The 144179-nt window shown below is 43.5% G+C and overlaps 4 protein-coding genes across 12 annotated transcripts; 2 read left to right on the top strand and 2 right to left on the bottom strand.

The window, feature by feature from the left end:
- Nucleotides 1-55989: 55989 nt before the first annotated feature.
- On the bottom strand, nt 55990-57617 carry foxd1 (forkhead box D1). Its single transcript, XM_053844083.1, has one exon. It carries the CDS (start codon nt 57454-57456, stop codon nt 56455-56457), a length of 1002 nt encoding a protein of 333 aa, XP_053700058.1. The 5' UTR covers nt 57457-57617; the 3' UTR covers nt 55990-56454.
- Nucleotides 57618-62963: 5346 nt separating this feature from the next.
- Nucleotides 62964-66045, top strand: btf3 (basic transcription factor 3). Its single transcript, XM_053868484.1, has 6 exons — nt 62964-63022; nt 63739-63807; nt 64256-64369; nt 64727-64928; nt 65006-65062; nt 65698-66045. The coding sequence occupies exons 2-6, from the start codon at nt 63739-63741 to the stop codon at nt 65742-65744; spliced, it is 489 nt and encodes a 162-aa protein (XP_053724459.1). The 5' UTR covers nt 62964-63022; the 3' UTR covers nt 65745-66045.
- Nucleotides 66029-68734, bottom strand: ankra2 (ankyrin repeat, family A (RFXANK-like), 2). The gene is made up of 8 exons (XM_053868473.1): nt 68150-68734; nt 67928-68086; nt 67796-67861; nt 67490-67587; nt 67303-67428; nt 67165-67231; nt 67020-67100; nt 66029-66857 (listed from the first exon to the last, which is right to left on the bottom strand). The coding sequence occupies exons 1-8, from the start codon at nt 68439-68441 to the stop codon at nt 66802-66804; spliced, it is 945 nt and encodes a 314-aa protein (XP_053724448.1). The 5' UTR covers nt 68442-68734; the 3' UTR covers nt 66029-66801.
- A 1125-nt stretch (nt 68735-69859) lies between these two features.
- Nucleotides 69860-114389, top strand: arhgef28a (Rho guanine nucleotide exchange factor (GEF) 28a). Of its 9 annotated transcripts, none has more exons than XR_008415502.1 (35): nt 69860-70039; nt 72691-72762; nt 81851-81992; nt 82055-82399; nt 84981-85155; nt 85760-85943; nt 87203-87242; nt 87921-87955; nt 88025-88106; nt 90649-90934; nt 91054-91198; nt 91265-91364; nt 92500-92586; nt 93432-93468; nt 94259-94360; nt 94671-94794; nt 95985-96117; nt 96174-96229; nt 96292-96352; nt 97324-97441; nt 97508-97605; nt 98103-98243; nt 98304-98554; nt 98621-98746; nt 98810-98927; nt 98983-99231; nt 99290-99366; nt 99680-99858; nt 99914-100005; nt 100065-100250; nt 100312-100448; nt 101294-101341; nt 101628-102116; nt 102883-106397; nt 106455-107078. XR_008415502.1 is itself a non-coding variant. In XM_053869506.1 (35 exons), exons 3-35 carry the CDS (start codon nt 81869-81871, stop codon nt 107256-107258), a joined length of 4845 nt encoding a protein of 1614 aa, XP_053725481.1. In that variant the 5' UTR covers nt 69860-70039; nt 72691-72758; nt 81851-81868; the 3' UTR covers nt 107259-114389. The 9 variants fall into 9 exon arrangements, 8 of the variants coding, with proteins under 8 accessions (XP_053725481.1, XP_053725480.1, XP_053725479.1 ...); XM_053869506.1 differs by lacking the exon at nt 106455-107078 and adding an exon at nt 107089-114389 and having other exon boundaries at nt 72691-72758; nt 102883-103132; XM_053869505.1 differs by lacking the exon at nt 106455-107078 and adding an exon at nt 107089-114389 and having other exon boundaries at nt 91054-91189; nt 102883-103132.
- The last annotated feature ends 29790 nt before the right edge of the window (nt 114390-144179 follow it).

Below are 144179 nucleotides of genomic sequence, written 5' to 3'. Positions count from 1 at the left end.
TGCCTGGATGCACAGCCACATGACCACACTGCAACTACACACACTGCTACGCAGATGTGCTTACAGTACACAGACACTTGAAATGAATGCACATTTTCTCACAAACCTGCCCTCGTCCACACACACACACCCAAGCACACTATAAAGAACCATCTACTTTTCCATACGAGATTGTGCCTGTCTGTTTCAAACAATGTCACCCTCACTGATCACATGCTTCCATGCGTTGGTATTGATGTTCACCAATATATCCACCAGGGGGAGCAGCCCACAGTAAAAAATTAATAATGACAACAAACTCCAAAGCAAACATGGCAACTGCGGAAGAAGCATTGATCATGTATTGATCATGAGGAAATGAAGGCAGTGTAGTTGGAGGTGGTTGTCAGTGAGGCTGTTAAATATATGGCGACTGGAGGACGGAGAATTTCCCCCATTGTTATGTCTTCTTCGTGTCTCATTAGAGCTGCGTATCGGGTAGTAACAGCAACATGGTTTCTGGTGGTACTGCTCCGTTTGGTCCGTAACCGTAAGCTTTGTGGAAATGTGCAGAAATATGGAGGAAATGAAGACAGAATATGAACAGAAGGCTCCGTCCCGACCCGGATCTGTGTGGAAGGAGCATAAATGAGTCTTTACATGGCATCATGCACTGACACATAGCTTCAAACACAAAACTCACTCACAAGCATCAACACACCTTCACACACTCTCCTGCGACTTGCCTAAAACAAACACAAAACACAAGTCAATTCCATATCATTGGCATATAGAAATGTATTCAAATAAATTCCTATGAGCTATGTTGAATAAAAATTGAAAATTCCATCAATGAAATACGTGAGTGGGCTGTCATCAGGGAGAGAGAGTGGTGCGTGTTCCCAGCAGGTGGGATGAAATGCAGTCCCCACACTGCCTCAGGAACACTCCTGAAGCCTTCACAGACGTTCAAGTCACTCTTCACCTGCCGGCCCATCTGTCTCATCACCCGGGTCCTGACGTGTCACTCGGACCCGCTGGTGCTGTGTGAGTAGCTCCAGTCTGATTCCAAAGCTGGGTCCCAGGGTGCAGCTCTGAGGCCTGACAAAGTTGGCGCCGCCTCGCGTCCTGATTACTCCTCATTAATTGAGCCAGGAGTTTTACATCTGCATGTAATTTTTCTGTCAGTCAGCTGGTGTTTTCATCTCTGGTAATCTTCACTCAGATCTTCAGTTTTAGAATCAAAGGAACGAGATCAAACCGTCAGAGCTGCTGCAACATCCAGTGATGATTACACTGGTACCTAAACAGACTCATTCAGACTGATTCATTCAACAGTCTAAACTGACTCATTCATTCATTGCCTTCCACTGATCTGGGGAGCGGGAGTCTGTCCCAGCTACTTGGGCTGAACGGTGAGGGACACCCTGGACATATTTAGACAGACCACCACTCACACAGATCCACAGCGAGAGAGTCATCTGGACTGTAGGGGAGAACTGATTGATGCAGCCATGACATGGACCCGTGGAGACTTCTGGTTCTGTGAGCCGCACCAGGCACTTGTTTAGAAAGAGAAACCAAAAACAATAACTTCTCACTCCGAAGTGAAGAAGAAACACAAAGTTTTGTGCCATGGACATGCTAAACTAGAAAAAGAGTCTTAGCGAAGGAGGCTAACAACTGAAGACCTGGAGTCTCTTAGCTTAGAACTGATCATTACTTATGATTTGTGAATGAGTCAACACAAAGATCACAGAGCTCTGTGACATGCTTCGGAAGGAAATTGCAGCAGGACAAGCCAGTAGGACAAGCGACTGATGGAGCTAGTAGAAGCGGCTCAACAGACCTGATGTAGTGACTGAAGAATTCCGCAGCATAAACAGAATCAAGCACTGCACCACGGTAGACGTAAACCTCATTCACAGTGACAGTGCTCACTCCTGCTCCTGTTAAAACTATGTGAAACAAATGTAAGGAGAAATGTTTCCCATACAATAATGATAACGTATCGGAAGCAATACATTGCAGGTCAAATTGGAGGAGCTTGAAATGTTTATTGATTCACTAATGCTGGATTAAAAAAATAGAATATCAGATGAAATGTAGACTATTTTAAATATATATATATATATATATCGTAAGAAGTAAAAAACGTTGCGCGATATAACCATGTACGCATGCGCTTACCAGTAAACAGCAGTTGGTAAAACATGCGCATTTCTGTTTCCAGCTGTAATTTCCGGCGGACCAGATCAGGCCGTGACGGTCAGCGAGTCCGTTAAATATATCATGACTAGAGGGCGGACAATTTCCTCCATTATTATGTCTTCTTCATGTTTCATTAGAGTATTAGAACAGCAAGACTGCCCCCCATGGTTTCCGGTGGTACTGCTCTGTATCCATTAGCTTTATGGAAACGTGCAGAAATACAGACAAAATTAAGACAGGGCACAGACAGAAGGATCCGTCCATATCCGGATCCGTGTGGAAAGTTGAGCATAAATAGAATAGAATAGAATAGAATAGGCTTTATTGTCCGTGTACAGTGTACAACGAAATTTGAGCGCTACTCCCTAGTCCTTCAACGGAAGACACTGCACTCTTCTGCTGCTCGACTGCACAAAAAGATAATATTTAGACTTGACGTCTGGAAGGACGAGAATGATTCACGATCAGGCTCTTATCTGAACAGTTTGTATGGAGAGGTTCCTTCCAAAGCGAATCCCTGCGCTCCCTAAAACTGTTGTTCTTAGGCTGCAACAACAAAAACACGGATGGCTGCGAGCGCAGGAGGCTTGTTAGCAGACCGGGAACATCCATCTCCTCCGAGCTGATGCAGAGCGGCCTGCGAATGGTTACTGTTCAATTTGTATTTGGTTCCCCGCTGGTCGCTGCGCTGAGATCAGAGCCGAAAGTGAAAACACATGGCGAGGGTCAGCGGGATCAGAGGGCCGCCACACACATGGCAGAAAGACGGAAAAAGGCAATGGGAACTTGTGTGAAGAAATGGATTGAATAAACAGAGACTGCAATCGCCTGCACCCCATTATCCCATAATTTGCACTGCATGGGAGCTTGGAGAGGCAGAGCGCTAAAGACGGCCGGCGGTTTCCACCGCTCCACGCCTAATGCCAATCAAACGGAGCGGCGTTATAGTCGGAGACAAGTTTAGAATTCTCGCAGGCCCTAATGTGTTTATTTAAAATATCCAGAGGAAATTATTACATCAACGGCAAGAAATGCCGTCAGGACCCGACCTGCCTTTGAAGTGTGTGGCAGCACTTTACCGACGCAATAACAGTGAAGATTGTATTTGGGCAATCAATGGATTAAAGCTGGAAGTGTGAGCGGGACAGAGAAAAAACACTGAGAAAACAAGGAGCTGAAAGGATGAAAGTAAAGATGGAGAATCGTGAATTCTCGTGAAGTCCTGTGGGCTTCCCTCTTAATGACCAGCAGCAGAGGTGAAAACATTCCCCTCATCACTGGAAGATCTTCCGATTATTCCGATCGGATTCGTCGCCCGCAGTGAAAAACTTCCGTCATTGCCACCCAGGAATCTGGTGTGGTCTGAAATGAAATAAGTGTATATCAATACAGTGTGGCCAAAAATGGCTGATTTTGTGGCATATTTTTATTGCGGTGAAGGTTGCGATCATTTATGTTCCTGGAACAAAATGACAGGAAATATGGAGCGTTGCAAAGTTGCTTGCAAAAGTAGTGTCAGTTTTTACTTTAAAAAAAGGCTCCAGGCTGCAATGATTTTAACCAAATTTGGTTTTATGCTTTAAGTATTTAAAGTGCAAAGAACACACACACACACAATAAATAAATGAATGATAGTGATACTGAAGATCAAATAACTCCATCCTGTTTGTGATGATGTTCCGTGAGTAGTTCCCGGGCTGGCAGCGTGCAGTGATGTGTGCGCTTGTTGTTTTGTTACGGAGCTCCTCACAAGGGCGGAGCCTGATGGAGGTTTGGATGGGTGGAGTCTGAGAGGTGAAGGTGGGGAATGTTTGTATGTGTGTGAGCAGCCAATCACAACAGTAGCTGCTGATCTGTTCCACAGGGTCGGGATGTAGAGGGTCAGAAATAACCTGGAGAGAGATGGCTCTGGGGGTCAGCCATGTTTGTTTATGTCCACCCCGTATAGTGTTTGGGTGACGCTGCACTAGTGAGTACCGCTTTTTACTTCCGTCTATTCTACATTTCAATCATGGGAATTTGGACATTCACGTCTGGATCATGGTGGCAATATTTGTGGCCAAATGTGAGCGTTTGGCGTTGCACATGACTTCATCTCAACGAGGAGGGAGGGAAGGGTGGAGGACAGCAGACCCTAGAGATTGGTGGAATTGGTGGGAATTGGTTGAAATCGATTACCTGGATGGACTGAATACACTCAGATAATTTTTTGAGAGATGTAGCGCCACTTACAGGAACGGCATGTGTGCCTCACTAATTTCAATTTAGTCAAAGTTGTTGCCTCCTGGTCACGTTCCAAGATGCACGATCCAAGTGTCAAGATCCAGAACTGTATAAGCGCATCGCTTGTTTTTTAAGGAGGAAGAATAGGAGCTGGAGGATGGGAGGCATTGCACAAAACATTTGATGATTTGATTCTAAACATTTTTTTTGTACTTCAAAATTGTTGTCCCTAACTTAATGCCATATCCTGAGAATCCCAAGTGCTAAGAGTCGGTGGTGCAGTCAAGTAACCTCGAAAAAGAATCAAAAATGAGACTGCTGTTCTAGTGAAGTCTTCTTTCTGAGAAAACTTATACATAAGATACAGTCCAAGCAACATAATTTCAGTCTATCTCAGTCTATATTTTCTATCTATCCTGACCTTCCCTCACTCACCTTCTTCTTGTGCAGCATCTTTGGGCGGGTTTGGGATCAGTTGTGCAGCCAGGCACCTCACTAGTGACTTTATAGTGACCTCATAGGTGTCGAGCAAAGTTTAGGTCGGAGCCGATGAACGTGATTGGTAATCTAAACAATGCTTACATTTCTTTCACAGATAGATGCTGAGTCATCTAAGAGAGACAGAGTAGAACCACAGCTACTGTTCAACTGGGTGGAGGCCCTGGGGCAGACCCAGGACACTTGGCAGTGATGATGTGTCTCAGCTGAGCTGGAAACTCCTCAGTATTCCTCCTGAGAATCTGGATGAGGTTTCTGCAGATGGGACGTCTCGGCTGAAGGCTCCTGGTCTCCTTCAGGCTACAGAGTGGAGTTGCCCGGGAACCTGACGGCATTAGTCCAGACCCAGACTTTGAGGAATCTTTGTTCACAAATCTTCACAACACCAAACTGAAAAGTGGATGTTATGTTGACAAGACTGGAGCCGATTAGCGAAGCCCCTGGTGTGTTTGGACCGACGGTCTCCTCAGTCTTTGAATCTCTCGGCTTATTTGTTCACCAGCTGGGCAAACACCCACAGCCCTTCTGCATTAGAGCCGGTTTAAACATTTAGCAAAGACAGGGCTGCGTGTTTATGCCTCCATCTTCGCTCACATCTGCACTTGATATTATTGTTTCAGGCTCTACCCAGAACAAGGGCTCGATCCTCTGTTATGACAGGGAGATATTTTGAACTTTTCGGGGATTAATACTGTTTGCTTTCCTGCTCACTCCCTTCGGAGCAGCTCCGGGGATCCCTTAGGTGAACACGGAGATCCGCCAGCGACTTCAGGCCAAACCTGGGTGGGATGTTGTGTTTTAATTCACCCGCCTCTTAAATTACTCTGCGAGCGTGAAGTGTCTCTTCAATCCTTCAGAGTTGTTCTCGACTGTGCGTCACATGAATAGAGAGCATGAATCCAAGCACTCGTGTGGTCTGCGCAAGAATCTTCATTCATTTCAATTCGTGCTTCACATTTGTTACCATGTTATCGATAGCGTTTTTTTTCCTGCGTCTGCACAGAGCGCTGTGTGCAGGTGTGTGTGTAGTTTTTGTGTGTGTATATTGAAGCATTTCGTTTCTGTGTTTATTTTTTTGTCTGTGTATTCCAACAGTTGTATCCAGTGTGTTTCTCGTACAGTTTAATTTGTATTTTTATCTATTTTTAGTGTTCCACATAAGTTTATAAATTGCGATTAATCGCATAACTTTCTTCGATTAATTATACCTCATGTTAATGGAGTTACAAATATGACAGTAAAGAGTAATGAATACCAAAAGTAGAGTATTGTAAGTATTCCATTCAAAGAGCTAGCACAGTACACAGTAAAAATGGTGCAGAAACATCTGATCCCCAGTTCTCCAAACACACGTTTGTCAACATCGCTGAAACTTTTTTTGAACTAGGAATCCAATAAACTGCCGTGGTATAGTATTTGTTTAATAATGAAACAAAAAAATAGAACACACAGCTTAATAAAAAAGTATAATAAATAAACACCTGCCCTCACGTTGTTCATCAGAGTAATGCATTGTAACGTCGCGATCATTATGGCCGCCAAGTGACATCCAGTACTCTCCTTTATGTTGTAAAGACGAGGCTATTATAGTCCATGAAACCCGTTGACTTTTCTTGTGATGGCATCTTCATATCTAACAGCTAATACCTATCCACTTTAATGTTGCGATTGCCAGCTTGTCTGACTTGTACACGCATGAAGTGTGGTCTGTACAGGGTGAGTTTCTGGCTGTGATGCCTCGCCTCGCCTTCAAATGGTATTTGAGATTAGAAGTACTACAGTGAGCAGTGTGTGTAGCTTTGTAGTGATTACTAATAACTTTGGTTTTATCCACGTGCTCGCCCGGATTGGACTTAAAACCAAAGTCTATTTTTCTTCAATTTTTACTTCTGTTCCTGCTCGTGATGTCTGTGCCTTAGACCCCATTGGTTAAGACGCATGATGACACAGTCCTCTTCTTTTGGAGGCAAAGTCAGACGATGGATGGGAGGGGGGGTTGAAAGAGGGTATGTGAGTGCTTTTGTTACATGTTGTATTATGTGCCTGACTTAATATTGTGACATTTAGATTTGTGTGTTTCAGTGTTTGTGCCTGTCTTTCTGTGTGACTAGCATTTGTTGCATGTGTGTGTGTGTTCTTTGTAGTGTTTGTTTTTGCTTTGAGTTTTAGTTCATATGAGTTTTGACAGGCTTCAGAATTTGTGTATTTATTTTGGTGTCTGTTATTGAATTGTGCTTTTTGGCGAGTGTGTGTGAGCTGGTAGTGTCTTGATTCAGTTCTGGTCGATCTTATAATTTTCTGGACGTAGATACGTTACGTTTGGTTAGATGCATATCTACGATGGTGTGTGAGTATCTTACCCGAGTTGCACTGTGTATAATGTGGTGGGTGGATTAGTGTGTGTCTATTTCCTCATATTTTCTGTTTTTACGTGAATTTTGACTGATGTTTTGGTGTGGTGCATGTTTTCTTGTGGAGATGTCACAACTCTCTTACTTGCATGTCTTGGTGTGTCACTTTATATTTTTGAGTTTCAGCGTGTGTAGTCTCTGATTTTCTATGTTTTTTTTGTCTTCATATCTTAGTGGAGCCATTGTTAGTGTAGAATTTGAATGTGAAACTGAAACGCGTGTTGTGTGTGGCGACCTGCGCTGGGGAAGAATGACGGAGCACTGGAGGCATCTGAGGGCGAGTTTGCGTCTCAGATGGATTACTGCCGTGTATCTGATTATATTTTAATCCCGCAGAAAGTTTAATGTCGACATTTGACGTTGTAACAAAGCTAATGGCCTGAAAAACAAGAGATTTATTGTCAAACCAGCAGATTTAATGTTTCAGTAGCACACAGGTTATTAAACCACTTTAGAGCGGCTGAGTCCAGGAGGAAGTCCGACTGAAGGTGGGTCTGAGGTGGGACCAACGGCGGCAACAAACTTTGCTACACTGCTGTTATTGGTCCGGGTCGCCTCCTCCTCCCGTGTGACCCTGCTCCTGGCACCGGGGTGATTACAGGAGCCCGGTTTAGTGTTTGCAAACCAGAGGTGACCTTTGACCCCGGTGAAACTCAGCCCCTGATCCCGCTTTTGTTTGGAAGTCCCTATAAATCGCTCGTGATTGAGGGGATGAGGTGCAGCAGTGTGTGTGTGTGAGTGTAGCTATACTTGTGGGGACCAATTCTTGGAAACACACCCGTCTGTGGGGACCTTATGCATGTTTAAGCCTCACTTTGAGGGTGAAGACTTCACAGTTACTGGGTCATTACAATTGGTTTCAGTTTGGCTCAGAGTCCTGGTTAAGGTTAGTCATGTGTTGTGGATGGTTAGGTTTGGGGTGAGAGGCTGGGGAAAGGGTTATGTCAATGATTGGGCTCACAACGACAAAACAGTGTGTGTGGGTATGTTTTGCCATACTTGTGAGTACCAAGCCTTTTTGTGAGGACACTTTGGCCTGTCCTCACAAGGTTTAGAGGGTTAAAACATCAGCAAACGCCGTTTATTAAAAATGGGTTTAAGTTTGGTTCAGAGTCCTGGTTAAGTTTAGCCATGTGTTTTGGATGGTTAGGGTTAGGATGAGAGGCTGGGGAAAGGGTTATGACAATGAGAGGTGCTCACAAAAATAACATAATAAACGTGTGTGGGATTGGTTTATCTATCCTTGCGGGAACAGTTCCTGGAAAAACACCTCCTTGTGAGGACATTTGTTTTGCTGTATGTTCATATGGGCAAATGCATTTCTTGTGGTCTTTTGTGTCTTTTGTGTTTGCAAATGCATGGATGCTTCTTTCTGGTGTGTGTGTATGCCGAACCTGTTACGGTAACAATGTTGTCTTGCTACTTACATTTTATTAGTTGTTTGTTAGTGACATCAGATTCAGTGTTTTGGGTGTTTTTATGTTTGCTACATGAGCTTTGCAGTGTGTCTTTGTGTGGATGCTTGTTAGCAATGTGTGCTTTTCAGTTTTGAAAAAAATCTTTTTCTGCACCTTTTGTGTTTTGATATTTGTTTTGCATATGTCTCTCGATTATAAATGTAGTGGTGTGTGTTCATGTGCGGCTGTTTGCTTGTGACAGATGAATGTTTGTTATTCTGCCTTCGAGCCACATCTGCATCCAGGCGTTTGTGTTGTGAAGTTCTTTCAACTTACACAATGTTGTCTTTTCTTTTTAACGTCCTCACGCCACCAAGTCATAAATAACAGAAAACACTTCTCCTTTCACAACAGCCGCATTTGTTAGTTTCTCCGCTGACATCATCCGAGCGAATGATGTGCAGACCTCTGTCACTTCCGCTCTTCAACCGCCATATTTGCATGTGTGCGGTTTCTTGTGTGTGTTTGTGCAGCGGCGCACACACGCAGTTTACTGTAAACTGCCCACAAGTCCTTTTTGGAGACCAACAACATGTGGTGTTGCAGATGAGAGAGGGCAGACGGGTGATCTGAGGACACTTGTGTTGAGAGTGCGCCATTTCTGAACAGACAAGCAACTGGTATTAAACCGGACCACCACGGCCGAGCTCCTCGCATGAGCTGCAGCTTCTTTCAGGATTCAAGTTGACATCTTCTCTGATGACACACTCCAAAGTCTGTCGCCTCTTCGTTTGTAAACTTGATTCCGATTGGATTTTGAGTCTGCAGCTGCAATCGATCACTTCAGAGCCGTGTTTGGAGACACTGATAGGTTTTTATTGGCGCCACACAAACAGCTGGAAGACATAGACCCATGCTGCATTTCCTCACTACTTTTCTTGTTTCTCCGTAGTCATCGTGCTGTTGTCAAACCTATCCACTTCATTCACAACGTCCATGAACGTCATTGGTCGTCGTCCTTGTCAGAGCAAAACTCAGACCACTCAGTTTGTGGTAGCTTCGTCCAACAAGCATTGCAGGGCTACGGCCCGCTGTCCTCTCCGGATTGTTTGCCGCGAGACATTTTATGAGCCAAAGTACAGTGTAGATGTGCCCCCCCCAAAAAAAACAATACTCAAGAACGCATCATCCGCACAGCTCTGAGATGCGCAGTTCAGCGCTTCAACAGAAAGAGAGAAAGACTTCGAGAAAAGCAACGACAGCAGATTGGAGCTACGACCCACGGACTGTCATGTGGCTCGTGCAAGTAGTTTGATCTATGGTGGCTAAAGAGGACAAAAAGTAAGTCTTGGTAAAGTGGGATATTCCATTTTACAAGTTTAAAAAAAAATACATTTTACTGAAAATGCACGGTGCAAGTAGGTTGCAGGTTTGATTCCTGGGTACACTCATAAAACCATGATAGCATTACACTATAATGTCCAATGGTGGATACTTTGGGTGACAGAGAGCAAGCAGACCCAACAGAGCAGTCACCTGAGATCCAGCGTTGTCATCGTGGAGAACCTCAAAGTAGAACCTCAAAGTAGAACCTGTCTTCCTCCACATGAGGAGTAGCTAGTTGAGGTGTCTCAGGCATCTTGTTGACATGTGTCCTGCAGTCAGACCCAGTAGTGGAGAGATGATCTCCATCTCAGATGACTTGGAACCACTCAGGAGTTTTCTGGAGAGAGGGAAGTCTGGACTGTTTACTCTGACTGCTGCCCCCACGACCTGACTTGTAAGACGATGGGAGTTTCAGCTGAGTCTCAGTTGTCACAAGACCTTTCTGACTGTTTAGATTTGTGTTCAAGTCAGACTCTCGGTCGTCAAGTGTGAAGCGAGGCCAGTGCGAGTCACTAGGGTTTCCTCTGCGTTCCTCTGGAAATATGTGTTGGACAGGTTGTGTTCACCCGTTACACTCACACTACCTCCTTTTTTCAACCGTCAGCAGGTGGAGTTGTTCAGACACACGTTGGCAGTGTGGTTTTAAACATGGGGTCGCTGGGATCGTATCCTCGAACCTTCCCCCCGTGTGTGGCAGCGAGGGTCTTTACATCCGTCCTGGGAACACGACGGCTCCGTTGGTGGCATCTCGCTGCCAAATTTGCTGCCGTGCTAGCTATTAATATCATGCAGGTTTCCAGCTCGCCGTGCACATGCTGCACGTAAGAGGGCGAAACCACAACTGAAGCCCGCGATGGCTGGGGTATAATTTTTCTAAATTGTTCTGAAAGCCACATAATGTTAAATGCTTGTTTAAACCCGACCAGAACCAGACTCTGGGTGGCGTGGGGGGGGGACGCGAGCGCCGCCCTGCAGCCTAATTATTATCTATCAGCCGCCACCACCCGCGTGGACTCACAGCTCCTAATGATGCTGCGTGGCCCACTGCTCCAGGACTAAAGAGGTCCGGTGGTCTCCAGCGTCACCATCAGGTCCGGTGAGCGGGTCGTGTCAGCGGAGACTCAGTCACAGAGGAGGTCAGCGCAGAGATCCCCACTTATCGAGGGTCTGGTGAGTCAGCCCAAAGAGCTGCCCTGATCCAATTAGAGCTGATTTTGTTTGCTTTGTCTTGGTCCATCTGTCTCTGTTGTGGTCAATGGCTGTCGCCCCCCGAAGCAGTCAGCAGTTTGTTCAGTCCACATTCATTCAGTCAGAAGTCCACTTCACAAGTTGGGGTTCATCCTCCGTTGAAGATATTGTTTAGATGGATCTATGTATCTCTCTCTCTATCTATCTATCTGTCTGTCTGTCTGTCTGTCTGTCTGTCCGTCCGTCCGTCTATCTATCTATCTATCTATCTAGCTATGTCTCTGTCTGACCATCTAGCTATCTATCAGCATTTTCACTCACCTATGAGAGTAGTATTTATCATCCAGGAGAGACTCAGCATAGTGCTCAAGTGTTCAGCTAAAGCCAGTTGAGACATCTCTCAGTAGAACCGAGGACCTTATGTCTTTACCACAGAAGAGCTGGGGGTTTGCGGGAAGAGTCTAGGCCTCTTTAGTTCTACTGCTGCCCATGCGAATATGTTATGAATGTTCATTATCATGCGTGGCAACTTATGACAAGTTTTATGGAATATTATTATTTGTGCATTTTTAGTGACAGTTCCAACCTCAACATCTTCCTACCAATGTACTGGCTCTCTCTCCACTGTACATGTCCAAACCATCTCCATCTAGCCTCTCTGACTTTGTCTCCTAAACACCTGACCACATGTGCTGTCCCTCTGATCTACTGCTTCCTGATCCTATCCATCCTGCTCACTCCCAGTGAGAAGCTCAGTATCTTCATCTCTGCTACCTCCAGCTCTGCCTCCTGTCTTTTCCTCAGTGCCACTGTTTCCAAACCATACATGGCCTCACCACCCTTTTGGACACTTTCCCTTTCATCCTTGCCGACACCCTTTTGTTATACATCACACCTGACACTTTTCTCCAATGATTCCATCCTGCCTGCACCTGCTTCTTCATGTCTTTCTCACACTCTGCATGGCCCATGGACAGTTGAGCCTAAGTACTTAAAATCCTCCACCTTCTTTATCTCTGCATCCTGGAACTTCACCTGTCCACTTGGCTCCCTCTCCTTCACACACATGTATTCCATCTTACTGCAGCTGACCTTCATTCCTCTCCTTTCTAAGGCAAACCTCCACCTCTCTAGATTATGTACCACTTGCTCCCTGCTCTCATCACAGATCACAATATCATCTGCAAACATCATGGTCCAAGGGGCTTCTTGTCTAACCTCATCTGTCAACCTGTCCATCACCATGGCAAACATGCTGCAGTCCCACCTCCACCTTCAACTCCTCTGTTACACCTGCAGCACACTTCACCACTGTCTCACACCTGCCATACATGTCCTGCACCTCCAACACACTCTGCCACTGCAGACTTCCTTATACAATACCACAACTCTTCTCTTGGCACTCTGTGGTACACTTTCTCCAGGTCCACAAAGACACAATGGAGCTCCTTCTGACGTTCTCTGTACTTCTCCATGAACATCCTCAAAGCATATATTGCATCTGCGGTGCTCTTTTTTGCCTTGAAACCAAACTTGCTCACATATAATTTCAGCCCACAACATATACTGTACATTATTAAAAAGACCTAATGTTCTATGAACGTAGTCATAAATTGTCATGCAGGATTATGATTATATTTTAACTGACAAAAAAAGCTTCATTGTGTAGCATTATTTTTATTTAATCGTGACACCGTTCTCTTAGGTGCTCATTCTACGATTTTGGCTGCATCATATTAATTTATCTTTACATTCTTCACAATGTTAAGTTGTTGGAGAATGAAAATTTATTTAAAAATAATTTATATAAAGTATATTGCATTCTCATACTCTATTGCAAATGTATACAAAGCATTATACTGAATTATATGTTTATTTATTTCATGCTTCTCATAATTCTGTTCACGGTAACTGACAGAAATTTAAAATACTTTACATTGAAACATTTATACTTTAAGGATAATAATGATTTAATATTGAATTTAATATTGATTTATTAATGACTTGATGTTTTCAATTTTTTTTCTTTTCTGATACAAAAACTCTGATGATCATATTTCCAGCTCCTTACTCGACTAAAATTAAGACATTCTTGTGGTCTTAATCTGCATTCTCAGTTTAACGGAACAACAACAGAGGGCCTGAGTGCCGCCCGAACGCCGAGCTCAGTTTCTCTGTCAACATCAGGTCCGTCACACTGTCAGAGTTGCCTGTGTGTTCCCCCTCATCAGAAAACCACCTCAGCCCCCGACATGTTCTCCTCTGCAGGCCCAGATGTGAACCACATGCAGATTCCTGCTGGTGGCGGGTGACTGACTGCTGAGGGAGCTCCACGTCCACTCCGACCCGCTTCTTCAGGCAAGATTCTTCAGAAGGCTAATTAGGCACCAGCAGCTGGCGCGGGCCCGAGCGCGGCAGCAGGGTGGTCACATACACTCAAACAGTCAATTTCGGGTCGTAATGACGCCAATTTCTGCGGTTTTGGCAGAACCTTGGTGAAGAACAAGCACTTCGTACGGGGGGTCAAGACGTTGGTCGCTCAGTTTGAGGCGACAATCTGTGGCCGGCGTGAGGCCAGTGTTTCTTTATTGGCAGGGTTTGACTTCTCACATGTCCAAGTTTGGCTGGGGGCCATAGAAGATGCCAGCTGAACTAGATGATCTGGTCTGGGTGGTTAAGGTTTGGTTCACTGAAGTGTATGATTCTAGCACAGATTCTGTTCTCTACAGTGTTCCCTGGTTAAATGAGAGTTTTGTGAGACCACCTCACAAAAGAGTAGCCAGCTGCCACCTCAACTGGCTACTCTTGGTGTAGCAGTGTTCCTACCCCGAGTCTCGCCCAGATGACTGAGGTTTTATATTCAAAAGAGACAGACTCTTGTTCTTCCAGTCTGGTGACTACAGGCGAGAGTAGAAATGCACTGGTTGATGGAGCACTATGTCTATTGCAGAGGTGGGCAGTTAAAATTTCCTAAAGGGCCACATTATAAATTGTGACTGTTGTGAGGGGCCATCATGCTAAAAGAAGGGTGGCGATGACTGCAAAATGTGACCCGAAAAGTACTGAGGACAAAATGAATCATCAAAGGTTCAATGGAAGCAAGGATATTAAGAAGTGTAAATCTGGCGTGAACCCTATAAAAATCATTTTAGATGTATTTTATTTGAATAAAAACCATAATAAAACTATGGCCCAAACATTAAAGATGAAAAGGCAATTTATGAAAAAATATATTTTGAATTTTGAGGAAAATACCAAAAAAGCAAACAAAAATTTAGTCAGGAATGTGTTATATGTCCTGTTACTGGCTATAACGGGATAAAAAATGCCCAAGAATGACAAGTTATCAGTTGTGTAGTTTTAGTCTGACCTCATGAGGGGCGCAAAAACACAGGCAAAGGGCCGCATATGGCCCCCGGGCTGCACTTTGCCCATGTCAGGTCTATTGGCTCTGCCCTTTCTCCACCTATCCAGATCTGAAGATCCACTAATCCGTCCATCCATCTTCATCGGTTCCTCACTTGGGAACAAGACATCAAAATAGTGAACAGCACCACCTCTTCATTGACATAGAGCCGGGATGATATCTCTGACCTCACAGTCATCTCCACCCTGCCTGCACTGTCTTCTTCGCCTCCCTCGCACGACGTTATCCAGCTGCATAAAATCTTGGTGACACCATCAGCTGAGCATTTTCAGAACCATCTGCAGTTAAAACTTCCTCTTGGTACAAGATGTCAGACGAACGCTGTCGACACTGTAATGAAACAAAGCTGCCGGAGATGTTGCCGTGGCGATGCATACAACAATTTGAACGCTGCGTGTTCAAAACCAGAACAAAATTCATTCATGTGCCTCTTTTTTTTTAGCTAATCCGTGGCGGGTTTTGGGAACGTCACTCCCACTTTGGGGTGCCATTCATCTCATTCTCCTCGGATGCGGCGGCGAACTGGAGCACTTTATTTTTCCCTCCTCTGTGAGCAGGTACTCCAGCTTCTTATCAGGACAACAAAAGCAGCACAACACAGCCCCTGCACTCATGCCTTGATTCTAATGTGAACCACACTTGAAAACGCACCCTTCCAACCTCACCGCTTCCCTCCACAGCCATTGTCGAATGCTGCAACACAATTAAGACCACATTAGATCTTTTCGAGTGCTTGTAATTTCATAAGAGGCCTTTTTTGGGGGGGAAGTGAAATGGGGGAAACCCGCAGTTCCTAAAGGGCCACTCGGAGAAGATGGGAAACAGATATTAACCCTGTAAAGAGGCCCCCGAACATGAAAAAGAAAGGACCACACACACACGTTGACACCTGTGCTGCCACATACCGTTGTCTACTTCCACTGCAAACCCATTTATTTTCTCACATTAGAAAGAAAAATGATCTTGTTTTGGTTCAAAACACATTCTGGGTGTTTGATTCTGCTCATGAGCTTCAGCTCGCCACATGTTGAGTCACGCCGGGGCCTCAGCGCCAGCCCCTCGCCCCGCTGCACATGTAAATGATGTATTGTCCTAATTAGATGAGAAAATATGAGTAATCCTCCCAGCATGCAACACTTCTGAGGCAGGTTTGTTTTCTCAGCCCAAAGGTGCTACTCCGTTTTGATGGAGGAGCCGCTGGTAATCAGAAGGAGAAAGTCATTACGTTGTGTGGCGGCAGCAGTTGTGATAACAAGACGTTAACCCCGCGCCAGGCCTCAGCCGTCTGGCCCACACGCCCGGCTGACTTTGAGGAACATACATCAGAGGAGCGCTGGCCTCGGTGGGCTCGGTTCTGCCGGACCTCAGGGGGATTCAGAGGCCTTTGAGGACCGGAGTCAAACAGCAATGAGTGATGGATCCTCTCGGCTAATCACAACTTCACAACGGCAGTTTAAGCTCCAGTCGTACGTCTTAATCTGACCAGCTTTCGGGTTCTGCTGGAGTGGACGCTGCTGCTGTTCCCTCCCGTCTCCTGACTGTGTTTGCTCTTATGGGCGCAACCAAGGAGATAAAATGGTTGTCTGTCGCACACAACACTTGCTTATCTTCTGCTAAACAAAAACTTTACGCTGCACCACCCCCTTCATCCACACCGGTTCGGAGATTGGTGGGTTCCCCAGACTCACAGCAGGAATTCTCCTGATGGAGTTTAGCTGTTCTCCTTGTGCTCTTGGCGCCCCACTGTCTTCCCACTGCCCAAAAAAAAAAAAAAACATTCTGCAGACTCGTCTGAAAAATTGTCCGTGTGGCAGGCCTGTCCTGTCATCTATCCAGGGTGTCCACTGCCTCTTACCCTGAGTAGCTGGGCGAACAGTGAGTGAATGTCAGGCACAGAGAGCATAAATAAATGTAATCCCCCCAGTGCAGTTTGAATAAACCTTTCACCTGAGAGTGGTGGATGCAGAGGAAGGTTGGTAAAGAAGAGAGAGTAAAATGACGTGAACTTGTCAGAGGAAGGCACAGGCCAATAAAGAGCAGGGGTAAGGGAGAGTGAAGGAGTGACTGAGGAGCGCTGACTGGAGAAGGAAGGGTGAATCAAATGACAAAGGGGAAGAGAGCTAGTTGGACAGATGGACAGCATCTAGATGATGCAAGGACCAAGCTAGCATGAGCAAGAGTGGAGTGAGAGAGTCAATGGTGAGAGCAAAAATCGAAGAGAAGAGGGACAAAGAGAGTAAGAGAAGACAAGAGTGAAAAGTGACAGAGTGATCCAGGAAATCAGTGGAAAAGGGAGTGAGTGAGAGAAGAGATGGGTCAAACCAGTTTGGCTCTGTTAGCTACAAATGTGTGTCGGTGTTGGCCACAAGCTTCAGAGGACTCATGAAGGGTGCGTCCCTTGACTTGTTCCTGTGCTGATGGTTCGACTCTGCTTCTTCGTTCTATACATATTTGGTATCATCATTGAGTCACTTGCTCCTTATCCGTCGCTAAGCATGTTTGTGTTTCTGCGCTTGCCTCCCTCCCCCCGCAGTGGCCTTGCGTGAGTGGCAGTCATTTCACCTTGACCCGCCTGACTGACCCAGCCATGGCAGGATGGGGGGGAATTAAAATCCCTCATCAGTGTTACCATGGTTTCCCCAGGCTGAGACCCCCGGTCGCCCCCCACCCCATCATCCTCCATGTTACATAGGAGCTAAGGTTGCATCATGTCTGCTGGCCTTCTCACACGATCCCGCCACCGTTGCGTGCAGAAGCGGCGCCGAGAGCAGAGCATTTTCACCCCGAGATCGCTCACGCCTGAGTGACTGAGGCGGGGCAGAGTGCAGGGTGGAGGAGGGGGGGCACCGTGTAACAAAGGTCACGGAAGTAGGTGACTATTAGACAAGCGCGCCGGATGGGAGGTGAGGATGAGTGAAGATGATGAGCGAGGACGATGAGTGAGGAAGACGAGAGGTGATCAGAGCAGGTGATGCATAATTCAGCAGCTACACAGACAGTGAGGGCAGCCCTCGCTGGGGAATTGCACCGACACACACACAGGAGGAAGGCGCAGTCTGAGCACTTTAACCACAGACAAAACATGGAGAGGGAACACACATGCTTCCTCCCCGGCCCACACACACACTCATACACACACACACTAACCTGCAGTTATTTACATCAGCAGCAGATGTACACGCTTATCATGACTTCCTGTGAGGTGGTTTCAATTTGACTTGTTCCCGTTTAGACTCGCGACATCTTATCTAAGACACACACACACCGGATTATTGTTAACTAATCTATTGAGACTGATAAAGGAAATGAGTCCGCAGAGATGGTTCGACCTCACAGGTCGCCCGCTGGCAATGACGTGAGGGAGATTTTATGCAACTCATCTGGGGTTCCCTCTGTTTGTCTGCGAGAGTGGCTGGATCTGTAAAGCCAACCGGACAGAGATGGTTTGATTCAAGCCCAGTTTACTCTGGAAACGTAACAGTTACCAAACCATTCCAATTATTGACAAGTTTTTCTTTTTCTCATAGCACCAGAATAAAAACCCCAGACCCAGAATGGGACAGAAACACAACTGCACAAGCTCCAAGCAACAACACATCCACCACTCACCTGGATCACAATGCAACTGCAGTGCAACAGAGACCAGTTGGAGACTCAACCACAGTGGAACTGATACTCAACCATAACAGCATCCAACCAGTGTTTGGCAGTTTGACAGAAGCAGAATTTGATTTAGTTTTAGTCAAAGTCTGTTGACTGAAATGCAAATTTTGTTTTAGTCACAATTTTATCATCTAAATTTAATCAACAAAATATTATAAGATTATAGTCAACAAAAAAGACAGAGAATTTAGTCGACAATAATGAAGTTTTAATGGAATATCTTCTTGAACAGCGGTCTTTTGAAGCTCTGGTTAAGAATCCAGTTAAGTTTCACAGCCTGTTGTTGGTTTTCATCCCACATGCTTCAAGAGCGTGTGTGCATGACGTCATGTCAGTCGAGAGCTACATTATTTTCCCTCAATAATTCTGACTTTCAGTGCATCAGGATGTGTCTGTTTGAGTGCCTGTCCTCTCTGGGTGGGGACGCAAGTCTCTCACAGACGAGTACATACAGTAAAAGTATGCACATTTCTTACTGTGTCATGAAGCCTCATCTACCCATCACTAACCACACCTGAATTGCAGAGACTAAGCTAGTGTGTGCAGGCTTGGAGACGCAGTCCTGCAACACAACAGCAACCACAACACAACCAATGCAACACACCCGCAAAATGGTGAGCAGGTTGGAGGCACAACGCAACTGCAAGACTGTAGAGTGGTCGAGATTATAGAATAGACAGTTTCAATACTGAATGAGGGATAGTTGGAGAATGAGAGGGATGGAAGTATGGTGAAGGAGTGGAGGCAGAGTGCATGAATGGGTGACTTGTCATAGAGTAGACCACTAAGAGAAGGGAAAGTGATGAGGATTGTGAATGGAAGAGTGAGTGCTGGTGAGAGAGGGGGAGTGAAGTATGAATGAGAGCAAGAAAGAGCAGAGAAGGTACGAGTGAGCAGGAGGATAGAGGGGAGCCAAAGGATCGTGAAGGAGCGATAAGGGAGGTGAGGGATAAAGAGGGAGAGAAGGAGCTCAGGTGGGAAGGAGTGAAAGAGAAAGATGGGGAGAAGAGAAGAGAGAAAGATGGGGACAGAGAGTGCTCGCTGAGCGTGTACAAAAGAGTGAGAGTAGTTGACAGAGTAGGAGGTAAAGTATAAAGAGGGTTCCTTAAGAAACAGATCAATTTTCCAGAGTAGGAGTTGAGTTCTCAATTTGTTTTTAAATTCTGATCAAACGTAACAATCCAAGCTCCAGCTGTTTGAAATTAAACATCTTTGTTTGCAGACGCACACACACACACTTGAAGCCCTTTAATTGTCAGAGTAAATGAAAGTCGTTGCTAAACTGGCGGCGAGCGCGGTGTCTCACATGTTCCACCTCTGTTTTCATCTGAAGCGTTCTCTCCTCCGTCGCTCCCTCGTTCACCTCTCTAGACAAACACCATTATCAGAGGCGGAGAGCGCCACAATTACTGCCGCTCTTTCTCAAGTTCGGAAATGGCCTTGAAAATTGGCGAGGCCTGGAGAGTGTTTGTGCCACTGAGTGTGTGTGTGTGATTTTAAAGCATAACAAAAACCAATTTACAACTTTAATGGAGTTAAATAACGAAAGCAGCCACTGAAGTTACAGGAAGAGGTGGAGAGGTTCAGCAGCGGCGGCTTCTGTCTGACCCAATGAAGCGACGGAGCAACTGAAGAGGTGTCGGGGTTGAGATGTTAAGGGATGTGATAGGACTCTAGGGTCCTACCAGGGATGTGGTCCTGTTGTAAGCCTCGGGTGAATCCTGCAACAGTCCGACCAGGATTCACCCGGTCGGACAAGATCAAATCCTGGCTCTGTGTCTATAGGTGTCTGTTTATGTCTTCTGATGGGAGTCCCGCCTCTCACCCTGGGGAGCTTGGCTTCTGTGTAGAGACACTTTTTCTGGCTCTGATTTCCATCTCAGTCTCTAAATAAGCTCAGAGTTGCTGGACCAGTCAGTCATCTAGTCATAAAACAGAAGACCTCAGCTTCTATGTTTCTCTGGACTCAGAAGCGAAAAGCTGTGACTCATCACTCCTGGTCCGCGCTGACCCCCCTTGTGGTCGATGACTTAATTTCCTGTTTGGTGACGGTTTGCCTTTGTAACCAGAGGAAAGTGATCCAGTGCCAGAGGTCTGAGGTAAACACAGCGAGGTGGGAAAAGACCCCCCGGGCCTGAGCCAAACAAAGTCACAGTCTGTTTGTGAATTGAGGTTGTTCCACAATCTTATTTATTTTTGCTCCATAAAATGTCTACATTATTGCGTATCACACTTGAGCTTAATTTTAAGTTTATTTGGTCATGGTCATTGAGTTAAATTTTATCTCCTTTTTTCTTCAATAATATTGCAAATAGATTGTCACATTCCTCATAACTATAGTCATGGAATCCCTTTTTATTGTCTTTTTCTTGTTTTTCAAACAAACATGTTTTATAAATATTATTGATTTGATATAGATTTTAAATATTGCTATCTTTTATTTAATAGTTTTTATTATTTTTCCCCTCTCCAAAATTTCCTTTTTCAATTTATTACCTGGCAATTACAACTTTTTTCCCCGAGAAATATTCATCTAACTCTTTATTTTATATCTTTTTCTGCACTTGAAGAGCATGATGACTGTATTTTTCTTGGGAATTTCAATCAATGTCAAAACTTTGATTTTATTATTATTATTATTATTATTATTATTATTATTATTATTAATAATAATAATAATAATAATAATAATAATAATAATAATAATAATAATAATAATAATAATAGATTAAGTTATTATTATTATTATTATATTCCAACATGTTTAGTTCTGCACTTGAAAAATAGCCTACTTTAATCACTGAATAGATCGAATAAATAAGTAAAGTCTAGCCATTATATAATGTGAAAGGTTCATTATTTTAATGTGAATATGATTTACTGGATGTTTTTATACTTGCAATTTTGTTGAATTTCCCCAGTGTGGGACGTCATGTCTAATATTTGTTGTCTATTATTAAATACATTTCCCTTTTGAATATGAATTTAACTGAACCGAAACATCCATTCATTTCATTACCTTTAAAACAAAATGTAATTTCCTTTAAATTGCTGCAAAAGTTTTTATCAGCAATATCTGTGGGATTTCCTCGAATTAATTTAGCCAGACAAGACTCTCTCTCTCTCTCTCTCTGTCTCTTCACAAGCAGAGCTCATTCAGTCTTTCAGAGTTGGAGCTGTTCAGGTTTCCCTTTTGATGTTGTCATTGTGCTCCTCCAGTCTTTCAGGTACACTGTTCCTCTCCAACACCCACTTCACCATCAGAAACACCCGCCGGCCCTAATGATGCTCCTCATTCCTCCATCAGCCTCCACTCGTCCATCGTCTCATTATGAACTCAGTTGTTAGACTGCCGGAGAAAGATCTGCTCGCTGGCTCACACATTTCCCTGCTGCAGTCCAGTCACCTGCTGCCCCAGGACTTCCCGGATCGATTGAGAAAGTCCTCAGTCTCCTGTGTGTTCTGGGTCCTGCTCCCAGTTAGACATCCTGACAAGAGGTCCAAAGTCATCCACATCTGTTTCTATCTGTGGCTCATTCACTTCTGAAAACAAACAGTGATAGGTCAGATTAAACCCTGAAGGTTCGTTGTTAAATTGCACTTTATCTTATTGCTAATCCGTGTCCATCTGAGGACGACGTTTCCTTGAATTCACCTAAGCTCGGTGACCCAAACCTAAAGTGACAGAGACACAAGAGACACACCGACACTGCCGTCTCCATCCAAAGTTTGCTGCTAGATTGATGCTAGAAAATCCCAGTTGTGGGCCGCTCCCCCACGCTGAAGATGCAGAGCAGCTCTCCCGAATCGAGGCACTTGTGGTGAGGAGGTCCAGGGCGACTCCTGGAGTGGCAGCCTCATTAACATAGTCGAGGTGTTAATGAGCCGCAGGTGGACGTCGTTGAACCTTACGACACGCTGGGAGTCGCCCAACGTGGAGGTAGCTGAGTTGAATCCTGTTGCCGGGGGTCAATTCGGACATGAAGCGCGACATCATGTCGTCGACCTCTCCCTCTCTGGGTTCAAGAGAAGTGAATGAAGGATGCGTTGCAGCACGTCCAACAAGCACCGCTGCACTTTTCCAGATGTGATTTAATAGCGTGAGGCGGGAATTAAGATTCATTGCTCATCGCCGCACGCCATCGGTGTGAAGTCGTTGCGTAATCCGCCAGTAAAACGGGAAATAAATATTCCTAAAGAAATGACTCATAAAAGAGCAGATTGTTTATCGTGCGGGGCAAAACAAGATTTCCCTCTCAGGCAGACTGGGAACATCGGGATTAGAAACCTGGATTATTGTTGGAGCCTAGATTCGTCTGTCACTAAAGCCATTAAACACACTTGACTGTGATAATCTCAAGGTTCTTTGCTTAATCTGAAGCTGTCGTGGGAAACCGTCTCACCAATCCAACCATTACATTATGACCACCAGATAACAGAACTGCTGCACACTTGGATTTTTACCACCAACTGTCGAACAAAGTATTTTCTGGTATTTTTTTTTCATCAGATGAATCACGACAATGGATATCTCTCCATTTATTCGTTCATATTGTTTAGATTTTTTTTTATTCTATTTGTTGGCAAGTGCTTTTGTCATTTCTCTTCATCAGCTACTCTATTTTTTTTTAAATCTACTTCCTGTCCAAGATTCTTCACAGGGCTCCTCAAGGAACCGTCCTCTCTCCTTTTCATTTTCAACACTGTGGACTTCAGCACGACTGCAGCTTCACAGGTTTTTGTTTTTGTTCAGAAATTTTAACTTCTGCTGGTCAAAATGAAACCATTTGGACCTGTGGACATCCATCCTTTGTCCTTCAATGCCACTGCGGTAGCTTCTTCTTGGAGGCAGCAGCACTGAAGCAGTAAGACGGGAATGAAGTCAAAGTGCGTGTCCATGACTCTTCACGTTTAGAACAACACGACCTATAACAAACATACATTAAGCTGTTTGACCCCGCCCCTCCTCTCCCTCGGGGCCGCCGTGGCCCACATTCTCACCCCTCCCCTCTGGACACTGAGCTATATGACCCATCAATTAGGAGCGAAAACAAAAACCAGCAGCAACCAAACATCAGCATCGCGTGCAGAAGCCGAATTTCCGAGCCATCAAACACACCACGACTCGGAGCCGCCGCCCTGTTCAACATCGGCGCGTCTGCATCACGCTATTTTTACATCTTCACTCGCTCGGTGGAGATATTACCGCAATAAAATCACACGGCAGCCAGAATTCATTCATTATTAAAAGGAAAATCCAAATGTGAACACAAAGACAGGCGCGATTGATTTCCACATATGCGCATTATTCTTATTTATGTGACCGCATTTAAGCTTTTGATTAAGACAGAAGCTAATTCTGGAACAAAACTTATGTTCACTCAAAAGTTGAAAAAGTAGCTAACGTCAAGATCTCTTCCAACAAGGTTCGAATCGATTTAAAAAAGACTAATCCAAATCTCTAAAGGAAATTTATTAAGAGGACACAATTGTGCTAATTTGTATAATTCGGCATTTTTAGATAAAAAAAAAGAAGAATGTGAAATTATCATTCTTCATATTGTGTTGCAATCATAAAATGATGGAGTTACGTCTTCAGAAATAAAGTTGTCAGTATTATTTCTACTTTTTATATCCATTACATTACATTTCGTAAATAATTAATAATGTTTTTATTCATAAAATATACTGACATAGAGGAGTAAAGGTTTGCAAAACGAATGCATAATAAACTAAAAATGAAGGGGAAATGCATTTAAAAAAAAATCCAACGGTTAAATAAAGAAATTTGATCTTAAAAGCTTGTGTACTGCCGTAAAAAACAAGCTTTCAATCCATTACCTCCCACGACGACTCAACCACACTCACGCTGCAGAACGCGAGCATTCTCACAACACAGTCGTGAATTTGGGGCAAAACAAGTGTTCATATTCTCACTGAAACGACTCGCGGAACTTTATCAATCTACGTTTACTGTCATGATGCTGACGGGCAGCAGCGCGGTCTGTGATGAACCAATGAGACACAGATCACCGGGAGACTCGCTCATCGCCCATCATAAACGGAGTTCCATGAACGCCTCAGTGAGCGGCCAAACGAGGAATCCTCAGCTGCAGCGGAAGTCACGACTCCGCTACTGTAACTGAGCGCATAATCTCATTCAGAAATGTAATTATGTGTCATTAAATGCAATTAAAGCGTCTTACAGTCTTTCTGACACGTTGCCTTCACTGTCCCCCGCTGCGGTGCTATGTTTGCAGCTAATTTTGGTCACTTAGCTCCCTTTTATCAGTCCAAACTTTCTATAATCACCGTTTTTATATTTTCAACGAGTGCCGCGAGGAACAGCAGTGACACTGGCATGACAGGAAGTTCAAATGTCGCACAAACTTTTCACGCTGTTGTCACTTTTTATATACGTTTTAAACGTTAGTTTTGCCGCGAATATAACTTTTTAAATTCAAATTATAACATGTTTTTTTTCGTGGGTGAATTCAGACTCATTAGTGTTGTTTATTCTCATTTCTTGTCATTCAATTATTAATGGAATTCGTTTTATTTCACCCAACATTAGTCAATGGAGAATATGAAGTTGAAGTTCCGTCATAATGCCGTTTCATAAACTGCCCAAAATATGGTCAATAATTCACTTATACATCGTTTAGCCCCGAAAAATAAGAACCTAAAAAATAAAGTCAAGCTTAAAAGAGAAAGGAAAGCACAGAAACAGTTTTTTTTCCTTTTGTTTGAAATACTTTATGATGGTCTTCTAATCAATTCAGTGAATTATTTACTTGACAAATATTTGGAATTATGAACCTTACTGTGGCAATGTATTATTAAATACTCCTTTCTGCGTTCACTAACTCACTGCTGTAGTAATTTACTATTTAAAACTACGCTTTATTTCCCCCTACTCTATTATATAAATAATTGAATGAATACAATTAACAATAAAAAACTACTGCTACTACTACTACTACTACTACTACTACTAATAATAATAATAATAATAATAATAATAATAATAATAATAATAATAATTTTGACAAGTTTTATCTTCGGAAGTTATTAGAAAACTAATAAAACGCCAATATAATAATTATATATTTGATATTACACAGTACAGAACAAATAAAACGAAAAAGAAGTCGAGCTGTGTTTATGGGCCCCACACTCTTCTGAATTAATGTAATTTTATTTCACAATATTGCCAGTAGAAGGAGAATAAATATGAGATGATTTAAGTGTACTTTTTATTATTAAAACGTGTAGTGTTATGTTTGTTTTGTAAAGTGAAACCCGTCATTTTTGCTGTGATGGAAAAGCCTGTAATGAACAGCAGAGGTTGGTGCTCCCGAAGCTCCACAAATGAGACTCGATATAAAATATGAGGCAAAAACAGGAAAGTGCAGTAAAAGTCCACATAAAAGTAACACTCAGGATGTCGTTATCTGTAATTAAATCTCCTAAAAGTGTCAATAACCAAGTTCTGCTTTCTGTCAGGATGCGTTCACGGACACGCTGCCGCCAGCTGTTGTGCTCACTTCAATGTCCGTCTCATGTCACAGATGCTGCTAACGTTCTGTTCCTTTTAAATCAAACTGTTCTTAGGTTTACGAGAGAATACGTGTGCTAAAATAGGCTTTTATTTTGAAAGGACGTTTTCCTAAACATGAAAGAAAAACGTATCAGTTATATTTAAAATGTAATCTACCCATTTTAAAATGACATGAAGTTAATTAACCGTAAATGCCTGAAGAAATTATTGTTCAATTGAATTCATTTAGATATTAATGCAAACCCTTTCTATCATCATTCATATCCACTTCATGCATTCAATTCAATAATTATTAAACATTGTTTTTAATATTTTGTAGACATTTCACTTTCTTTCAGGATTCTTGTTACAACTGAATAATTTATAAATTATGAACAAAACTTAGTCGTCGAATAGGAACTTTTATTTTGAAATCAAACTACAGTCGTGCGAAATATCACGACACTGTATATGGATGCCTTAAATAGAAACGCTAGAATAATGGAGTCCCAAACGGTGAATTCGTCTCATTTGTTTTTATTTTGGTTCCCTGAAGGCTTCATCTGAAGGAAAAACATGCTTTGCTGATCAGTTCCAAATGATTTTTATGGAAAATCACTAATTTCATTGTCTGTTTACTCTTTGAAAAACAAAAAACAAAACATTAAATCATTGTATAATTAAACGAAAGACAAGTCAAAAATAAAATTTGTCAGTGAACTTGTTTTGCAGTCAATCATACTGATACATATGACAATATTTCACATTCTTCATATATATATATATAGTTGGGTCTTATATAAATATATACATGTATATAGTAATAAATACAATAAATAAACAAGTAGTTATTAATGATTTTGTGTTTATGCAGATATTTAGTCAGTAGAACATCTTGACCTTATCAGTAACAATAATTAATAGTGCACTCATCTGTTCCACAGGCATGAAGAGTGTTTTATTGTGGCGGTTCTGAGCGCAGTTGGGGAATTTTTTACGACATGCTTGCGTGCAAGTGTAAAAATGGTGATATTGAAGAGAGCCTCGAGAATCAGGAGATTAATTTCTGGATGAAAAACCACCACAAACGTGTGTGTGTTGAGGCACAAAACAATTGCAGAAATACACATTTGATATCCATTTATTTTGTGAATTTAAATGATCAACTTTTTTCTTGCGTTTTCTTAGCTCTTACATGACAATAGTGTGACCTTAATCTGTATCTTTCTATTTTCCCTAGAATCCTACTGTACATGGTGATGGCATCAAAAACCACGCGGCGTGCCACACATCTGATGATCTGACGCTTGACTCTGACTAAAATGAACCTGACAGGACCTTCCAACTCAGGTAGCTGTAGAATCTCATCATGGTTATTAGGGAGGCAACTGGCTTGGCATTGAAATATATGGGCTCATGTTCCATCTTCTTGGTGTGGCTGTGCACCTCAGAGATTAATGGTCACCCACAGTGTCGGTTTTGGGTCACTTGTAACCTGAATTCGGCTCACCTGAGCAGCTTTTATTCCATGCGTTCAGATCACCAGATTCTGCCATCTTCATTTCAGCCTTAGTCTGAAGTCACTGATCAATCGCAACAAATTCACAATGTCTGCAGATGTTTTCTGTGATGCTCTCTAGTTGACAGCAGCCAGGACCAACAGTCCAGCACAAGTTCTCCTCTCCACGTGCCAACGCTCTGATTCAACCTTCACGCTGAGATACGAACAGATCTTTTCAGACGTATTCCGGTAAATTCCAGAGCTTTGCACTAGAGTTGTGTCACGAGTACAAAGCATCAACAGGAATTCCCTCGGGTCAGAACCAAAGCTGTGTTTGGAGGACCTTCTTAGCAGCCTTCGCCTGCCTCACCTTTGACCCCTGGCCCGCCTTTTCCAGCGCAGGAGAATAATCCAGCCAACATGGATTTAAACAAACAGTGTAATCCGCAACACTTGGCCCTTTGAGTGGTTTAGGAGCTAGAAACTTGTGGAACAAAGACTCGCTGGGTTGTTTTGTTGTTTAAATGTCTTGGCAAGTGTCCCAACACGCACTCGTGCACGCTCACACACACACAGATTCAATTGTTTTACCAGCGTTCCGATGACCGTTCCTGCATGGTCCTGTCCTGGTCATTCCCCCTGTCTTGAGAGTCTCCATGGACCATGATGTTTGATGATGATACAGTGATTTGTGGTGAGAGTAAAAAGGACTGAAGCAGAATGAAAGCCAGAGGAAGCAAGACGGACGGAAAAGTGAAGATGAGGGAGGAGTGGTGGTGAAGACAGTTCAGAAATTTGGTGTCAGTCTTCTGGACAAGACTCTCACCTCAGGGTAGAGATGTACGGTCGACAGACTCAGGAGTCGGAGTCAGAAGTGTCACAGATGAAGACGCTGGCGTTGTCATTGGGAGTGACTAGACTAGATTGGGCAGGATCAGAAAGGTGCATATCTATCAGAGGGACATGTAGAGAAGGTTGGAGACAATGTTGCAGATGGATACTGTATTGGACCATGAATGTTGGTGATGAGGAAGAGGAAGACAACCTCTGATGACGAAAATCGACCACCATATGAAAGCACCTCCCCATGGAACCTCTCACAAGCCTACAGGCTCATTTCTGCTGAAGATTACGAACGGATCCGGATCCGGACGCAGTCTTCTGTCCATGCTTTCGTCCATATTTCTGTACGGTTCCACAAAGCTTACAGATACGGACGAAACGGAGCAGTGCCACCAGAAACCGTAGGGGGCAGTGTTGCTATTACTACCTGATACGTAGCTCCAATGTGACAAGAACAAAACATTACAGTGGCCGAAATCCAGTGGCGATATATTTAACGGCCACACCGTTTCTTCTTGCGTCATCCACAGTCACCATGCTGGCTTTGGGGTTCGTCATTTCTTCACTCTGGATTGCTCCCCCTGGTGGATATGCTGGTGAACATCAATACCAACATAAAGAACACATGGAAGCATGTGATCAGTGACGTGAACATGGTTTGAAACAGACAGTAAGGACGGTGGGCCTCCCCACATGGATCTCCTGCCCAAACTGCACAACCAGGTCCTGGATTTTCCGCCTCAGTCCTCACTCAAGATGCTTATATCTTTTTATTTACTCTCAAATAGCAGTTTAACTTTCCAATTATAAGACCCACTGACCGACAAACTCTCTTCAGAAGTCCTTATTGTAAGTCTTTGTTCACCTAACTGAGTCACATTCCTCATCTTTGGACTCCTTCACCTGATATGTTTTGATGCAAGCACACACAGCGTCATGGTTCCTTAAACCTCTGGACTAGTGCGACACTGCTCCAAACTTCAGTCCAGCTGTGTTTGCGGCCCTTCCTCCGCCCTCCGCCCCTCCACCTCCTTCTTAAAAAAGTTCATCAATATTTTGGTTGCCCTTTGACTCGACCCGCACAATCCAACAATGGGATTTTGGGTACACTAAATGGCCTGGCTTTGCTGCGCAGGGCAGACTAATGAGAGGATGTCGTCTTGAGTTTATGGTTCAGTCCAGAGAGCAGCCGAGCGGAAAAACAATCCGACGTTCCGTTAAGCCGCCTCACGCAAACTTTCAAAGTGGGGACACTCGGAGTAAGACTGGGCTTTTCCAGTTTCATTAACCCTCACTCACGCTGCCGGCAACCTCCGACCTCTGATACAAGTTTATCAAAGTTTCATTTCGCTGGCCTTCTCCGCCCCCTCCCCCACTGACAGCATGTTCCAGGGTTTAGAACGTTCGGCATGTGGCCCTCAAGTGTTTGTGCGACGAATGCTGCTGTTGTGTGTTTAGCTGTGTTTTTCATGTACTTTCCCCTCCGTCTGGTCCGGAGCTGCTTTTCCAGTCACCAGCTGGAGAAACAAACTCCGCTGAGACGTGTTTTATTAGGAACTCTGACTGTGGTCTTCTTTAATTGACCGTTCAAGTCAGGTACCTCAGAGCAGCATTTCTTTAAATCCCTTCAAAACGTTCGATTCCGAGCAAACCACGTGGCCGTGTGGCACTATCACCTTATGACAAATGATTCATTTCAGATTTGAAAAGTTTGACGACTGCACCATTGTATGCAACCTGATAGATGTCACTGCATTTCTATTTTATTTAAAAACATCTCAGTGCATTTGCTTTCACAAATGTAGAATATGAAACCTTCATGTGCGGAAGCCAATTTTCCCATCCAGCGACCCTGCTCGGCCTCGGACTCCCCCCTGCTGATTAAATAACCATTTCAGGAATTTAACCGTCGGATTCCTCTTAAGATTAAGATTTTGGATGAAGAGGACTCCGTGATATGAAGAGGGCAGGAGAGTTTTTGTGTTTCCAACTCATACAATACAGAAATACTGATGGTGAAGTTGCTTTTAACATACACGCTTGGCCTTGGAAAACCACACTAGAATATGGGAGAAAATACAGTTTAATAATGAGACGTGAAATATTGTTTAACTTTCGACCACCTACAACAGACCTGGGCAAGTGTGGCCCTTTGTCTCTATGTATGTGGCCAATGTGTCAAAATATAACTTTTCACTTCTGCTTTGTCCAGTTAATTTAAATCCCATTTCATGTATGAATAATTATATTATTTATTTTTGACAGTAATGAAAATTGGTTTATTTTGTAATCCTGTTTCCTGTTTTTCCACATAACTCTTGTTCTGGTATTTGCTACTTAAATAGATAATCTTCATATATTCATTGATTTACAACAGGAACCTGACTTTTTTGAACAATAAAAATATAGCTAAAACAAAGTATTATATTATTATACAGCCTATTTCATGACGTGTGATGACACTTTTTGAAAGCTATATTTGCAGCATTTGATCTTTTTTTTGTTTTTCTTGACATATTTGCTTTCTAGTTCTTATTTTATTTTACTTTATTTTCTCTCCGATGTTTATTAAAATGCTGTCTTTGGCTTTGATGGAACCACACAACACAAGTGTTTCTTTAAAACGTCTTAAACATCCTAGAAAGCAGATGAGAAAAAAAAATCGTACTACTACGATCATTATTATCATTATTCACAGAAATGGGTGTAATGTCAGACAGTAATCACAAGACGGTGCCGGTAGTCAACCTAAATATGGGTAATTGGCCAAAGTTTTCAAAGAATTAGTCCTCTGAAAGGCAGAACTGGGTCTCAAGTGCTCAACAACGAAACCTTATTCGGTTGTGCTCATAAATTCTGTAGAACGATGGAATGCATCACAGAAGAATAAAAAGCTCTCATGTGGCCTGCAGTTGGTTCTTGTAAATATGACCAAGCCTCTAAATCATGGTGTCCATTATTTTATATTTGAAGGACAGTTATTCTAATGGAGATGTCAGAAACATTCCGGAACTTCAAAGACAGCTTGTTCTTTGGGTTATGGACCCATGTCAGTGCGGTAAGTGAGGCAATGGATGGCTTTAACCCTCTTATCTCACCTTCCTTCCTGACCAGCATCATTGCACGTCTTGTTTATTTGCGCCCATCCATTGAACCTCTGTACCTCGCTGTACTTGTGTATGTTCCTGTCGTACAACAATTCATTCTCTGTTGACCAATAGCTGGTGGTAGAAAATGAAAGAAGAAAAATGATTCATATGATAAAAAAATAAATAAAAATAACTCAAATGCTCCTCAAAACATTTTCCACAAAAAATTTTTAAAGAATGTGAATCAATGAGGAATTATTCATATTAACAAAATATTTTCAACCTTATAAAATATATATGATATCACAGCCCTTAGGTTCTAAATAGTAAATATCCTTTTTGCTTGTTTCTATTTATTCACATGAACCAGTCAGCATAGGTCATGTTGCCATTCCAATTATGACTTCAACTTATTAATATTCCTGTCAATAGCCTTTGCATCCAAATGCAATCCACGTGTATTTTAAATAAAGCTCTTAAGACAGTGACATGATGTGAACATACTGGATATTTGTGTTCTAATTTCACTATTAGCTGCAAGTTAATGTTCGAATCATTGTGTATTATGTATTTGTTGTGATGACAAAAACTAATAAAGCTTGTTTAAAGTGTCATTGTTACATGTCAGGACGATGATGTGAAGCAGAAGAAGCTCAAGAGCAACGGCATGTTGCCAATATTAGCTTTGCCATTAAGGTTTCAGCTTTTTTTAACTCAATTTTGTGACTTTTTTTTACAAGTGTCCTTCAAGGAGACTTCTGACTTTATGTATTAAATTACATTGCAGCATGCACAGAAGTGTAAAACTCTCCCTTTAGCGTCACATTGTAATGTAACTTCATATTTTGAAGCTAAAAAAACAGATTTCCACGTCTGAGATTTAGCAGGTTCTGCTGTGGTCATTAAATCATTTATTCGATGGATGTTTGCGTAGGATAATGAACCTCCATCCATCACTGCCTGCTACAGTTACAGCTCCATATTTAAAATGATCATCGCTGAACAAACACACAAACACTGGTGGAGTCTTTCGAGGAACCTCCTCTGCCAGCGACAGACTCAATATCTCTCGCTCTAATAATCTCTCACAAATAGTGCGAGAGGCTTCAGTGTCCCTGAGTGCTGCTCGCACGACATGACTGTGGCCCACTGTAAAGTCACGCTTTAGCAGCCTCATGGTCGCCCTCGCCCCCCAGATATAGACTTTACTTCAGTGGTGAGTGCTGTGGCTGATAGTTTAGTCATGATGCTGCGCTCACTTGCAGCCTAAACCTTGGAAATATCACCTGTGTTGAGTAGAGGGAGAGTAAAAATAGCTGGATATAGGTGAAGAGAGCAGAGGGGGAGGGGAGAGTGGTGAAGGGCGGAGGCATCTTGGGAGGGGAAGCGAATTGTTCCAGTCTCTGAGAGAACCACTAAAATGAAGTTAAAAAAAAAATGATATTGTCTGATTTGATGTGAAATATTTTCACTTTCACACAATTGCTTAATACTTCACAATGTTCTACGATTTTAAATGTTTGTATTATTTATCATATTTCGATATTGTAACCTTATTCAACATGATGCAAATGTTTTCTAAAAAGGCATAAAAGTGTAACATGTTTCTCCACTCACTTTGGAAAGCCAGAAATCTGGACAATATTTATTTCTATTCTCCTGCAGGTCTTCACAAGTTGGCCAGTCATTATGTGCAAAAATGTTGTGTTTAATGGAACTGCAATGTGACAAAACCCCTTTTATTAGCTTTTAAATTCATTTAATAGTGAAATGTGGCACTATTGACTCAAAATAATAATAATAATTATTATTATAACTATTTCTACTACTGCTAGCACCTCCATTTAATTTTCAAAATTTAAATTCTAATTTTTATTTTTATCATCAGTGCTCTGGGCTGACTCAAGGTCAGTTTATTTTGATCTACTTCTATCTTATTTTCGATAACAAATAGAGAAATGTATCTACATTGTGGTGCATTTCATGCAATATTTTGCATAGTTTGTTGAACATATCACAGATTAACCAAACCAAAAAAGTACTTCACTACCAAATTTCTATTTCCATACAGGAAAAAAACTAAACAAACAAACAAAAAAGAAATGCACTGTATTTCCCCACATTTATCACCAGGTCTAGGTGAGTTTTAATGTTATTTGGGATAAGATTAGAAAAAAAAATGCAATTTAATAAATAGAATTTTGTTCATATCACACATTTGTTGTGTCTTTTATATGACGAACAATGAATATTATTGTTAAAAATGTTTTATTTAATAAATTGCCCGGCGGGAGAGTGGGATTAGCCCCAATCTGCTGGGTTGCAGAAATCTCTCTGAAATGAGCGCTGGCGTCCTCTTTTGTCCCGACTGTGACACCAGTTAACAAGAGCGAGGGTTCGCTGGTGGCTCAGCGCCAGACTGGCAATTCATTACGGCTGAATCGCTTACTGCGACTGACACCCAGACTTCAACCCACACACCTCGTTGCCTGTGCCAAGACGTGGCCACGGCCTTGAAGGAGCACTTCACACGCCCCCCACCATCAAACCTTCTATTTAGCGGGTAGCTTTTTAGATAATGCCAGACGGTTTGGCAAGGGAAGGTCAAGATCTGTATTTTTTTTTAATATTATTTTTTGTAGCATGTCTGCATGTGGTCACTTCTTAACCTTCTGTATCAGGGCCCGGGTGGATCCACCCCCACCTACAGGGAGGGAAATTACAGCATGAGGTCATGTGGCGCTGGCACAACCTGAGAGAAACCAGGGGAAAGATCTGAAACCTTTAAAGAGTCTGCTTTGGTATAGAACTAATCATAAAATAAAGTGAATTATATTTACTTTGCTGGAGAAGCCAGAAACCTCAAAGTGGGAGGATGTCGTTTTATGGACGGTTTTTCGGCATTCTTGTGATATTCCCAAGGAACTAAAGATAGCTGGGTTGTAAAGTCCACATAAAGTACAACAAAGACAAACTTCCACAGCTCTAAACCTTCTGCTGTGGAAGCCACCTTGTAATTGTGCTGTTTTGTTACATGGTTTAGACACTGCAAAGCAAAACATCATGGCTGCCACTTTCATTGTTGCAACAAAAGTTTATGGTGGACTTGTTATGATAGCTGCGCATGATGTCACGTAGGTTGTTTGGTTTGTAAAATCCCCAAACTGCAGGTTGTGTTGCTTCGTCTGCGGTCGGTCTTTGTCCATGAGTTTCACTTCTGAGGCTTTTTAAACAAACTTCTGGGAGCATCGTCCACCGCAGCACTTTAGCAACATCGAGACAAGTCTGACAAGGGCTAGGACGGCTAACGTCACATGCTTATAAGAAATAGAATAAAAAGAGTGATAAAACTAGAGGATACTGAAGCCTCTGGTTCTAGACTCTGGCTGGAGGCACTGAAGCTGGTTGGTGCCGGTGGTGACAATGTCAGACAAAATGGTTAACCTGGGCTCTCACCTCTGAAAGAATGTCTCCAGGTTTGGTACCTGAAGTGCGGAGTATCCTCTTTGCTCTGTAAAGTCTGTCAGAACCGAGATGCCAAAAATCATCTGAAACCAATCATGTTTGAGCAAAATATGAAGGAGTTTTCAGCCCTGCCAAATCGGTCCGACCACTTCTGTGTTAGCTGAATGACACATCGTGATTGGCCTACATGTACGGTGCATTGTTTTGATTTTATATCGCACAAAAATCAAAATAGACTCCGCAGCAATTATGTACATCTGAAGGTATTTTTTGTCGTTTAGTCGTAAAAACAATAACCCGTACGTGTCAGCCAATCACAACGTGTCTTTTGGCTAACGCGGAAGTGGTAGAACCGATTTGGCAGGGGTGAAAACTACTTCATTGATACATATTTTCCCTGGTAAATGAAAAATTAAAATATATCTATGCGTGTCTAAGTGACTACTTTGTAGTCTATTGTGATTTTTGTGAGATATAAAATAAACACAATGCACCGTACGTGTCAGCCAATCACGATGCGTCATTTAGCTACAATGGGGTCTGTTGGGATTTTTGGAGTTATGAAATAAAACGATATCCCGTGTGTGTCAGCCGCAGACCGCGGAGAAGAACGGACACAAACATCGTATTTTGTAGAAATAAATGATTGAAATGAAAAATGAAATGATTTGAATTCATTTATTTAAATTTACTCTGGCTCATTAAAACATTTAAAAAAAAAGATATCGTGTATGCCGGATGTGACGTCATCACTCCGCGGCAGGGAGGACACATTTGGTAAGCAGACACATTTGGTACCTACACCGTAACTGTTGTACACTTTGCCGAGCTGCTACGTGCTGCGGTGCCAAGCATTGAATTAAAAAAAAAAAATTGCATCTGCTGGCTGTGGTCGTAAGTACGGGTGGACATAAGTCGAGCAGGTCGTAAGTCAGATGTTACTTGTATATGGCGCTCTTCCTTAGAGAGTCACAGTGACTGAAGAAAACATTTGAGGGGGTTTAAACAGCAATTCATCATTAAGTATAGACCAAAAGGAGCTCCATCCCATGGCTTTCCTACGAACCTCTGGTCTGTTTTTTACATGGCGCGCTGCCCACAGTGGAAGGTGAAACATGTGCTTCAATTCAGTATGGGATGCTAAAGTGCGCTTTCCCAATGTCGGTATATTACACCATGGGAGTGAGGATGTGTTGCTAGGACAAAGGAGAGACAGTGCTGAACCAAGAAGAGGAAGGCAACCAAAGACAGGTAGCCACCCTCTCAACACACTTCCATATGAAAACCCATGAGTTGAAGTCAAACCCAGGCATAGCAATAACACAAATAAGAGGAAGATACATTGGTGTACACAACAAATCCAAGTTCAGGAAGCCTAAAGTTTTCCGACAAGCTTTCAACTCCAATATGTGGTAGCGCTCAGATCAAGGTACAGTTGTGTAGCTGTGACGCATCTTCCTTCATGCCTGTGAACTCACTGCAGTTACAGCCATGACACCATTGTTGGCCACAAATCAAGCATTTATTTCACTAACTTCTCACCTCAGCGGTTCAGACTGTGACTCAGTGACCGTACGAGTCGCTCACTGGGTGGTCAGTCTCACTTCACAGTGCTGAACTGGCTAAAAGTTACTTTAATCAGCAACAACAAATACCCTGGCTGCCAGGAAAGACTTTTTGTCATCGCCATAACAGTGCGTCTGGGTCTCACCTGTGGTTGAATGATCAGCCCTGTCAATTTTGACTCTCACACGTTGCAAGGGAAAGAATGAAAGCAACATGACGAGGATTAATGTAGCAAGTGTGCAGTTGTTCTCTGGTGTGTTTATGTGGGTTTCCTTTGGGCACTCTGCTTTCCTCCCGCAGTCCGAAAACCCAGTTGTTAATATCTCGTGTTGTGAGTGGTTATCTGCCTGTATGCGTCATGTGATCCACCTGCCCTTGGTGTCCAACTCTTGTGACACACTCCAGTTCACAGCAATCCTGTTTGGAGAACAAGTGCAGGATAATTATAATGAAGTGGATGAAGTTCTCCTCATCTTCTGCTGAGCTCACTGTGAGATTTGATGTTGGGATCAAGTGACTTTAGTGAGCTAAGGATGACAAGCTGTGATGGCAGCACTCGTTTTTTTACCCGATTAAGAAGAAACCTGTTGGAATGGTATCCTGAGGGGAACATGGCAGTCAGCAAGGAAATGAGCTGAAGTTCAGGTGTAATAAACAGGTTTGGGGATAGACATACTCTAGACCAGGTGTGCCATGGGAAATGATCCAGTTTCAACATGTCCGGAGACAAAGGTGGGCGATATGATGACATTAAACCATGGCCAACGGCCAACGTGAGCAGATCACACGGATTCGGTCGCATTTTTTCTATGCACTATAGATCTATGCTGATGCGTCAATTTGGGAGTGCAATCACACAACTTCACACAACACAACATAATGCGCCTCTAAGTTATCTACACACACTTTCACAAACAAAATGATGGGCGTGTTACTTGTCGGACCCGCGACACCAAAGACTGTCGGCTAACGTGACATCTCTCTTCAAAACTTTACTGACACTTGTAGACCATCTTGCTGTTGTGTTGCGACACTAAAATTTCCCAAACTAGATTAAAATCATGCAAAAGAGATTATGATAAAATCAAAAGTTATTTAAAATAAATAAATAAATCATGATCTATTTTGCTATATTCCCCAGCCCTTCATGGAGAGATGTTCAAACAAATACATTTTCTGCAATTTGTTCCTCTAAATAACATGTCAAAATAGCTGAGAGTCAGTTACTACAATTTTTCAGAAATTAAAAGGTATTTTTTTCTGCAGAACATACGACAAGTTTTTTCAATGAACCAAGTGTGCCGTGACTTAAAAAAGCTTAAAAAAGTTAATGGGAATTCTGCTCATGGAAATGGGTCTATTATCCAGATGAAAATCACCTTAATACATATCCGAATAAATAAATACAAATCGTTGTTTAGATGCAAACTCCCCTCCATAGACAGAAGAAAAAACATCTACCCAAAAGGGCAAATGAGGGGCAGCAATGAACTGCTAAGACGTTTAATCCAAGTCTGTCTGATTTTAGAGGTTGGAAAAAAGACCGCAGAGTCTTATGAACATCTCATCAACTTTTTACCAGGGCCACTTGGGTCAGCTCAGGCAATAAAAGCTTAGCTTACCTACAGGACAGCTTTTCTTCCACATACTTCATGGTCTCTTCAAAGGAAGACAAATGGCTCACATCCTTTGAATATTCAAAAATATATGTGTGAAAATTAAACATATTTAATATGTAATAATAATGTAAGGCATAGATAAGGCGAAGTAAGAGCCAAAGTGTGGTGAGGTTTCGAGCGGCTGAGAGAGTCTCTGAGGGGATAGTATAGTCAGTCCTATGGCGGACCAGCCTGCGGGCCTATAGTGACCCCAGCCCATACTAGAAGTCATCTTACGCTGAGTTCACACTACAGGCTGAGACTCAGACGTTTGTTTCACCCCCACTGTGCCGCTTCATATCTCAGCCCACGCTGCCGTCTGGGCTGTGGCCCATTTTTTCAGTACTCACTCCGCTCAGCAGGAGGCGGCATCCGCAGAGAGGTTGTTTGCGAGCCACAAAGTTGTTTTTCCATCCCCTACAGTACATATCGACTTGGCAACTTGACTTGAACACCCTTTTGGTGATGATTGTTTTGTTGTGTTGAGTAGCAGTGGTTTCGTTGTTTCATGCCTCTCATGCTGAGGGGTCAGGCACCGCCTACACCTCCTCCCGGCGGTCTACCTCTCCTTGTCTCTCCATGTTGTCAAAGATTAAAATTTCTGATTCAGAACCGCTTCAGTCTTGGCTCTCCCTTGGCATCCGTGACACCATCAGTGGGCGGGCACTCGGAACGGACGGAATTTGTCTTCATGTTTGGAATCAGATTCACATCATCTGTTGTTGGTGAGCCATTTTTTTGTTAGTTTTTTATGTGCAAGTGGAATTACAAGAAACAAGTCGATCCCCATTCTTGGATGTGAGAGTGTTTTGGTTCAACAGCCAGAAGGATTTCAAACTTGAATCTTACTAAATGTTTTTGCTTCTTCTGTCATCCAAACTAAAACCTCGAGAATTCATGAAGTCCCCTGTCAAATGGGAAATCCTGAGATGCAACTGCACTTGTCTCCGTAGGATGCTAAACCTTTCTTTGAAACTCCCAATAATGCAACAAGTGAGTGTGTGACCTCACCGCTCTCTGTTGGACTCCAGCGTGGCAGCACATTCTTGACTCTTCCTTGTTTAATCGTGCTGCCTAAACGAGCTCAGCTGTACAAACAAGGCATCCTCTCCTCCTTCCCCGTATCCACGGTGGGCCCGTGGAGACCGTCTTGCCGGTGGGATTCGGGGGGGATCCAGATGCACTGAGGGACCTGAATAACTTCACGGTTCATTGAGAAAAGCGCTGCAAGTCATACTTCAACACTTCAACATCTGACTTTCTCTTGGTTGTATGTTTGACTAACACAGTGAGAGAGTCACTGTTGTTCTTCGCCACGTATTCATCCAGACTGCAGCTCAAGACCGGTATTTTGAAGTTTGAGATTTAGTGGCTGTTGCCTTCCAAGATCCGGTTTTGACTTCAAAGCTCCTACTTTCACCTCTAAAAAGCACCCAAGCTAATCCAAATAGTTTCCGAGCATCTCTGTCCCTGCAGAATCCTTCCTTTAGCTCTTATGAATAAATAACCAAGCAACATTAAACTCTGCTACTAGTAGAGCAATGCCTGATCAGGAAAGCATTTCTCTGGGTAGAGGATCAGTGTTTCAACTCCGTGCTTGTGGAAGCTTCCCACCCCACCTCTGAGGGTGACGCCATGTTTGGAATGCAGTCATCACAGTGGCTCCAGGAATAAAGACAGGTGACATCTTCATCTGTCTGCTCAGCTAATTATTGACGGTGATGGCATGATAACATTTCTTCACTACTACATCAATCCTCCTATCAATCCCACCCTTCACCCTGCTCTCATTTGTTGACAAGACCCTATGACTCTCTACTCCCACGAAGAGGGGTCGGAGCTTCTCCTCAAAATGGGGAGGACATCCCACTCTTGGACAAGAAGAGCTTTCCTCATTGCTGAGCGACCAAACCCAAAACCATCCTCACCCTTCCACACTTGTGTCTTCTTTCAATGAAGTTTATGACCAGAACCATTGACAATACTGACTGATTCTAATCTTCCTTGCAAACTCACTGCCAACAATTCAGACTATACTTTGTCTCATTTAAGCTCCATGAAACAGCTCTTATGCCACTATTTACGTTCCCAATAGTGCAGTCTGAAACTATGAAATCCTCCTTCGATAAGATGGTTGGACGGATGAGACCAGGGAATGTGAACTTTGGGAGTAAACTTCCAGCGGTTCGAGAGACATTCCACAGCCAATCAGGTGCTTTTGAACATATTGGGGCCAAATCCAAACAAAAGGGGAAAATTGAAATGTTATTGTTTGTGAGTGCGACTGGGGTAGTTAAACGCTTCCATCAGAGCGGCGCACAACCCCTCCGGCCGTCCCTGCGGAGCAGCACCAGCATAAACACAGGCTCATGAATGGTCTGCATTCAGCTGCGGGGCTGGAAAAGGGGATGCAGGGGAATACAGGGGTCACCACAGGTCCCCTTCTCTAAGGAAAGGTCAGGACACTGACCGCCCTCATGCCAGCGCCGTCCAGAGACGGATAAATTCTTCTCTATAAACGCTCTTTGCTTAACTCATGGGCTTCCTCAATCCTTGCCTGGTGGATCGATGGGCCTCATGAAGTGGCTGAGATAAAATGTGAACTTGAGAGGGCTCAGACTGGTGCGATGGGTGGAATTGTGGCATGAAACATGACAATTGTGAGGTAAAACTCCTAATTTTTTGAAGGAAAACTTCAAGATAATGCAATGTGAATCCTGATTGTCAAACAAGAACATTAAATTTGGAGATGAAAGGCAAATTTCGCAGTGAATTTGTGAGTTTCATGAGAAAAAAAAAATGCGAATAGAGAGAGTTTCATTCCCTCCAATTTGATATCTCCTTACTGCAACATTTAATCTGCATATTTCAGCATTATATGCTATGAAATTCTGGAATTACAAGTCTCATGATTGTAATTTTCTTTACCCCCCAAATCTCCTTATTCCAACGTTTGTCATCATTATAATGATGTTTTGTTCTCGTCACTTTTTTCCCAGGACAACAAGGTTTGATTTGATTTGGTTTTAAGTTCATATCTGTGAGTCTTTCCTTTCCTCTGCAGTTTCACCGCTCTTTCCCTCCCTCCTGAGGAAACCACTGGCGCTGCCGGCAGCATCCGGCCCTGGTGACTTGTGGTCAAGAACAAAACTGACTTGACAGTGAGCACAGATGCTTCCTTTGCTTTCCTAACAAGAATTATAATCTCGATTTGTCAAAAGTTTCAGAATTTATTTATCTGCGGTGTTTGATTTGGCGCGGCACGACACATTAATGTCCATGAATCAAAGAAGAATAACGACCACAGAGAGCCGAGCGAGCAGCGGCGCTGAGGAAACAAATACAGGGTCCACGTAGATTCCGATTCTGTTGTCTTAGGCTTCAACCGCGAGGAGTGAAGAGTCGTGTCTGTTCCACATCACCAGCCGAAAATATTGTTGGAAGAAGTTGAGAACATGTGACAATATTTTGTCTCCCAAATATAGTTTCACTTGGTCATCTTGGATTCGATATTGTTTCTCTTTTAACGGCGAAATGAGGCGCAGCTGAAGAGGAGCGATGGAATATGAGGAAACTGGAGCACCTGACCACAGATCTGACCTGGTTCTGCTTGTGAAATTCGTTCATACATCCGCTTCGCTCATTCCTTTCCATGGGGTTGTCAGAGCTGGAGTCTATCCCAGCTACAAGGGCAAAGAGGTGAGGGACACCCTGGACAGGGCACCAGTCCATCAAGCAACTGCAGGACATAAAATCATAGCAAGCTTGAGACTTGACTCGGGCTTGTGATCAAAGACTTGAGACTTGACTTGGACCCGTGACCAAATACTTGAAACTTGACTTTAGATTGAGATCAAAGACTTGAGACTACACTTGGGTTTGTGACCTATAAGACTTGAGACTTGACAAAGACTTATGACCAAAGACTTGAGAATTGACTTGAGCTTGAGTTGAAAGACTTTAAACTCGACTTGGACTTGTGACCAAGGACTTGATATTTGACTTGGACTCGTGACCAAAGACTTCAGATTTGACTTGAGCTTGAGTCCAAAGACTTGAGACTTGACCTGGACTCGCGACCAAGGACTTGATATTTGACTTGGACTTGTGACCAAAGACTTCAGATTTGACTTGAGCTTGAGACCAAAGACTTGAGACTTGACTTGGACTCGTGACCAAATACTTCAGACTTGACTTGAGACCAAAGACTTGAGACTTGACTTGAGCTTGAGATCAAAGACTTGAGAGTTGATTTGGACTTGTGACCAAAGACTTCAGACTTGACTCGGACTTGTGATCAAATACGTGATAATTGACTTGGACTCGTGACCAAGCACTTGAGACTTGACTTTAGATTGAGACCAAAGACTATAGACTTGACTGGGACTCATGACCAAAGACTTGAGACTTGACCTGAGCTTGAGTCCAAAGACTTGAGACTTGACTTGGACTTGTGACCAAAGAATTGAAAATTGGCTTGAGCTTGAGTCCAAAGACTTGAGACTTGTCTTGGACTTGGGATTTGACTTGAGCGTGAGTCCAAAAACTTGAGACTTGACCTGGACTCATGACCAAAGACTTGAGACTTGACTGACGCTTGTGACCAAAGACTTGAGAGTTGACTTGATCTTGAGACCAAAGACTTGAGACTTGACTTGACCTGCAAAAACTGACCCGTTTATACGTCATCGCTGTCTGCAAACTCTGAACCTATATTTTGCAGTTCTTTTTAGATTCTAAGTGTGTCCTGCCATTTTGTGGAGCCCATGAGCGATAGAAACATTCTACCAAGTATTTTTCTTTTCGCCTGTAAGTTAATTCCAGTTTTAAAAAGTCTCAGAGAATGAATGACTGACTGATAAACTGAGCGCGGATGCGAATCAAAGCTATAAACAAAGGTCACTTTGGCTCTGAAACATTTCCGCTGATGACGATCCAAGATCCAACAAGCAGCATTAATTGGTGTAATTTTAAAATCAACATGATGGTGAAGTCTGGAGCTTTTAAATCATCCAACATATTAAGGATTGCGAACATCAGTGATGCCTGTAATGATCACACTGGTTCGTCACTGCTGAATGGCTGTAATTAGTGTCCATGTTGCAGTGTGTGTGTGTGTGTGTGTGGGTGTGTAAAAAGCCACTCTTGCTGCTGTACCACGTACAAGAGGGCAAATGGAAGCGTAAGTGCGACTCTGTGAGCGCGGCAGTTGAACGGAGTGATAGTGGATGCCAGTGTGAAACCGGTAAACACGCGTGAAGAAGATAAAACGGTTGAAGAGCGGCGTTGCGATGTGCCGCTCGTACGGCAAGAGGAGCTGACCTCGAATCACAGCGCTTGTCGCTCAGGTCCCAGGTATTTCAGCACCTCTGCTGCTCTGAATTTGTATCCTGTTACCTGTCAAAGGAGTTAGAACTGCTGCGGCCACCCTGGAGCAGGCGCTGGGGTGGCAGGACGCCCCCTACAGTGAACCCATGCTGTTTCCGGGCCCCCGAAAATGTGGTAAGGAGGAAGTGTAGAGGGAGGAAGTATCGAATGAAATGCCCTTTTCCAGAGGTGAAATCTTTGCTGTTCGGGATTTGTTGGATGCTGTTTTTCATGAAAAAGGTTTTATTTGCCCTGACATTCATATGTATGTTTTTTTCAATAGTGGCTTGTTTTTAAACTTTTCAGTGTACTTTCTAAAAATGTATTTCTATATATATATATATATATATATTTTTTTTTTTTCCCCAGTTGAAGATTAAAAGTTGGCTACGGTTTGAGTAATGGTCAGACTTTTGGGTTGAGTCAGTTTTTTTAATGGTAAATTTTTCTGGACAGTTGATGTTCTTTTTACTGTTACTACAGTCAACTTTTCTTCTTTTCTTACATTATTGTCAAACACTGACTTCAGTTGCTTGCTGGACCCAGGATGTCGGCCACTTCTTGTCCAGTGTAGCTGCAGTACATAGATGACCCTGTTAAACAATAAGGAAACGATAATGAATGAATTTTGTTCTGGTTGGGGTGTGCGAGGCGTGAGATGTACTGTAAGGTCGACACACGGTCCGTTTTTATTTGTTCTCAAATCAAAGTGTCACCTTGACAGCGCACACAGTCCTCCATTTGCCATTGTGATTTTAGCTCTCTCACTTCTCCCAACACCAACAGCTACGTAAGTCAAACCTTTAAGACATTGGTTCACTCTTTCATATGTCTCCCTTTTTTTTGAGTGGGGTCCTCCAGAATTCTGGATCTTATTTTGTTTCAGTGTGTTGCTTTAAAATATTTTGACGCCTCCAGACGGCCTATTTCCAGACGTTTTTTTGGAAGTGATACTGAGGGGAAGTAAGATCTTCAGTGGACACTTTGTGGCTTCAATGAGGCAGAGCGGGACAGTGAGAGGAGGATGGAAGGAGAGAAATATACAAACAGACGGGAATGTTCGGGGGAGGAGGATATTTGGGGAAAGTGAGGAGTGAGGGGCGACATGGGTGGTTTTTCGTGTTGTTTTTTCTCTTTTGAGTGACAAGGTTATTTCCATTGAGTGGTGGATGTGTGACTTTGCCATGGAGGCAGTGAGGACTAGCATACGATGATAGCTAGTTTTTGTTAACTTCTGTATGACTCTTAATAGTTGCTAAACCACTCATCCATTTTCCAGCTCCCACGGAGCCAGAACTAGCTACGTCAAATGAGAGGCAAGGAACGCAGAGCCATTCTTTACGAAGCAAGTACTCACTGTAGTTGAAGATCCACAGGGGTGGATGTAGGAGCCAACGGGCAGGAGAGTCTGACCAGGACACCAGGGATAGTGAGGAAGGCAGTGCTGTAGGACAATGTGGTGCAGCCCATGAAGACATTTCAAGATTGTCCAATAGCCTGAGGGGATGATCTGACGGAGGAGTGTCCAGCAGGAGAATATGGAACCAACAAAATGTGAGCTGTGGCGCATTTCTCATCCTAACACTAGCGCTTAACACTAGCACTAGGTTCTGAGTGCCCTTCACTATGAAGTGCCCTCCGACAACAAAGTGAAGTGATTGACATCCCTAAGAATTGGGACAACACTTCATGACGTCACGCGTAAAGACAACGTGTCATTGGCTGCCATGCTGTGTTTTGTTTCCTGCATATCCAGTGATGGAAATGCCAGCCCCATGGTTTTGCAACCTCTTGCATCGGTGCTGATAATCTCACCTGGTTTGGTGAACCAACAGAGAAGAAATGAGCGGAGCCAAAGCCGGCTTTGCTCTATGTTGCAGTGACAGATATGTGGTGAATGGCGAGTGCCCTCGGTCTTAGGAGTATTGGGACACACTACACTTACACATGAACACGCAAAACCCAATGTTAGGGGCAAAAACGAGTGTTAGGGTGAGAAATGGGACACAGGCTTAACCTCCAGTCAGAATACATTCATTCAGATTGAGTAAGAGTCCATTTAATTGTAGCGAGCATGGGAGTATAAGCAAGAGAGATTAAGATGAAAATGCTGGCTTGGTTTGACAAATGCCCGTAGAGGTGTGAGAGAGTCCAGGTGGTGGAGGAGTTGAGAAGAAAGAAGCAAAGGACAAAGGTGTGGGAGACAGACAGGGACCAGCATGGAGCCCATAGCCAGAGGAGGTGCAGGACAATCAGCCTAATACGGTGCTGGCGCCGAAGACTGGGAGGGTTGACACGGGACTGGGTGCAGAAGTGATGTGTGATGCAGGAGGACAAGCAGTGGGGCTAGGAAAAAAACTATTCTCAAATACAGCACAATTTTTTTTTGACAATATTACATTTATTTCTGCCCAGAATTGATTTTTTTCCACATTATGAAGGCGACAAAGTGCAACATTATATCCGCTCAAGCGCATCTCCTGCTCAACAGAGTGACAAGATTTTTATTTCAAACACCAACTATTGTCAAATGTAGACCAAGGACCAAGGATTCACATAGCTGATGCTAGCATCAGGCAGTCAACCGTCACTCCACAAAGGCATTTTGTGAGCGCACCACAGACTGCATTCATAATATATACAGCTATTGAGTCACTTGGCTAGAAAGGCCAGGCTACAAGGAGGAGGAGGATTGTAGATACTGGAATAACACCAACTACGCCATGGATGGTCATCCTAAGCTGGCAAACTGCGGGGAAAGTAGTTGGATATTGGTTATTTAATCCAGCTCCCTCGGCGTTTCTCCCTTGCTGCATCTACACTGTGGTCTGTGATAACGAAGGCTCTCAATCTCAAAATATTACTGTCAGAACCAGCTCTGGCACATTGCTGTTGCACATCAACTGCTTCAACAGTGGAGGTAGTGATGACTAAAGAAGATGTCTGTGGTGGCTATCAGGCTGACCAAGTCTGCTGCTGCTGCTGCTGCTGCTGCTGTTATCGCCTCCATCACTACTGCTGTTATCCCGGGGCTAAAAGCACTTTAGCTGCCTCCGTCTGGATCTGCAGCCCGGTTGTTTGGAGAGGGAATGTTTGGCCTCTGGCTCGTGTCAGCAGCAGTGAAGGTGCTGGTGTGGGTTACCTGTGGGTGTCGCCATGACGAACGGGCGACCGCTGCCTGACGAAGTGTTTATGATCCGGAGGCGTTGTTGCATGTAACTAATCAGGCCTGAAGCTCCCGAATGGCAATGAAATGATGCTTAATGATGTGGACGACGCGAGCGGTCAGAGGAAGTCGGCGCGGTGACATCACACAGCTGCCGGAGTCATTTCTGTATTTGTTGTTGTAGCTGAAGATGTCGACCTCTGTACTTTGTTTCAAGTGCTGGAATAACAAATAGCATCGTAACAAATGGGTTGTCTCCAAAAAGCCTGTTATTTTATCATCACATCGCGCACAAGCGTGATGGATCAGCTACAGGCCGCGGCTGTTTGTGTGAGCGGATCGCACGCCAAAGCAAACACGTGCAGGTCTGCAGGAGTGAGAAATGCAGCGACATAATTCTGCAGCAGATCCGGGATCTGCGGGTTCACGCCGAGGTGAGGCTGGTGAGATGTAGAACAAATACAAAAACGGTTCTGGCTGAATAAATGATGTGTGAAGCTCGGGCTGCTGCAGAGGTGCTGAGAGTCCTCGCTGGATCTGTGGCGAGAGACGAGCCGGAGACACATTATCTGTGCAGGTCCAACACATGAAAGTCATGAATCGCAAAAATAATGTTTGAGAAACATCACTTCAATGGACAGGAGATGAAAGGCCGGAGTTAATTATTATGAATAATGTTTAGAAAACCATAAATATTGTCATGACCTAACAGAGAATGGACGAATGAATTATACGCGAAAATCAAATAAGTCATGAAAGATGAAATAATTTTAAAAAGTAGAGTGGGGAAAAAAAGGGCAAATAGACATTCATGAATAAAATCAGCAAATTAATAACAAAATAAAATGTGTGCATTTTTTTTCAGAAAAGCACAAATGAGAGCCAATTTAAAGGGTTACATTTAGACTAAATCTTTTTAAATATTTTTTCCCATTATGAAAATTTATTATTATAAATTTATAATTTATTTTTGGTTTTCTAGAAAGTAATCCAAAGAAATGACACAGAGTAATATGTAACTAGAAAAGTAGTAGTTGTCCCATTATAAATATAAAACTATTATTACATTAATAATGAAACATTAATACATCAACAACATTAGAAAAATTTGTTGTTGTTGTTTATTTTTCCCTTAAAGTTACTGAAATCTCCACTTAGTTGTCATCTTATCGCCTCTGCGTTGGTCCCAAAACTAAAAATTATTTCCCACCAACTTCAGAATAGGGCTACTGCAGTCATGTAAAGTGATTCAGGATTTGAACTCTGCCCAGCAAACATTGGTGGTTTCAGATTTTGTTGACTTCAAACACCCCACAGTTCATGTTAAAGTTAGTGTTGAGTTGAACAGAGAGCTGTGGTGCAGCCAATATCAATGAGCATGATATTGATGCTGACTCGAAGTCGATTTCAATTTCAATTTTTGGCAAATGTTCATTTTATTACTGGTTTTATTGCGACTTTACGGAATCACCGACAAGCCTGTGGAACTATGCTTAAATATGCAGTATGAAATGATCATGTGCCATCAATAAAGTTGGTTCTGTTGAATTAGAACGCTCAATAAGTGTGAAACTGAATTCGAATTCATCGCACACTTGCTGAGAACTGGAAACGTGCCTCGATGACATCACAATTGTCGGCATGCATTACTGACAAACAAGTTGTTCAGCTTCAGTATCAGAGGAGACATGGTGAAGTGTTGTATGACAGCTGGATGTTCTAATGGTGCCAGTGAGCATGGACGCCTGTTCCTCTGAACAAGAGATGAAGAAATAAATGTCCTGAAGAAATGGTGAAGAACGAAGGACAAGTTGCAACCATCGATCATTTTGCTGCTGTGCAGGAACATTTTGGCCTGAACGTTCATCTCAAACAGGTTCTGAAACCAACTGCAGTACCCATGGATTTCAACTGGAAACGAACAGCAACACATCAGCAAAGTGACAAGGACAATCAGCGGTGTGGAAGCTCGAAAAAAAAAGGTTTACATTGTTGACTGATGACGCTTCCTAAGAGAGTAACGCATACATGTTTGCAGAGTTGTGCCAAAAGATAGCGCTGGTGTTTGACCCAGTTATTACCATCACCTGTCTGCATCACAACATAACTGACGGTAGTATATCGAAATACAATTTTATTGGGTTTGTTTTCCTGTAGATAGAATGAAAATGTGGTATTTCATCTTTCTAATTGTGAATTAAGTGGTTTAATGCCGGTGGAGTAAATGTGTAAATTGCTGTTAGTTTTGGTTGTTGCCAGTTAAATTTAGAAAGGACAAGTCCTCTGTTTATGCACTTCCCTTTTAAGAATAATCTTAAAACTGTGGAAAAACTTAAATATTTCATGCAATATATTAGCCAATACATGACATTCAAATCCTCATTAAGTTTGTTCAAACCAGCACAAGTTACAGATTATGCTTTTATTGTCATGGTTATTTTTGTGTTTTGCAACTCAGATTTTTTCTCATTGTAGCCAGGAACTTCAGTCAAAGAGAGTCCGCTGGGGTAAGAACATAAAGAGATCAATGCATGAAGAAATGGTGGGATGGCGCAGGCATGAGGAAGAAAGACTGAACCTCTGAGATCACAAAAGAGAAAAAGCCATGCCGACGTCTTCCATGCTGCTTGTGGCCTCTAATTAGAGGCGTTTGCAGGCCGGCATTAGTTCCCCAACTCCTAAATGAGCTTTTCAGCAAGAGGACGAGAGTCTCATTCTGTTGCTGGTAGAGATACAGCAGCTTCCTGGGAGGTATTCATTCCTTTTCACTCCTCCGTTATTCATCATTCCAGTCTGAACTCTTAACTGCTGCTCAGTTTTCTCTGCTGGGGTTCCTCCTGGTAGGTTAGTATGTTTATATTTATGAAATGAATCATCACGAAGCATTCACTATGTTCGACATGATACAATAAAAGTACTATGCAAACAAGTATTCCAATATTTTTTTAAATCAATAGGCTAGTTGGTTCTACAAAACTATAAAATATTCTTGTCGCTTACAACACAACAAACAAAAAATGTTTTGGATGGCTCATTATTTTAAAAATTACATTAAAAACTAGCATTGGTTGGTAATTTTATAGAGAGAGTTTATACAACTGTGAATGTCAAACAGTAATATTTAATGTGCCGTGTGCAGAGAGGTTTTACTGTATTAATGTTTACTGTAAACTGCAGTCTAAGTGTAAAAACAAGAACTACATTTTAAAATATATAAAAAAGATATTGGTTGAATTCCATAAAGTCATTGAAATGGTTAGAAATCAGGCAAAATGCAGCGGCTACCTCCTTGACAACAACTCTTTGTTGGCTTGCTTGGGTTTCCTCGGCCACTCTGGTTTCCTCCCATGGTCCTGCGACCTGCGTGGTACCGTAAAGGGAATAGCAGCTCTGTGCCGCTGCCGCGAGTCAGACTGAAGCGTGGTAAGAAAGTATTTTTATGATCTTCAGATGTGTATTTCACTGAACTGCACTCCAGAGCTCGACTGCAGCGGCATGTTTGCACCTTCACTCTGTAAATGCGTGCATTTGTAACACACCAGAGGATGGAAAAGGGAACTTCAACACCCAGTGAGGCTTGTTAACCAGCCTTTGATGACCAATAAACCCATTTTTACTGGTGAGCACTTGATATTCCGTGACTCTCATTGATAATTCTCCCAGCGGCGGAGCCCGTTAGCACATTAAGCCAAAGCCTGGTGTCTTTAAGGCCAGAGTGTTGTGCTTGATCCCCGCTCCTCATGACCTCTGACCCCGCAGGATAAACTGCTAACTGAGTTTCAGTCATGCTCAAAGAGGCTGATGGCCACATGATCCCTGACATTTCTTGAAAAGGACCTTTTTTCCCGAGAGTGAGGGGCCGCAGTTGTCAACAGGCTGCGGGACAAAGGTCCTAATGAGCGGAAAGTCGCGGCGACCGTGGAGACAAATTTTAAAGCAGTAAGAACTGTCAGCTCTGCGTGATCACCTGATGGATCAGAGCAGATCAAACTCATTTCCATCACTCGTTCCTAAAAAGCTGACTGCTCATAAACCGCTATTGTCTTGGCTCAGATGCAGTCATTAGATCTGATTTCAAAACTTCAGTGAATGAGTGAAATGAAACTAGGAATTTCGGGCTCAATTATATTTTGCCATTTCAAGGCACACGAAATAACTAAATGAAAAGTTACTTTGCTTGTCAAGGAGAAAACATTACAGCTGAGCTGTGTTCTGACATTATTTTAATGTGGGTCATTATTATGAGTAGTGGACAATTAAAATCAACTCTAGACTCTAGAAATCAAATCAAAACTCTAGACTCCAAAGATGATTTGAAATATGTAATAATAATAATAATAATAATAATAATAATAATAATAATAATAAACATGTAACCTATATTTGTTCTACCATTTATTTGTGTTCTACATTAATCATACAGCTGAATTGAAACCCACTATATAGATGTAATAGTATAATAATATAGATGAGGGACGATGACGATAATCATTATTGTTAGCCAGAAACAAATGACTAAATTTCAGTTTTCTCTTGATGTTAATGTGTATTGTAATAACTCCAATATTATTTATGCTCATGAACTTTCATTGATAATTGGCAGGTTGTATTAGCAGTAAATCGTTGTTCTAGTTATGATCTATGCAGAAATAGCAGTACCAATCCAAGCTATTACGGTCTTTGTTGTACGAGTAATTTTAATTTGTTTTATGATTTTTATTTAAAAAGCTGGTGTACTTTTTGTCGCTATAGTAGTTGTAGTAATTACTGTGGTATTGCCGATGAAATTGCTAATAACAAACAAACAATTATCAATACTTAGCATAATGTTGTAGCTGTCATAGTAGTTGTAGTAGTAATTTATTTATGGGCCTATTAATAAGGATAATTTTCCGTTACTTGTAGCATCATCGACACCGATTTTCCCTACTGCCACATATTAGTGCATGCAAAAGTGCATGTTGCTGTTGCATTAATGATATAGTTGTTATTGGGGTAAAAACCAATAACAGCAAAGAGATTTATGATAATGACTGTAGCTAAGCATTTGTTATGCTTAGCTACAGTCACATTATCACATTAGCATTGGTAATAATTGGTAATTATCACTTTATACTAACATTTACAATACTTTTTGTCATGGTGAGGTGGGAGTAATGATCGCACAATAAGAAGAATGGTCTCTGCAACAGTTCAGGTTTACCCCGACTGATATTCATCAAATTAATATTTGTTGTCGTGGTAATAGCTCACTATTGCAGTAGCATATTGTTAATTAGCATGATCCATACTGACAATGGTTATGGCAGTAATAGTAAATATGGCATAACAAGTAGCAATAATAATGATTGTCACAATATTAAAAACTGTTTTGCAGTTATGTCTGCAGCAATATTATTGATAACAGAGATATTTTTTAAAAATAGCATTTTAATTATTACATATGGACATTTATAAAAAGTCAATATTTTTATCTCCATTATTGCAGATGTTCATTGGGGAGGGAGTATCATCTATTTGGGTCTTTTCAGTGTTTAGACTTCCATTTTTGTCAGCACTCCACTGACCTGCTTCCCTCTGTCTCCCCTCACTGTCTCTCCGCAAACAGCGCACACACACTGGTCTTTCTCCCTGGTTGCGTGTTACATCATCACGCAATATCTGTCCTCTGGTGGCCCACTGATCTACACACTGAGGTGCACATACACACGAAGCTGCACACACACACAAGCGCTGGCATACCACACACACACACACGCTATTTTTGCCGCATGCGCACACGGCAGCATCCAGTCACGGAAGCAGCGTGACTGTACAGTATGGTGACTCTCTCTTTTTATACCGGGAACATGAATAATTCACCTCTGCCTCACGCGTCAGCAATTGAACACTCCAAATGATGTTTACTGGCTGGAATGCAATGATTATTATGCTGTTGATGTTGAAGTAGGTGTAATGATGCCAGTTTTTCAGTCATTAATAGACTCCAGACAACATCCATGTGTGTTTCTTTGTGGTTTTATTTTTGTTTTGTTTTTTATCAGAAAAAATTAATTTTAATAACCAACTGTGGAACTTTTTCATCATTTGTGGTCCGATTACATTTTTACTGTCAACCGAACCCGATGAAAGGAACTGATAATGTGTCATAGAGCACAAGGGTGGTTCTCTCATGCTCCTGCGATGTAACAAAGATGGCCGCCACTAGCAGTAATTTTTATTTCTTTAATGAAACATTTTTTCTGACACCGTGAATAACATTGTCACAGAACTTTCCAGTGCGGAGTTTACATGTCCTCCCTTGTGCGTATAGGTTATTCTCTGGTTTCCTCCTACTCTAACTCTCTACAGACAGACTCTAATTGTCTGTAAGTATCTTTCTATATGAAACGCTGGCAAATACCTATCCAGGGAGCCTCTCGCCCGCCGGGTAGCTGGGACAGACCTCAGCCCCTGGAACATTAAAAAGGGAAGAAAAACATTTTCAAATCGAACATAGCAGCAATTGCATTGTCATTTATTGGTTTAACATTAAGATGAATTACGTGAAAAAGTGGAATATTTTTCACCACTAATGATCTTGATATTTCCCAGGGTATGTTACTTTAAGGAATAAACATGGAAAAGGGTTCATATGAACTTCTGACATCCTCACAACGCAAATCAGGATGTGTTATACACTGTAGTCAGAAAACAAATATGGTGTTCCACCTGGCACAATCATTGGTCCACTCCGACTTCAACACAACACATAATTGCAGTATGTTGTCAAATGGAAAGATGAAAAAGATGTTTATCGTTTGGTCCTTGGCAACACAACCAGGATGATGATGATGATGACTATGTTTTTTTTTTAATGTCATACTCCTTGACACACAACACTAATGTCTACTTTTACCACAAATGTCAAGTTTAGGTACTCAGAAGTGTGTCGGCTTAAATACTGAACCGAAAGTGCCAAAAACAATAAACGTCCGACCTTCTGCCTCTTTTACTGTCCTCTCGTGATAAGTGCGAGGATAAGTGTCGAGGGGTCAGATGAGCACGCAAGGCCCCTGGCTGCTGGAGCACAGACCCAGGAGTCAATAAATCCAATAGATACTGACCTAAAGCTGCCAAGATTAAAACCCAGAGCATTTTGAAACCTGTTTCGGATTGATGTCTGAAAAGTACTCATCTGGGAGGTGCCACCAGGCACCATGCTTGAGACAACGTGCGCACAGAGGGGATTTGAAAATGAAGGAAATGTTTATTTAAAACTAGTCTGGTCACCTGCAATCCAGATTATGTGAACGACAAGCATGTCTGAAAAAAAATGTTAAAATTGAACAGCAAAGCAGACCATTAAAATTAAGAAAGAAAGAAAAGAAATATGCAAAATGCTTTAATCCCTTTAACCTTTAACATCATACTTCGTAAAATGGAAAAATACCTCATACTTGTGTGTACATGTATGTCTCAACTATAACATATTGGGGGCCACATGTCCTCCCCAAGAGGGTTTGTTTTCGATCTATGAAGCTATTAAAGTGATAAACGGTAGCTTTCCATCGCAAGATCCCCCAAATCGGTTCATTTTTCTCTTTGCTTTCACAAAAATAATAAAGTGAGCTCCAAAACAAACATACGATCTGTATTTTTCTGAAGAGTTATAGCCATTCCCGGCTATTATTTACCAGATAGCGGCAGTACTTCATGCACATTTAGCTGTCTGTAAGGCTCCCATTTACAGGTTGAAAATGAAAAGCCTCAATACCATTGCCACTCACTCAAAATCAAAGGAGTGTTGTGAAAATTATAGACTGTTTCTATAAGATGAAGAAATACCCAATTTTCATGAGCAGGATTTAAGTGTTTCAAACATCCATTGTCCCTGACCCTTGACCCCTGATAGGTTCCCATATGGCACATCGCTTCAGCCACTTCATTTAACTAGGGGATTTGCATGAATAATCGATTAAAAAAGGAAAATAAAAAATGCAAAAGTAGAAATGACAGGGATGCTGACTGGCGTGATTGTTTCATGAAGGTTCGGAGGTTTAACTAGAAGATAAAATAAAGTGAAAATCTTTATAACCCTAAATTATTTGACTTCAAAAACTTAATTAATTAAACTATTCTAGATCATTTAACATAGTCTTGTCAGATTGTAACCCTGAATAAGTACATTTACTTTTACACTAATAAGTCCAACTTCATGGGGTCCAGTCAAAAATGAGTAGTAATTATAAGAAATGTGACTTTTGAGAGCGACGAAAGTCACAGTCATGTTTTTCTAAAATATCTATCTATGCTTCATTTAGGGTGGGTGAGTTTCGTTTTTTTAATTGTATGGCCAAAGTTCATTCAACGAATTTGTTAAAATGTTAATGGGAATATTCGAAATAGTTTTGTTAGGTAAAGTTATGTGGTTTGTTAGTGATATGAATAGTGTATAGTTTGTGAGCTTCCACAGACAGTGGACAGTACAAGTACCAGGTTAATTCCAAGAAATGTAATGGTTGGAGAACAGGTTCAATTAAATGGTTACCATGTATTTTTATTAAGACGTATAAAAAGCTTCATGGAAAAGAAATTCGCACTCGTGGTGACATTTTCAAATGCATTATAATAACTTTATATAAATAATAAATTCATGAGGTCCTGCAGGGCACCGTTACCGTCTCGCTGCTTTACATGTTTGAGAAAAGTTATACTTTACTTTTTCATCATATACAGGATTTTGATGGTGTTATTTGGAGTCTTTAGGAGGAAAGAACAAGGTGTTTTTGATCAATCTGAAACTGAACGAGATCACACCTGACTCATCATGAGTTTGAAGACGTGTGTTGAAAAATTAACTATCAGCGCATTTAAAATGTAATCATCTGTCACGTGCGTTTCCCCACTCTTCCAGTCCTTTTTGATTCTGAGAGAAATATGAGCGTAGTTTTCATGATTAAAATCCGCTCGACTTGCGCCTCACTTTTACATGGATAAATTAAGAATTAAAAAAAAAAAAAAAAAACTTGAACGTCTTTGTTGTACTTTGTAACTATATTTTATTTGAGGTTGCCACCCGAACCTCATATACTTGGTACCTCTGCCTCTCTATCGGTTAGATGTCTCGCGACAGTGGGTCCCACCTGACTGCACCGTTTGTGATGATCACAGCAGAGAATGTGATTTGATAGTGGCTAGGACATGCGCACTGGCGTCCCAAACTATAATAATAATAAATGGTTGACCCCGCGGACACCTCCATGTCCACTCACAGCAGTTACGAGAATGAGTGTGAGAAGGTCAGCTCGACACGACACGCTATATCCCCATCGTTTATCAGCTGTGTAAGGCGTCGTTTTGGGGAGTCATTTCATGGGAACATTTCACGCGTTGACTGAATTTAAAGGACAAAAAATAGCGTATGTTTTTCTTGAAAAACGATTTATTTTTTGAAAAAGAAAAAAACAAAAACAAACGGTGTAAAAATATCACACTTCAATTACACAATAATCTTCCTCCCCAAAAACTGTACATCGTCGTTTCATGACTGAAATAAACACACACTGCATATCTGATAAACTTCTGTGTTTAAATCTGGTTTCGCCAAACTAAAAAGACAACATGTGTTTGACACAAAATACATTATTATAATAATATTAATTATTATTTTTAAGCCTATTTTTTTTTCGAGGAGGAGATAAAACGTGATTTGTCCTGAGACGCCCTGAAACTGAAATCACAACCTGATGATAGCGTGAATTTAGGCACAGTGTTATTCTTTGTTTCATGTCCGTCATTCAGCTGCGAGCTATCAAATACAAAAATCATCCTACCTTCATACGTGGGGCGTTATTTTTGTTTTTGCTGCTGTATTTTAAGAGAGAAAAAAGTTGCTTAACAGCCACTAGTGCCATTGATTATTCTGTTGGGAAAGTTTTCAAGCTGGTTGGCCCTTGCAGGCCCCAGCGACGAGGCGAGCACCGGCACAGCGACCGGGGGAGTCCTGGAGGGGCTCAGCGACCCTCCGATGATGCTTTCTATGGAGAAGGGGGAGCGGTGCACCGGGGAGTTGGACTTGTGGACAGGGGAGACGGGGGAGGCAGCCGGCGCGCTCATCTGCGGATAGAACCTCCTGGGTAAGTCCGTAGCGCTGGAGGTGGTGTTGGGCATCAGAGACGGAGCGGGGATCATGGTTCCTCTGGAGGAGTGTTGCTGCTGCTGCTGCTGCTGCTGGAAGGCGAAAAGAGCCGAGTGCGTGTGGTAGGACTGCAGCTGGATGCCGTATCCCCCGCAGCCGTACGGCCCGTATCCGTACGCGGCCGCCGGGATGAAGGCGTTGTGTTCCCGCAGCAAGTCCTGCGTCTGCTGCCTCTTGAAGCGCTTCCTCCGCCTCAAAAAGCTGCCGTTGTCGAACATATCTGCTGATTCCGGGTCCAAAGTCCAGTAGTTGCCCTTGCCTGGGTTCCCCGGCTCCCGCGGGATCTTGACGAAGCAGTCGTTGAGGGACAAGTTGTGGCGGATGGAGTTCTGCCAGGCCGGAAACTTCTCCCGGTAGTAGGGGAAGCGGTTGCTGATGAAGTCGCAGATTTCACTGAGGGTGAGCCTCTTTTTGGGGCTCTGCAGGATGGCCATGGTGATCAGGGCGATGTAGGAGTAGGGGGGCTTTACCAGGCTGTTCTTGCCCGTCGCCTTGTAGGAATCCCGGGAAGCGCTGGAGCCATCCAGGCCGGCGGGAGGCGGAGAGGAGCCGGACAGCAGGATGTCCTCCCCCATCTCCGCCACTTCCTCCACGTAGGAGCGCGTCCGGTGGTCCCCATCCTCTCCCTCGCCCACCACGTCGATGTCGGTCTCTTCCGAGAGGATGGAGGCATCGGACATCTCTGAGCTGAGAGTCATGGCTCACGCTCTTCAAAACTCAGGCCGAGGAGGGAGCGACACGCGGGGACCCTGCTTCTGCCAGCACGCGCTCTTTCCATATGGGTTCGGATCCCCGGGTGGCGGACGGTCCAGTCGGTGCCAGACTTTAGAAATGTGCCGGCAGTGCGCGCAGGGGTCCAGATGGGCTTCAGACAGACGAGGGGGCGGAACTTTTGTCCCTGTTTATACCACCGCCCTGGTCACATGACGCCGGCACGTCACCAGAGCCACGCGAGAGAGAAACCGTCCTCGCTGTAATAATCATTCGACCGTCGGAACCAGCATCCATTAAAAACAAATTAAAATGGTCATAATACATTCCATATTTATTCCCTAATTCAATATGAATCTATTGCGCCTGTTACTTTTCCATAAAGTAAAAAAAACAAAACAAAACCACATATTAACAATCACAATGAATTCCGCTGTTATTATTAATTTTAGTGTAATTATGATGTGAACAATTCAAACACTGCTTTGATTGTGCATAACATTTCAAGTTAAAATAAACGGAATCCCAGACTCGTTAACAACATCACTTCCGTTGTCATCTAGTTTACTGGCGTTGTTCTGGTAATGTAAAGTTTGTACCTATTGGTATAGTTTTGTAGTTATGTATGGGGGTAATCACATTAAACTTGTATTTATTTTTCAAATGTGTATTTGTTTTGTCTTGTTCTGGAGGACGAATACAGATTCATACATACATTTGTAGCATCTATCTTTGCCATTATATTATGTGTTTTAAGCATTAATATCGGTTCACGTTGTATTTTTTTCTGTTTTCTGTTGTGTTTTCTAAATTCAACATTAAGCAAATTTAGTGTCTTAGTGACAAATTCAATACCATAGTAGTTAGCAGTGTTACTGAATCATCAGGTGTGCAGAGATGCTTATTGTTTTTTAACCGAAGATGGGCCTTTGCCAGAAGTTGGGCCTTGACAACTATCAACCATGCTTACAGCCACTATACTGTCTGGCCTATAGGGCCATCAGCTCCACTTAGTTTGTAAAGAGGCCAGATGAGCAACTGGTGCTCCAAAAGGAATGAACTGTTTATGGTTTATTTTGAGAGCAAATAGACATGACATCTGCTAACTCTTACTGAATGGTGCCACAGGTAGGATGGCACGAGGCACATATGCAGTAGAGTGGTCAAGTGTGTCAACTTTGTTTTAAGTGTTAGGTGGAAATCATGGTGCTCACCCAAAAGTAACCTGTTGACCAATACATTTTCTGCTCCTGATTCTTCATACTGAAGGCACTAGTAATAATACTTCAAATTTTCCTTTTTAAGAACTATAACTGTGACTAATCAAGTTGTTAATGTGTTTTTACTTTAATTGTTAAACACAGTTACAGTTTGAACCATTGTCTGATATGCTGCTGATGTTCCTAACGACATCTAATATTACAAAGTACATATATCACGCTTATTTGTGGTTAATATCTGTTTTTATTGTGCACACAAACGTAAGAATTTTGGTGAATTTGTGCTTTGTCAGATTGGGTGCGCAAGAAAGACTGTGCGCACGAACATCAAAACCCACAAACTCGGTGGTTTTAGGAGGGAAACACTACAGTGTGGTGGGTTTTATCCATATTTTTTGTGGAAATAATTGAGTTTTTAAAAATATAATAAGTATGATATGTGCCCCTCCGTAGCTGCAGCAGCGGTGGCAGCCAGGCAGCTCGGTTTGCGTGATCCAGTAGTTATCTAGATTATCCGCAAGCCATTTGTAATGGAAAAGAGTCAGCTGTTAACTCGCATCAGTCACGGGTCACGCAGAGCATGCGATCTGCACGGAGGAAGGCCGCTGCCGTGCCGTGTGTGTGGGTGTGTGTGCGTGTGTGTGGACATTTTAGTTGGTGTTTTTTATTTGTGTGACTCAGCTGAAAGAGAGGAAGTGACTCGTTACACGGTGTGTAGTACAGGGCAAACAAAAACAGCTTAAAATGCTCATATTCTTGCGCAACAATTTAACACTGCTGAGTTTACTGCAGGATTCATTGGGGACGTGTCGAGTGTGGCCGCTGCATGGTCGTTTGCATTAGTGTTTCGGTGTTTGTTGGTGTGTTACACAATGAAATGGACAAATAAAAATAAGTGCACTGATGTCTAGACTGGGCTGGTGAATCAATCGACCACTCAATTGATCAGGTTTATGTAACCTGTACTTCTTTCACGGACAAGTCTCACGCTCGCTCGCCTCAGATGTGTGTCGTTCCAACGTAAACTGTAGTAACTTATATATGACCATTTGTGTCGCGTAGCTTTAAATTATATATAAATAAACATTTGTTTGAGATTTCTCTTCAAATGCAAATAAATTTAGTAACATTTCGATTATTTTACAACTTTAGTTTTCACAATTATTAACTTTTCATATTTAACACACGTGTTCCTAACTTTGTTGACACAGGAATCGTGTTTGTGTCGCGCTATTCTTAATAGTGATTTGCACCGCATTGTCACGTGACTGTTATATTTAATTCTTTATTTATTCGCGAGTTTCGCGTCTCGGCCGAGTCCATTCGTCACTCTCCGGCAGGTGTTTCTGCCTCTGCTCGAGCGACCAGACGAGGAATCGTTTTAGTGGTGCGCCATCTTCCGGGAATTTTTAGCACAACAGCGCGTGTCACACCGGAAGATGAAAGCTACAACAAACACTCCAGCGCATTTGGGAGCAATTTTCCTTAAACTAACCAATTTCACAAGAGTTTATTGTTCGCCTACTCTTTAGTATGGACTTATGCAAAGCCAACAACATTCGCTTTAATGCGCTAAATGATACATTTCTGTAACGTCAGTTACTGGTGTTTACGACGCTCGCCGCTTTACAATTGATTCAATATTCTGAATGTTGTTTCTATTAATCACTCACGAACAACAACACTTTGTGACTCGCCAATATCTGGTATTTTACAATAAATAGAAATATCATAGACAACTGTTGGAATATTCTTGCCACGGGGTAAGCCATTTTGATTTTTGAACTATTGTCTACTATTGATAATTTATTTGGATGTATGACATAATGTGCCAGTGCAACTTTCCATTTGTGCCATATGTTTATTTATTTTAAAATGTAACATGCAACTCGGAAACAAAACGTTCTGTAAGCTGTTTTTACATGGTGCTACTGTTTTTAATGTTGTCTTTTGGCAGTTAACGAGTTCGTTTTTCTCAGTAGAAGATAAAGTTGTGTGATTAAATGACTGTTGAGATTTTTTTTCAGATGAATAAGGTTTTGATAATATTGAGTCGTAATAGTGAATCAACACGGAGAAAGCAAAGTCAATGCAATGCCAGTGAGTTTGTGTCCGTTTTATAAATCTGGGGTGCGATCAAAGTTTTATTTAATGAAGAAACATTTCGCTCATAAAAAAAATGACCCTCTATTAATCCAGGTTGGATTATATTAAGAAAGTTATTTTCGTTTCGGTTCAGGGGTTAAAACAAAGGTGTATTTCTCCGATAAAGCTGCTAAGTTTGTTTTAAACCGCCATAATTTGAGTTGGGATTGACTTTAATTCAAAACATATCTGGAGCTCTGAAGTCACAGACATATTTCTCGTTAGGAATGAGAAGTTTGGAGGAGCTTTTACAGGCCCAGAGCTCGCATGTGTGGTAAACCACCTCTGCAGTTTCTAAATTCTCCATCTGAGATCTGACGGTGTTTTCGTGCCGCAGGGACCGAGGAAGCACTTAACTGTTTAAACGCGATTCCTACAAGTTTGCATGAGTCTGTGGCCAAACCTGAAGAGGGTCTGAAGGGGGTCTGCGGGTCATGTGATCGAGGCTCCGACACGCACAGAAACCCCGCTCTCATGATTTATTAAAATCAATCAAAAATCACATCATGAAGACAGAACATTTGAATATAAATGACTGTAATAAATGTCGGTTTAGAATGGGGAAATTTAACAACATAAATGCAAAACGAAATAGTGTCATGCTATGAATAAGTTTTGGGAAAATTACTCATTCTGACGAAAGTGGAATAGATAGTTAAGTAAAATAATATGAATAAACAGAGTCAATTATTAAGTCATATATGGTCTGTATTACTTTAGTATTAGTTTAATCATAAAAGCCTTTAAAACCTTTGCATCATGCTTCTCCACACTCTCCCTTCCTTCAACATGTTTAATCATCTCTAGATGATAAATAGCAGAATCCATGGACAAGTCAAAAAAGACTATGAATAGGATCATCTGTCTCGGCCTATACTGTGTAGTATATGGGGGAAAAAAACTTATCTGGATGCAAGAAATATAATGACGAAGTTTAGATGTACTAGCATGAAAAATCTTGAGACCCTGAAAATTGAACTCAACTCATATGACAGGGAATTACTGTAGTTGTACTCCAAGATGTATGAGGGTGTGTATTGATTTTCTTTTTTCTACTGTACTCAGTTTTTTTCATCAATATGTGTTGGCGTTGGTTGATTAAAGGTAGAGCTTTTATTCAACCCCATCCACCAAGTTTCATTTATTTATTCACTTTGTACCGTTGATACTTATTCACCACTGGACCATTTTTCATTCCTTTTTTGTGAAGGAGAATGTTTGATTTTTTTAAGTATTCAGACTGTCGCAGGACACATGAAGTGACGGAGTTGGCCAGGCTTTGACCTCCAGCTCGACATGTGCCCTTGGGTCTTCTTCTTTTTCACTCTCAGTTTTTATAAAGTTAATATTAACTTTATTGGAAAAAGACAGAAAGCTGTTGAGAGCTTCTGTCTGTCACAGTGAAATCTTGTTATATCTCAAACTCTCCTACAGCTAAGTGGATTCTAAGTTGGGGAGAGATTTAATGACTGAGTACTAATCTTATCTTATCCAGTTTGTCCAACTTCTGTATCCACATAACCAGGTCCTCCTCCGTCCTCATTTTTAAGAATTTTAATTACAATTCCAGACACTTAATTTTAAGATCACTAGTCTATGACTAAGGTTTGTCCAACTTACTTGGGGCCTCACTGTTGTGGGAGCAAGATGAAGACTAGTTCAGGATGGTGGTTGGTGATGCAAAGTTACAAAAAGAACAATTAGGGCAAATCGTGGTCTTTGTGCATCTTTAATTTTGTATGTCAAGACAAGTTGTTAGTTTCCGACTTTAAATGGGCAACAAGAGTCTATTAGTGGTTACCTGCCTGTGCGCTCTGTCCAGTGTGACACTTTTCTTCCAGATGTAGCAAACATCCTGACCTCTGTGACCCTGGAACATTGTGAGTAAACCAGTGAAACAAAAAAAAGTGAATCTTATGATGTGGATAGGGTATTTAGGGTATTTCTTCCCATCATGTAAACCAAGGATTCATACAGCATATATAAATCTAGTTCATTCATAATAAAAATGAGGTGATTGAATGATCAGAGGCAATTCTTTTAACTTTATTTGCGTCGTCACGCCTGCAAGTCACCTCTGAGGGCAGAGAAACCCAACTGACAACTGGCACTTTTCCCGCTACGTCACATCCTCCCTCCTCTCTGGCTTCCATCTTGCGCCCCGCATGTGTCTGCTGTTAGTTTACAGGTTAGTCTGAAACTCTAAATAACCCTTTCTCCGCATTGTTTTTCTCTCATACGAAGGCAACAGGTAACTGAAAGATTTTGTGGCCGAGTGGACTAGATGCGGCTTTTTCGGGAACGCGCGCTCATGACAGCGGCTCGCTGATGCTGCGCCGTCCAACCCGGGCTAGCTGAGAGGCTAGCTGGATTACCCCACTCGTTTAGCTCTCCTCGGTGAAACCGAAGCTTAGTCTCCCTTTAACTCTCTCATTACAAGTACTTGTGCCTTAGCTTAAAGCTAAACGCGCTGTATTGAGTTTGTTAAGGCTCCTGCTATGCATGTTTTCGCCCCTGCGCGCGTATATTGTTAGCATTTTAGCAAGTCACGATAGCATCGATTTCACAGATAACCGACGCATTGGCTATGACAGTGGTGTTTTTCTAACTTCATGGGTGTGCACGAGTTCTGTCACCGGCTAGTAGTATGTAGCTAAATAGTGATGAAGGTTGGACTTTTGTTGGTGAGGAGTTGTTACCTCAGAGTATCTCGTAATGTGTCGAGTTGCTGTTAACTCAACAATGCGTTTCACCCTTTAAGTAATTTGAATCCAACTCTGATTCTAAGGTTGTTTTCATGCATGCTACTGTAGTGTCATTTGGATAAGTAGAAAAGCAATGTCATTTATTGTTGCTAACTGTTGTGTTATGGTCTCACTAAAAGAGTGCTTTTCGGTTTTGCAGATGAAAGAAGTAATTATGAATACAGAAAAACTCGCGAAACTGCAGGCACAAGTCCGCATCGGCGGAAAGGTAAGAAATTTTAAGAACTTAACTCATTTTCATAATTACTTGTGATAAATTATGCAGTGTTTTGGTCATCAGATGTAATTTTAGAGCACTATTACTTTTGTTATTCATTGGACTTTCAACATCTGTCAATGTGTGAGACAAGCACTTCAAAAACCACCCAGAGAAAAAAAACACTACCTATTCAAAACCAAGCTTTTTAAAAGAGTTGCTCTGTCGATGGTGTTGAAGAATAGTACCGGCGGTTTGTATTATTGGTCTGGCAACAGATCAAATCTAAAGGTTTAAAGGTCCATTCCAGTTGTCCAGAGTCCAGTAGATCATGCCATTAGTCTAGACTCAAACTACTGATGCTGAAAATCTGGAAAGGTTTCAGTTTGTTGTCACATCTTTGCACTTCACTGATTCTCAAGTGGATGTTCACCCTGAAATGTTTGTTGATGTGCTTCAGGGCAGCGCTCGCAGAAAGAAGAAGGTGGTGCACAGAACAGCAACAGCAGATGACAAGAAGCTCCAGTTCTCCCTGAAGAAACTTGGCGTCAACAACATCTCTGGAATTGAAGAGGTGTGGATCTGGTGCACCAGCTCTGATCACCTCTCACCTCCCTTTCAATGTGCATGTTTATTCACTGCTTCATTGGAGCAGCCTACAAATTAATTTGCCAAAAATGTTTCTGACTTAATGTCTTTATAATTTGACCACAAAAGTACATGTTATGTGACTCTCTGACTGCCACAGGGTGGATTAATACAATCTTTTTTTTCGCATGTATAAAATGAAACAGCATTTTATATATTCATGAGTAGGTGCTACTGCTGATACAATAACAGTCATCTCAGCAAATCTCAGCTTGATGACGTGCTCGTTCAACATGCTGAGCTCAAACATCTTCAATCGTGTTTGTCTTTTGTGGCGTGGCAGGTCAACATGTTCACGAATCAGGGGACGGTCATCCACTTCAACAATCCCAAAGTGCAGGCATCTCTCGCCGCCAACACCTTCACAATCACCGGACACGCTGAGACCAAGCAGATGACCGAGATGTTGCCCGGCATCCTGAACCAGCTGGGAGCTGACAGCCTAACCAGCCTGAGGAGACTTGCAGAGGCACTACCCAAACAGGGTCAGTGTTGAGCACACAAGTGTCCAATGTGACTGCTCGAAGAGTCTGAGGTCTCACATGTTGTTTCTGTCTTTCAGCTACAGATGGAAAAGCCCCGATTGCCACAGTAGAAGAAGAGGATGATGAAGTCCCAGGTGAGTAACACCTGCAAACCAATGGATTTGACCTTCTGTTGAACTTTGAATCTAAAATCTATATAATATGACAGTTTAATCACAATGTGGTATTGGTAATCTAATACTGGCAATTTGGTCATGCAAATTAGATCGAAGGGAGGGGAGCAGTGCTCGATGTGCCACTGAACTTTGTCATTTAAAGCGCCTCCATGGCTTTTGTGCGCAGGCAAAATGCATTGTAGTTTGTCGATCTGTATTTGATCGTGTGTATGAATCAGTCCAGCCAAAGGTACAAATGCTGGTTAGGTACGACCTGCTGCGTAGTTTCTCCCGAGATTTGCAGCAGCGCACAGCTGCAGTGAGACTGTTGTAGGGTTTACAGCTGTCATCGCCTTCCAGAAGTTCGGTTTCCTTTGTGTTCTCCCTCTTCAGCTACAACTTTTCCCAGACCTCTGCATTGTTACCAGTTTAACCCCACAGCCTTTGAGGCAGAACTCTGTCTCAGATTTCATGAAGTGGCGGAGGCACATCGTTTGATGCTAGCAACAGCTGGCTTTAATCAGTGGGCTTTTGATTTAAAATGGCTCAGATTCAGGATGAATTCTTCTCAAACTCGGTTCAATTTAGCACTAAACCTTTTCTCGTCCTCTCAGATCTGGTGGAGAATTTTGACGAGGCGTCGAAGGACGAGGCCAACTAGAGGAAGTGGGACTCTGACTCATGACGGAACATGGGGCGTGGGAAAGGAGATCTGCACAAGGTTGATAGTGTAAACACTTAAGAACGGTGTGTGACCAGTCACACTCCTGGGGTGAAGTATTTGTGTCGTATTGTCCTTCCAGCGATGTAAAACCAGAGTGAGGGTGTTGATGTTTCACCTCCTGTCCACATGTGCTCGTCCCATCGCTCTGCATGTGCAGTGTAAACCGTGTAATCACCCCTCCACGTTACTGAACCTGATTCTCTGTGGCCTCTGATGAATTAAACTTTGCTACTGTTGAGATTTGTTCTTTTATTAAAGTCAGGAGTACATTTTGCTACATGACTGCATCAACACAGCCACGCCTCATGAACCTGTGGGGGAGGTTCGCAGGTGAATATTAACCCTTCAGGCGCCACTGTCGGGACGAGCCAACCTGTGAATACGTCTGATGTAGTGGCTGCTTTTGGAAACCAGTTGGCAGATACCAGTAACTTCAATCTATGCAACATTAAGTCAGTCGTCCGGAGAGCCAGAAGTGATGCTGCTGCATCTGTGTGTATTGATAGTGAGTCTCAATCGCCTTGACGGTCCACAGACAGCATATACTGAAGCCAGTGTTCGTTTCACTGTGTCTGGAGGACTTAATGATAGAAGCTATGGGAGTAAACACTTCGCAAATGGCAGCAGAGGCAGATGTGGTTCACGGTCCTGCCGTAATATGGACAAATTACAGTGAATTTACTCCCAAACTTCGGTCTTGATCTCTAACCATGTTTAAGCTACAGCCTTTTGAAACTCTAGTGCCTAAAGGGTTAAGCCATGACCATTGATTTTAGTTTAGGATGCAGTTTTAATTAAAAGTCAAATTCCATATTCAAACATCAATAACAGTAACCAACTTAAATAGCCTCTAAAACACAATGCACATCACCACTAGTTCAAAAACATTAAATAAGTCAGCCTGAAACACACATGGCTTGTTGTAAAAACTTCATGCTGAGGTGAAACCACGCTGTCTTCAGTAGCACCACTTGATTGTCTTGTCTCCTGCAGGTCACTCTCTGATTCCCATCAGTAGCTTGAGTAGATGAGCCTCCATCACTTGTTGAACTGAAAACATAGAACCTTGTTAGAAAATCATCAGTTATGTTCCAGAACTACGTTTTGAAAAGCTCTTCAGTTATGCGAATTCTTCTATATTTTTCTTTAAGAGAAACTGAAGCTCCGGTAATAAGTGGAGACGTCGAGTCTGAAAATTCCAACTGTACACACCGTTCCGATGGCCCATCGCAACTGCCATGTCCATCGCATTAAACCCTGAATCAGACTCGATGGTTGGATCAGCACCACTTTCTGGAAGTCAGACAGAATCATTAAGGAATTGTAAAAAATAATATCTTGATGTCGTCCTAATCACCTAACAAGATTTCCACACAGCGGACGTGATTCCCATGAACGGCGTACAGGAGAGGAGCACCTCCGTTCTGAAACATCAAAACATTGGCGTCAATAGAAAAGTTATTAAGTTTGGTCCGGCAGGTTTGCGTTTTCGTACCCAGTCGTACTCGTTGACGTCAACGCCGCAGTCGATGAGCATCCTCACAATGTCTGTGTAGCCTTTACTGCACGCTAATGACAGTGCACTCTCTCGTCCCCTGGCAAGCAGGTGCGGATCAGCCCCCTGCACAGAAAAAGAACGAATAACGGGATCCAGGAGGAGAAATTTGAATCAATGGTCTTACATTCTGGAGCAGGAACTCCACCACAGCGATCTGACCATGTGCTGCCGCCCACATCAGTGGCGTGAACCCTTCCTCATCCTGGAGGTTGATGACTGTCTCTAGCAGAATAAAATTAGGATGAATAATAGTGTACTTGTTCTTGGAGTGGCTCCCAGACAATGGGATTTCGCTCATCTCCAAGTTTGTACATGTGTCAAGGAAAAGGTCAAACTAGTTGGACATGTAAATCACAATCCATCCACTTCTTGCGCACTTCAATTGAAATCATTTATGGACTAGGAACTGTGTAACATCTTGGTGCATTACCTTGTTCTATTCTGCTGGCCAGAAACACCATCTCTCCTTGCGCTGCCAACTGATGAATCGATAAAGCTGAAAGAAGGTAGGCGTGTTTTGGTGTGAATGAGCGAACAAGTGACTGATCTCAGTGAGACTCACAGTGCACCAGCAGTGGCGTGGAAGACACCTCGTTGCCGCGGTGTTTGTTGGTCAGAGTGGTCGACTGCTTGATGGGAGAGAAATGTTTGGTGGTGGACGGCGTATAAACATGTCGCACTTGAATCCCAGGAGATGGAGACGTTTGGATGTTGCACTCGGCTGCCGGAGAACAACATGTTCAACCAAAGACTCGCTATTTCCACAGATAGCGAGCTGCGGTACCTTTGAACAGAACCGACGCGACCTCCAGATCCGAGTTGACCTGGTCCTGGATGTTCTTGCTGTCTTCCTCGTTCAGGGACTTGACGAACCTGGAGCAAACGTTCATGTCGAAGCGGTTCGGCAGGATGAATTTGATCCCCATGGCTACGTTCTGCGTCGCGGGATCGTCCGGACCAGAACCCACCGGCTGCTCGGTCTTGATAGAGCTGATGTCCGGCATCACACAGATCTCCCCCGCCATGTCTTCGGACACTAGGGGACACCCAGCGTCTGAGGTGGACATGCCGTCCATCTTTGGGTCACTCACAGATCACCAAGATAACGATCGAAAAGAGCTTATTATGTACTCTAGTGTTACTGTAGCACTATCAATCCCCCACCGCGATCTGTTAGCATGCTAGGGCTTATCTAGCTTCAGCCCGTCCATACAGACAGGCGGTAAACGCGCTATTGTAGACGTTGTGACAATTCTAACATGAATAAAACTAGTAAATATAATCTGACTAGACCGCTCTCTATGTACTACATTTTCATGTTGTCGTCGAAAAGCTCGCAGTGGGCGCATGCGCTGTCTGCGATCAAAACAAGAATGTGCATCCTTAACAAACGTCCCCAACTTTAGTTCCGACCGAAAACACTGAATTTTAGGTATGACCATGAACATTAGTCAACTAGAAATTTATAATAAAACGCACATTAATGTTGTGCAGTAAAATTGTTATATTGATGCTAGATTTTATTTAAACTATTTTAGTGATAATTATTGAATTACTTATTGTTGTCAATAATTATTTGCGTTTTTAATTTATTTGACTATGACTGTTTAGTCGATTTGTGAGTCTTGAAATAAAGGTCAATCTTCTAATGAAAAACAAAAATGTCAATAATTTCATGCCTCTGCTTGTGCGAGGTCTGTTTACCCTGGCAACAAACCGCTTTCAATTGAACACGTTGATGGATCTACTCCGTTTAAATCTAATTTGCTTCGAAACAATATACGCTAATTATTCAAGTTCGATCTATTTCCAGTGTATGCATTTTTCTTACCAGCAGATAGCGCTGTCCCCCAGCTGTATGGAACCAAACTTGGGAGTTCGCAAACCACTTGACCCTTCCAGAATCATAATAGAATTCATAATTAGGCATTGCAACTTTCGACTGAATGAACTCGCTGAACTAAGGCGATGTTTCCTGCTACTTTATCTGCTGCTCATGTCAGTCAATGATGCGCAGGAAGGGTGGGACGGTCTCCTCATTTCCTGTCAAGTAGATGCTTTGTATGGATGTCTTTCCTCTGAAACCGACCAAAGACCTTAAATATCCAATCCATCATGTTATAATCCTTTCATATTTAAACTAATATTGCGCAAATACTTGCACTGGCATGTCAAAGGTCTTATTAAAGATTCACGATTTTTCCTCTTACTGCTGTCATCTGTTATTTATAAAGAATGGCATTATGTTTTTATTCCGGTCACTTAGAATAATTATTCATTCTACCCACATTACTGATAGGATAATGAAGACATATGTGGAAGTATAGTTGAACGTCCAACTATACAGATCTATGAGCGAAAACGGTTGAATTTATTTACGCTACACCAGTTGATATGCCTTCGCGAGTACGCATGCGTGTGTGCTCAACGCGTGTTGTCAGCGGTGGGAGGGGGCGGGGCTGGACTGGAGGAGGCTGGTCGCTTCAGGAGCATCGACTCCGGCGACACCTGCAAACTAAACTCTTCTGCCGCCGGGGCGCAGCCGTTACTGGACCCTTCAGTGGATTTTATGAAGCACACTTTCTGTTTCTTTCTCTCTATTGAAAGCTGCGTCGTCCGAAACTCTTAGTTTGATGTTCTGACGACACTTAGGGATACAGAGGGACGACAGCAGGTAACATTCAACTCCATTTGTCTTACTAGCTTAAATGTAACGCCAGCTCAGAAAACCGTTCTTAAAAAAATAACGTATGAGACCATTGAAGGATCTTGCTTGCTTTGTGACAGTGAGTCTGGTGTGATGCGTTCAGTGGCCATCGTTTATTGCACTTCTCATTCACTTTTCAGAACTACTTCCATCTTCATTATAGCGTCTCATTCTTTTGTAAACAAATGTTTGGGGTTATTGTATGCTGTCTATTTAAAAGGCTTAATGTTTTCCTGGCCTTCTAGAGTTTAATTTAAAATGCTATTAAGCTGGTTAATGTTCACCTGTGCTTCACGGTTGTAATAATAACCCACTGCAGTTTCAAAACTGTGTGTAAAATAAGTTTTAGTGAACCTTTGTTTTCAATGTTTACATCAGCGCTTCTGTTATGTCGGCGCTAACAAAGTGACTCTGAAGCGACAGTCATGATCCGGCGGCTGGTGTCACATGTGGAGTCGTCAAAATGCGTTCCCCAAATGCTTTCTGACAGCAGTCCCTGGTGCCGTCTAATCTCCTGTTCTCACGCTCTGGAGTCGTGGCCACCGGCCGGTTCAGGTTCTCTCTCTCATCTCAAGGCTCAAGTTCAGAGACACAGGAGGCGCAAAGGAGACTCGGGTGGCTCAAACCTTGAGTTTCTGGCAAAGCCTTGAAAAGCCGCGGCCCTCAGACTTAACCTTGTTTACGTTACTGCTGCTTCTGATCTCCCAAAGCTCCCAATTGATATTGATTTGGACGACCCGTGAAGCAGATTAGGGCGGGGAGACTCCTGTAAACGCGGGCATTCCAGAGCGTTCACATTTGTTGATATACTGGGCCACAACCTGTAAATGTAAGACAATGTTTTCTTTGACTAGTAAAAGCCGAGACATGTGGGCGACTGGCTGCCTGGGCCGAGGCAGGTTTGAACCATTTCGTCCATACGGCTGCTTCCTTTGTTCTTCTGCTTGTCCTATCTTTGACTTCTGGAAGAGCAGTTGTTCTCCTTTGAGTGTCTCACAGATGACTTGTCTGGCTGAGCGCATCCAGTTGAGGACCTTCTCACAATTGAGAGTTATGAGCTCAGTCATCCACTTGCTGAAAAAAAGAGTCAGTGGATGAGACGAGGTCATGACTGCTGATGGTTTTTCCAGTTTTTTGAAGGTCAGATGGCGATTGAGCATCTTTTAGACTACACTGAAGTCCAGTCCGACAGTATCTAATTGGTATCTAATCTTCACGGTCTCTCAAAATCCACTTCTTTCTCTAACAACTTGAACACACGCTCCGAACAGCTGTGTTCAAACCCGCTCTTACTTCTCCTATGTAGTGATTTCCTGGTTATGTAATGGCAAAATGGAACACTTAATGCAGCTCTGCCAAGGGCTGATTGATGCTTCCTGAAACTTTCCACGTCGCTTTGAACGTCTGACTTTTAGATGGTTTCCAGCAACTAGATTGTTCCGGCGGGTGCCAGAAAGAAGCGTTTTTCCACCCTTTTGTCTCGATGTAACCCTGGGCCAGGTTTATGCGTCTAGAATAGCACCAATAAACCAGTTAGTTGCATTATGACGAGTGAGGGGGAACCTCCGAAACATCAGTAGTCATTTAATCGAGTTTGAAGTTTCTTTTTACTGATATGTCTCGTGATTCTTGTGTGAATTGCTGTAATGTGAGAGAAAGTGTTGTTGTTGTGTTCCTGAATTTAGTTCAATCATTTGTTTCCGTGCGCCATGAACTTGTTCGATGTGAATTACAATGTTGAATGGAAACCTTGCCAAGGTGTGACAATTAGCATGTTAGCGTTAGCACATAGAAACAAGTTGAAGGCAGCAATTGAGATTGTGATTTATGATTCATATTTGGTCCCACAGGTCCCAGAAACTGTTGTGGAAACACTGTCCATGTGGTCGGTCATCATTTATGTTTTGACTAAACACTTGATCTGCTGTGGTTGGAACAACAAAAACCCTCAGTTCTAACGTCGTAAATCCAGCTGACAATGACACGATTCAGAAGAGTTGATGATCCAAACAGAAATATACAGAATAAAACCATGCTCCTCCAAGATAAGACAGTTAAGGTGGCTGATGAGTCACAGTGAGCCTCTGCAACATAGTTAAAAGCTACTTTTGCATTGTCAAGATTTGTCGGTCGGTGAAGAAGAGAGAGCGGGCAACGTTAGTTTTAATGTTTTTGACGGAAGTAAACAGTAAGTGGACAAAGAGCTGAGGCTGAAGTGACCACTGGTCTCAACTGACCAGTGGATTTCTCAGCTATGGTCACCAACTTTGTGGTGACCAGAGGTACAGGATACAACCGTTTTCTCTGGCGGACGTCTGAACTCTGGCCCAGTCAACCAGACTTAGAGAAGAACCACCACACCAAGAGTAGTCACTTGAGGTGCCTCCAGCAGCCTGCTTCAGATGCTGCTCCAGAGATTTGACTTTGGAAGAGTGGAAGACGACTGGATTATACAATTACATAATGGGTTACTTTTAAAGTCATATTTTATTTATGATTTTTAATGGCAACATATTTGTTTGTACACTTAAATTACCATAATAGGTCCAATGATATATAAGGTGAACATAGCTGATCCTGATGTAATGATTGGATCTGAAACACGTTCTGTTCTGCAGTGACCACCTGCGTGCTGGACTGCAGTCGATGGGGACAACATGGAGACCGACGGAAGAAAGGTGCCTTTGTATGTAAGTTCATCTCTGACTCTCAGCTGCTTTGGTGGTCTGTTTGAGGGGAGCGTGATCAGTTACATACATCCAGTCTTTCATATATATATATACACACACCCGATCCTCCTTTCAAGCACTTTCTTTCTTCAGAGTCTGGCGCGATATTCAAGAGTCATCACTTTTATTCCAGCCAGTCATGCATTTGGTTTACGAAGTTATGTGTTAGATGGAGTTTGTTTGTCTGTCTGTGTTAAAGATAAGTTATGAAATGCTAAAGAATGTGGATGAACTTTTCAGGAAATATGTCAAGTGGGATGAGGGTGAAATGGTCCTGGATCAATGATTTTTCAATGGGAGACATACATTTTCAGCATTTGCGCTCTCTGAGGGCCTTTCTTGTTCTTCCATGCTGTGCTTTCATGAAAACTCTGAGTGACTGTCTTCTACGTGGAGGTAATTTGCTGTTGAACTCAGCTGCGGTGGTCACGTCCAGCACCTGATGGTTGAAGGGACGAGGCTCAACTCACCACATTCCCCTTCATTGTAATGATTGTCAAGTCACATCAGGGTTTATGGTTCTGAACTTTATGAACTGAAGCATACCACTCAATGGTAGACCTGGGTCTGTAGGTGAAACACACACCAGACCTCCTTCGTCCCTGGGGATGCCAGGACCTGCTCACCAGCTGACTAGTCTGTCTGATAACCATGGTTTCCTTGGAGACCAGTACATGCTTGTTCTCCTCAGGGATCATGTTAGGAGCCTGCAGCTGGGTTTAATTCTCTTCCTCTCTCCACAATTTGTGGGCCCTTTCCCTGTTATATATATATGTGTGTGTGAGTGTGTGTGCATGCGACAGCCTGGGTGGGCTTCTTGCCCAAGCGTAGCCAGATTTCAGCTAAAAGTGGGTCCGCTTGTTTTGCTGTGTCACCAGTTTGAGAGACATGAAGGGGGAGAGTTCTTCCTCTAAACCCCAGCTTGGACTTGCTCACTGAAGCTCATTTAGGAGGGCCAGGAAAGACCAGCTACACACACACAGACGCACACCTCTAAAAAGAGGAAGCGGCGTCTCCACCCTCCCAAGGTCACTGCTCAAGCAGGAGCAACTCTCGCTGCTGAACCCGATCGGGATTTCAATGTCTGGTATTGTGTTGGCACGCTACGATATAAATGCTGCTATTGTGAACTTTTACAGCGGAGCCGACCGCCACGCAAGCGGCCCGGCCAAATCAATGAAAGCATGTTGAATAACAGACGGCGAGCGAGTTTTATCGAGCCCTAGAGTCAATGCAGCCAGTGTTCATCCAGATGTGGAAGTGTGAGGGAGACCTGACGCCCAGCTGGAGTGGAAATGCTGGAATAACAGTCGTGATTTACACGTACTGAAGTGAGAGTGTGAGCAGAGAGACTCACTCAGCTGTAGTAGTGAGTCACTTGACTCTCACTACTTCTGCTGTTTTGAACTATATACGCCATGATATAAAAAAAAAAAGACCAAATCATCCATAGCACCCTTCTTGCATACATACATACATTGTCATTTAACCACCGCTTAGTCCTGTTCAGGGTTGCAGGCGTGCTGGAGCCTAACCCAGTGGTCATTGGGTGAGAGGCAGGAATCCTAATCTGAACCAATTATTCTTCTGGTGACTCTGTTTTATTTAGAGGATGGATCTTAACAAGCACCTTCAGGAGTCTGTGCAAAAAGAGAAAAGATTAAATATCACAGGATAAACATTATTGTGTTCATAATACAATTGTAAAAAGACTGTGGAATGATGATGAATAAAATGATTCAGAAGAAAAGAAATAATCTGCACTGTGAAAAAAAAATGTAAGTGTGTATGATGATGTCAGCTCTTCTAGTTTGCCATGCTGATGGACAGACAGATGAGGCTAGGGAGGAGTCTTCATGGACAGTGATGTTTGCTGACAATACAGTGATTTCTTGTCAGAGTAAGGAGGATAAGATGGAGCTTAGGGGAGTGAAGGACAGAAAATGTGTTTGAAAGAGAGAATAGAGTGCAGGTAGGGTGGCACGCCTGTAACTTCTGAGTAGGCCCAAGAGGAAAAAGAAACGTTTTCTGGGGCAGCAGTGGTGGCTGACATCATTTGTTTACTGCACTGGTGTCAAACTGAATCCCAAAAGGACGGTGTGTTTCAGCTGACACCTTATTGGTTAACCTACACCTGCTTGCAGGGTTGGAACAAAACACACTACCTTCTGGGATTCAGTTTGACAACCCTGGTTTACTGACTCAGGAGTCAAAGATGAAGATACTGAGGTTGTCATTGGAACAAAGGACGAGGTCAGAAATGAGTATATCTAAGGGACATGTGGAGAAATCTAGAGACTAAGTGAGGGAGGTCAGATGGTTTGGACTTGTGGAGCGTTGGGCCAAAAATGCTGGAGATGATGACGAGGAAGAGAACCAATGGGAGAATGGTCAAGGATGAGAATTTGGCTGTTACCACTCCTGATGATCAAAAGTTGCCTGTCAGGAAAATGTGCCTTCAACTGTAAAAATAATAAACCTATATGAAAAAAAATGCAATTTTAAATAAATGTCATGCATGAGATGTCTGGGGGGGGAAAGGAATTTAGGGGTGATAAAGCCCTAATTCTTGGACTGCTAAAGTAAACCCAGGTCATAATAACCCAGTTTTATCAGCTGTGATTGTGTTTGCTGTCCATACACCACACCCTCCCCAATATTCAAACCTGTCAATCACACGCAGGCGAACCAAACCTCTGTTCGCAGCTTTTATTGTGTGTCGCATTTTATTGAAGTTGAAATGAACACAGCAACACTCATGTTTATCACCAACACCTGACACTCCGATGTGTTTTTAACATTTAGGGGAGCGTGTTTCATCAATTTCAGGAAATATGACATGATCCCATGCTGCTCGCCGAGTGCCCTGCACTGTTGCGTAAGAAGGAACGCCTGGGCCAGGCTGTTTTCCTTTGTGATCAAATGTGTGCGGCACAGCGCCAGGTTTCAGCCCGACAGCCGCTCCGACATGTTGGAGGGTTATTAGTGCCTCGTTTGTTCAGAAGATTAAATAGCAGGTATGTGTCAGTGCAGCATGAGAAGAACGAGCTGGTGAAGGATTAGTGTCCAGTGACTCCATAATGATTAAAGGGAGAGTCATCGAAAGTCATACAGAAGTCAAATGTGCATGCTAATTGTTAGTATAGTCTGAAGCGATTGTTAAGAACCAGGGTTTGGTGTTATCCGTACTGTTCACATGTGATCAACCTTTATTTAAGAGGCTCACATTAGTTGAGGTGGTGATGTAGAATACCTGAACGCATCAGGCACAAGTCTCTTCCTGTGTTTTCAGGGATGTCTGACTCATCCGCAGTTACACTGTGTGTCTGTCAGATGACGCCATCGTCTTACGTATTTGTGGTAAGTTGTTGAGAGTAAACAAAACAAATACAAACAAAAAATATAGTAAAAAAGAAAGGTACGAAATAATTGCATGTAAGAAGATGTGGGGAAAAAAGGAGCTTTGGAAAGAAAAAAAATTACCCTCTGGTGTAAAGAAAAAGTGGAACTTCAACAGATAGAATGTTTACTGTCAGAATAAAACAAGGAAAAAAATGTCACAGGTGAATAAATACTTACAAAACCTTTTGGAAAAAGGTGTAACACTTGATCTGAGACAGATGTAAAACAAACTGCATATGGAGGAAAATTCAAATGAAAACTAAGCAGGGGAAAATATTGAAAACTAAAAGCCAAAAAGAATCAAAAGAGAGTTAAAGTGGTTGATTTTAAAAAATGTTGTTTATCTGCAGCCAGCTGTTTTTGTTGTTGCTGTGTTCCCGCCATGTTACGTGGTGGCTCATTTGAGTGCACCGGTCTCCTGGAGACCAGAGGCGTCAGATCCTGAGTTGTTTTCCGCTGAATGAACCTGCAACATGCACTGATCTCATGTTTACCACCAAGCAGCGAAGCTGTAATTACACAGAATCACACGTTATGACAGTAACCACGCGTTAGCATCATGTTCATCAGCTGCTACATATGTGATTACGAGCTGCGGTAAACACTGCACACCTGACCGAGGTGTCCATATGCAAGGCAGGTGAACGCACACAACGTTGAATATTTCATCGTGATTGGATCCGCTTGCTCACAGAGAAGATTGAGTCAAACTCCCCAGCTCTCTGTCGACCTGTCAGAGATGCCAATCGAATTGTGGCTTTGGTGGAGCAATATTGTCCATCATGAAGAATGAAGGTGAAGCTCTGCACATGGGGATATAATAAATGAAAAACCTTTTCAGATGAGGACTGCAAGAAGTTAGGTGCCTGCACTGCACTACATTGACTTAAGTTATATAACGTGAGTTATATATCATGTTATGTTGTATTATTAATGACAAATCTGATTATACAGATCATTTAAAATCTAAAACTGAAAAACCAACCTATCTACAGTATGATTATAATACAGTAAGTCACATTTTGTCATGATAGTGTCACGCTATAAAATGTTTCATGGCTGAAAAAAAAACCTCATGAGAGTTGTGAGAAAAACGTGTGAAGAATTTCTATTTTTGCCTTATTTCACCTAATGAGATAAATACTGCTGTATTGTTTTAAGGAGTAATTATTCTTCCCGAAGCTTCTTTGACTTCTTTGACAGTCAAAGTCATTATTTTAATTCCCGTTAATTAATAGTTGAACTCTTTGTTTTGTTTTGACTTTACGTGTGAACACTTAATGGTGGCCAATAATAGTGTCTCCCATTACGTTTAAACAGAGGTTGGCGCTCTCTTGCTGGCGCTACTGTGCGCAGCTATGTTTTAAACAGGACGGCGCTCAGACTGTGTAGCGGACTCGGGATGCCTTCTAGCTTCCCTCCCCGCAAATGTCCCTAAACACATGTCCTGGGGACGGGGTGCGGTGATGCATTTGCAGTGCATCAGGACAGAGTGAGAGCTGCCGGGAGAGTTGTAGTCATAATCTTAATTGTGATGAAAATTTGATTAATAGACCAGCCATACCTCATTTTCACTTTGCACAATTCCATATTTCAAACGACAAGTGGCCGATCTAGTTAGACTTTAAGTTTGAGATTCTATTGAGGTTCTGGGTTTGAGCATCCTTGAAGGCAACAACATATATACTGGCTTACAGTCTATCAGACATTGCTCCAAAATCTCTTGCAAAGAAATTAAAGTGCTTCCTCGCCCTATTGTTTTATTATTTTATGTCAATTTTTGACATAAAATACCACTAGAAGTGGTATGAGGTGGTTGTGACATAACATCGACTTGTTTTTCCCTCATCCTCCAAAGATAGGATTTTAAGCTTGTCTCTCTTCAACCAAAGATCAGGGCTTTTCACCCGCAGACCTATGGCTATCGCAGGTTCATTTTGGGTGTGGTAGTTCAACATTTAGCTACAGTAAGTTAGCATTACAGTTAACAGTTCAGTTTAGAAGCTGTATTGGTTTGTGAGCCAAATTTGGCGGTCAGGTAGTTAATAAACTGGTCAGACATTTTTAGCTTGTTTTCTATTTCCATCCGTGCTGCTTATAACAATTATATTGGTGTTTTGCTCAAAGGCCGAGTAATCTCTCCTTCCCAACAACGTTGCCAAACCCAGAATCACTTTATTAAAAACAAAAGGAAGTCATGGTGCAGCGAGTGCCATTTGTGGGGCAAGTTTTGAGAGGAAATCCTCTTCATCCTTTAGAGGTCTTGTGTTGTGTTCCTTTGTGAAACCCTTTTTTGTGCTGCTGGAAATACTAGTTAGTTGCTGTGGAGGACTGTTTTGCATTCAACACTCCATTTTCTTTCTCTTATCTGAGGGTGGTGTAAGTGACATCTGAGCACAATAATCAAGCTAACTCAACTGGCTTCTCTCAGAGGAGCAGTGGTTCTTCTCTGAGTCTCTCCTGGATTATTGAATGAGAATCTCCTGCTGAGAGAGTACTGTCAACTCTTGTTCTTTGGGTCACGCCAAAGCTAGTGACCCCATGTGAGAGGGGAAATCCACCTTTCATGGGAAGGCTTTTTCTTTTGGCTCAGCTATTTCTTTATCTCTGATACAGTCCTTATGCCGTTGAAGAAGGCACTTCACTGAGGTAAGGAGGGTTAACACATTGATGAGTGCCATGGAGGCTTTATCTTTCGTTATGTCGAAACAACAGTCCTGACCGAGAGGAGTGTGTGGTAGGCAGCTGTGCACTTAACTCGACTTATCTCTTCCACTAATGCGCCACATCACAAAGTGGACGGCAGTCACTTATACTCTTCCGAGAACTGCTGGACAACAACTCCAGCAGGTTTTCTAAAAAAAATCTTGCAGGATTTTATTTTGATAACAAGCGAGTCCCCTTGGCAGAGCTAAAGAGAAAACTAAGCCGAGTCTGAAGTATTAACAATGAGGATGAAATCGGGGTGAATCACAAGATGAAATCTTCAACTGTCTGGCGTGCTGAGGACTTCATATGAACTAATATTTATTTATGGTTAATAAAAGGAGGACCGGTAAGTACTCACCAGCCGGTAAGTAGGTGGATAAGCAAACATTTTCTCTGAGGTCTTTTTGAGGCGGCACTGTTGTTGATGGTGTGGTGTTGACACTGCAAGTGGTTGTGGTAGAGCAAATCACCTGTCATCTGTGATCTGAACATATTGTTCCGCACAGTTCGGCGTGCACATGGTTCATGTATGGGTTAATGAGAAAAACGGTGGCGGTACGATCACCAAACTACATTGACCATAGCCACCCTTTTGAAGCGGCATCCCCCAGTGTGTCAGCGATAGGAGCCAAGACAGAGGCTGCGCCACAATCGTTCACAGTCAACGCTGCCCTTTACGACAGGAGCCAACCGGGCTAAAGCTAGTACAAAAGCCAAGGCTGCCAACTCTCATGCAGTCCGTCTGAAACTCTCACAAATGAGGCTTGTCTCTCGCACCCACGTATTTTGAATTTGTTTGTTTATAAATAGACTCTAAGGCGCAGGCCCATGAAATGGCGCAGTGACAGTCTGGTCCAACAAAAATTTTCCGGTGCAGCATGGTTGTATTGTGTTTGCACAAGTTGTCAGCTCTCTGTTTACTGCTGCAGACATGATGGCATACTCTGTTGAGCAAAGCAAGGGGTTGCAATGTATGCTTATGCTGTTACAGCGCCATGAGATGAAGACCCATTACACACCCACTTCAGTGAGACCATCTCAGGATCAAGTCTTTATATTTAGCCCCGGTTTCCTCACTAACGTTTGCTAGAGACTTGCAAGGTTCCAAGAGAGCACTGGTACTGACAGAGGGGACGATGAATTCATGTTTAAAAGAGTAAGGTATCATGCCTTATTCCGCAATCATTTTCATATGATTTAAATGAGTTTTTATCTAATGGACTAAAGTGTTTTAGGACTAAGTTCTCTTGTCTACTTTGCAGTTCTCTTGGTGATAAAAAAAAATTTATCAAATCCATGAGTCAAAACAACCGGTGATATGACTGGAGTGTTACCGTGAGTAACAACCGTGAGTTTTTTTGTTCCATCTGACCCTTAATTACTTCCATTGGCTATAGTTTTGAAAGCGACCAGAACAACCGAACTTGCAGTGTAGTGTGGGGGTGTCTGGACTTGAACCCTGGCTCTTATCCTTATCCACAACTCAACCCTTCAGGCACCCTAAGATTATTCTTGGCAACAGAATAATTGTGACGATAAAATGTGGTCCAAGCACCTTGTCTCAACTCCTGACGCTGATATCCAATATACGTCTGGGCAGCCGATATTTTAGACCCCTGATTAGGGTTGACTGTTTTTAAACACTTCGGCAACATGTTCTCCTTTCAACAAATCCTGCCTTTCACAAATATCGTCTTGACTTTTCTTTGACTTGATACTCAGCCCAACTCGATGCTTCTTAGAAAACAGAAACAATGTTCCCATTGTTTCCTGAATCTGGCCTATATTTACATGTGGGTCTGTTTTAATATGTGTGCACAGGTGCTCTGAATCATTTGTGAGAGTAAGCGAGTGTCCCTGCGTATGTGTGTATTCTCTTTGTTAGTGTGTTGAAAGTGTGTGCGCCAGAGCTAATGCTGTTCCTGGCAGTGATGTTTGTCCATTTGCTGCTGTAGCTTTTTTTTTTTTTTTGTACGTGCTTGTTTGTCTGTGAGCGACAAAAAGACAGCAGAAAAACACAGTGGAAAGACACTATTCACATATCATGTACTCATGGCTTTTAATCACTCTTGAAGGTTTTACATTCAAACACATAGGCCCCCGGTCAAAGTCCAGGGCTCCCACTCAATGATTCCTTGGAGATGCAGTTCCTGTTTACTTTTGCCGGCAAGTATTCAGTCAATAACCCTGCAAGAATATCATTTAGCACCAACTATATAAAAGTCATAACTAGCACAATGTATGGTGTGTTTTGGTGGAATAAAAGGCATGCAGAAAGTTATTGATGGAAATAAAATCAATTTCAAGGATAAATATGAAGATCTGGGCTCCGCAAACCACCGTATCTTGAATCAGTGTTACCCAAAAGGTACAGTATATTATGGCAGGTGTTCTTAAAGACGGGCTTTGCCACACCTGTCCTGAGCAATGACAGTGACGCACTCATTGGTCCATTTAATCAGAAGGGTGAGGTTGCAGGTATAAAGCTGGTCAGGTCTTGCCCATATACGCGCTGGCCACACCCTCTTTTGAATGCCTAGCATCGTTCACTAACCTGTGGTCGTCCTGGCTGCAAGACCTGCTGATGTGTCATGGCGGCCCAATGGAGCCATATACGTATAAGAATTAACAAGACAACATATCTACACATGCATGTTATGTTTCTGTACAGCCCTATATTGCCATGTAGGTTAGAGTCATTATTTTAACGGTGCGAGCCTGAGCGCTTGGGTTTATAGTGTTCGGGAGTATTTGACTCTAATGTGGCACGTTGCAAACAACATGACTCATGCTACAGTCTCTGCCTTTGCAACAATGGCAGAATATTCCTCCTGAATGCATTGAAATGACATTATATTGGCACCTTTACTCTGGAACACCAAGGAATGGGAATATCTGTGTGTGTGATAACTTAATGTATTTTCTTTGCTACACCAAGGGCCAGGTGGAGACCCATATGATGTTACAAGGAGATGTTCCGAATGAGGCTGAGTTTTTTGTTGTGCTACACGGATCCAACCTTTTCCATGTGACTGGAGCACAAAGAGAAGATGAAGTGAAGCTGAGGTTCACAGTGCCTGGTAGGTCCTTCAATCAACCTTTATGTTATTGTCCTCACAAAATTATTCTTCACTCCTCACAGGACACGATGTCGCAGAAGTTGTCTGCGTCTCTTCCTACTTTCTGTACGAACATAAAGCCCAGCTCTGTGGTGTTCAAACAACACTTAAATATGTCAAAGACTTGGCCTATGAAGCTGCAGAGCGCCTGAGTTCAGACAGAAACCAGCTTGTACCTGGGAGCTACCTAGATGTGCTCGACAGACTTTCTGTTGTGGGAGCTGAGGAGCATCATCAAAGTGAAGGCAGCAATGTTGGAGTTGACATGGCCATGCTAAAAACGATGGATGAGAAGGTCACCCTTGCTATCGCCAACATGGATTACCCTCCATGGTGGAGTGACCAGCACGCGGAAGATAATGACACAGGTAACAGTTTTCGCACATGAATTGTTCATGCTCTTAATGACTACAGTGCATATAGGGTTTTTGGACATGTGAAGCCTGTGTGTTGGCTGCCGTCACCCTTTATCTTCGTCGTGGTCGTCTCTCACTGTGACTTAATGATGTTTACCCTCACTTTTCACTCCAGTGCTTCTTAGATTATTCACAGAGATTGTATCGGCGATTCCCTTCTGCTCAGCAGCGGAGTTTGCAACACTTTCTTGATTACATGTATTCATATTTTTGTCCCCAAAATACCTTAAATAGACTGCTGACTTGGCTGTGTTTTCATTTTGTTTCAAGTCTCAAGAAAGGAGGAATACCTGAAAGTTACTCTGTACACATGAAAGACTTCCTGGTCATGGATGACACTCAGCAAATAATTGTTCTGAACTTGGTGGGTCCAGGCCTCAGTGTGACCCAGAGTTACTGGTGTAATCAGAGTTTTCCCCGGGATTTTTTTTACCATATAAAGAGGTGTCTCCGATTGGGAGGTGTGGACAACGGAACACAAAAGCAGGGTGCATTGTATGTCCTTCATTGTCCTCTTCAACATCCTACCGTACGGGATGCAGTACTTCTCGATGGTGAGGGAACACTGACTTTGGTGTCAGATTGCACTGCTTTCTATCAGACAATAGTGAAGCGTAAGGGCTCAGAATTCCAGTGTAAGGGGCCCTATGCTGGAGCCTACACCAGCAACTGGACATGAGGCACAAGGAGCACTCTGGACAGGTCAACAGTCCATCACTGGACACATACAGTTAGACAACCACTAACACACACCAACAACAATATACCGAGGTTGGTTTTTGGACTGTTGTTGCCTGTCAGAAGTGACAGGCAGGTGGTTGCCTCACACTGAACCTCTGACCCCAAACAGGGATTGTTTGAGGCTCATGAGGAGGTGATATGTTATCCGAGCACACCATGGAGATCCTTCTGATACCATGCCTCATAGAGGCTATGTCAACTTGATGCACCCAATTAAATACATGAAGAGCTTAAGAGGACTCCAACTGTCTGTGTAGGTTAAACCAGCTCATCACATGATCTTCAACAAGGAAGCCAGCTGGTCAGAGGCCCGATTTCTCCAGCGAGTAATTACTGCCATTATTCTTCTGTAGTAGATAAAAGGTCTTTAAATAACCTCCGACGGTCCGCCCCGATGAGTCAAAACAAAAGAATATGTCTTATGATGTAGTGCTTTGTAGTGAGGTCAACGAGGAGTTGAAGGAGATGCTGGAGGGAAGAGTCTAAGTCAGAACATCTGTGTGAAAAGAAGGGAGGCAGGAGGAGGAGTGAAGGTGCGGGAGTAGAGATGGTAACATCAGTTCAAGTTTTCTTGGTTAATCATCCAGAGTGATGTACAGAGATGAGGGAGGTGAAGAAGAATGTGCAGGCAGGGTGGACTGTGACCTCAGAGCAACAGCAAGTGTCAGAGAGTATATAACAGTCATGGACATGGACACTGACATGGAGGCTCATGAGTCAGAGAAAATACTAGGGTTGTCATTGAAAATGACAATAAAGGAACACATCAGAAATGAGTGTATATGAGGAAGATGGAGAGAAGTTTGGTGACAAGATGAGGGAAAGGCGAAAGTGTAGGCGCAAGAAAGCTGGACATGAAGAACAGGGAGACTATAAATGAGGTTTGTTATGAATGAAAGGTACAGTTGAGGATGATCAAGACAGGTGTAGGTACTTGCTGTGGTGGCATAGTATTGTAATTTGCATATTAATTAGACAATTTTGTTTTCTTCTCTTCTCCTCAATATTCACCTCTTCATGAGCTGGACAACTGGAGATCTGCTGGTTCCAACTCCATATATGTTCATGGTTTGCCTGGAGAGGGGAAATGTTGATGCAAAAACATGATGATAAACAAATGCAAAGTAGCCTGGAATTGCTGAGTGGACTATTTACCGCTCAATTACACAATGACGTTCTTGTCTGTTGATCTTTTGCATGGCGAATCTAGGTCACGATTCTTGGCGCCTCTGTGGAGGTCTCAGGGCTTCCACAGAGGCATAATGTGGGTGTAAAAGGATGACATTGTTGATCAACCAAAACAGCAGGTATCAAGAAAAGGTTAGATTCAGGATAGATGCAGAACTCCTGACGGTCTCCTCAAGGGTGTGTTTTGGAGATATTGAGCACAATACAAGACATCACTGACAAGCGTTACACCTTCATCTGCACACGTGCTTCTGTCGAACATTCTTCACATGCACTTGCTGATCGACAGAATGTGTTGATAGATGGGATGAGGTGGTGCCCTGAGGGGTGAAGGGAGTGTCGAAAGACCTGAACCTGCAGCTGTGCCATAATCCTGAAGAAACTGACTTTCAGGTTTTGTGTTCACAAACCTCTTGCTGCTGGTCTAAACTCCTACGCTTGCTCCCTTGCCTTGACTCAAACAGTGCAAAGATGGTTACAGAAACTATGCTTGCTTAAGATATAGATATTGTCAACTGCGTAACCAGCTTCAACCACTGTCAACATTTCACATTCACATTGTGGCAACCCCAGATCAAATCCAGTGTTTCTTTGTGCCTTGCAGCTGAAGCCATGCTGCCCAAGGAATTGCTCCTCCAACTGGCTGTGCGTTTGAGACTTCTGCACCTCTGCCGCTTCCTATTACACCAGCCAGCAGGTCAAAGGTCGTTGGCTTTAGCCGATCAGGAAGGACTGGTGTTACCACAGCAGGACGGAGAGCGTGACATTCTCAGGGAGCTGTGAGTCTTTGACGTTTGTCTAATACCGAGGAGCACAATATGAGTCAGCCACTTAGACAAGCTCTGTAATTGTTTCCAGTAGCTGTGGAACAGTTTTAGAGAAAGGGAATGTTGCGTTTATAAGCTGGGTGATGTCAGTCGTGATGAGCTTTTTACAATTGTTTTACTGTGCACCTGCAGATTGATCGTTCTTATCTGCCTCTGCTAGCTCCTGCCTTGGTAGCAGTAGGTTATATCTAAGGATGGACCAAACATTTGGTGACAGAATACATTCAGCCCTTTAGTCCAAAAAAAGGAACATTTACATTTTAACTTTTATTTGACTTCGGCCACAAATTTTAATTCCGGTGCATCCCTAGTTATATGATTGTAGCATATGAATTTGGTGCTTTGTTTACTATGCGATTTGAACCCTTCTAGGAGAACAAGTTCAGTTCATAATATGCTGATAGCCACAACTCTTTGATCGATCTCTTGACAGTTAACGATGCGACCATGTGTATGTTGTGTAGCGATAGTGCAACTGTGAAAGTGAACTGTGAAAATTATGAGTTAAGACAAGTATTACATTGATGAAATCATATATGTGATCATGATGTTCTAGAACCCCTGGTGCTGGTCCTGTTCCTGGAGTGTGGTGTGTGTGGTCCGATCATTACCGAATATTGAGGTTTTGTCCTGCAAGTCAATCGGCGACGCTGACTGTCAAGCGAGGCCGTGACGTTTCTCCTCAGGAGGACATCCTGTTGTTCAGAGACAAGCTGAGAGACCCTCGTGTCATCGAGCAGGTGGGTTTCCCCGCGTTGGCAGTGCTGGCCGTCACCTTGTCCTCACGGTACTTCTGTGATCTTATGTACTGATTTCATACACACTGTTATGAATTCTAGTTGCTCCTGTGACAATGCAAACATTAGCTGCTTCTGAATGGAACGGTTCCGCATCACCTCCCACCCTCCACATTGAACTGCATCGCCGCTAATTGATTGACACACTACCGTCTAATAGCTAAGGCAAACCTCAAGTGTTTGCCTTTTTAAATTGTTCCCGTGCACCTGGCTTGCTGTGAAGACGTTTTTGGGGGACAGGCGCTCAAGCCAAACAAAAGCAAAAACTTATCTTCTTTTTGTTACTATTATGATCAATACTATTATTTTTATTTTGTTGTTGTTGGATCGATTTGTTTGTCTTTTCAAACATTTCACTTTAACTTCCGTTACTTCCAGAGAAATGTCAGGCAGCTAGAAACAGACAAGCCACAAAATTTGACTTTAGAAAACACAAAAGACAAGTCTATCATTGTAATAACTGCGATTTCAAGTGTCTAATAAAAAAAAACCAATGGTCTGTGCAATATTGCATTAAGTTACCAGTTACAGATATTACTTCAAAGAAGAAAACATGACATTACAATGGTGCATGAGTTAGTGCACAGAATTTGAAATGTGATGCATTTTACCATTAGCTAATTTTAAATATCAAACTAAAATTTGGATCGTTTAATATATTAATGATAATGCCTACAGGTCATGGCATCCACTCTGCATGGCATGAGGAGAAGTGTGATGGCACGCCCCCGGGCCTGTGAGCGCAGGTCTGGAGGGTGGGGAATGCTTGTCTCAACTGAAATGCCCTGTCAGATACCACAATATATTTGGGAAGAACTGATGTGAGAGCAGTTTTTTTTTTATTATGAATTAGAAAATGAAGGAGAAAAAAGTCTCAGGTAAAGGGGCACTTTTCTTATGCGAAGGAAAAAGGCCCCCTCTGGAAGGTTTTATAAGTTAAGCTTCAACTGTGTTGTGTTCAAATGCAATGTAATGCCTTCTCAGATATAAATAGAAATTAATCAGCGATAATTCAAAGCTTGTTCAGCGCTACCTCAAGACAACGTTGGGTTTGTATGTTGCTGACAGTGACTCGTTATTTGTTATGTACATGTCTGAAATAGTTCTAATCCAGGAAAGATGATGTCACTGTGCAAATGAAACGGCAATTTTAAGAAACAAGAAGTGAAGTCATCTGGATGTGGTTTGTTTCTTCTTTTCAGATGAGCGGTCTGACTGTTGTCATTGATGCTGGGAAAGAAGGTGAGAAGTTTCTTCCTCTGTAGCTAACCATGTACTGCGACATGCTAGAAGTTATGCATGTATGTTGGTGTTTGCTGTGAGTACACTCACAACAATGGATCATTCACCATTTGTTGAGGTATTGCGGCACAGACTTGTTTTCATCCATGTTGTACTTGCAATGATTTGCATCAAGAGATGGCGAAAGCTGTTGGTTGAGAAATGTTGGAAAAGACAGATTTATGGGACGTGGATAGAGCACTGGGAGGGCACTGGGGAAATAGATGCAGATCCTCTCCAAGTTATTGTAAATCTATGTGACTTCTTCAGTAAAGCTAACTTCTGTCAAGATGAAAAGTGCTACACATGTACTGCATCATGTAAAGCTCGATTGTTTTCTGCGAAGACTATGTGCCACCAAGGCTGTCAGATCTCCTCATCCTTCACACACTCTCTGCGTCCTCTGATTCTGGTCGCCATGGAGACGACAGGCAGGCGATCGACTTCTGAAAGAAAGCAGGAAGTGTACATTGGTATCGACCTTAACCCTTTACTTCTGGATGTCTATCAATACTCTCTGCAACCGTGGTTCCTCAGTCAGATCTACAACTACAGATTGGACTCAGTACTGTTTTGGCCATGCGTCTGCTAGTTGACGTTTGTTTCTGTCGTGACTTGTCTTTTTTTGTTTCTGTGCAGACGAGGAGCCGACAGAAGAAGCTGTGATTGACAATGTGAGTATGCAGAAATGACTGTTTTATATCAGTGGACGTCTCTCAGTCGCATTTGTTTCATGGCTAAAGGTCTTCGAGGAGCAGCTCATTCTTTCCCTGGATGACGATGATGTTGATGAAGAAGAAGAAGAAGAGCCACCGTCACTCTCTGGTAACTCATTTCAGATCACTCTGCCGCGTAACAAATCCCCCGTGGATGAAACCTGGTTTCTATTTGATGGCAACAATACTGTGGCATTTTTTTCTGGCTTCAGTGATGAATAACTTTAAAAAGCAGAAAGACAATAACATTTTTGTGGTGGCGCTGAGCAGCAGGGTGTGGGAACGCTGGCGAGGGGAGAGTTGGTCCCGAGCCCAGGCAGTAATTCGGAGCTCTGTTTTCAATCTCAGGCTGGCTTCATAGGAAATCAATATTCGCTGACAAACAAACGAGGTCGTACCTGCTCGTCGTCCGCCTCCCTCTGAGTAAATCTTCTGGATTATGACAGTAGGGGGCGCCGCCTGGCTCAAAGCCAATGCTGCTGGCAGGACTCTGTCACTGGAGCGAAGACAGGGCTGTCATGGCTGGTCATGTTGAGCTCGGGACGTGCCCTCTTGTAGACTCTCTTCTCGCTCTTGGAAACATCACCAAGCGTCGTGGCATTGTATGTGAGACGAATTCGCTAACCTTGAGACACCAGCGGAATGCTCCTGTAAACCTTCCCTGTAAACTTGGAGTTGTTCACAGTGACCGGCAGCTTGTTTCCTGAGTTTTTGTTGTAGAACAATGACGGTTGTGAGAGGCATGACAGTGAACTTAACGGTCACCTCACGCTCCATTCTTCTGTCTGACCTACTGCAGTAATGTGGCGAAGATCTTGACGTCTCTGTCTGGTGCTGTTTACTTCTTTTGTGAAAGCCGGAAATCTGCTGTTTTATTTTTCACCTTTAAGACCTTCCAAGCTACCAACACTTTATCTGGAAGTCAACCAAGTAGAGGAGCCTGGTTTTAGTCTGATTGTGTCAGTCTAGTTTTTGTTTTCTAGGCAAACAAAAATTCCAGAGAGGTTCATTTGAGACAGGCTCAGTCTCAGTGTTGATAAAAGTGTTAAAATAAAGCATAAAATAAACAATGGACTTGCAACTACAGTCCTGTCAGCACCAACACTGGAGACCAGCTCCCACCACAAGAAACCTTGTTGTTTTAGTCCTTGTCAGTTTAGTCACTTGCCATGTTTTGTGTATGAAGTGTCCACCTAGGGGCTTAGCTGAAGCCTTTTACCGACTCCCTCATTAGTTTGTGAATGGACCCATGCAGGATCCAAGCCAATGATTGTTCAGACAGCTGATGATTCTGACAGAAAACTCCAGTTAATTTGGGAAATTGTTAACTTGTATTCGTGTATTCAGCTTGATGCCAGTCTGAGTCAACCCTTTGCTTTTATGGGTTTCTTCCACTCAGACTTCCTCCGATGGTCCAAATCTTGCAGAGGTACAGAGGTGACTCTAAATTGTCTGGCTGTGTGAGTGGTTCTCTTTGATGCACTGTCCAGGGTGTCCTTGCCCCAGTCAGCAGGGATGGTCTCAGGCTCCCAGCCACCCTGTTTTCAGGGAGGAGGTGGTTGAAAGCATGGGATTTTGGACTTTCCAAACTCTAAGGTCGCATCCATTTAAATATCATCAGCCTCTTCTTCACCGCTTTCCTCTTCCTAATTAGCCTTATTTGGAGAAATGCATTTGCGTATCTGGCTCGCTATTAAAGCAACCCCAGTCCTGTGTCATGTGGTCGAGGCCCATTTCGACAACGAGATGGGTTTCGGGAAGTCTCCCATGTTTGTCTGGTCCACTAATGTCTCGGCTTCGTGGGAGCAGAAGACAGGAAATGCCTCAGTGGTACTCAGGATTTTCCTTCACCAGCGTTCTGGCATTGGTGGCAGTTTGGTTGTGTGCTACTGAGATCATACACAATGCTGAATCACCGGTCTGCTATATCTTATTCTATGGAAGGGTTTGGTGTTAACGTTTTTTTCCCCCTTTTAAACGTCTCATCTGAATGTTTCTGTTCTTAGCAGTTCAGCAACTAACCAGATTTCAGGTGGAAGATCTGTATCCTGTAGCATGTGTGAAGATTTTCTGCTCCTCAGCATGTGTTTCATATCAGCTGCGAAACTCTCCTTTTTTTCCCTGATCTGAGATATAATGGAATTCCTCCGATCAAGAGCTACGTGTCGAGTGGTGGCAATGATACCATCAAATGAGATGAGAGAATGAGCTCTAATTGTCGCTGCTAATGTTTTAATGATGAACTCATGGAGAAGTGACCTTGTTAGGAGAGGTTCTTCTCTGAGTCTCTCCTGTATAATAAAGCTTCTCTCACTGAGAGAGAGTCATGGCTCAGCTCTTTCTTTCCTGCAGTCCTCCTCCACTAGATGAAGCAGTCTGATGGGTGGATCTTGGCTTGAAAAATGTAGGATGAGCTGTTTTCTTGGGCACCAACAAGGTGGTTCTTCCAATAAACTTCTTTAGACCAGGTCCCAAATTGTATATTAAGATCCAAATCTATAGCATCTCTGGTTGTCTATGAACGTCGACTCAATCTTAAACCAAAAGAAATTCCTAGTAGACATCAAACTAGCCCTGTGTGTGTGTGTGTCTTCCGAACCTGATGTTGCTGTGACTCTTCTTAGTCTCAGGACTTATTTTTTTCTTCACAGTCATAGAGGACCAGATTGAGTTTTGCCATCATCCATCAAACTCCCCTGTCTCCATGATGGATGGTATCATTCCAGTGGACAATGGCGACTGTAAGCTGAGCATCGGCGGTGTGACCCGGGACAGTTCCGGGACCGACGGCGGCTTCTGGGAGACGGAGGAGGTCACTGTTTCATCTCACTCAACCCCATCTGGCTCACCGAAAGACAGAGCTGAGTGTAGCCTGAATGCTCTTGTTGAGCAGACTAACCTGAGCGAAGATCTGCCCATGGATACCTGTGACATCAGGTGAGATGATCTATTATTGTTTTTGTGTCTGCTTCCACTACCATATTGTGGTGAGGAACGGCGCATGACATCAAGATAATCTTTCTAGAGAGATTTGCTGAACTAGTTTTAATCCACAGTTCCGTGTCTCTGGAGGTCGACAGTGACGAAGACTGCTCACTGAAGCCATCTGAGCCTCCCGACACACAAAAAGAGGAATCCTCCCAAGCTCTGACCTGCACTCGCAGCCAGTCGGCCTATTCGCCTCACAAGCATGTCAGCCCGGTAACATTTATATTGTCATCCTCACTCACTAACAGCATGACTCTGTCTAACACGCTCCCTCTTCAGGATGATCAAGGGATCCGCCTGCGCTCCTACTCGTCCTCCAAAATCAGCCTTCGTCCGACCCGGCTTCTTAGAGACAACCAGGGCACCGACAGGAACCCTGGTGAGTGACGTCTTCAGCTCTGATCTGGACTCACTAACTGCAATGTAAAATGTGCTCTGGCTGCACTAACTACTGACCAACTCACTTTCGGGAAACACATTGGGAGCAGTAGTGAGGATGAGGAAGTGGAGCAAGTGGAAGCAAGTCAAGTATTTAAGCTCAATCATCCATGGTGATAGTCGAAGATGAAGGTGGTGAAAAGGAGAGTGTAGGCAGGGTGGAGATGACTATGATGTCAGCAGCAAGAGTGAAAGAGAAGGTTTACTGGACAGTAGATGGCACTGCCATGATTTACTGTATGTATGTATATTTGTAGACAGGACAGTTAAAAGAGTCATAGATGAAGACACTTAGGTTGTCGTTGAGAGTGACCTGAAAGGAAAGGATCAGAAGTTAGGAAACCAGAGAAGACAAATGTAGGGAGGACACAATGTTGGACCAAGAATGTTGGGGATAAGGAAGAGGAAGACAACCAATGAGGTTTTGGATGAAGGTGTGACCAGTGGATGATGATGATGATGAGGTGAATGATTTAAGTAGTTAAACTGTTATTATCCTGTCATATTTCTCTGAATAATAGTATGGATTAAATAAATGATCAAAGTAATTTGACTGTCCACCCTTGTAAATTTATCTATTTATCTATTTATATTTATATGTAAATTTATCTATTTTTATTATTTTATTAAGTTACTTCGCAATATTTACCACAAAATGTGTCTGTCACTATATATTGTATCATATTTTAGCAACAGAAAGTTGGCTTAATATAAGTATAGTATATTATATATGAGTGTACATATATGTGTAAGTATGTATTTGCAGCATATTAGCATACTGTACTTAATAATTTAAAAGTAATGACGTCTTTCCCTGGAACAGTCACAAAAAGTACAGTAAGCAATTGAGTAATTACTTTATTAATGTTTAATATATGCTCCCCTATCTGAAGTGTAACCAAAATTACATTACACATTAATGACATTAGACATTAATAAACAACTGAATGTTTTTAAGCACAACTGAAAACCTTTCACATGTCGAAGGACGTGTGATGCCTGGCAGTACGCAGGTCGGTCCACGGTCCACTCTGTGGTGTCGGTGGTTTTAGCTGCTGGTCTCCATGTTCTTGTAGATGCAGCTCTGCACGGCGTCAGCCACGGCCGATCTCTCCTTCAGGCTCTCTCTCTGTCTAAATCTCTGTCTCTGCTGCACCCTGGGAGTAAGTACTGGACTCACAGCCAGCAGAGGGCGCTGCACTGTTTCTCTTTGTGTGTGTGCATGTCAAAGCTTATTGTAAACACGTTTCACTTTTAAAAGTTCCGTCATGATGAAGATGTCTGGCCAGTTCCACTTTAGGAATCAAGACAGGGAAAACTATGATACCAAAAAAGGCTGACTAAAACTATGTCAACTACATTAAAAAACTCCAAAATAAAAACTGAAAAAAACATGAAAACTACAAAAAGACTAATAGAGTCAAGCAACAAAACACAGATTACAAACAACCTAAGAAAAAATATACAGAATACACAACAGAACCTGCAGGACTCTCAAAAACTATGACTCAAGTGTAAATAAAAACTATAAGACAATTACAGTTAGAAGACACAGAGATAAAAACTAGGACAGACCAACCAACTTATTAACTACTAAGAGAGAAAGACAATTATGGTAGTGAGACTACAAAAAATTGGCGCAGTGAAATCCAACAGTGGCCATCAATGTGGACCATCAAAAAAACTAGAGAAGCATGAACAGACATGGCTGTGCGAGATAGAGAAACAGAACTGAGGACAAACTTTTCTTCTGAAGAGACTCAACACCAACTGCTAGTATATATAACAACCGTAACTGCAATCTGGTCTCCAAAATTCAGTCAGTAATGCAGAGTCTCCTGAGTTGGCGGAGAACTGGTAATCTTTTAACCCTGTCGCCTGGCTCTATGTTGGAGTAGGTGAATAGGTTCTCTCTTTGTCTGTTGCTTTCGTGCTGTCTGTCTGCCTGCCGTCATATCGTCTGTCTGCCTGACTGATCTCATACACGTCTCTCCTCTCCTCTCCTCAGAACAAAAACACTCCACAGAGCCGTCGCATGAGAAAAGGTAATGTCATCTTTCCTTATTTCAACATGTGAAGACGTGAAACACGCTCAGGTTGCTGTGGTAACCATTGACAGGTTGCTACGTTACATGTGCAGATGAAGCATTGAGAGACACAAAATCACGTCTCTCAACAGTTGACTTTTGAGTCGTCAATGACCAAACATGCAGAGATGCAGAGAGTGAGGGATGAGGATGAAAGGAGAGACCGGACACCAGCATGAAGATGAAAGAGAGACAGACCGGGAGGGGCGAGAATCAAAGAACTAAAGAAAGAAAGTAAATAATGGACTGATGGAACAACTTAAAGATGAACTGAGCGATGTGACCAAGAGTGGACTATAGGAAAAGGTGATTGCTTGGAAGTTGGGAAGGGGGAGATAGGAAAGAGAGGGGATGAGTGAATACAGAGAGACTGACAATGAAAAAGCAATGGAGAGAGTGTGGAGGAATAGAAATGGTTGCAGTGATGGAGAGAATGTAGGGCAGAGATAGTGGACAGACTTATGGAGAGATCAGGAATGATGAAGAGATGGAGAAAGAATCAAGTCTACTATGAAGACAGACGCATACTAAAAGGACTACGAAGAAAGAAGAAGAGAACTGAAGGGATGGACAGTTCAGGGAAGTGATGGAGAGAAAGAGAGTCTGATCTACTGACAGAGACAGATGGTGAGGACTCCTCAAGAGAAGTGAACTGATGAAGAGAGAGAGACTGAAAGTGCTCTGCAGTCTTTCGTCCTGGAGGCTTCGCTATAACTCTCCAATCTGAACTTGTCTGTGGTGCTTTCAGGGATGTTAGCTTCCGTAAACGCACGCAGTCAGCAGACGAGGAGGAAAACGAGGAACTGTCCGAGTCGCTCCATCATCTCACTTTGTCAGAGTTCCTCAAAGAGTATGTGGAGCCGTTGCGCTAACACCCCAAACTAAAATGCTGTCGAGACATGTGTTGCACGCGTGATGGTCCTAACTCTACTAACTAGTATACCTCCGCAGCATGCTGCTGTCGAACTCCTCCACGTCACTCACAGTCATTTCTGTTACTCTTTTATTGGATCCAAATCCAGGTCCACTTGTGGGTGCCAGCTCTGTAGTGGGCCCTGCAGCTGTCTCCTGCAGGATGGCTTCTCACAAAACCTTCTCCGTCTCTCTCGTCCTTACTGTGACAGCGCTGGTGAACTGACTGATGTGGTTCTGTGCCGCAGGATCGAGGAGGAGGAGCAGGACAAGTACAATATTCCAGCCAAAGTGGAGTCAGACAAGTACAAAGTCATTCGGACCTTCAGCTTCCTGAAGAGCCGCATGTCCAGCACACGGAGCAAAACCAAAGTGGGTACTCTTGTTCCATGTCTGGTCTTCTGACTCGTACTACAGCTTCATTTCTTAGAAACAGCAGTTGGACCTCTGGACCTGAACCAGTTGGACTTCATGGAATACAGAAACACATGTGACTTGTTACAGTTAGAACTGTCATCATCCTTGAAAGATATGATGAAGAGCTGTGTCTTCTGCATCCAGCTTCAACAGATTAGAGTGAGAGTAAGGATCACCTGTAAAATAGTGATTCCTTCTCAGTCATCTGTGGGAGACCTGGAGTGGACCTCAGTCATTCATGAGAGGCATCAATTCGAGCTGCGACTCTGGTGCAATGAAATGACCTGTCTCTTCAGCAGAGATGCAGTTCACTTCTGAAACATGGAGCTGAGTAATCTACGAGATACTTAAAGTAGAGCTGAGTCGTTTGTGGGAGACACACAGATGAATGAATGGAACAAATGGACTCCATTAATTATTGTTTGAATCGGTGTGAAGAAGAGCCATTTTTTGTGACTCAAAGTGAAAAGTCAGGGGCAAGACATTTTGAGGAGAAATGATTTTCTTAGAATCAGCATATCAGGCGTCCTGTTCCTTTATAATATACTTATCCTGCTGTTAAGTAGAATGGCCTTAGTCGTCTGGGAAAGACATGAAGTTGAGCTCTTTCTTCTTGGCGAAGAAAAAAAGCCTGAATCTCTCGACCCACATCTGAGTGAGCTGCAAACTTGAAACACAGCTGATTCTTGCTGTTACTTCCATATTAGCACGCAGAGCTAAGTCATTTGTGAGCGACCTGGAGTAGTGTGCAGAGCAGTTTTTTAATGTGGATTAACTCAAACCTAAACTACATGATGTTACTGTTAAGAAAATGTAATAATTGATTAAATTAATTCTTAGCGTGTTGCTGAAGAGCAGATATCAATCGTTGGTTTGTCGAAGCAGCACCAGGGAGAACAACTCTCTGGTTCTGTGTCAGAGCAGAAGCTGCTCAGAACCAGGAAACGAGTATTTCTGGGAAAAAAGCCGTCGAGGTCACAGTGTCCAAACACCACGTCCAGCCTTCTTCCTCTCAATGATTAACCTCTGCTGCGACCCACTGACCGCCCACAGCCGTGGCCCGTTTCCTCCTCACAGCTATTCTGGTTTCACTTCAGTGGTCTTCACAGGATCTGAACATCCTCATGTCTCTGTCGCGCTTCAAGGTGAAGGTGAAGGACCGGGACTCCAAGGAGCGACCTAACGGTCACCGCTTCTCCGCCGGGGCGTGTTTGGGCCCGACGATGTGTGTGGTGTGCGACCGGCCAGCCACAGGACGAGAGCTGCTGCACTGCCCCAGTGAGTCTGACACACTTTATCTTGGCCCACATGAATCTAACGTTCCTTCCTCTCAGCGTGCACCGCCATCGTCCACAAAGGTTGCAGAGACGCCGTCCCACCGTGTCTGAAGGTGAATTCTGATCTAAAAAAACAGAAACATGTTCGCGTCACAAACCTGTCTGTGTTGTGTAGAAACTTCAGGACAAATATTCTGTGACGTCAGTGAAGAACCGGACGGCCTCGCTTCCTCAGAGTGAGTGTGGTCACACGTCAGTTCTCTGTCTTTGTGCCTTTGTCTGCTGCTTACATTCATTCTGTTTTTGTTACTAGATCCACAGTAACAGAATGAATGTCATTGTGGATTCATTCTGATATTTTTTATTGTTCATTTCTGGAGACGTCTTGCTGACATTCCTGAGGTCCTATTTTCACTTTAACGGTTGTGATTTTACCTCAGAATGGATCCTAAATGTGCCTAAAAGTTTTGCTGTGCTGAAAGTAAAAAATGTCCTCTGGCAGTGAATGATGACTAATCAAGTACCCATTTTGAATCAAATTACAATAGAAACACATTTTAGGAATTAGGTAGCTGTTTTTACATGTGTTATAGGAATCAAATTATGCACTTTTAGCAGTGAAAACTATTTTTATTTGGTTTACCTCGAAAGGTTTTATAAAACAAATGGTAATTTGAAGAAAACTAATTTTAACAGTTAAAATATCCATATAGCCAGGAATTCTTTATTCTTTTCTGACCAGCTAGATTGACATTTTATTCCCCGGTTAGTGCTTTGCTAGGAGGAAAAAAAAATCATTGTCATAAAAGATGTTTTATTCCCTTAAAAATACTTAAAATAGTGCAGATTTTTAAACTATTTTTAGTTAAATATTTGTAACTAAAATTACAAATATGTAACTAAAAATAGCTAAATATTAAAATTAGTTTGAATAAAATCAGTTTAAACATATTTTGAATGAAAACTATGTGTAGTAATTTTGCTGTAATTTATTACACTGTTGGGATATTTATATGAATTCAGATGATTTGGGGTATAAAAAATTTTCGTTCTGAATATATACAGGTATTTGCTTCATTTGAAAATTGGCGATGCATCGTGAATTCCAAAAAATGACGTCATAAAATAAATGATACATTTCTGGTGTGTTGGCTGTATCGCCTCCTGCCGGTGTGATACATCACTGACACGCCTCGTCTGTGCACAGACTTCACCGTGAGAGAAAGCTCTCCTCAGACCAGTGTGTCCAGCTCTCCTCCAGTCTGCAGTCAAAAGGACTCAACGTCCTCAAGTCCAGTTACAGGAAGTTTCCCCTACATCGACGGGTGACCACTCAAAAGTTGTCCAGTGGGAAACTCTGGAGTTGTTTTGACCGAACAATTGTGTTTCAGGCGACCGGGGGACACTTCAGAGACAGACACGTGGAGACTGATGGGTCAACAAGAGGACATCCTGCTGGTGTCAGCGACTTCCACTGATTTGCCATTTGGTGAGGACGAGCTAAAAACCAAGCACAGACCAAAAAATGCATATATTTTACAAACTAATGAATTAAAAAATAGGATTAAATGTAATCACATTCATTTATAGACAGTAATTTAACATAAACATATTTACAACATACAACATGCTAAAATAAAAAAGGTCATTCATGTTCCATCATGTTTTAATTATCTTGTCTCTTTTATTGAAATGATGAAGTTTGAATGGAGTTGAGTGAGATTGATGCTTTCAAATGCCAAATCAAGTCAGAAGAAAGTACGTTACTAACCTGTCAATCACACTTTGACTTGACTGAAAAAGTCATCATCAAAACATCAGATTTTCAAAAACATCGATCTGCATGATTGTTTTTTGCTGCAATTTCCTTTGACATGCACGTGTTGCACCTAGAAAGTTGAAGCAGTTAAGCGGAGTGTTGACAGCTTGCGATTACAGCGCCCTCTTGTGACTTTCACAAGGGCTGAACGTGTGTTTGTGTCTCAGACGGTGTGGATGCTCATGTCTATGGCGACATCCTGGTGGACACTGCAGACTTTGAGGCAGAGTCCTGGAGTCTGGCGGTGGATCACAAGTTCTGTAAGAAGCAGGACAAAAAAGCAGTGAGGAGACAGGACGTCATCTATGGTGAGCGTAAGGTTGAGCGCTGATGTGACAAAGTGCTGACCTGGTACCTGTTGTGAACAGAGCTGATGCAGACGGAGCTCCACCACCTGCAGACTCTGCACATCATGGCGGAGGTCTTCAGACGGGGCATGAAGGAGGAGGTGCAGCTGGACACAGCAGCGGTGGAGCGGGTCTTCCCGTGTCTGGACCAGCTGCTGGTCCTTCACCACGACTTCTACTCTGCTCTGAAGGAGCGAAGGCTGAACTCGGCCGAGCCACAGGGACACAGGAATTACCTGATCCAGAGAATAGGGGACATCCTGCTGCAGCAGGTCGGTCGAGAACCGGGACGTTCTTCTGGTCTCCACGTGTACAGTGGTGTGACTTTGTGTCTGCAGTTTTCTCAGGAGAACGGCGAGAAGATTAAGCAGGTGTATGGGGATTTCTGCAGCCACCACAATGAGGCTGTCAGCTTCTTCAAAGACTTGCAGCAGCACAACAAGAGGTTTCAAGTCTTCATCAAGGTGAGCGTCAGACATCGGTGTCCTCCTAGTGTGGTGCTGAGTGGGATTCTTGTCTTCTCTCAGCAACAAGGAAACAACTCGCTGGTGAAGAGAAGGGAGATCCCAGAATGCATCCTGCTGGTTACCCAGAGGATCACCAAGTACCCAGTGCTTCTGGAGAGGATCCTCCAATACACTCAAGGTCTGTCCTCTCTGCTCTGTGTTCCTCAGCTTCTCACATCTCTGTCACCCCTCAGAGGACACCCCGGAGTACCGGGACATCTCGGAGTCCTTGGTGCAGGTCCGAGACGTGATCACCGCCGTGGACTTGAGGGTGAGCAAATACGAGCGCCAGCAGCGTCTGCTGGAGGTCTCGAGCCGCATGGAGAACCGCAGCGCGGCCAAGCTGAAGAATGGCCACACGTTCAGGAAGCAGGACATCACGGGACGCTCACTTAAACACCAGGGGGTGCTGCTGTGGAAGACGGCCACCGGGCGGCTCAAAGGTGAGGACGTCAGGTGATGCCTGGCGACAGAAGATGCTGACATGAATATGCTCCACAGATGTCCTGGCTCTGCTGCTCACAGACATCCTGGTCCTGCTGCAGGAGAAAGACCAGAAGTTCACGTTTGCAGCCGTGGTAACGAAACTCTCACCACGCCCGAAATATTCTGCGTCTCAGCCTGCAACTCTGAACCAAATGGTTGAAAGATAGTCAGTTGTATTATATAAACTAAACAAAAGTGGGTTGAAAAGGAGTCCACAAAAACAATACCATCCCCTAAGAAGTGGATGTTCTTATTCTGTAACTCCATTTTTGGGTCATGGGCCCAGCAGCCCAAGTAAACCTGTCGATTTGGCGGTGCTCTGGTTCGTCTGTGCTGCGATGTATTTCGGCAATATTTAAAACACACCATGTTGTTGACGGTTTCCCAACTTCATCTGGACTGCAGGACCAGAAGCCGCCCGTCATCCCGCTGCAGAAGCTGATCGTGCGAGAGGTGGCCAACGAGGAGCGAGGGATGTTCCTCATCAGCGCCTCCACCGCTGGGCCTGAGATGTACGAGGTCCACACGTCGTCCAAAGAAGAACGCAACATCTGGATGAGGCTGATCCGAGAGGCCGTGGAGAGGTCAGTGAGGAAGCTCAACTCTAGGCCCTGATTCTGATGGGTGACATTCTCTCAGCTGTCCGGAGGAGGAGGAGGAGTCCACCAGCGAGTCAGAGGAGGAGAAACGTGTCGCTGAAGCACGAGTCCAGAAGATCCACAAGCTACAAGGTAAAATGGCCTTCCTGCAGGTCTAAATGGATTGTGAGCTGAACTGGCTTGTCCCTCAGAGAGTCTGATGAGCACGGACCAGCAGATCTGCTCCAGCCTGGAGGAGAAGCTCCACATCTATGCTGAACTCTCGACCATGAATGGACGAACAGCAGAGACGGTGCCTGAGCCCCGACTGCTGGTCCAGCCGAGTGCAGAGGAGCCGCCTCAGGCTGCGGCGCTGCTTGCTGCTGCTCTGCAGGAAGGTGAGACATCGATTTTGAAATGAAATTAGGAGACACACTTGAACAAAACTTTCTCTTACAGCCGAGAACCTGAAAGCAGCACTTTCCTCCAGAATTCCGGCGTTTCCCGGTGACCATACCACAATTATAGATACCTGCTCTGACCTGGAGGTGCATGTGGAGGACCTTGAAGCTGTTACCCCTGACCTTGACCTGAAGGTAGGAACCAGGTCACAGCTGGACCTATAACTCATTTCAATAGTTCTCCAGCACCATTAGATTCAAGTCCGTAATAAGTCATTTTGTAGGTTTAACAATAGAAGCATTGACAATTCATTGATTTTGTTAAAATGTCAAAAATTAATGTTCACCAAAGAACTTATGACGTGGAAAAATTGTGACTTATTCAGCAACCTTGACTTCTAGTTATGATTTGGATATTGACTGAAGGCGGATGAAATACCAGCTACAGTCGCTTGGGAGCACTATTGTGTTACACATGTAGCAGTGACCCTGTAAACACATACTGTTGTGCCAAATCAAGCTCGTGAAGTTTGAGCCGTTCTCTTCTGAATATGCCCCAATATGCCATAACATTCTGACCAACCTTTTACCTTCAACACTGCTGTGGAGTTTGACCTAGAAACACAACTCACAATTGCTGTTGAGAAAAACACATGACACACGTGTCCTTGAACATTGTGAATTCAGGCTTTGACCGAATCATTGCAGTATAACGCATTGTTAGGTACTGACCCCCTTTCTATCTGGTATTTGGACAGACAAGTGGAACAAAGTAGAAAAATGTCTAAAAAAGTCTAGCTGCATAGTAAAGTCATGAGAAGCTGGCTGCCCCGAAACTCTCTGTCATTGAGCTACACACAGTTAATGGAGCATGTGTTTCATCACTTACGTTTTATACTTAGTGTTTACATGACTCTGAATAAGCAACAGTCTGGAGCCTTGAGGGAAAGCTGGCTTCTAAAACACTGTCCCATTAGGTAGGAGGTGGTTTTATTCATTTATTATGTGATTGTCTCCAATGGTCTGCTCATATCCGACAGGTTTCCCGGAGCGTCCACAGTCTGACTCGGCTGCTCTTCAGTCTGCAGGTCTGTGCTTCTCTACTGTAACTGGCTGTTCGTGTTGTGGTTACGCTCCTCAGCAGGGGAACGTTTTACCACAGCTCTTTCATCTTGTGATGCTGCTGAGAGGATTAGTTTCTTCTCTGCACACATGCTCTGGAATCAAATGTAAATGTGTGTATTTGCCTGAGTGTGTGTTTCGCTGTAGATTTGATCACAGACTTATTTCCATATTCAAATTTAGCTCATGAGTTTTCGCAGTCAAACTTGTGGTGGGAGTGAATCTGACGAGCTTTGTTTGAATGTGTGTCAGGCGGCGGTCACCATCCAGGACAGCTGCTACGAGGTCCAGCGGCTGCTCCTGCAGGACTCGGGCCGCCCGGCGCCTCGCGCTCATCACCAGAGCGCCCGGGCCGTCTTGCTGCAGGAGCAGGAGAAGCAGCGCAACCAGGAGAAGCGGAAGGAGGAGGCGGCCAGCGCTCAGCGGCTGCAGGAGCGACTGAGGCAGGAGCGTGAACGCTGGGAGCGGGAGTGGCAGGCTCGAGAGAGTCAGCAGGGGGAGCAAGAGAGCCAGCTGGAGGAGAGGGAGAAGCGCTGCCACCTGGAGGCCGACAGGCTGAGGCGGGAGAGAGAGGAGCTGGAGGAGCAGCTGAGGGAGTACCAGCTGAGTCTGGAGCGGCTCAGGGAGGGTCAGCGCATGGTGGAGAGGGAGCGGGAGCAGCTGGAGGGTCAGCAGAAACTCATCCAGACCTTCAGGCCTGCCGTGATGCCTCACATGGTCATCCCACTGGAAAGGCAGCAGGTAGAGACGCTCCATCCCCTAGTCACACCCGTCTTCATCCTACTCCAAAATCCATTCAGATTACAAGGGAAATTAGTAGACACAGTGCTGCTCTGGTCGCTCATGGGTGGCATGACTTCATGCAGGTCACAGTTAGGACACATGCCAGACAAACATTCAACTCAAGTCGAGTAAACATCCAAATGATTGATGATAGTATGAGCTGACCTCTCAGATGTTTCAAACCAGAGGAACCTTTCCTACAACAGGTGCTCTCTCCTGTCACCGAACTTTGCACTCCTCAGAGCAGATCATTTATTCTCCTTCATCTGACGGGTGACAACAGTAGTGCTGTGCCCACATTTCAGCCAGAGGCGCGGATGGAGCAAAGGTCGCTCGCTGCCGATCCTTCTAATTAGCTTCAGCAGAGCAGAGGAAAAAGGTTGACGTGAAGGTATTTATTATTCAGCAGCCGCCTCAAACCTGCTGCCTCCAAGTAGACCAGCAATTAATGCTGCACCGCTGAGGGAACACGATGCACTCAAGATACACAACGTTGACTAGCTAGCTCAACTGTGTCAGCACCTCATGAGTCCCAGTCACGGAAAGTCTCGTAAGCGAAAGAGCATCACTCTGAAGCTTGCAGAAGACCCAGAACCGCCATCTTTTCCGATAGTACCTGACTCCAAGTTCCGATTCCAAGCGTCACTTTTATTGTGTATTGCTCTGTCACCAAAACTTTGTCGATCAAACGGTGTCATGAGACAGTGGCTCTCCCCCACCACAGGACTCAGTGCTGCCTGCCGACCATGCTGGGAACGGATCCGTGTTTGTCAATGAGGCAGCGTACTCCAGCGGTGGCGTCAACAACCGGCACCACAAAGGAACCGACCCGAGCGCCCACAACTGTCTCAACACTTTGCTGGCACACTCCAGTGGTCGGAGACCGTCCGCTGCTAAGAGCGCGCACTTAGACCCGCAGAGCCTGCACCACTATGGCTCGGCAGAAGAACTCAGGGGGCGAGACACTCACGCCGGTAGGTTCTGGTCAGTGTTTGTCTGTCTGCAGCTGTGCTCCACTCTCACTTTACATTGAGAGGCCCGGCTTTGGACCTTGCCAGATGAAATGAACCTAGATTCAATTTAAGTACCAAACAGTTAAAGAAATATAGGACTCGACAAGTGTTGTTCTTGAACCTGATCATCCACCACAGCACCTGATTGAGTTCGAGACACTGTTCTTCACACGTGTTCACTTTTAACTCATCTGTTATTTTCCGTACACTACCAGCAAGCTAATACCACTGCAGTTCCAAGCACTGGCATGCATCTGCTGCTGTGAACTTGTGCTGGCGTCAACAGACTCTGTGTCCGGCACCAAACTGAGTCAGATTCTATCGTTCCGTTTTATCGCGACCTGAGTGTCTCTCTGGACTCTGTGTTAACCCTATTATCCAGCTTGATATTTGAGTTGTGCTCCAGAGTCAATGGGACGTAACAGAGGGCGGACAAAGTAGTTGGAACCGCCATGAGCCAGGAGCCTCCACAGGGTCAACGACCTCCCTGCGATGGCTCTAACTTGAGAAACTGTCCCGTGAGAGCGTAAATAAACGTGAGCTTGCACTGTAAACAGCCCGTCAAGGCTATTTTCCTGGTGAGACCTCGTCCGTCCTTCCCTCAGTTAATCAGTGTCCGCCCCCCAGAAATAGACCCCCCCCTCCCTCCCGTCACCTCCACCTGCAGCAGCACCAGAGTCTCTCTTCTTCTGAGAGAGAATCGACGGCCTCTGTCCGTCTATCGACTGGCTGCAGACAACGCCGTGTGAATCACAGATCACAGGCTACCGGCCACTGATTGGGATATCAATCTGGAAAATCTTTACAGAAGTCATTACTGCCTGGTCCGTCAACAGGCCGAGCGGAGGAAGAGGGAGACCAGGGAATAGTGGGAATTTGGAGTGGACTACGTTGTCATTTCTGATGCATCATGTGACCTAGTTGTTGTGAGAAGCTGCAGGTGGCTCGCCACTTCCTCATTGATCACATGAACCTTTTCCTGGTTATACAGCAACCAAAGTCCCTCAGAAACCACGCTAACCACTCTGAGACTGAAGGTGCCTTCCAGTTGACGTCTACCCACAATGCACCGCTCAAATCCCAGGGGTCTCCTGTGTTTAAACACTCTGAGTGAATGACTCCCACTCCCCTCCCCCTCTTCTCTGCGCCATTTCCAGTAAGCTGCTGGTTTTTATATTTCATGCACAGAAGCGAGTGGGTTCAGAGGAACGCGGCTTCTCGTCCTCCCTGCGTGTGAAAGAAAGAACTTGTGTCTTTCAAATGCTAATTCGGTCTTTGTGCCTTCCGGCGCATTGATCAAAAAATGTCTCCCTTCTCATCTTCACCTGTGCACACACACACACACACACCTAGTTCCACTGACAGCATTTGCATAATTTGGCCCTGAACAATGTTGTCTCGGTGAACCAGTCTGATGGAATTTAGCGAGCGTGTCGTCAGATCAGCGTGTTTGTTGCTCATCCTTTCACAAAGAGATGCATCACGGTGAGAATTAGGGAGTGAGGCGGTTCTCTGCTCGTCTGTGGGAAACAATCACGACTCAACTCCAGCCGTCTGCGATGGGGGTTGTTGCCGAGGACTGGAGGCGACGACTTTTCAGAGTGACAGTCAAATGAATGGCTGTAATTGGGCTGCTATCGTCCCTAATACATTACAGCATTGGGCGATTAGAGCTGAGCCAGAAGACACACTGACTGGAGGATTTCCACTCTCACCTGTGGTCGCCAGCTTTGTTGTGATCCAAGGATCAAGGGTTTTCTTTGTCGGAACTCTCTTTTTGGTATAGAAGCTCAGTGATCCAGGAGATACATAGTGCAGAACCACAGCAACATCACTCGCCTCGGCTGACACATAAAGTACCCGAGAGGCAATCGCCTAAGCAAGCCACTGTGATGAGCATATATGAGGTAGTCGCCATGACAAAAAGCCTCTGATAGGTGACAACAACTGAGTGAGTCATTGCTGTGATGATAGCAATGGTTAGCCACAATGACCCAAGAGAGCCCACTTGTTGTAGACACTAGGCCGGGTCACTGGAAAAAACACCCTGCTGTGACATCTAGAAGCAGCGCCCAGACAGCAAGCCAGGGTAGCCACAACGATGACAGCATTGGAGGCAGTCAACTGGAGCAGGTGTCGTATCAGGCTCTGGGTAGTGGCTGAAAGACCCAGATCTGTACAATGTCTGGAATCACTTTTATTGATCGAAGATCAGTCAGCCAGGTCTGACTCAGAGTAGAACCACTGATCCTCCACTTCAAGGGAAATGAGCTGTGGTGGTTCAATTGTGTCGTGAAGGTGTCAGGTGCTGGACAGGAGGCCCTGGGGCAGAGTCTCTGGAGACTGGACATCTAACCCAGACAGCTGCCCCCTTGACCTGTGCTGAAATAAGCAGTAGACTATGGATGGATGGATGGCAATTTGTGATACTGAACACACTATTGGTCTGCCTTGGAAGACTTGGTAGTAAAAACACAATGATGATTACTGGACAAAAGCCACGACAGACCTTCATATCCGGCTCATGTCAAAGGTAAACAGGCTCCTGTCGTTTGTCCGCAGCAGAACTGTAACGCAGCTCACGATGCTGACTCCTCAAGTCACCCTTACAGAACTGATCAAACAAACTTGTCCTGCAGGACCGGTAATTCAGAGTTCAGGCCATCTGTTACCATGACAGCACACCTGCCGGACGCTCCGTAAACACACTGGATGTAGAAGTGACATACACTTCTACAGCCACCTACGAACAGACCTGGGCTCAGTTGAGTGCTGCAAGTATTGATCGTGCTGACAGGCTGCACAGAGCAGAAGGTCTCAATGAGTCAGACAGAATCTTATAAAAACCAACCTCAGAAGTGAGGTGTCAAAATTGTAATATTTCGAAAGCACTCTGGTTTCATCCTTTATTATTGACTGTTAAGAAATCAGACAAAACAACTTTTGTAAAATTTTCAAATCCATGCTTGAAGACTTCCAGAAATCTGCTTTGTAAGGACTAAGTAGTTTCCTCATCTGCTACCTGATACAATGCAACTTGACATTTGTCACAGCACTGACAGTGACATCATTTGAAGATGTCAATGTTGGATGCTCTGAGTGATGATTCTTCTGGAGTAGTATTGATCATGATGACAACTGTGGTAGTGCGATTGACAAAGACACCTAGATAGGGTCCAGCACAAAGGCAACACCCTGAAGTCGTCGTGCTTCCACCACAGTATAGGTAGCCTTCATGACAAAGGCAACACCCTGACGTCGTTGTGGTTCCACCATACTATAGGTAGCCTTCATGACAAAGACACCCAGACAGGGTCCAGCATGAAGGCAACACCCTGACGTCGTCGTGGTTCCACCACACTATAGGTAGCCTTCATGACAAAGACACCCCAAGTTTTCGTCTATGTCATCAGGACAAGGTACCCGCTGTGACAAAGATATTCGAGGTAGTATCTGGACCTCTGTGACTAAGGCTCTTGGGTAAGTCAATGCGAGGAAGTCACCGCCGCATCAGAGAGTCTCGAGCTAGTTGTCCTTACGAAGATTCTCAAGGTAGCATGACAAAAACACTTGAGGTAGCCACGACAACAAAGCGAACCCAAGGTTTCCACTATGATACGAGCACAAGCTAGTCTTTGCTCAAGACTCTTACTGCAGTCACTGCCACAATGACACGTAGCAGCCTTGACACTTGAGACTGTTTCCACAACAAAGATGCGGCGTGAAAGTGACTGCGAGAAGGGCACCTCAGGTAGTCACCACCACAGCACTTGCTGTCTGATTAATAATGATCAAATACTATTCGTCTGTCGTGGTGCACATGCTGATGCATGACCATCTGCTTTCAGCTGTCAAGCATCTGTCGTTGCTAACTCTAGCTGCAGTTTCTAAAGTGTGTTCTCTTCATGCCCACTCAGATCAGAGAAGCCACAGTGGGGAGGCCTGGTCTTCACAGGCAAGTGGACCCGAGTCATTGTCAGACCTTCTTCAGCCTGGCGACCCTGTACCGGACCTGCACACTTTGGTTTCCATGGAGATGGACAGCGGAGGAGAAGAGGGCAGAGAGGAGACCATTGTGTATCTTTAACACCGAAAGGCCCTAGGAGACTTTGATGCTTCATTCCAAGGACGTTTTGATGTTTACTGCAGGAAGTCGTGCACTTTAACCCGCTGCCCTTGCATCGCTGTCTGTCGCTGCTCTCTCTGGTCACATCTCTGTCACTCTCGCGTCAGGTCATCGGTGGACGGTGGGTCCGCAGTCATTCACCCGACAAGCTGTTTACCTTCTGAGTGTGATGTGACAGGCAGAACAATAGAGCTGAAAGATCGCGGGTGACGTTCTTCGCACACACAGCCCCGAGACATTGTTTGTTTTGTTTTATCTGCAGCGAGCTTGCTTCACTCTGGAGAAGAGAGAGCGGATGTGGGTTTTCAAGCTTTGAAATATTGATGAAAAACACCAGGGCTTGAAGGGAACGTGGAGAAACAGCTCACAAAACGATCCCAAAACAAGCAGCGAGCAGGAGAGTCAACTGGAACTCTTTAGTACCATCGGAGCGCAACTCCGTCAACATCTCTCTGACGTTGAGCTTTAAATGTGTGAGGACTCTGAAAGGAGATGTGCGGGCCTCTTGCTACATGCCACGATCGCTGAGGGCCACGACTCTGCACTTAGATGTCTCTTGCTGACTCCTATTGTGGAAGCGCAGGTGCTCTTCACGACGACAACAGCTGAGGAAGAGCTGCCACGACTACGATACCCTGAGTTAGCCATTGCATCAGCCTCATCTGAGGATGTAGTACTGATGGTGAAAGTGATGATGACATGAGTTGGTCACCACTTGACTTGACTTATGATTCACACGGTGGGAACCACTTGAGTTGTGCTTGTGATGATACAACTTTGGAGCAACTCTGAACCTAGCTGGTCTGGACACACGATCTGACTCACACTGTAGCACGCAGAGTCTTGAAGTACTTACTTGAGGGTGACTCTCAAATAGAACGTCGTTCCCTGGAGACAGTCCGGAGACTTGCAGCAAGACTTGTTGTGACACACACTGACCCCTCACAGCACAAACCCTTGAAGAGATGACGCTTGTAGGACTCATCAATGTAGGACTCAGGACTGTTGACTGTTACCTGAGATGAGTGACCTGTGCTGTGGAATCTGTATTTTGATGACTGAGGATGTGTGACTCCTTCAGTGGCACCAGTTGGTGTTTGGTGAGCTTTACCTCTGACTTCCTTCAGAAGTCCACTGGATCCTCAGCAGCTCTGAAGGTGGTTCCTGATGAAAGTTTAGGTTTTCTCCACAGAAACCGTCTGCTCAATGATGCAGGTGTTTGTGCTGAAGAGGACCATATCACCATCTGGCCAGATCTTGAAGTAGTATTGCATTGTTTCGTGTCTTCTGCCCGGCTGGCCAGGGTGAGGTTTGACGTGGGAAGCTCCGGGGCAGCTGCAGGAAACAACGTCATGAGACGCTGACTGAAGAGTGGAGCAGATGACATCACACAGAACTGTCAGAGCCTTTAAATAAATGGTGACTCAAGCTGAATTCTGAAAATGCGGCATGTGGTCGCAGAGTCAGATCTGGTTTGGCGTTACGACACAGCGGTGTCAAGAGGTGCCTTAGGCCTGAGACTGAACCCCGACCTTTGACTTTTACTGACACAACCGTTCCTCACTCTCTCTGCAGCTTTAAATTTGAAGTTGAGACTATCTTGACGTGGAATGTTTCTCCTTGCCAAAAACTTGACCTCCTTTCTACGACGACGAGGCAGTGTTTTCTCACCATCTGATGTCTGTGTTTTTATTTATTACCAAATGTTGATGCTCACTTCATGTAAATATTCTGACAAGATGATTTACTGTTCTTGTGTGTTCTGATGACAATAGAGTCCTTCACTGAGGCGTCAACGAGTTTGTGGTCTTAGTTGCCGGTACAGAGTTCAAGAACTTGGATGTGTGAAATCAGCAGGACTGCGACGGTCATTTCTGTGACTCCACCCGCCGCCTCGTCCTTGTTAGTGCGCCGCGTGTCGACTCAGCGAACGCAAGTGAATTCAAACCTGTAAGTCCAATTAAAACTGATGGCAAGGTGGCGCCACAGATGTTGTCTTGGGAACTTCATCTCTTCTTAGTTGAGCTTTTATTTGTGCAAGCACATACATGTGTGGAATGACTGAAAAACTTGACTGAAGATTTGGTTTTTATGGTTAACTCACTGAGTCTCTTCCACTGTATCAACATCACCACTAGCAAGTACACAACTTCTACGCTCTCATGTGCCAACCTTCTCTCACGACACTTCTAATTTCTCCAGTATCAACAGTCAAACCTTAAGGTCAATAATCTTAATAATCTTTGTTTGCTTGTTTTATTTGTACCACGACCTCAGATCGCAACTTTAAAGAAGTGCTACATCAAAGCTTCTCTCTAAAAAAAACCTTCTCACACTACCACAACTTTCTCCATCCATGACAACTTCCTTCACGCGTGGAGGTCATGTGTGTTCCAGTGTGTGCACTTGCATGAACGTGTCTTCATCTGAGATGAAGAACAAACACATCCTGAGGTGATCAGACTCTTCTGGGGGACGGACAAAATGCCAGATGACACACATGCGCACGCACAGCCCAGTGTGTTCCATCAGGTTTGTCTTTATTTCAGTCTTACTTCACCACATGAAGAGCAGTTCCAGAACTGACTCCCCAGTTCCACTTCTGACCCCCTGACTTAATTGGTTTCCCTGAAGGCAGCGCTCCAGAGTCCCCTCCTGCTGCCCTGTCAAGTGCTCTTGTTTATCCCAAAACACGTGACAATTACAAGACCGTAAGACGGCGCTGGTGTCACGGCACAGCTGATGTGAGGTCACATGATCTCAACCGCTGGACATCAAGGTGTGTTTTTGGAGGTTCGAAATGGTTGCTGCTTGTTGCTTCAGTTTCTCTAGAATCTGCCGATATGTGAGCTGTTTACGCCCCTTTTTTCCCAAATATTAAAATTGGCTATAAGTTACATCGCGACTTTTCTCGCACCTTCAGTAATTTAGCTTCAGACCACACGACGTCTATCGCAACCTTGTTTTTGCAGCGTCTTCTGCTCAGCCTAACTCCCTCCTCTAAACTTCTTACCTCAGGATTGCAACGTCTTGATCACAATAGAAGTGTTTTTCTTCTGAAATTCTTACACAACATCTTTATCACACCTTAACAGCTCCTCTCTCGCGTCAGCTCTTCCTAATAAGAACTTCTCTCGCTCTAATGAGACCTTTTAGTGACACCTGTCAAGTCTTGGGGTCGTGGATCACAGCGTGGCTGCTCCTCCTCCCTGCTCTAAGGATTTACAAAACAAAAAGGCAGATTCAAGAACTATGTACAATCAATTAAACACTCTCGAGCTGTTGCACAATTACTGTCCTCAAACCCGTCCTTCAAAGGTCGTTCAGATTCCAAGCACAACAGAAGTCACTGCAGGACCTTTGTCTTCAGCCTCAGAGAAAGAGACAAACTGAGAAACAGCCAGAAGGTCAACGACTCCTGTTTGTGGAAATTCTTCCTCAGCTTCTCCTCCAGACACCACCTCAGCAACTCACACTGTCACGTCCCATTTCTGACACCATCAGTTAACATCACTCCTGAATCCGCCACTTCCTGTTCTCGACAGCGAGACTTCTTTCTTGACACAACAATATCTCAACTCCTTTCTTCCACCGTCCGACCAACTTCTTTCTCACACTATCACAGCTCTTCACTTCATACAGTAATATTCCAACTCTTATGTGTCAATACCAATATGTCTTTTTTTAAACCATTGCAACTCTTCTGTGTGACAATGTTGCATCTTCCCTCCCAAACTTTTGCAACTCATCACATTGAAATGTCTTTCTGTCAGTTCCAAAACTTCCTCCTCACTGCATTTCTTTCCTTGACTCTGTTGCAACTGGAGAGTCTTGATTCTAGTATTGCAACTTCCAGTCCAGGCAACTTTCAGACTTCCTTCTTACTCTGGCACAACATTCTTCCGCACTAAATCTCAAAATCTTAACTACTTCCTCACCATCCCAACTTCTGTTTCTTGTTTCCAGCTGCATTGCAACATCTCTCCCAAGCCGTCACTTCTTCCTTAGCAACTTGTTCCCCACACCAGTGTTTTTCAATATGTTTTAAGCCACGCCACACTTTGTTCATTGAAAAAAATCCCATGGCTCACCACCAGCAGAACCTTGACCAAAGCACAATTGTGCTCAGTGTAAAGTCCTGCAGAAAATCCCTTGTAGTTTGCGAAAAATTGTCGCTACTGACTGGACGATGAAAACACAAGAAAATATATTTGTTTAAAAATGTCACCAGAAACAGGTGGGAAATATGACAAAAATGTTTCATGATTTTTTTCATTCATTTAAATAACATTGTCGTTTGCATGATTTTATTTAAGTTTGGGGAATATCCAGACAAATCTTTAATACTTTTGCTTCTGCTTCATAACATAACATTGTCTCTTCACATTTATTTGGTTCTGCATTTAGTCTTTAGCTAACTTTTAAACCACAAAGCAAACTTTGAGAGTGTTTTGAAGTGAGACGTAGCCGTCAGCTCTGTTAGCTCTGCAGCGCAAAGAGTCTGTGGCATTGCGGTTCTGACAAGGTCAGATCGTGAAGGTGTGTGGTCAAGGTAGAGGCGCATGAGGTTTAAAAGCAACTGGAAGATGCGCATTTGACCCACTTGTACCCTGTGAGTACGTGGGAAGAAGAGCACAGCGATTGATGGACAAATAGCCTCAGCATAGCTCTATAATGTATAGAATGAATGTGACCAAATCCATGTGATCATGATCATTATCTAAAGTCATCATATCCACCACCTCTGTCTCAGGACAAATGAGGTGAATTATTTCCGACTGCACCACTGTCAAACAACACTGCGTGCTGGAGTCTTGCTGACCCGTGGTCTTGTTTCTGAGAAAGGTCATGTGACAGCATGTTGGAATGTTGGCTCCACTGATGCTCTTTGCCACAGAGTGATTCATGCAAATGTCAGGAGCCACAACACCTTTTGTCATCTTACCAGCGTCGCACAACAAGGATTGTGGTCTCTGGAAGGGCCTGAAAATGATAGACATCAGCTGCGCAGTTTCTCAAAGTGACCACGCTTCCTCCTTGTTTGATCCTCAAGAGCCAGATCATCTGTTCTGTCGTCACGTCGTCGGTTGTTCCTGTGATGTTGTTGGCACAATAAGCGTGGCGTGCGTGTGTGCGTCAGCTGTCCGCGGCTCACAGAGGAAGAACCGTGACAGAGCGTGTTTTTAAACGGTGGCTAGACCAGAGAGCGGACATCTTTAAAACGCCTCTTTAATTGTGAAGCGGTTGAAGGTTTTTGGGGGGAGGATAGGGGTCCGACCTGTTCAAACACGATGCAAACAATGGCGTTCGTGAGAGTGTGTGGATGAGCAGTGAGTGGTGCAATCATCAACAACACTCCCGCCTTTCTTTGTCCCTTTAAATTGAAGGGAGCAGAGTGTCGGTAATGATAGGGAGGAGAGTGGGTCCCGAACTAGGGGTTGGTTTACACATTTAAGGACAGACCACCTACCCAAGTCTCACCTTACATGGCCTGAGGAGTGAATCAGTTCGGACGGAGGAGTTTGGTGCCACAGGGCCTGAGTCATTCCAGCAGCAGCAGTTGCCTTGAAACTCTAGACCAGACCTGGGCAAAGTGAGGCCCAAGGGCCATATGTGTCCCTTTGCCAATATTTTATTTTTTTTTGTAGCCATCGATGCTTCAACTGCAAATATAACATTCTTTGTTTCAAGACTTTTTTTCTTTAGTATTTTTCATTCCTCAAAATACATTGAAAGAAAATTTTAAATATACAAGTAACATCCAACTTGCGACTGGGATCGGTTCCGACCAACCGGTCATAAGTCAGACTGGACATTAGTGCCATTCAAAATAGAAGATGCGAGGGTTATAGGTACTACTGTAGTGGTAGATTGCTGTGTGAGATGCTGGGATACTGTGCTGCTGTAACTGTGGTACGCGATGCCGGGCTGCTTTGTGCTGCGGTGCAAGACATCGAGAAAAAAAAAAAAAAAAAAAGCATCCGCTGGTTGTGGTCGTAAGTACGAGTCAACGTTGAGCAGGTCGTAAGTCGGCTGTTACTTGTACTTTCAAAATAAATTACCATTTTTAAGCTTTCTTAGTTTAGTTCATAGTTCTATTATGATTTATAGTGAAAGAAAATGAAGTGTTTTTTTTGGTTTCAAGTCATATTTACACTTCTTAACATCCTCACTTCCAGTGCATCTGTTTAGGTCTGTTTTTTCCTTCTTACTGAAGTGTATATTTTTATATTTTGTATTATTTAAAATTTTTCCCGTCATGCTTTGTCGGCATCACTGTCTTTCTTCTGACATCAAGGGCCCTCACAACAGTCACAGTTTAAACTGTGGCCCAAAGGAGATTCAGTTTACCTCTGCTCCAAACCTTTCCCAGCAAAGCTCCGGTGACACATGCACATGGCTGAGTTCTCCTGCAGAAGACCAACTCCAGTGGTCTTCTCTGGAGAGTGTGCTGCTGCTCTGTGGGTGTTTCTCCGCCCGAGTGTCTCCTTCATGTTCACTGGCCTGCGAGCTCTTTAATCTCCCTCTCTTTGATAGCGTCCTTCCCCGCATCAGAGTCGACTGACAGCGCGCCAGCCCTCCTCGATGAACACGCGGTCATTAGAGCGGGTGAAAGCCAGGTCAGCCTTGCTCCTGTCCTCCCACCAGCCTACGATCAGAGCCTCCATTTGCTCTTGATCAGTCGGGTCCTGCTCTGTGATCCAGCCACGAGGTGATACACAAGTTTTCTGAGACAAGTGTGGTCACAGTCTTCCTCTGGAGGATGGTAGCAAACACTCACACCTCATCCGTTAACCTCTGTATCAGGGGTTCTTAACCTCTCTGACCTCCTTTCCCAGAACAAATGGGTCCGGGGCCCATTCAAGGAATAGAACTGATTCAATACTGTGGTTACTGATTTCAGAATTGCTGGTTTCATTTGTGTTCACTAACCGAACATGTTAACAAACCAAAACCTTGTGAAATGACAGAGAAACCATGTGATCAGGGCAAAGGTATTTGTCATGGAAAAGTCCAACCAGCTGCTGAAGCATGTGCAATTCATATTCAGCAAATTTGCTAAAGAAAAAAAAAGATGAAAAAAATTATTCTTGATGCAAATGGGAAAAACTATACATCATGACTATAATACAACAATGTCTAAATACCATATATAAATATTTTAAAATATAAAATATTTTCTTTTTCATAAACTCTAGAAGAAGAAGATACAAGTAAAGTGTGAATGAAAGTATCGCCATAAAAGGTTCTAATGCAAAAACTGCTCCAAGGTGCAGGAACAGTTTTTACTGTTGGGGGCGGCATCACCTTCTTTATCATTTTTTTGAAGACCTTCTCCATAGTAGGTAACTATCACAAAATCTGCAGCTGTCAAGTCAATTCAGTGACACACTGTTGCCACCATATGTGGCATGTGGTAATACACATACAAGTGTATTAAAACTGAGCGTCGAACGGCCCAGAGGTGTAAAACCAAAAAGCTCTAGTGGCCTTCTAGGGGCCTCGGCCATATGGTTGAGAATCACTGCTCCATATGGTTCTGGACTGTGGGAGGAAACTGGAGTGTCCTAGCCAGAGACTAGACTCCATGAGTTTCCCCAGGCTGGAATTGAATTGAAGTTCCTGCTGCACCACTGTGCTCCCATAAAATCGAAGTTGTGCATCAGGAGGGGGCGCTCTGGTGCAGCTAGGACACAGTCTACGTGAAAATACAGTGGCACAGCAGAGTGTTGACACAATTCTAGTCAGATTTTTTTAAGATTCAATCGGTTCAGCTTCTTAATCCTGGACAAGAGAAGCGCCGAAGCACAACCTCGAGTGGATTTTGTCAATTAGCCGACAAACCCAAAAACGGATTCACGTTGTTAACAAGCGACTGTGCAAACACACTTTTGTATCATTAATCAGCTTTGGATCTGACACACACCACAAGAAAGGCTGACGTTTAATGGGAGAAAGTGTTTCTCTCTCGCAGATTCCACTTTGTTTTTTGGGAAGAGGAAATCAATCCCAAGTCAAATTAGCTGTCGGCAGCGCCGCCTGTCCGAGCTGAGCTGAGCTGAGCCCGCGCTACTTTTGACTTGACTCAGATATTGATCGAAGAAGTGACGAGTTATGCGGCGGCACAACGCATAATCCGGCCGCCACATGTGAGGTCTGGGCCGCTCAAGTGCATCTGCATTACATTAGCGCCCAAAAAAAGAGGCAGCAATTGGAATCCAGCAGTGGAGGGTGAACACGCACACACACATACACACACACACACACACCTGGTACACATTAGTTAGCATTTTTCCAACAAGTGCAAACAACAAAGCCACACGTTTCATGTGCCGTGTGTTCCATGTGTTGGCATCATTACGTGTTGGGCCTCGCCCCAAACCCAGACACATTCAGGATGAGGAGCGACTCTCTTCCTGATGACAATGAAATGTTTAATGAAGCCACATCAGAGGCGAGGAGCAGCTGGAATAGCTGCTCACGCCGCAGACAGATGACGCTTCTGCCCGCTCCACCGAACACATCACACATCACATTTTAATCTGGGATTCCTCTGGAGCACCAAAACTGACTCCCAAAAGTGACTCTATTTGACTCTAGTTTTCAGATTGTTCATGCTTTTCAAGTTTGTTTCTCAAAAATATAAGACTGTTAGAAATGAAATTCTTTTCAGTGGGTTTCCTAGAATGTCTTTCCTTGCTCTCACCAGGTTTAGCTGGCTAGCACTGTGTCTGATGGACACATGATCTGAACACGGGCGGCTTCCTGGGGTTTGTGAGAAATGGTTCCAGAACTTGAAAAGAGAACACACCAGGGGCGTGTGTGTCCTGAGTGGCGCTAATCTGGGGAGAGCAGATTCACTCCTTTCACATTCTGTCCTGCAGCTAGCTGAAGGTCTGCTGCACGCGGAGAGAGACTCTTCAACATTGGTCTAAAAGATAGATTTGCAAAGCCAGAGAGCAGCTGCTTTTAAATGGTGATTTAGAATAACATTTCTGATGTTTATCTTTCAAATTCAGTGGGATTAGAGTTCGCGCTGTGACACTAGGGGGTGGTGAGAGTCCGGGGGGCAAAGACAGGAAGACCTTTAGCTGTGTCAGCATGATGACAGGCTGACTTATGCATCAACATCACAAACAAATGGACCCTTGAAAGTAGTTGCTGTAAATGGATTCAACAATGTTTTCATTGCGTGGGAACAGGCTGGCGACACGTCCAGTCGCAGATTGTGTTGCATATTGGAAACCCTATGTTTGCACCATACACTAGTGATGGGTGGATGAGGCTTCATGAAACAGTGTCCTAATGTTCAGAGGCCACTAGATGGCGCTTTTGGTTTAGAAATGTTGTGAGGTTTTTTGCGAGGATTACTCAGCAGACAGCGTGCTGGTGGCCTCTGAAAATCAGGACAGTGTTTCATGAAGCCTCATCAACGCATCACAACTGTATGTAAAAGGATCCTTAAAAATAGTGGCCATATGAGGATAAGGATGTGAAGCATGTCTTCAGAGTCCGTCCCTGCTACGAGGGACCGGGACACTCTGTTGGGAGACAAGCTTCCGCACACCTTCTGGTTAGAGTCATTAATCAACCTGGTTTTTTTTTGGACTTTGGGAGGAAACCAGAGCGTTCAGGGGAAACCCATGCAAACACAGGGAGACCGTGCCAAGTCTCACAAACAGCAGCAGTTGCCCTGAAAGGCTAAACCAGAGCTGGGCAAAGTGCGGCCCAGGGGCCATACGTGGCCCTTCGCTGGTATTTTCCTGGCCCTCATGAGGTAAGACTAAAACTGATACGTACTTTTTTTGTAGCCATTGATGCTTCAACTGCAAATATAACATGTTCTTTGTTTCAAGACTTTTTGTCTTTAGTATTTTTCGTCCTCAGAATACATTGAAAGAGAATTTTAAATATCTTTTCAAAATAAATTGCCTTTTTTAAGCTTTCTTAGTTTGGTTCATAGTTCTATTATGATTTATAGTGAAAGAAAATGCATCTAAAATGAAGTAGGTTTCAAGTCATATTTACACTCTCTCAGAAACCCTAAATCCAGAGTTCAAACCGATAAAGCGACAGTGAACGGTGGTGGTGTCGTCATCAGGACAGTTACAGTCAGCTGCGACTGTGCAGATGTTTTTGCTTCAACTTTCCCGTTGTGTTACATGAAACCCATCCAGACGGACCGTCTGTCAGCCCTCACAGTAATGGAGAACAGAAAGGACGGTTGAAGGATGAGGGGCGGTGACGCCTCCACGCAGACTGATTCCCTCGCACTGAATAGAAAGATCGACAGCTCCTGTCGCCCGCTACCTTTCATTTGCAGGACGTCTGGCTCTGACGGCAGCAGCGGCGGCGGCGGCGACAGCCGAGACGCGTTTCACTGTGATTCATCTGCCGGTGGCTCATCACAACAGGCAGACGACGGTGGAGTCCACGGTCCTTGCTCAGGTTGGTGATTCACCTGTGGAGGAGCAGATGGAGGAAGACAGTTACGTGAGTGAATCACTGGTTGAAAACTTTTTAAATGAAAACTTTCAGGGTGATGGAACAGTGTTTTTTTGACGTGAGCACCAGGTGTCAGCACTTTTCTTTCGTTGACAAAGCGAGTCATGTTCTCATGGTTAGCCAGGAGCACAGCAGCTTCCATTGTGACCTCGGACGAGAGTATAAATCCACAGCGTTGTCTTTTGGCTCAGCTCTTTCTTGAAGATGACGCCGTCTATCCGTTCATCTCCATCCTTCACTTTCTCATGAACCATGTCACATCTGGATAGAACAGTGATTCAGGGAGCTTGGTCCTGTTTTCGGCTGCTTCCATGTTTCAGCACAAATGAATATTGATCAAGAACATGCAGTTCTATTGACTAATCCTGCAGCAGCACAATGGTTTGAGAAGTGAAGAGAAAACAAGTGAGCTGAAAGGATCGAATTTAAAATGTACCTAGACTGTGATTTGGGTTTCCAGCGCTCAGCTGTCATTTCCTCTCCTGATTGTAACGACGGAAACGGCATGAGAAGCGTGCCAACACAGATGTGATGGAAGAGGTGATGCGGGGGAGATGCAGGGATGGGAGGGGAAGACGGGGGATCTAAATGATCCGTCACATGGTGAGCGCCGGTGGATGAGAGCGCACGCCGCCATCCATCACCTCTGCTGTGTCACCGCACAGGCTTTAATAAGGAAACCTGCCCGTCCCGGGGCGGAGCCAGCGATCTGTCACTGTGGGCGTCTGTCAGTCCTTTTCATGTTACAGCACACAGCCCAGGCCCAGGGTTGTTTATGATAGCGACAGAATCTAATAAAAGAGCGTTCCAGATATCGATGCTGCCGACCCAAGCTGGTTATCATTTGTTTCTGATCTTGTTGCCGAGTAAAAACCTTGATGGACAGCAACGTCATAAGTCAATTATTAACGATGGTAGACTCTCCAGTGAGCTGGTGAGAAACATTCTTGGGCTTCGGCGCCGCATGTGCTTTCGGGCCGCATTGACGCACCAGTCCACTGCCTTTGTCCCCGATGCTGGCAATAGCTCGCCGCACTTGGACTTGCTCATGTGTTGAAACATATGTCATGTGTTTTTCCTGAGGACTTGCCACATGGGTGATGTTCTTGACAACAGCTGAAGGTTTTGTAGGTAGAACGTAGCATGGTCTCCTGAGTCACCGCAGAGTGGGTGTGTTTGGGGGAAAGCAAGATTTCAAGTGTTCTGTGTTCCGTTGGAGGCCAATGTGATTCCAAAGGACAACCAAATCAGGAGCAAAACAGAAATAAGCAAATGGTTCGATGTCTTCCCCGAACATAAGGTAGTCATCATGACATATTTACAAATATACAATATCGTGGAGGAATGTGGGTTGGGGTGTTATGTACACTACACACAACAACAGACAGGGGTGTATATATGATGATGTTACCAGTCCATCCATCCATCCATCCATCCATCCATCCATCCATCCATCCATCTATCTATCTATCTATCTATCTATCTATCTATCTATCTATCTATCTATCTATCTATCTATCTATCTATCTATCTATCTATCTATCTATCTATCTATCTATCTATCTATCTATCTATCTATCTATCTATCTATCTATCTATCTATCTATCTATCTATCTATCCATCTATCTATCTGAGGAGACCAAAGCACCGTGACGTCTGATGGACAACACCATTCTTCTGCAAAAAAAAAAAAAAAAAAAGCAAAACAATGACATGTTGTTCCATCAGGCGGCTTAACTGAACTGCCATCTTGTTTCATTGGTAAACAGTGGCAGGACTTAAAGTGAGCATTCACAGATCCGATGCGTCTCTAAAACTTAGGGTCTTCCTTTGTGGAGATGATTCGGACAGTCAGGTGACATCAGATTTACGATTGTGGAATATAGTTTACCGTCTGCCTTGGATCAGAGAAAGTCTGAAAACACGAGCTCCGACGGATTTAAAAACAGTTGCAGGAATGTGAGGTGAAGCCACAAAGGAAAAAGGGCGGGGGTCTGGGGTTCGCCCCTGACATTGGGACGGCTCTGTTGTTTCTGCGGCTCTAAATTGGCTGTCAAACTGACGACCCTTCACCGACGCGCCGCTCTCGTCTTTCTGCTGTAACATGAACTGTGGCGGGGAGGGAGGGCGAGGGGTGAAGGAGTGGGGAGGGGGCAAAATGCAATTACTCCTCACTCGTCATATGTCACCTCCGTCATGTATGAAGGTAAAAACAGACTTGCTGTCGTTATAATGACTCCATCTCATATTCCACATCCACGTTGGAGCAGGGGATCACATGACCTGAGCTGGTGAGGACTGTAGGGGCCTCTTGACAATATCTGTGATTGCTCTTTATAGATTTAATAAAGGGGCTCCACCAAACTGGATCTGTGTCGCCCCCGCCAGCGCCTCCATGCTCATGCCACCGAAATGATTTGACTAAGACAGAGACACATTCCTTTATAGGGAGCCCAAGTCTCCGCCCCTTCTGGTCCTAAAGAGCGGAAAAAAATGAATGGAAGTCTATGGGGAGGTCAAAGTTATTCTGCTACGTTCGTCGCGTAATTTAGGATTTATTTACCTGTGAAAACATGTAATCATTCAGACTCTAAATCAAATGTCATGTGTATGACGTCACAGCAGAATTTGACTGCTAAGGCTGATGCTAAAGGTACTAAACTATCACAGGCAGAAGCTAGCAAACATGAGCTGACATTGTTAAACACTTGCCGTGACCCTTGTGCCACCTGCTGGCTCTCACTCCACCGACTATCGAGTGAGAGCCTGCAATGTGCATTGGAGTTCGCAATGACATATCACACCTAAAGTTACTTTTGCTGCCAGTCGAAGAGCAGCGCTCCCACAGTATTATAACGCATCTTTCAAATTCACCGACATCATATGTCCCATCTATGGCATATTCCAAGCTGGATCGGAAAATTACTTTTGTGTCTCCATTGACTCCCATTCATATTTTCTGTTACCTTAGGTCCCACGAGGCGGAAGTAGACTATGGCTCCCCATTGTGATAATCAAATGAGACAATACAATTTAGTGGTAATGATCCACCATTAACTAGTTCTCATTCATATGAATGTCATCTTGGTGATAAACATGCATTTGGGCTTTTCTTCCAGCAGGTTTTTTTTATTTTTTATGTTTTAAGACAATCTGCCAATTTTGCGGGTGGGTGCTTTAACTCAACCACAGTGGTCTTTCACTCACTTCCAGACTCCCTCCCTGTGACGACTCCATCAGAGGACACTTCCGTTCTGATCCAGGCAAGTGCTCTCCTGACTCAGGAGCTCCCACCTGGCTGCTCAGACCTTTGCAACTCTTCATCTTAATTCCTCCCTCACAATACCACTCCTCGTATCCTCCACAGATCCTGGGCCAGCAGGCTTGGAACAGATGGAAGTCCTGCACCCAGTGTATGTCCTACACCTGATGAAGCCTTACTTACAAACTCTTCCTTCCCTGAGATGAAAGAACGTATTGTTGTTGCTCCTCACTTGTGGTAGAAAAGAGCCTTTTGCTGCACACTTATTCCTCGTGGGCCACACTCACAGAACAATTCTCTCTTCCGAGAGATTAGGAACTAGTGATGGGTAGATGAGGCATCGTGGGACAGTGTTGCAGGGTTGGTGAAACAGTGTCATGATTTTCAGAGGCCACTGGATGGTGCTCTTAAATTAGAAGTGATGTGAGGTTTCATGGACTTTCTTGTTCAAGTTGTTCCAGTCCTAACATTTTACAGAAGACACACTGTTTCATGAAGCCTCATCTACTCGTCACTATTAGGAACCCAGTTTGGACTTGTTGTTGTTCTGAAGGAGTCTTTAAAGTAGGTTTCAAATGAAGATGACATTTCCTTTGATAGCTACAGCTCTGTTTCCTCATGTTTCTTGTTTGGTGCAATTCCTTAGTCTCTGAGGTTCACACACTGTCAAGCTTGTTACCTGTTAAGCCTGTTTAGCTCAGGTCAACTTTCTTAGCCATAGAAATGCAGTCTGTTGTGTAAGGCTCCGACCTCCAGGACAAACACAGCATTCTGACTACCAATTAGCGCCTTCACCATGTGAATGAACGTTGTGCCATCCAAGGTTCAGTGAGACATTCCAAAGCAGAACATTTCTCATCCTCCCTTATCTCATCAGCTTCAGCTGTGTCATCGTGAGAAGTTCATTCATTTGACTTCACTTTAAATGTTTATCTTAGTGATGCCAGCTTGTATTTTCCTTTTTGGCCTGGAGATGATACTTGACATCTATGAGCGTGTCATCACAGAAGCCTTTGCTGGAAGACACAAAACAAACACCACCAGTGTGGTATCAAACAGCACAATAGCTCTCAGGTGTTTACTTCAAACGCTCCTTTTTCCTCCAATAAGTGCGCAACGACACCAGAATGTTGAATAAAACATAAAGGCTTTTCATATGAAGCCTGCAGGTAAATAGCTCAGCAGTGTGTGTGTGTGTGTGTGTGTGTGTGTGTGTGTGTGTGTGTGTGTGTGTGTGTGTGTGTGTGTGTGTGTGTGTGTGTGTGTGTTCCTTCTAACCTGCCAATGTTTGGAAACATTGGAATGAAAGTCAAACCGGTTGTTCCCAGCTCGATTGTTTCGCTAAAAGGAACATCTTTTAGTCGAATTACAGTAAACCCCCCCACACGCAGTTGTTTGTGCTGGCTGGTGGGAAACTTGCGCGGAGGAGGATCAAATATTTACAGACAATCGAGTGCCACAGGGATGTTTAATACCGCTTGTGGTTCATGCAAATTTAATTACTAATGTTGTGTGAGAAAAAGAAAGTTGTGGTGAAAGAAAATTTTACGGTTGAGACTGAGTTGAACCCAAATGATCAGTAAACAAATACAGAAGATTTGAAAGAGCAAATATCAAATATCTGATCATAAATCACTGGGAGTTTGGTTCTGAGGAGCAAGAAGCCAAGTAAACCAGAGGTGACAATTAAATTGCCTAAAGGGCCACATTAGAAACGGTTGTGAGGGGCCATCATCAAAAGAAAGACAGTGATGACAACAAAACATGATGGAAAAATATCCTAAATATATACTTAGGTAACAAGGACAAAATGAACCCAAAAAGGTTGAATCTAATTAGGATATTAAGAAGTGTAAATATGCCGTGAAACCTATTGAAATGCTTCACTTTTCAATATTCCTTCAATGCATTTTGAGGAGCAAGAAAAACACAAAAAATGGCCAGTGAAAAGAAGAAAATTACAGTCTTCAAAGAACATGCTATATCTACTACTGAACTGGTGGTGGTGACTAAAAGAGAAAGAACAAAAAAAGCAGTTACAACATATCAGTTATAGTTTTAGTCTCAAAAGGGTCACACAAATACAGGCCGCATATGGCCCCCGGGCTGCGCTTTGCCCAGGTCTGGATTAGAAGGTGTGGACAAGATCGATTTTATAAACACTGGCTGTGATTACATGAGCAGTTTTGTAACCAAACCACTCTGAAATGCGCTGCATTGTCTGTGAGACCAAAAATAGTCAGGAGCGTAGCTGAAGATGTTTTCACCTTTTGTTGGTGAGCAAACACTTCCCAGCAGTGAGGTAGATTAAGGTCAGGCAATGCATGTGCAAAAATGAATTGCACTTTTCAGGAACAATATTTAACATAGAAGGCAGGAAAAAAACATGATTTCCACTGGTGGCCTGGGCTGGACCCCGAATCCGTCGCATTGTTGGTGCAGTCCATTTATTATCAGTTCATCCACACAGCGTATGACCTTTATGACAAAGAAAACCACCCAATGGTTCTTTTCAAACTGACAGAGGGATTGTCCAATCGGACCGGGACCCACAAACCTCACATCTCCTGGGTGAGACCATGTCGTTGCTCTCAGTTTTCTGTTAGGTGTTGGAAGACGAGGGTCGTCTTCATTTTGGAAGAAACATTTTCACCCGGGAGTCTCGCAGTGTTTGTGAATGAAATATGATTGAATCCCACAGCAGGTCTACTCTAACCGGCGGCTTCACCATGTTTATTAAACGTTAATAAATAAATAAATGACACACAGAATACAGTACACACACACTTGTACCACTATCTTTGTGAGGACCTCTCACTGACATAACCCTTTCCCCAGCCTATCACCCTAAAGCAGAGATGGGCAATTAAATATCCTCGAGGGCCACATTATAAACTGTGACTGTTGTGAGGGGCCATCATGCCGAAAGAAAAGGCTGCGATGACTACAAAACGTGACAGAAAAATCGTAATTACACCATGACACCGACAAAAAAAAATCATTTTATATGCATCTTATTTGAATAGAAATAAAACTAAAACTATGGACCAAACATCAAAGATAAAAAGGAAATTTATTTCCAAATATATTTTGAATTTTCATTCATCGAATTTTGTGGAAAATACTAAAATGACAAACAAAAAGAAGAAACAAAAAATTTGTTCTTGTATTTACTGTTGAACCAGTACTGGCTAAAACAGAAACAGGATTTTAAAAAATGACAGAACCAGACCTTAAAAACCTTACCAGACAGCATTAGGGCCGCATATGGCCCCCGGGCCACACTTTCCCCATCCTTTCACCCTAAACCCAACCATCCAAAATAAACAGCTAACCTTAACCAGGAGGGTGAACCGAACTTAAGTGAAATGATCATGAGTAAGTCATGTTTTGATCCTCAAATTTAGTTTTGAAGTAGGTGTGGTTCCATGACATGGTCCCCACAAGCACAGCCACATCAGGTGTACACTCGCACACACAGTGGCCATATTTTTGACAGCTGAGATTAATTTAAACTGAGCTCATCTTACTTTTCTGTTTTCTGGCATGTATACAACTGGCGATATCAAAATCACAGGGGGCCGGCAAAGCCAAAAATGCCGGTGCCGTTTTTTTGTCCCAGTCGGGCCCTGGTAGTGACCAGCATATCTGACAACCAGCGCGTGACAACTTTCTTTGCACCGCTGCGTCCTCCACAAAAGCTGTCTGATTTTTATCCGCACGTGCAACAAGATAGCACAATCAACAACATTGTTTTGATTCTCAACATTCCTCCCCTTCGTTGTTTCACCTCCTGTTCACCCGACTAACTACCAGAGACATTTATTTTCTGCAAGAACTGTGAAGGAAACTCCCAGAGCGAGTTCAGACTGGGCTGCATTTGAAAGTCATCAGTCGATTCAAACAACAGTTTATTTCAATCCAAAATTCCGAGGGCATCTTTGTACCATCCGTCGATCGTTGCTGTGGAAACTCAAATTTTTTACCCTAAGAAAGTAAATGCCTTCCTGCACTCCGATTTCTTCCCATTGGTATTTCTAGATCAGTTCATTCAGTGCAGCAGTGACCTGTACTGCTGATGTCACATTATTGGTCAAACCAACATTCACCACAGGCACCTCTTCTTATGCACTGAAGGATCTTGATGGCTTAAGGACCAGGGCCTGGTTCCATTCAGATCTTTGGACTCCTGGCCCAAACACATTGTAGGTCCTGCGTCTAGTTGGTCTCCTCTCAGGCCTTCTATCTGTCACATTAAAGGGTCTTCTTGGAGGAATCTTGTTCTGAGGGGTTTCAACTGAAGGTTCATTTGCTGCTGAAGAATTTCACCCTCTATCTGTAAGTCGGTGTAAATAAAGTCAAGGTTTCCGTGTCATAGTTGTCTCCTTTTCTCACAGTGCTAGTTACTGACTGTCACACTTCAATTTTCTCACAGTCTCACCACACCTTTTTATCAACGTGCCGCACCCTGGCAACATTCGCAGCTGGATATTAAAATGTCGCGTTTTGGTGTGAGCAGAAAGCAAGGAGTGTCAAGTGGATGTTTCCTCGTCATTGTTCGTGTCTTGTGAGTGAGTTTATTCGCTCCAATCAGGTTTGAATCAGTCAAACCTCTCAGGCAGCCAGAGACTAGATGAGCAATGTCATATTTGTCACATGTGCGAAACCAAACTCACACAATGACTGGCCCGTCGCACCTGACAAAAGGAGGCACACAATGGACAGGTAGAGAACAGGACGACCGAGAATGCAGCAGGAATGCTTTTGTGTTGTCTGAGACGTAGAAGCTGCTGCCAGAGTCGGCCGTGTGACTCAGTCCAAAGTTTCAGATGGTGCAGTTTGAGACCGGCGGCAGCATCCAAACTATCAAATTAGCTCGGTGAAAAACAGCCACCCACGCGCCCATGGAGCCGCCAGCAGGACACGCAGACGGAGAGAATGGGATTGTTGTGTTTGTCGTTGTGCAAAAATTGTTGTGTTTTTACTCACACAATCTGCTACTGGCTGGCAATCTAGCAGCTTAATCACGTCTCATTAGCACGCACACCTGCTGACTCGGAGAAACTGTCACTGTCGTCGCCAGACATTCAGAGTTCAGGTAAAGTCACTGGCTCTAACACAAGTCACTCCTGTGTTCCGCGAGTCGCGTCACTGTCTCGCAGCTGCAGGGAATTGTAGTTTTCTTTGAGCTCTTGCCACTATTCGACTTTAAGGAAGGAAGGATGCGCTGTAAGCCATACAATATAGGGAGGTACTCAATGGCCTGGGTCTGCTCCAGGGCTTCCTCCCACCTCACCTGGGAGGCGTTGAGGAGACATCCTGACAAGATGTTCTAATGTAGGAGGACCAGTGGTTCTACTCTGAGTCTGTCCTGGATGGGTGGACTGTCCAACTGTCTCCACCCTCGGTAGAGATCTCATCTCCAACCTAGAGATACCAACCTCTTTTGACTGAGAACCATGGTCTCAGAAATCTGCAATGTACTGAGAGCCTTTAAGATGGAAAGGCTCTAATAATATTACCCTGGAAAAAATGGCTACGGTCATAATAGATGGTTAAATAAAGGAATGTTGCGATGCTAATACTAGTCCCAACATTATCCTTAAGGTTATCCTTAACTAAGACTATTAGCTCCAGCATTACATGTAGTAATACTGGGATTTTAAGAAAGACTGTAAAGCCTGGTTAGCTCACCAGGTAGCGACAATGACTATGGAGTAGGAATCCCATTGAGGAGTCTTAGCTAAGCACCCTTGTGAAAGCCATAGAAAAAGAGAAATGTAAGACAAAGATAAGAAACATGATCAAAGTTCTGGTTGCAAAAACTGAACTCAAGGCATAAACTAGTGGCCGTAGTAGTTGGTACTACTACTGTGGTATTACTGAAGTAGTACCGATAGAAGAGACGCGTCAACAATAGTCATATTTATTTCATGGAAAAATTCAACATTTAAAAGCATCAGGCTGTTTCACTCATTCATTCATCCAGTTCAAAAGCGCCATGACGGTTATTTGAAAGCCATTTTTTTTCAGTCGTTTGCATTCATGTTCTGTTTGACCCTTTTGGCATTCATCTAAGACAACTAGTACAAGTTTACTGTCAAAACATTCTAAGTGATTGTAGCGTGGAAAACCACTGGGACTCTGCATCATCCTGGTAAATACGTGCCATGGATTAAGAGGCACGTCAGGATGGACTCCAAGAACAGATTATTGGCTTTGGTTGAGCTTTTTTTTTTCCTGCTCTGTGGTACTTTTGCTAAAAGTGGTCAAAGCAGCGAGCCAAAACGATACTCACACTGAGGTCTGTGCCAGCTGACGCTGCCAGGAAACCTCCATTAAGAGTTCCTCCACTGTGAACAATCACTAGCCGCCCACATCGCCGCTGCATCAGGCCGCTGTCTGCTCCGCTCAGAGCATCTCAGAGCATCACAGGATGGCAGAGATTTATCTCCCCAATTCTACTTCAGTATTAGTTCCCCACACCTTCATTCCCCAGTCGGACCTCAAGGTCCTGCTCGCCACCGGGAAACTATCCCCCGCTATTCAGCTAGAAGTTGTAGCGTGTTTGCGTGGCGCTTATTTATCACGCTTGTCAGTATGGTTCACTCGCTAATAAACTGTCCGTCAGGAAATGGATTTTTAAATTGCAGCAAGTAGAAAGCTGCTTAAATCACTCCACTAGTGTTATTTGAAGATAAATCTGGTGCTTACAGCTTTAAAGTCGGCGATAAATCCAGCTTACATCGTTATTAAAAATAAATTAAACTGCTGCTATTGACTTAGGTGATGTTCTACCTCGGTGGCTCCCCCTACAGACTGTAGTTAGAAACGCTAACTGATGCGTTTCTTCAGCTTTGCTTGGGGAACTTTGAAGAACAATCAGAAACGGAGCCGCTCCAGGATTTCACAGGCTTTTTATTGCTTGTTGATGGCTGATTTTGTGGCAGCCATGTTTGTTTACGTCTGCCCCGTATACTGTTCAGGTGACGCTGCACTAGTGAGTTCCGCTTTTTAGTTCCGCCTATTCTACATTTCAATCATGGGAATTTATGAATGGATTCAGAATCGTTCACGTTGGAATCGCAAACCTTGGCGGCAACATTTGTGGGCAAATGTGAGCGTTTGGTGTCGCGAATGACTTCATCTCAACATGGAGGGAGGGAATATGATGCCGCACAAGATCGCCATCTCCTGGAGGGTCTGTCCAGTAACGCAGGCATCACACTGTTGATGATCTGACCCACCAACACAGCCCTCATATCCTCGTCCTGGGGCTGAGTTCAGTGTGATAATCCGCTCCAAAACTGGTCAAAGCCGACAACTGGAACTGTTGAACATGTTCATATCTCAGATATGTGGGGGGGGCGGCCCCTCCCACCATGGACTGGAATGTGACCAGTAAAGAAGCGAGCTGACAGAGAAGCAAGGAAGGATGTTTCGATGTTCTTTGAGTTTTTGACGGTAAAAGCGCTAGCATCATCCTGAGGAGAAAATCTCACTCTCACCTGCTGCCATCTTCACCTGCTCCATGACTTCAGCATGTGTGACTCTGACTTCTGTCCAAGAAGCACTTGTGTTCCTGTCATTTATCGCTATTGTGATTCTTATTTTTGGGATATTTATGTTAGAAAAAGACCACCATCATCCTCCATGTTGCATTTTGTGTTTCCTGGTTGTAGCGCTACGTCTTCTGTGTCGAGATTTCTGGCATGAAGGGCTTGAAGGGCATGAAGCTTCTACATCTGTGGTGGGGCAGAAGCTTGATCTCTGTTGACCAAAGACATTACAATCAATACCGGATATTTTGCTATCTCTCTGACAACTCCTAGACTTTCCTGTGGGAGATTCTCCGTCTGCAAAGAATCTCCTATAAGAAGCAAGGAGAACCAGATTGAGTCACACGATCATCAGCGTAGAAGGGGATGAAATATCCAAGGGAGGATTTTTCCCAAAATAGAGACAACTTTTGCTGGAGAAGTGTTATGTTTTTGTAAAAGATGGACAGTTCAAAATAGCAAGGTGCAGCAGGCAACACACTCAATCTGCCGACACTGCGACTGCAAGCCCTAACAGTCCATCACGCAACACACCAGACGTCGAAGACAAAATCAGTGACTGAGTGTGTGTAAGATGTAAAAATGAATGATGTCAACCTCTGGTGTCGTGTGGGTGGGACCAAATGAGAGTCAAGTTGTGTGTTTCTGCCTGAATGTGCATTACAAGTGTGTTCATCAGTCATGTTTCCCAAAATGGAAGTATCAGAAACAGCAATGCTGGAGGCGGTGGAGAGGACTTGCTCCAATATTTGAGTGTCACCAGCAACACAGTGTGTGTGTGTTTGTGTGTGTTTAAGTAAATACTTCACTATCTTATATGAATAATACACTGAATACGTGACTAATATTTAGTTAAACTCACAATAACGTGAAATGCTGAACCAGTTTAAATCGTGTAGATCGCTGACCTGAGCCAAGCCAGACAGTGAAAAGTTCATGACAACAAGAAACTCCAAAACCGACATGGCGACTGGGGAAGAAGTATTGCCAAAGGAGGAAAACAGAGACAGTGTTGTAGGAGGTGGTGTCGGAGAATTTCCACCTTTGTTTTGTCTTCTTCATGCCCCATGAGAGCTACGTGTTGGGTAGTATCAGCAGCACTGCCCCACATGGTTTCCAGTGGTACTGCTCTGTTTGGTCCGTAGCTTTGTGGAATACGGAAGAAATGAAGGCAGAGCACGGACAGAAGGCTCCGTCCATATCCAGAGACGCGCGTAACCTGGAGCCTTAGGAGAGACGCTCTCCCCAGCGGACACCGTCTTCACCTCCGTCCCTTCACACATCACTCAACACTTTGAGAAGAAAGAGTGTTTTCAAGCCAACCGTGGGCCCACACAGATGATGTCATCGTATTCTCTTACATAACCCATCTCATCCATGACTTCATTATCTCCACGTAATGAGGGCGGAGGCCGCACTGAGGTCATTTACTGAAATCTGGCCCTGAATTATTAACTGTAATCAGAATCAGCTTTCCCCGAAGAGACGGACACGAAGAGAGACTCCAGCGAATTCTGTGAAGCGGCTGCTGATGTCAGCGAGCTGACTCACCGGCTAAGTGAATCACTTTGATAGCACGCCCTCACAAACTTCATGGGATGTGGACCACTGAAAGGATTCTGCTGCCAGAGTCGGTGTGGGTGAGTACCAGGTTGCAAGGTGTGAAAGAGGAGGACGAGCGGTCTTTCAAACGGATGGAGAGACCAGAGGGACTTGAAAGTCCTGCCGACCTTCAGGCTTCTTTCATATTTCAATATGTGCCTCTCTGTGTTGTGTTTCTCCAGAGCTTTGCTCAGATGATGACGCTGTCGCTGAGCATGAATTGTAGCTCTCACTGAACAGGATGAGCATTTCAGCACCTATTAGAGAGACGGCTGTTTTGGCTCTCAAGCGGCGCCTTGAGATTTTTATCTGTCTCAAATTGATTTACCAAATATGACTTATGAAATGAATATGTACGGCAAAATAGAATTCTAAATAGAAGTACATGATATTTCTATGGCTTTATTCATATACAAAGAATGGGTCAAATTGCTAGAAAAAACAAAAAAACATATATATAAATAAATAAATATAAAGGTCAAATTTAAGATTTTTTGAGTATTTCCAACAATTTGAATGGATAAAAAAATGTAATTATATGAATAAATAAATCTAAAAGTCTTTTGTTGAGTATTTACAACGATTTCAATAGACAAAAATAAGAAATAAATTGTATGAATGATTAAATTTTACGGCCAAATTTCAGATTTTTTTTTGAATATTTCCAACTATTTTGAAAGATAAAAATAAGACCCTATTTCTTATACAGAAGACAGGGAAAGGCATGAATATTGGAAAAAACAAAACAAAAGTGATTTAAACATGTAACAAACATTTGATGAACAGTTTAAATGTATTCTTAATAAACATACGCTTGGATATTTGGCTGCTACATGTCAAATCAAACATGATTCTCCTTTGGGCTGTTTGTGGTACCTGCTCAATACAGCAGCTGTTAACAGGGGTCCTGACCTCCCAGCCAGCAGGGGTCACTAGGAAGTGATTGTAGATGCAGCAGCCATTTATCAGCCTTTTCCCCCCTGCTGCTCAACATTCACTTGCTGCCTGTTCTATTTCAGGAGGCAAACTCCGGGTCAGCCTGTCGGGTCAGAGGGGTGCTGGCCGTGCTGTGTGTGGCCAAACAATGTATGGGCACAGGACAGGTGGACACATTGCACACTTGTTTAAATGAGCATGAAGACAAATCTAAATATAATTTGTAAATTATTAAATTAATAATGCCAATAAACAGGTTTGTAAAAGAGATTAAAGGGCTTTGTTTATTCATCAATGTGTGACTATAACAGAAGAACAGGGTGAAAACAGTCATATTGTTTTAAATATATATATATGCTTTTTTTCAATCTACAGAAAACTTGAATCATAATAAAAGTCAAACTAGAACTAGGTAATAATGAGGAACTGGTATTTAATATTCCAGGTAAAAAAGCATGTGTATATTCTGAAGAGAAAAAAAAAAACGACACTTAGAAATTGCAAAACCAATGTCAAAATGAAAAAAGATCATGAGCCAAAAGACAAAACTCTCCACTCACCGGTGTGAATCTCCCCGCAGCTGAGGTCAGCAGCTTTGTAGGGACCCAAAGAGAAGTTCAGACATCTAGGAGATACTCAGACTACAGCCACTGCTCCAAGTGAAAACAGGGAAAAGGACGGGTGGATGTGTTTTTGGTATTAAAACCTACTTTGGTGAGCTGACATGTTGACAAAAAATACGGAGTAAAAATGGCACACGAGTCAAGTCATTGCCAGTTAAACCTGAAGGCTACAATTGTTGACATCAACATCATCAACATACGGAGACGCCTGGTATAAAAACCCAGCAGCCATTTTAGAAGTCAGCTCACGTCAAATCGGCCGAAAAGTCTCCATCGTTGATCAAGGTGTTAAACTGAAAATATTGAAGAGAATCTCACATCTTTGACAGCAGTTGAAGGAGCTGACTTCCTCAAAATAGCATCTCTGTCACTGTCCTCAAATCTAAATAAAGGTCTGAGAACCAGGCTTCTGTGTCAGAAAACAGATCACTTTAGGAAACCAGGACAAGAGGTGACAGGACCGTCTCGGCCGCCTGAGCTGTGAGTCATACTTGCGTTATTGCCTCGACCAATGAGCTAGTGGAGGAAATAGAAGTCCATCCTGCATCACCATTAAGCTAAGACATTGCAGATTGTCCTTCTCCAGGGAGAGCATCATGACTATGAAGACAATAGGGAACGCCTCCTACTCCAGACTCACGGTGAGCTGGTGCTAGTTGACTGACTGACTCCTTCGGTGGAAAAGAAATTACTGCAATAATTAATAATGGAAAAAAAAACCATTAGACTCTTTGTTCTTGCCTCGGTGTTTGACCCTTTGTTGGACATGAAAGCGTTTTTGCTAGTTCAAACGACCATCGCTGCTGGTTAGGACAGCAGATGAGTGGCGCCTTTCATATCTCATTTGTAGGCAATTGGTGTTTGGCTGGTTAGAGTCGGTTGATGGGGAAGAGATGAAAACCACTGGAAACAGAATAGCCCTTAATGTGTATAACTTGTCATGTTTGCTGCAGGAGCCTGACCCAAGTGCAAGATGGCCGCCAATGAACAGGAGACTCTGACAACAAGGTTAACAGTTAGCAATGATTTAATACAAATAACACAAAATAAAAGCACGAACAATACAGAAAACCCAAGACGTTGACACCAGAAGCAGAGTGAGGAAGACGAACACGAAAGGAGGGGAAAAACCTGAAACATAACAGGTGTAAGATCTACAGCACTGAAAACGGGGACAACCAAAAGATGCGCTCGGAAAACAATACTCACAAGGCTATAAAGAACAAAAGGCGCTCGGTAGTGGCATAAACACACACAAACCCGCATGGTCTAACAAAGGAAGCAAGTGAGCAAAGACTCGTATACAAGTCACTAATCACAATCAACACTGAGAACAATAAGAGGAGCGAGAGAAGGAAGAGAAGAACGCGGAGAACAAAGATACAAAAACAGAGCCACAAGAGAACGACGGGTCGAGAGAGAACGTTACCATTCGAACATAAACGACAGGCAGCACCTGCTGGATCTCCAGGGTGTAATCAGCCAAATGTGATCCAGCTAGCTGCGCTGCCATTAAGCTGGAGGGAGTGAGGAAACAAACAGGAAACAGGGAACACAGGAAGTAACAATATAAAAGCACACAAAACCAAAACCCTAACATAACTAGTATAATACTGTCGCCAGTCTCTGGTCGCATTGAAATATTTTTATGGAAATAAAGGAATGTAAGCAAAGACATAACGAAATATAGGTGAAAATAAATCACTGCCTGGTCTGGTCCGCCTGTCCGATGTGGTCCAAAAAGTTTAGTGTTGGAACTGGAGGTTAGTAATGCGGCATGTGCGAGCTCGACCAAGTGACATTTACTGGTGAGCGCATGCGCTGCCCAACTTTACTGAACCTGATGCGGGCCCGCAGATAATTACACACATGTGAGAGTGTTCACAGTGAAGTTGTCCTGTGCGCGCAAGTATGTATCGCACAATGATGTCGTCATGTTGTCACAGTCGAGTCTGTCGCTGCCTGATCTGTCCGTTGCTCCATAAACCTGGTGTAGCCAAAGTGTAAAAAGGGGCAGAAGAGCTCACTCCTGCTCCTTTTAAATCTATGTGGAGCAAATATAGGAGAAATGTTTCCCATAATGTATCGGAAGCAACACATTGTGCAGGTCAAATATATTGAATGATTATTGATTCAATAATACTAGAATTACAAAACTAGACTATCAGATAAAAACGGACAATTTCACATATCGATGTTACCTGTAGACCATTTTAATGATAGTAAAAAGAAGAGGAAATTCACAAACTTGTACTGTATAACCATGAACATCAGTTGGTAGAACCTGCGCACGCGTGTTACTAACTTCCAGCGCCGGAATTTCTGCCGGACCACATCAGGCAGGCGGACCAGGTCAGGCAGTGACGTGTATTTACATGTGACCTTGGACTCACATCTTTGACATACAATGGAAATAAATCATTGGATAGAAATTAATAATGAATCATAAGAAAAATGAAATTAAAATATAAAGTATAACAAACAAATATAATAAGTAAGCGATATATCTATGTATATAGGGCTGAAACGTGAGGGATTTTCAGGCCTCTACTGATGAAAAAAAAGATTTATTTTAACCACAAGAAAGCCACAGAGGAAGTGATAAGAATGACTAAGTAAATAAGAAACACTTCCATAACATGAATCCACAGCTGAACAGTCCAGGTGCATAGGTAAAACTAGTCCTGTCCAGTGAGGCTTTTGAATAGTCTTTATATGACGCTGATGTCTCATGTCTTCATCCTGTGAGGTTTATGTTAATATGCCAAACTGTCGGATGCAAACTCCATCTTATCGAGCGATGGATGAAACCTCGCATCTCCATAACAGAGTCCTTGTTGCCGCATTTGCATCTTGCCACGTATGAATTTACATTTGACCTTGAGCGTCTCCGTACAGACTCCAAGCGCTTATCACGACCTGGCAGTCCCTGTGTGAGTAAGTGATTCATTATTAAAACCAACAGAGGCAGGGTCCCGCCGAACTGCCGTGGCAGCCAGGAGTCTAAATCACCTTGGCGGACGCCAGGAGGGGAAGCGGCCATTAATAATGATTAATAAACCTCGAACGCAACGTAAAGTCGACCGTCATCCATCACCAATAAGAAACCGCATCTCCTATGACTTTGCCTTGTCCGTTTAGGAGGAGGCTCCTTTCTCTTTTCCGATGAGAAACCACGACAAGGAGGTTTGCTTCCGATATCGCTGGAGCCACATCATTATGACCACTCAGTTATTACTGTGTGGACCTCCTTATTGGTGCTGGAACGACTGCTCTGGCTTGGTGTATAGCAACCCCAGCCGTCAGATTTGCTTTCATCGTGTCAAGTATATTCCCAATCTCAGGACATAAACTGTGTTCCAGTTACCTCAGAAGTTGCACCTGGGAGTTCAGCATGTCCCAGTCACCAAAGGAAGACACTCCTCGTGATAGCCACTGTTGGCACAGTCTGCATTGTAGTTTGCATACACTACATTTAAAATTTAAAAAGAGTCAGAATCAGAATCACTTTATTTATCCGGAGGGAAATTGCTTTTTGTTACAACCACAACTCCTGCTCAAAATAAAAGAGGAATGAAGAAGAAACAGAGAGAGTGGATAAGATGGCATGATAATATATACTACTAAGCGCAAATAAATCTGAACTGTATTTACGCTGTATTCACATAATTACACTACAGAAACATTTTGTGTGTGTCAAACAATACGTATTCGGTCTGGTTAGAGAAAGAAACAAATAGTGTGAGAACTCTCCCACCAGGTGATGTCATCTGGGAGCAGAGCTGGGAATTTCCCAGTTTCAAGGACAACTGGAAAGGTGTGACAACCTTCTTCAAACCATCACAACCAAGAGCTGTGCCACCATTTACTTGAGGAGTTGCAGACTACCACACAAAGAGACTCACACTGATTCCTTTGCTTTTCTATCAAACTGCTTAGTTTACCCCTTGCGTTAGCATTGTTGCTAACGCACCAAACATCACTTCCTTATTGCAGAGTAGGCCTCGCCAGGGAGGCGTCCAGATACATCCTGATGAGAAGCCTGAGTCTCCTCATGGCTCAGCTCTTTCTTCACCATGACAGACACCGCTGTAGCACTTCAAGGCCCCAAGTCACTTGATCTCGCCCTCCACCTAGGGAAGAGTCCCATCCCAAACAAGGAGAAATGGAGAGCTTTGTCTCCTGGTCGAACCCTTTCTTCCCCACGCCAGCTCAAAGTTCTCATATTGAATATTGAGGGTTTAATGTATTCTATAATCGACAATGAAGCTTGACCAGTGTTCTCTCCTTATTCACTACTTCCATGGAGCTCAGTCGTTGTCTCATGTCTCAAGTCACTTGATCTAGGGAAGCGTCCCATCCCGAACACAGGCCCCATTCCTCTCTTTTCTGACTAATTCAGGACATTTAGACAAGATGAAGAAATCGGGAGTAGTCTTCACTTGTGTACGAGTCAAGCTTGAATGGCCGATTCACATACATCTGAGTTGATGAACATCAGACTGAGTTGACTCGAGTGCAGCACACATAACTCACAATCATAACCTACATACCTGAGGCACCACATGTTTCCCACATCTGCAAGTCTCCTCAGGCACTCTCGGAATTTACTTTACAGTTGGCGGAGGAATTCGGAACACCTGGAGTGAGGTAGGACTTTCGATCTCTCAATCAACACGTGTTTGTGTCGAGCAGACATCCCAGACCTCTGCAAGGCCACGCTTGCATCCCTCACGCTGTACGAGCCGACCAATGTGTTTTGCTGGTCTGCCTCTGTGGCACTCGGGATTGACAACTTTCCGCATTAATTGCTTAAAAGCCAAAAAGCGGAAAAAACACTTGAACAGGAAAAGTCATAAAAACGCGGATCTCAGCCTTTTACGAGACCTGAATGAACTTTCCATGGAAACAGCGAGTCGAGACCTTTGAGGAGTGTCTTCGGGGTGTTTCTGAAGATAGCCAGGGCTGAGCTGAGCGATTTTCCCGAGTGTGGAAATTCCGAGATTTGCATTGCTGAAGGCTGGAATAGTCCTTAGAAGGCTGGTTAATGAGCGAAGGCTGCATTGCGGAGTCTGAGAAGGGGAAGGTGCCCACAGGTTTATTGGGAGCACGTACTTGAACAAGAAGGAATGACTCATCAGAAAATCGAGTCTTTGTGGTGTAGATTGGTGACTCACACAAACACGCTGACTCAGTTGTTATTCAAGAAAGGACACAGAAGTAAACCATTAGAGGTGCTCATTTGAAGCACACCGCATGTCACGTGACTTGAGACATATCTTAAAGTCATGTGTGGGCCAATACTCCAATACTACTGTGGGCAAAACTCTTTGACTGCTATATTTGGGAAATACTGAACTATCCACAGGTCAAATGCTTAACCCCTGAGACATCCTGAGAGAGCCACCTCAACTCTACCCTGAGTCTCTACTGGATGACTGAGCTTCTCACTCGAAGAGGGAGTCCAAACAAAGAAAACCCTCGTTCTTTCGATCACTACCAACCTGGTGACCACACACCTGCTGAGGAGAAAGAGAGAGCTTTGTCTCCTGGCCCAGCTCTTTCTTCCCCACGACGGCTCAAAGTTCTCATATGGAAAATTAAGAGTTTAATGTATTCTTTAATCGACAATGAAGCTCAACCAGTGTTCTCTCCTCATTCACCACATCCATGGTTGTCTCTTGTCTTGTCCTTACATAAGCGAAGGATCTGCACTGAAGCAACCTGAACTAGTCAAGGGTAGATGAGGTTTCATGACACACTGCTGAAGCGTTGATGAGGCTTCATGAAACAGTGACCTCATTTCCAGAGGCCACCAGATGCTGTTATCTGCTGTAAAATATTTGGGCTTGAACAACTAAATTCAACAAAACCTCTCATCATTTAGCCCCTGAAAGTTTGCACACTGTTTCATCAACCTGCAACACTGTTTCACGATACCTTATCTACCCATCACTAGTCTGAATGAAAGAGTACATTTGAAGCACATCTGAAGGAATCAGCCCAAATTTTGCCCCTTCGTGTTTCTTAGTTAAGGCACTATCCACCACAGAATCTCCTCTGCTGCTGTTATTGGACAGGTAATCTGTATTTCATATTTTGGAAGTTCAGTAGAGGCTAAAAGCAAAGCAAAACAATTTATTTCTTCCGACTTCACCACAACACCTTGAAAGCAACGGATGTGTTGCATTAAACGCAGCCAGCCGCGCTGGATTGCTGCTGTAAAAAGGTCAAACTGTCACTTTGTTAATTTGCACACACCAGCCAAGTCATTTCTCTCCAGGCGCCGCTTCACAAGCGTTACGGGAATCACTGGTTCCACACCAACTGCTGGAATGTCACACCTACGTTTCAAATTCCTCCACTGCATCCTGAGACAAATCTCGTCCCTGGTAATGAACCTGCAGATGCGAACACACTCGCGCTGGCCAGGAAACACACTTGCTGGAGCTCATGGCTCTGATGACTGGGTCTTTGGGGTGCCCCCCACCCACCAGAAGGTTCCACGGTTCAACCAAACACCATGTTCATTCTCCTCCTGCTCAGAGTGCGAGAACAAAACCTTAATGGCCGACGCTTGTAGCCTCATGGCCTGGACCGACAGAACATCACAACAGTGTGGTGGTCCATATCACTTCCGTGTTTTTGGGTAGAGGATTCAAAGTCATCATTGTCATGAACCTGATGATGGAGCTCAAACAAGCGGAGATTTACTAGGTTGTTGAAGAGTGGAACGGGAAAATCTTGTTTCTAGGTGACAGCAAAATGATGATGGTCTGCATTGAGTCATTTAGAGTCATTAGTGATGAATGTAACCTCAGTAAAAAGAAAAATGGAATTTTCATTTCACTTTCAAACAGGGAGCGATGAAAGAGACAAATCAAAGAAGAACACAGCTGTGTGTAAAAAAGCCTCACGAGACACATGGTAAAAAGTCTTCCAGTGATACGTTTTTTTATGTGTTTTTAAAGAGCAATATAATTTAATATGCTTCTACAATTTTGTAGAGATTTAGGCTCCACATGATTAAAATCTGATTGTACCCATACAGCCTACCTATACTTTTTTTTTTTTTTTTTAATTGAAGCACTGTCTTATTGAACAACCATTGTACAACTATGAGAACCAGACCAAAAATTGATTGATTTTTTTCCCCATATTTCTTAAGGGTTCAAATTGAAACAGATTTTTTTTTGTCTTCTTTAAATGCCACAAAAATCAAAATACTTTTAATTAACAACTGAAAATTGTCAGCTTGTATTTATCACATTTTATTTATTTGTATCGGTTCAATGTGGTAGTAAAGTAAGTAAAGTTCGGATTAAAACTTCACACATCAAAGGCATGCCGGGATTAAAGTCCTTTTGCTTGCTCTGGAGTTTGATTGCCCCCTTTATGGCGAAGCAGAGCAACTGAACTATTTTTGCTTGGAGTCTGTAAGACAGGTATACTCCACAAATGGTGTTAAAAGTGGGATTGGAATATGATGACTGAACTCTGAGCTCTGTATGAGCCCCACAGATGGTGGTTCTCGAGCATGGGGAGATGTAGACGTTAGGATGAGTGAGTAAAGTGTCAGGGTTCACTTCCGAGATTTGTTGAACTTCAGATTGGTTCTAACCATGAGCAACAAGTTTTCACAGAAAGATTACAGACAGGTGCGAGTAAAGTTGCAGTAACTATGTAAAGGAGCACCGTACATTAGCCTCACATGCTAATTTGGTGGTTATAAAAGTGTAGCTGACTGGAACGCAGCCAAAGTGAGGGCAACCTTGCCCTGAAGGTATTTTCTTCAACCCATAAAGCTAATTCCAGGTCAGCGTTGTCGCCTCCCTGTCATTACGGCTGTGGTGCTGCGTGACGTCTGCATGATGTCAACACGGGAGTGTCAGCAGTCGCAGTGATGAAAACTCTCATCATCTGACCACCGACGAGGACGTGATGTTTTTAGGCTGCTGTTGCCATGGAAACAAACAGCAGCTCTCCCTTCCTGTTTCCGTGGAGAAAACCAAAACAAGTGTTTGCAGGGAGACGAATCAGCCACATCTGGTCCTCGCACCCATCGCGATGCTCATCGTGTTGGGAGTTAAACGCCACGTCTTGTTAAGCTGATCACGGCTCCTCAGCAGAAATGGTGCGGAGGAAATATTGATTGAGGAATAAGGAGATGAGGGAGGGACGGGGGGTGGGGGGGTGGGGGCACCTCATTGTGTCTGCATCGCTAATGAAGGAAAGGTTGATGACTCAGAACGAAACAAACAACTGATGTTCATTTAAACAGACAGCAAACAAAAGAGGGCTGAAGATCAACGAGTGCTGACGGTTTGAATATTTGAATACTTAACTACTCACACAAACTTCCTCAGTTTGCATCACCAGCGAGACGACACACATGTCGAGGGACTGTGGTGTGAACTTAGGCAAGTGAACTAGGACTGCACAAGCCTCCATTTACATCCTGGGGTCACCACTTCAATCCAGTACCTGCTCACCAAGAGGTGAGAATAAGGTTCTTAACCTTTCTGATCTCAGGCCCCACCTTTTCCAGAACCAATGGGTCCGGGACCCATTCAAGGAATAGAACTTTGTTTGTGTTCAATAGCCAAACATATCAACAAACCAAAACCTCGTGAAACAACGTGAAACCATGTGATCAGCGCCAAGATATTTGTCATGGAAAAGTCCAACCAGCTGCTGAAGCAGCAAGTCATGTTCATCAAATTTACTAAAGAAAAAAAGTACAAAAAAAATACACTTGATGCAAACTGTTGAAAAAACTGGAAAAACTGTACATCATATAATAAAATTTTGAATAAAATTAATATAATAAAACAATGTCTAAATATCATTAAATATTTTCTTTTTCATGAATAAACTCTGAAGAAGATAAGTCAAGTGTAAATGAAAGTATTGCCATAAAATGTTGTAATTAATTTTCGTCTCATGGACCAGAGGTATAAAACAAAAGACTTTAACAGCCCTCTAGGGGGCGCTCACTGCCTCGCTCACGTCACAACACTTCTGTTTTGTACCAAAGAAGACAGAATATTTGAATAAATGACAAAAGTCTTGGAGCAGCACCTGAGTGGCAACTGCAGTTATATGCATTTAGTATGACCTCGACAAAAGCAAGCTAACTAAAACCTCAATAACTCCAGACACTTTCCTGTGGCAAATTGACTTCTAGAAATTAGTGACAGAAGTACGTTTTCAGCCACGTTAGCGTTGATTAGCTGCGGAAGACAAATTAATCCACAGAGCACAAAGTGTGTTTTCTATTTCTGCTGGTTGGATGAAACACAACCTGAAGTGTTTTCCAGCCCCCTGCGTGCTGCGATGCTGTCAATCACATCAGGTGAATAAGTGAACAGCAGACAAACACCCAACAAACAGGCAAAGCTGGAAACACTCTTCGGTTCATCTGGAGTGTTCATTACTGACTGTGAGCCTGGCATTTTAGGAACTGGCATTTACATTAGGTGTGTGTGTGTGTTTAAGCTCTATCATAGTCAGGAACAATTTTGGGGAAAACACCCCCTTGTGGAGCCCTAATGGCTGCGTGAGGCCCTTTTGCCGGACCCCAGAAGGTCAAGCCTCAACTTGAGTGAAGGTTAAGGTTAGCCATTTGTTTTAGGGTGAGAGGCTGAGGAACGGGTTATGGCAAGGGTTAGGGTTAGGGTTGAGAGTTCCTGACAAAGATGGTGTGATAAACTGTGTGTGTATGTATTAATATTCTTGCGTGGACCAATCTTTGACACTGATATTATGAGGACATTTTGCTTTGTGCGGACATTTTGTGTGTGTGTGGGTGGGTGGACTTGTTTATCTTACTTTCGGGGGGACCAGTTCTTGACAAAACACTATCCTTGTGAGGACCACGTGACTCTGTGTGGAAATTTGGCTGGACCCCACAAGGTTAAGCCCCAGTTTGAGGATGAAGACTTCAAAATAACTGGGCCATTATAATTGGGTTTAAGTTTGGTTCAGAGTCCTGGTTGAGGTTAGCCATGTGTTTTGGATGGTTAGGTTTATGAGAGGCTGGGGAAAGGGTTATGGCAATGACAAACCGCACAATGTTTCCATAAGGTGTGTTTGTGATAAGAGAGGGCCATGATCTTTGTCCGGGTGAAAAAAAGAGCTGAGTCAAAATTTGAATTCACACCTGAGGTCACCAACTTTATAGTGACCAGAAGAACTACAGTTTAGCCTGTCTGGACTCATTCTTAAAGTAACCAAGGTGAGATTCAATCTGAATTCAGCAGTAAAGAAAAAAAATGCAGAGACGGTATGAAAAGACCTGTGTCCCGGCTTGTATATGACCACAAACTTCTCAGATATGTGGGTGTAAAAAGGTGTATTGGAGCAACATAGCATTCAGCAGGTGGTCGTAATGCTATCACCAGTCATGTGGACAGAGTTGTAATATTCAGGACAAAAGTGGCAATAAAAGAGGAAACACTTGATATTGTTTGTATAAAGTGAAAGCACATGTCCCGAGCTAATCTATTTGTCCTGCGCTGCTCCGTATTTGCAGAACTTAAAATAAGGAAATGACAGGTTCGGACCATTTCCACGCCGCTTTGCTGCAGATTACAAACTGAGACGCTCAGATTTTCTGTCTGATCCTTCTGAAAACAGCCGACCTGAGCTGATTCTCTGAAGCTAGCACACTCTCGGGGTCACTTTCCCATGTCGATGGAGCTCCGCCATGTTTAATTCATGGCAGGGGGACGAGTGTGTGTCTGAGAGGAATTATGGGATGAAGACAAAGCTTTTGTTTGTGTGCCGCTTCCATATGGGATGTTTGGAAAATGACGTTTTGAGGGGAAAAAGCAGGCTCGAGTTTCTTCGACCAGTAATCTCACATCAATAAACAGCTGTGGGTGTTGACCCGGCAGCCTGGGAGGTCAGAGCCCAATCCTTCCTTCTGTTGTCTTATGTGCGTCTTTAAACCATTCTCAAGGAAGTGCGATCAAACATCTTCTGCTCGGGCCTCCACCATCTTGATGTCCCAATGCATCTGCCATACATTAGTGGAGCACTGTCTCTCCTCTCTGCGTGTCCAAACCATCTGCCCTCCATAACACGTCCCTCTGATATATTCATTTCTGATCTTGTCCTTTCAAGTCCCTCCTGATGACTCCGAATCTCTGACTCTGAATTGTGACTCCTCGTCTCTTCTCTTCGCTGTATCATCGGCAAACATGTTCATCACGAAGTCATCCTACACTCATAATAAGAAACTGTAAAAAGAATGTTGCACCAGTCCATATTTACTTTTTTATACATACATTTACCAACAATATTAATATGTTTGAGGTACAACCAGGGTAGACCCTTTATATCAACAGTTACATCACATGTAGATATCCGACTTTCATTTGAGGAAAATGAGAGTGATGACCGTTGTCTTAAGTCGTACTGAATAGTGATGGGTAGATGAGGTTTCATGACACAGTGTCCTGATTTTCAGAGGCCACCAGATGGCGCTGTGTGTTGTAAAACGTTTGGACTTGAACAAGCAATTCAGTGAAGCCTTACATAATTTCTAAACCAGGAGCGCCAACTAGTGGCCTCTGAAAATCAGGACACTGTGTCACCAAGTCTGCAACACGGTTTCATGATACCTCATGTACCCATCACTAGTACTGAATGAGTACCGTTTCATAAAAACTTCTGATCTACTCTGCATGTTGACGGCTAACAACCCTGTCATACAATATGCCCTTTGGTTCATTCTTATACAATAACTGTCAAGTAACCACTATTTGATCGCAAAATAATAGAATTGGTTTATCATTTTATGCAATGCTTTTTATGAGAAACAACTACACTACTACTGCTAATAATAATGATAATAATATAACAACAACAATAACAACACTACTACTGCTAATAATAATAATAATAATAACAACAACAACAACAATAATAACAATAACAACTATTATTTAGCCCTGGTTTGCCGTCACAGCCCACAACAGATCAGCTCAGCAGAAACACGGATCACTCCATGCGTCATGGATGTTCACATCTTGAAATAAGGCCTTTGAAGTGACAAGTGTGGCAAGGAAGCAGCACCTGCAGCAGCTCCATTATCTCGCGTGTGATTCTACTACCAGGAAGTGCCATCAGCGCGAGTCGCTCAAAAGAACTTTCCCCTCCCGAGGCAGAGGCCCCAAAATCTCTCTAATCACTAGCAGAGCGGTTTGTTATGATGTCGGAGTGACTGTCAGTCATGTCGCCGACCGTCTCCAGCATTAAAGTCTCATTAGTTAACCATCGCCCGCAGCTACTCCGTTTATTAAAACACATCGCCGCACGGCTCGTGTTATTTTGCAATAAATCTCCGCAAATTGTATTACGACAGCAGACGCTCAGCAGCGGCCAAAA

Source organism: Synchiropus splendidus, chromosome 1 (assembly GCF_027744825.2).
Source record: "Synchiropus splendidus isolate RoL2022-P1 chromosome 1, RoL_Sspl_1.0, whole genome shotgun sequence".
Classification (NCBI taxonomy): domain Eukaryota; kingdom Metazoa; phylum Chordata; class Actinopteri; order Syngnathiformes; family Callionymidae; genus Synchiropus; species Synchiropus splendidus.
This window is presented reverse-complemented; position numbering and strand designations above follow the sequence as displayed.

Coding starts and splice junctions, on each gene's coding strand:
- foxd1 (XM_053844083.1), bottom strand. CDS start 57,456: ATGACTCTCAGCTCAGAGATGTCCGATGCCTCCATCCTCTCGGAAGAG.
- btf3 (XM_053868484.1), top strand. CDS start 63,739: ATGAAAGAAGTAATTATGAATACAGAAAAACTCGCGAAACTGCAGGCA. Junction 63,808..64,255: donor AAGTCCGCATCGGCGGAAAG/GTAAGAAATTTT, acceptor GATGTGCTTCAG/GGCAGCGCTCGCAGAAAGAA. Junction 65,063..65,697: donor AGAGGATGATGAAGTCCCAG/GTGAGTAACACC, acceptor TCGTCCTCTCAG/ATCTGGTGGAGAATTTTGAC.
- ankra2 (XM_053868473.1), bottom strand. CDS start 68,441: ATGGACGGCATGTCCACCTCAGACGCTGGGTGTCCCCTAGTGTCCGAA. Junction 67,588..67,795: donor GGCCAGCAGAATAGAACAAG/GTAATGCACCAA, acceptor TTATTCTGCTAG/AGACAGTCATCAACCTCCAG. Junction 67,429..67,489: donor TGGAGTTCCTGCTCCAGAAT/GTAAGACCATTG, acceptor TTTTCTGTGCAG/GGGGCTGATCCGCACCTGCT.
- arhgef28a (XM_053869504.1), top strand. CDS start 72,730: ATGGAGACCGACGGAAGAAAGGTGCCTTTGTAT. Junction 72,763..81,850: donor GAAGAAAGGTGCCTTTGTAT/GTAAGTTCATCT, acceptor TGCTACACCAAG/GGCCAGGTGGAGACCCATAT. Junction 97,606..98,102: donor TTCCACTGATTTGCCATTTG/GTGAGGACGAGC, acceptor TTTGTGTCTCAG/ACGGTGTGGATGCTCATGTC.